At 51.2% G+C, this 142201-nt stretch overlaps 1 protein-coding gene, 1 long non-coding RNA gene and 1 pseudogene across 4 annotated transcripts in view; 2 read left to right on the top strand and 1 right to left on the bottom strand.

Annotated features, from left to right (window-relative positions):
• Positions 1-42202, top strand: part of LOC311530636 (C-type lectin domain family 2 member D-like) — a 46297-nt pseudogene extending 4095 nt beyond the window's left edge. Inside the window, exons 2-6 of the transcript in view lie at positions 35474-35572; positions 37884-38071; positions 38822-38925; positions 40564-40678; positions 41484-42202. The product of the transcript in view is annotated as a C-type lectin domain family 2 member D-like (transcript). The remainder of the gene's footprint in view (positions 1-35473; positions 35573-37883; positions 38072-38821; positions 38926-40563; positions 40679-41483) is intronic.
• Positions 42203-48140: 5938 nt separating this feature from the next.
• LOC311530652 lies at positions 48141-53620 on the bottom strand. Of its 2 annotated transcripts, XR_014714029.1 has the most exons (3): positions 50473-53620; positions 50278-50394; positions 48141-49505 (listed from the first exon to the last, which is right to left on the bottom strand). It is a non-coding gene; the product is annotated as an uncharacterized lncRNA (long non-coding RNA). The 2 variants fall into 2 exon arrangements; XR_014714028.1 differs by having other exon boundaries at positions 50278-53620.
• An 8570-nt stretch (positions 53621-62190) lies between these two features.
• On the top strand, positions 62191-138784 carry LOC311530269 (C-type lectin domain family 2 member D-like; the record flags this gene model as incomplete). Its single annotated transcript, XM_084646727.1, has 4 exons — positions 62191-62232; positions 91269-91442; positions 92195-92298; positions 138291-138784. 4 exons carry the CDS (start codon positions 62191-62193, stop codon positions 138451-138453), a joined length of 483 nt encoding a protein of 160 aa, XP_084502853.1. The 3' UTR covers positions 138454-138784.
• Between the last annotated feature and the right edge of the window lie 3417 nt (positions 138785-142201).

The raw sequence follows: 142201 nt of genomic DNA, 5'->3' as shown, positions 1-142201 counted from the left end.
GTGGCCGCTAGAGAGGGCAGCATGCCGAGCACTGCATGGCAGGTGCAGGTCCCGCTGGGGATTGCAGCCGGCAGGTTTGAGTGACTTGGCTGGTGAGGCCTCTGAATCCGCAACAAGGCACCGATGTTAAAGGAGCCTGCGGTTCACAGGTGCTGGACGCCTGGGGCTCCCACGGGAACGGGGTACAGTAGTGATGGCTGCCCAACACTCCGCGATGGGTTTCAGTGAGCTCCAAGTGTGATCACAAAACCAGCGCTGCTTGAACCCTGGGACTTCAGCAGTAGAAGCATGAGCCTCTGCCATAGGAGCGAAAAAATCCACTTCTTTAACTGAAATCCCCCGCCATTGATAAAGCTCTTTTGCAGGCCAGCCATTAGAGGGGGATGGAGACCCCCCCACTTCTCTGGTCTGGGTTACTTCAGTACTTTGAAAAATCAGGCTCTTTTGGCTCTGGGTCAGGGCTCCCCAATGGACAGTCCCCATTCTGCTGTATTGGACCCAACCTTTGGATCCCACCTGCTTCCAGCCTCACTGGGTCTGAAGAGCTACCAGACACTGTCCTGAGTTCGGGCCTCTGTGGCACTCTCCTGGGGTACAGACTCCCTGTCTGGTATGCTCCTTAGGATGTGGGACCCTGCAGATCAGCTGCTGTAGGACCAAAAACCAGTGCTGAACCCTCCCAAATCTCCCGAGAGGTCTCAAATCTCAAACAGAGGCTAGGGACACCATTCCTTACCCATCCTAGCTAATAGCCATTCATGGACTTAACTTCCATGAATTTATCCAGTTCTCTTTTAAACCCTGTTATAGTCGTTGCCTTCACAACCTCCTCAGGCAAGGAGTTCCACAGGTTGACTGTGCGCTGTGTGAGGAAGAACTTCCTTTTATTTGTTTTAAACCTGGTGCCCATTAATTTCATTTGGTGGCCCCTAATTCTTGTGTTATGGGAACAAGTAAATAGCTTTTCCTTAGTCACTTTCTCCGCACCACTCATGATTTTATAGACCTCTAACCACTGTGTTTACATCTCATGTTATTGTAGGTCTGTAAGTGGCTATGGGCCATCTCACTGCGTGGTGTTTGGGTAGGTTGCGATTGTTCATGGGGGTGGGGAGGGAGGTGAAAAAGTTAAAATGTGACTGGGTATCAGAAAGTATTTCAGATAATCTAGTGCCAGAAAATGACCTTGAATGTGACAGCAGGTGGCTCCTCTGGGACCTTCTGCTAAGAAAAGCAAAACATAGAAAGAAAAAGAAACACTTCAGCACCAGGGGGAAAGGCAGTTTCCTGTGTTTCCGAAGCCATCTGATTCCATTTCTGAACAAGTTGCAGTGTGAGAGAGAAATTCATCAAATTGAAATGTATGTCGTGCAACGTCCCTACAGCACTTGTGCAAGGGAAGTTGAACCAAATTACTACGGTGAGCTTCAGAGGCGCAAGCTGTTAAATGATGCAAAAACCAAGCTGAAAAGACAACAGCAACAGCTCAGATTTTGTTGTTACTGTTATCATTATTATTACTGGGCTACGTTGATTGGGTTTTTTTGTCTGTGAAAGAAACTTTGGACATATTGGCAGATACATTCTTTCATTATTAGTCATTATCCTTTCTATTATGTAAAGCATTTTTAAATTTAGTTCAGAATTGTTGTACAGCCGTCCACCTTTGACCAAAAAAGCAAAAGAACAACAAAAAAGACAAGACTGTGCAAAGCACTGGTTTCTTCTGTGTTTAGGTCATAGAATCATAGTATATCAGGGTTGGAAGGGACCCCAGAAAGTCATCTAGTCCAACCCCCTGCTCGAAGCAGGACCAATTCCCAGTTAACTCATCCCAGCCAGGGCTTTGTCAAGCCTGACCTTAAAAACCTCGAAGGAAGGAGATTCTACCACCTCCCTAGGTAACGCATTCCAGTGTTTCACCACCCTCTTAGTGAAAAAGTTTTTCCTAATATCCAATCGAAACCTCCCCCACTGCAACTGGAGACCATTACTCCTCGTTCTGTCATCAGCTACCATTGAGAACAGTCTAGAGCCATCCTCTTTGGAACCCTCTTTCAGGTAGTTGAAAGCAGCTATCAAATCCCCCCTCATTTTTCTCTTCTGCAGGCTAAACAATCCCAGCTCCCTCAGCCTCTCCTCATAACTCATGTGTTCCAGTCCCCTAATCATTTTTGTTGCCCTTCGCTGGACTCTCTCCAATTTATCCACATCCTTCTTGAAGTGTGGGGCCCAAAACTGGACACAGTACTCCAGATGAGGCCTCACCAATGTCGAATAGAGGGGAACGATCACGTCCCTCGATCTGCTCGCTATGCCCCTACTTATACATCCCAAAATGCCATTGGCCTTCTTGGCAACAAGGGCACACTGCCGACTCATATCCAGCTTCTCGTCCACTGTCACCCCTAGGTCCTTTTCCGCAGAACTGCTGCCTAGCCATTTGGTCCCTAGTCTGTAGCTGTGCATTGGGTTCTTCCGTCCTAAGTGCAGGACCCTGCACTTATCCTTATTGAACCTCATCAGATTTCTTTTGGCCCAATCCTCCAATTTGTCTAGGTCCTTCTGTATCCTATCCCTCCCCTCCAGCGTATCGACCACTCCTCCAAGTTTAGTATCATCCGCAAATTTGCTGAGAGTGCAATCCACACCATCCTCCAGATCATTTATGAAGCTATTGAACAAAACCGGCCCCAGGACTGACCCTTGGGGTTCTCCACTTGATACCGGCTGCCAACTAGACATGGAGCCATTGATCACTACCCGTCCAGTAAAGATAAGACACAACTGTACCTTGTATTTATTATTGAGTCTGCAAAAAATCCCTATGTAAATATGCACATGTAATTTATTTATTTGTTTTTCCTACAGTTAGTTCAGTATTGTCAGAGCCTCATTCTGAGGCTGCCAAAAATTTGTGAGAACCCCAGCTCTAGAAAGTGTTAGTATTTTGTTTTCTATGTAACCATTACTTTCCAGTATTTGCAAAAAGAAAAGGAGGACTTGTGGCACCTTAGAGGCTAACCAATTTATTTGAGCATAAGCTTTCGTGAGCTACAGCTCACTTCATCAGATGCATTCAGTGGAAAATACAATGGGGAGATTTATATACACACAGAACATGAAACAATGGGTGTTACCAGTATTTATTCACTCTCGCTTGCATCTCTGTTCTTTGATAATAAACTCATTCCTGTTTTCTGTATATCTAATTGCTGTGTTCTCAATAGAGTGGTTGGCCTGAATTGAATCTTACAAGCTGCTGTGGACCGCGCCTGTGGGATTAGAGTCACAGTTCTGCATGTGCTCCGGGGAACGGGCTGAGCACTCCCGAGGGACGCTCAGAGGCTTTGGGAGTGTCTATCGCTAACCTGTACACAGAGAGCGAGGCCTGCAGGGGGCTGGAAGGTCAGGCTTGCGCTGCCAGGGGTGGTGGTTTGAGAGAGCAGACCCATGGCAGGCCTGCACAAGGCTCCCCCAAAAGTGCCTCATATGCCTGCTATGAATCGCTCAAATGGGCAGACGTCCCCGGCTCATTCCACCCCTGCACCCCCCAGGTACAACCCGCACAAGGCATTCGACCAGGGTGAGGAGAACAGCTGCAATGCCCTGTCACCTGACATGCTGAATTTGCCTCTGAGCCCATTTTCCCTTCCAGCTTGGGACTCCAGAACCCTGCCTTGTTGAGCCAGACATGCTTGCCAGCTGCAAACCTAGACCCAGGTCTGGGCCACACCCCCAACGCTGCAGACTTGAACCCAAAACTGCTCAGCAGGTTACCTGTCTCCAGCACCCAGCTCCCAATGGGATCCAAACCCCAAATAAATCCGTTTTACTCTGTATAAAGTTTATACAGGGTAAACTCAAATTGTCCACCCTCTATAACACTGATAGGGAGAGATGCCCAGCTGTTTGCTCCCCCAGGTATTAATCACTTACTCCGGGTTAATTAATAAACAAAAGTGATTTCATTAAATATAAAAAGTAGGATTTAAATGGTTTCAAGTAATAACAGACAGAACAAATAAGTTACCAGGAAAAATAAAACAAAACACGCAAGTCTAAGCCTAATACATTAAGAAACGGAATACAGATAAATCTCACCCTGAGAGATGTTCCAAAAAGCTTCTTTCCCAGACTGGACTCCCTCCAGTCTGGGCCCAATCCTTTCCCCTGGTACAGCCTTGTTCCAGCTCAGGTGGTAACTCGGGGATTTCTTATGACTGGCAGCCCCCTTTGTTCTGTTCCACCCCCTTTGATACCTTTGGCACAAGGCGGGAATCCTCTCACGGTCTTTTTGGGTTTCCACTCCTCCTTCTAAATGGAAAAGAGCCAGGTTAAAGATGGATTCAAGTATCATGTGACATGTTCACATGTCCTGTGAGCCCCCCTCCATTCTTTCAGGACTGGCCCGCACGTATGCGGTGAAGGCTTGCAGGTGAACAGAGCCATCTACAGTCAGTTGTCCTAGCTAATGGGAGCCATCAAGATTCTAAGCCACCATTAATGGCCCACACTTTGCATAACTACAGTAGGATCTCAGAGTGATATCTCATATTCCTAATTTCAGATACAAGAATGACACATTCATCCAAATAGGATGAACACACTCAGTAGATTTGTAAGGTCTCATTACAAAACTTATAGAGACCTTTTGCATAAAGCATATTCCAGTTATATCATATTCACACTTAAACATTTTTATAAAGCTTATGAAGTGCAATGTCACAGGGTCAATACCCTCAGAGGATACCTGCAGATAGAGGCTTCCCTGGCTGGTGGAAAGGCCTCAACTGCCCTGCTTCCCATGGCCAGAAGGCATTGTAGTACAGCTATTCTCAGCTTACCCGGGCCTATGTGGAGCGGAATGTACATTAGAGAAGCCCCAAGGCTGCTCTGACTTAGACCTGGTCAGCACAAAGCCTGACGATCCCCCCCTGCTGTTGTTCGCCTCTGGCACTGGGTGCCGGCAACAGCTTTTGGAGTCCCAACGTGGGGTGACGAGGATGCAATTTAGCCTTGGCCAGATCCCTTCTGGAGGTCGAGGATTGCAGCGACAACCGACGTCCAGCACACACCGGTGAGTTCATTGGGGGCCTCAGAGGAGAAGGAGTTTGATGAACCCCGGAGGGAACGATGGTGCAACGCACTCACATAGTGGAGAAGCAGCTGTGGGAGACAGTGAGGAACCTATTCCTTGGATATAGGGGAGGAGCAGCTGCGCGCGATGTTGGGGAACCGGTCCCTTGGATAAGGTAGGAATCTTTTGAAATCCGGATTATATGCTCTGTTGGAACCTGGGGACGCCCACAGTTACCCTGTAGGTATGGGACAGGAACAGAGCACGGGAGGTACGGTACGATGCACGCCCCTAGAGTGTATTTTAGTAAATTGGAAGATATTTGGATCAGATCCAATGACTAAGGGTAAATTGAAGCGATTTTGTACAGTTGACTGGCCTCAGTACCAATTAGAGGACCAAGAACAGTGGCCTCCCGAAGGATCACTAAATCATAATACAATCCTCCAGTTACTCCTGTTCTGTCAGCAAACGGCGAAGTAGAATAAGCATTCGTATGCTTACTTGTTTATAACCTTATAGTCTCGTACTGATATTTTACAATGCTGTAATTTAACCCCGATTGGCCCTGTAGCAATTAATGTCAGTCCCCGGATCCCCACCCCAAATGTAATGGCAGATCCGGTGTCTCCTTCGGCCCCTACACCCACACAGAGCGAGGCTCAAAGTAAGATTCCTAGTGAAGCTCATAGTGAGGTTCAGGCTCCATCTGCTGGATTATACCCGTTACTTACCAAGACTAAAATCGCCCCTAATGCAATAGAAAGGACAAGCTCTTACCATGCAGGTCTATACTCATGCATCTTTTAATCCTATGGACCTGGCCGCTTTCAAAGCACAGGCTGGAGAATTTTCTATCAACCCAAGCAAGTTGGTATCGGTCTTTGAGGGATGTCTTAGCAGCTACAAGCCAGGCTGGGATGATTGTAATGTCCTTCTGCAAACATTATTGACTGAGGTTAAACAAGAACAGGTCATAGCTAAAGCAAGGAAAAAAGCGAAAAGGCGATATGACCAAGACTGTAACAATGTCCCAATCCCAGATAATCAAGTTCCTATAAAAAATCCTAGGTGGGACCCAAATGACAATCAGGCTATGACCCACCTCACCTTCTATAAGGAGCTGCTACTGTATAGACTCCGTCATGCAGCTGTCAGACAGAATAATTAAACTAAACCATAGAAGGTAGTGCAGGATCCAAAGGAAAGCCCTGGAGCTTTTTTGCAGCACATTCGAAACACGATCCAACAGTATACCAATGCAGATCCTAATAATCCACAAACTGAGGCAATTATTAAAGGAGTATTTACAAGCAGGGCAGCCCCCGACATTAAGAGAAAGCTACAGAAAAAGGAGGATTTGATAAGTATGACCATGGCACAGATTTTAGAAGCAGCAAATCAAGTGCATAGTTTAAAAGAAGTAAAAAAAAAAAAAGCAAGTAAAATTAATGGTAGCAGCAATGCAGGCAGGCATGAAGGAAAGTAAACAAAAAAAAGGGGGCCGTGGACACGGACGTCCAGGCCCGCGAAAAAGACGACTGGGGCGCAATCAGTGTGCCCTGTGTCGGCAAGAGGGACACTAAAAAAATAAGTGCCCAAACAAAAAGAAAAGGGGAAGTACCTCTATGATGGCGATAAAAAAACCAAAATAAGGGTGTCAGGGGAAACAGATCATCCTACCCCCGGAACCCCGAGTAAAAATGCGGGTGGGAAATGAAGAAATAGATTTTTTAGTCTCCTGAATTTTGTGGGACTCCAAGGATATCGGGTAGCACGAAGTCAGGCTCAGATTGCTCTCCCGCAGGTACAGTACCTCGGGTTCTACATACAGCAGGGGGAACGCCAGCTTTCAAATAAAAAAATAAAAGCCATATGTCAAGTTCCTATCCCGAGTAATCGCAAGCGGCTCAGAGCATTTCTGGGGATGGCAGGCTTCTGTAGAATATAAATCCCAGAGTTTGAACTATAGGCTAGACCCCTGTACGACTGTGTAAAAGGAGCAGACCATGACCCCTTTCATTGGACACCAGAGGCTGACAGGGCATTTAAAATTCTAAAAAACAAGCTAATGGAAGCCCCGGCTCTAGGTCTGCCAGATCTCTCCAAGCCATTTCAGTTGTATGTACATGAACGAAAGGAGGTGGCCCTGGAAGTACTCACACAGCTGCTAGGAGCATGAAAACGTCCGGTGGCATATTTTTCGAAATAACTGGACCAAGTAGCCAAGGGCTGGCCAGCGTGCCTGCGGGCAGTGGCAGCCACCGCCCTGACCCTGGCAGAAGCAGAGAAACTGACACTAGGGGGAACAATACAGGTTTTTACACCACACATGGTACGCGCTTTACTGGATGTTAAGGGCGGCCTCTGGCTCACACAAGCGCGTATGGCAAGATACCAAGCAAAGCTCTTAGAGAACCCTGAGGTCACGCTGCAGCCTTGTCCATCCCTTAACCCTGCCACCCTCTTACCAAAAACTGAGAAACAGAAACATGACTGTTTAAAAATCATAGATGCCCAATATTCTAGCCGCCCGGACTTGAAGGATGTCCCCCTCCCAAATGCAGATTACGAGTGGTACACTGATAGTAGCAGCATGGTAATAAATGAGCAAAAACCGGCGGGTTATGCTATTGTAACCCTCATTGACAGCGTGGAAGCTGAAAGTTTGCCCGCTGGGACCTCTGCCCAGTTGGCTGAGCTAATGGCCCTGACCCGTGCACTCGAACTGTCCAAAAAAAAAACAGGTCAATATTTTCACTGATTCCAAATATGCTTTTGGGGTGCTGCATGCTCCTGCTGGCCTGTGGAAGCAGAGGGGAATGCTGACAGCCCAAGGCTCCCCAGTCAAGTACGGGCCCCAAATCCTCCGGCTTCTAGAGGCAGTGCAACTCCCTTTGGAAGTGGCAGTGGGACACTATAAGGCCCATCAGAGGGAGGATCAAGATGTGACCAGGGGTAATGCCAGGGCAGATAAAGAGGCAAAGCATGCTGCCACCCTGATGTTCCCTCAGACTAAAAACACCTATATGCATGCCCTTATCCCATCAGTGGGGAAGCTCCCAACCCCTCAGTATTCTGGGGAGGAGAAACAGCTAGCTGACAAACTTGGTCTCCAGGAAAAGGAGGGATGGCTTCATTCCCCGGAAGGGAAAGTCCTCTTACCAAAGGGCCTAATTCTGCCAGTATTACAAAAATTACATCAAACCACTCATGCTGGCAGGGAGGCACTTATCCAAGTAATAAAAAAGTACTTCATAACCTCCAGACTCAGAGCCCTAGCTACCCAAGTACAAACAAAATGCCTAGTCTGTCAAAAGAATAACCCCCAATCAGGACACCCAGTACCACCAGCAACCCTGGAACCCACTCCAGGCCCCGGACGGGTGTGGCAAATAGACTTTGCTAAGTTTCCCCAGACCCAAAAGTTCAAGTATCTCCTTGTCATAGTAAATGGATTCAGCAGATGGTCAGAAGCCTTTCCATGTCGCAATTGCACTGCCAAGACAGTGGCTCTCAAGTTTGTTAAAAAGATTATTCCTCCCTTTGGACTTCCCCAGTGAATAAAATCTGACAATAAAACACACTTCACGTCAAAAATCGTCCAAAGCATCTCAGACACCGTACAGATTCCCTGAAAACTCCATACACCCTGGAGACCTCAAGCCAGTGGGGTAGTGAAGTGGATCAATCAGACCCTTAAGCAACATCTCTCGAAAGTATGCCAGGAGGCCTCCCTACGGTGGCCTGATGCCCTGCCCCTAGTTCTGCTCCGCAGCCGTGCTCTCCCGAAGGGTAAATTAAAGCTCAGTCCCTTTAAAATTATGTTTAAAAAAACATGGCCTATAAATAGTACACCGCTTATGTTAAAAAAAAAAAGTAAAAATTAAAAAAACAAGTTTCTCTCTCAGTATATGTGTTCCCTGTCTGCTATTCTTTTGTCTCTTCACAGGTATACTAAGGATTCCAGCCTCTACCCTTGGACTCACCCATCCACTCCCTGAAGCCTGGTGATTCAGTGCTTGTACGTACCTGGAAAGACGAGCCCCTCCAGAAAAAGTGGAAGGGACCCTATACCGTCCTGCTGGTCTCCCACACGGCCACAAAGGCCGAGGGACATAAGAATTAGATTCATTATACCCAGCTGAAAGACGTGTCAAACCCCCCACCACCCCCGGCTAAAAGGTAGACCGTGCATTCAGCCCCTCCCAGTGAAGATCTTAGACTAAAATTACTATTTAAACAGCAGCCCACCAAAAAAGCAAAAAAATAAATAAAAAAGTATATTTTATTCCCCCTCTTAGCCATGTGCCTAACCGGTACTGCTGTTTCAAGCATTGTACCCGTAGATACCTTGCTGGCACTGGCCCAGAGTGCAGTGAACGCAACGTCGTTCTCAGAGAACCTTATTCTCAGAGACTAAGGCAGCAGCTCTGGCCTTTTCTTTCGTTAGTATCCCTGGGCTTGTGGTGCATAATTACCACGCAGTAGAGCACCTTGCCTGCACAGTGGCAAAGGCCATTAATTTAACCTCAGCCGTCCTGGCCCAACTCTCACATGAGTTAGGGGAAGTACGTCAGGGTATGCTACAGAACAGGCTGGCTGTAGACTATTTACTTCTACGCCATGGTCACCTATGCCAGGAGTTTGCAAGCATGTGTTGCTTTAATATAACAGATGCAGAGCCGTCCGTAAAAGCTGATTTCCAACGCCTAAAGCAGCTAGCAAAGAGCATTCATCAGCAAACTAGAGAAAATTAGCTAAGCTAAGGTAAGCTAATTTTCTAGTTGAAGCCTTTCCCTGTAGCTAAATAAGGTATTTAGCCTATTATTTAAGTTTTTTTTCCTGTATGAATCGTGTTATATTTACTATGTTATATATAGTCCTGGTAAAAATGCTTATTTTGCATAGTTTTAAAAATTTTAATTTTATGCATAGCCCGCTCGTAAGTAAATAAAAATAAAAAACCTCAAGCAATAAAAATAAATACTCTCAAAAAAAAATTGTTAAAAACCCCAGGGCATGGCCACTAGTTAAATTAAAAAAATAAAAGGCCATAAAGGTCAAAAAAGTCTCCCTGCTAAAGCCCTAAGAGCTTCTTCTCAATCCCCCTTAATAAAATTCAGGCCTGGCTGGTTTGAGTAAGCTCTTTTGCTCTTAAAACAATGTTGCAGCCGCATATAATGCCTCATAGTGTAAAGTTTGCTAACGCCAAGTTAAAAATAATAAAAAAAACAGCTACAGGGCCAAACAAGATGTGCTGGTTGGTTAAGTTGCTAAAAATGCTTGTTAAAAGTTGCAAAAAATAAACATTGTTGTAACCCATATAAAAAAAGCAAAATATTTGTGCAAAGTTTTAATTACCTAATGTGTAGTGCAGTCGCATTAAGGAATATAAAAGTGTGTGTAATGACCTGCTCTAATGTGCAAAATTTAAAATTCTATTCCCCCTGTACCTTGTTTGCAGCTGCAAATAAACTTTTCTGCTTCTCCACCCCGTTGTGATTATTAAGTGACGCACACCGGGTAACAAACCCCCCCCTGCTGTTGTTCGCCTCTGGCACTGGGTGCCGGCAACACCTCCATGAATTTAATTCTCCTCCCCTCACAGTGTCTTCTACAGCGCCTTGCCTACTGCTGAGCTCACTGACAGAAAAGCAAGAGGGAGCGAAAAGCTGGGATGTGGCCACTAGATGGGGACAAAGAGCTGCATCCGCTGGCCAAGAGCAGCTGGGGGAAGCCTGGGAGCAACAGGTATCAGAAAGCAAGTCAATCTCAGACCGTGGCCTAGTTTCCAGACATCTCTGGGCCGATTCTTGGAGGACGCAGCTCCTGGCAAAGCCACCCCCCAGAGTCAGGCCCTCAATGGTTCTCCCAGCGCAGTGGGCCCTGGGTGCAGCAATGGTGCAGAGATCGGTGTGAAATAGGAAACCCTGCGAGATGCTGGCTCTCCCTGCGGTCCCTGACCCCTCCTGGGGCTCCAGCGCAGCTCCCCCATACGCAGGCAGAGCTCAGAGCAGAGTCCGCAGCAGCCCCACCCCAGCGAGAGCTCCCAGTGAAGGCAGAGGCCTGGCAGAGAGAGGAGAGGGGCACAGGCAGGTCAGCGAAGAGCTGGAAGGTGGCTTCCACCCCAGGAGGATTAACAGAGAAAGAAGAGCGGAGCTGGGAGAGCGCAAAACAGAGACACCCCCCAGCAAATCCCCCCCGCCCTCAGACACCGAGATCCCGGCCTGGGGGAGCCCTAGCAGAGGGGTTCACTCCCCGATACTTACTCATGACAGTTGCAGCAAGGGGTCCTTGTGGGGTGGGAGGAGGTGCCACCCCGCTCTGGCTGGCTGGCTTTGGAGAGATACAAGGGTGAAGAGCGCGGTGAGGAGTTGGTGCCCTGGGAAAGAGGTGGAACAAGAGTTGGGGCTAAGGGCCGAACAGGGGTGGAGCATCTACGGGGAAAAATAAGTCAGTGCCCGTGGAGGGGAAGGCCGGGGGCTCTGTTCCACGAGGGCTGAGCGTGTCAGAGCAAAACTCCTGAGCAGCGTCATTGTGGCCTCCTCGTGAGCGTCCCTGATTCCTCAGGGTACACTGCATTTCCCCGGCTCCTTCCCTTGCTAGGTGTAATTTCAGAAAATCACTCTCCTGTCCCTAACTCCCACAGCTGCTGTGTATGAGCCACTGCCAGGCCTCTCTAGATGGGCTAACATCTGGATCCTGCCCAAGCTGGTTCTATCCCACGTGGCCAATTGCAAGTGACCAAAAAAAAAAAATCACAAGTCAGAGCCCCCCTGAAAAACGATTGTTTTTAAAGTCTCGTTGGTTTTAAGCCAACAAGTTGGGGTTCTGTTCTCCAGCTCCTGGTGTTGGAGCCTTTTTTGGGGGGGGTCACCTTTTCAAGCTTTTCTCCCCATCCAGGAGAGCAAGATCATGAAAAACTTCTGCCAAGAATGGCCAACCCCGCCAAAACCTTCTACCAGCACCGGAAAACAGTTAGTCCCAAATTGGGGAAAAAGCAAAACAAAAACCCCCACATCTTCCAAACCATTTTTGGTTTTTGAATTTTCCAACAAAAAATTGATTTTTTCCTGTTAAAGTGACACTTTCCACAAAAAATTGTCTTTAATCAAACACCCAATTTTCCCTAGCACAAAATGTTGATGGAAACATTTCAGTGTATTAGTTAAAGTTGCTGTGAAATCCCCACCTCCCCATACCTCCCTACCAGCACCAGCCCCAGCACCTATGGGGCGTGCAGCTGTGCAGCCTGCCTGGCTGTAGGGCCCCTTCCCTGCCTCCCAAACAGCAGCTGGAGCCAGGGAGCCATCGGGGATCCCCACAGGGACTGGCTGCACCTGCTGCTGCTCAGCTCAGCCCCACAGGGTCAGCATCAGCCTCTCCCCATCCCTTTCCTGGGCAGAGAAGCGGCAGTACCTGGAGCTCCGCTGCCCTGAAGGTGCCCCACGGGCTGCGGTGCCTTGGCGCAGGGAGAAGCTGCTGGATGCGGCTGGACTGGGGGTGAGCGCTGGGCTCGGGAACCTCTGGGACAGCCGGGCGGTCGGTTTGCGGGGCTGGTCCTGCTCCTGTGAACACAGCGCGCTTCTCTCCAAGGGGAGCTTGAACAGGGCCTCCAGCCCCAGCAGGAGGAAGGGTCTGCAACAGCCCCGGGGACCCAGCACAGAGACACCCCCAACCCCAGTGAGCTCCCCTGGGGCAGCAGCAGCCTGGCCTGAGGGGAGAGAGACACAGCAGGGGAGAGTAATGGGATAGTTCTGGTTTTGCACCGTGCAGCGATGGAGAGCTCAGCTGAGCACCCAGGGCAGGCAGGGTGTTAGGGCAAGGGGCTGACAAAGGAGGAACTAGAGAGTGCCTGAATCCTGTACAAACCTCTAGTAAAGCTCAAATCTTGACCGCCTCAGGAAGCAAAGCATGGCTCGGAAAACTCTCCTCCCATTGCAAAGCCATTCCGGAGTTGTTAAATGAATCTCTAACCGGCTCTGTTGATCGTCTGGTGGAACTGCCCATGCCCCGTTTACACCACCAGCTTACTGCGCTTTCGTAGAGTCAGGTGACGGGGGGCTGGCCTTAGCTTTTGGTGAAGTTGCCGCCGATCTCGCCCGTTCCTTTTGCGCCTCTGCCATGCCGTGGGTCGGGGTGTTTCTGGGGCTCTTCCTTCCAGCCCGCCCCTCTGGGTTTTTGGATGGCACTTCAGGGAAGAGATTCCATCTCCCGTCTGGACCGTTCAGTGGGGCTGGAGTCCTAAGCAGAAAAGGGGAGGTGTGTTGGAGGGAGGGGGAGGTGTGTTGTCTGGGGGTTAGAGAAGGTAGAGCTGGGGCGGGCGGGGGGGGGCATGGCGGGGGGGCAGCTGCAGGGCCCATGTGTTCCCAACACCTCCGCATGGCCCTTTCTTCAGGCCCTGTCCCGCCCAGGGGCGCTGGAACCATTTGTACAGTGAGGGGGCAGAGAGCCACTGAGCCAAACTGTAAACCCTGGATAAGATGGAAACCGCTTCAAGCCGGGGGCGGGGGGGCGGCCCCGCTAGGTCCAGCACTGGTGGTCCTGCCCATGTCGATTTTACAGAAAATATTTGGGGCTTTTTTGTCCAGTTTTTTTATTTTTATTTATTGATTTGCAAATCCCCAGCTGCTGGCTGAGCAGGCGAGACTGAGAGGCGCAGAGAATAGGGACGGAGGGAAGAGCGCGTGGAAAGAACACACAGAGGAGGGGGGAGGGATTATTTTGTAAACTTTCTTTGAATGCAGTTTAGCAGCTGGAGACAGAGAGGATTGGCCAGCGCCTTGCATCCAGCCAGCCCCACTTGATCACAAGCAGAGAATCCCCTGGCAAGCCCCAGGTTAGGGAACTGGGGGTGCGGAGTGGGGCAGGGTTGAAGCGTGTGTCTTCTCGAGCAGGGGGAGTCGACCTTGGGTTTTAAGGTCTTGGGGCTGGGGGGAGCATGTCCTCACTGCAGAGTTAACTGGAGTTATGGACCCTGGGGGTTATAATCTGCTTGCAGAGATGTGCTGTTTAAATGCATGAGATGAAATCAGATCTGGTGCCGGCGTGAGAGGTGTGCATGGCGTGATGGGGGGTGTGTGTGACACCCCTTCATTCCCTGTCTCAGGATCTTCCCAGCCTGCTTGCACACCAAATTCACTCAGTGCTGGGTGCATGACTGCAAGGCGCTGGGCTGGGGAAAATCAGCCCCGGGTGGTTATTTTGAGTAGAAAACCAGAGCCACTTCTGGGGTCTTTCAGCTTCTAATGCCCTTTCTCTTCTGCAGCTGGATGTAAGCCTATGATAAAATCCTTCTCAATGCCAAGTCAGTGCCATAAATCACTGGACTGGGTGCAGGAATCAGTAGGGGACGTTCTCTGGCCTGGGTTATGCCAGGGCTCAGACTAAATTATTCTTCCCAAAACTTTTAAAAGCTGAGACCCTCAAGGCAAAGAAACCAATCGTGCCCCTCACCCATCAGCAATGTGTTAGTGACCCCACCCCGCATTTTCCTGTATACATCTTCAAACCCCACCCTTCCCACCATGGCTAGCCCTTCCCCACGCTTCAGGAGACGCTGGAGGAGATGATCCTAACCGTCCCCTCTAACCTTAAGAACCTGAGGGACCCCATCTTGGAGCATCTTAAAAATCCCAGTTCCCAGAGTCTGGAACAGGGGCTGCTTTGCCGGGCTCACCTTTCTCCCTCCGTCAGGTTGGCCGATGGGGATAATGAGCCTGGAGATCTCATTCCCGCTGCTCTGAGTGCTGCCCATGTGCACTCGACCCAACTCAGCTCTTACTGTACCCCAGGAACGTCTTCATCTTCTGGGATCCTCATGGCAGCAGTGGGATGATTTAACGGAGTCCCTTAGTCATGGGGCCTTTCTCTCTCTTTTGTTTCAGAGCCAGCGTCCTGGAATCGTCTCATGGTGCGTGGAGTGGTGCGGGTGGTGGGGGTGCTGGTCTCACTATACCTATGTGGGTTTTGGAAAGATAGAGGGAAAGTGTTTGCCTATTCGCAACTCGTCTTCAGGAAGCTGCTGACTCATCCCTCCCAGTAGCCTGGAAGTCCGCAGGATTCCCAGGAATCTGAGCTCCCCGCAGTGTGTGACAGGGACGGGGACCAGGCCCAGGGAACCAGAAACAGGAATCGAGACCCAGCCCTGGAGAATGGGGAAGGAGACCTGTTTCGTATCCAGTCTGCTGAATTGTTCACGTCCAGACCCTCCCCCCAGTCCTTAAAAAGTCGAAGCATTTCATTTAGACACTTTCCAAACAAACCATTTTGATTTTTCAGTTTGAAACTATTTTTTATTTAAAAATGTCCTTCACTTTTATTTTAAAAATTCAAAAAGTTATAACCCTTGAAATGTTCCTGGGTCTTTTTTTTTTTTTTAAAGCTTTTTGGTTCAGCAAAAATTTGGAAAAATGTTAGTTTTGTTCAACCTGAAACCGTTTTTTTTTTCCATCTCTCTTTTGGAATTGCCAGTGACCAAAAAATTCTGTTTGCCCAGCTCGAGGGGCGGGTGAGGATTTTGGCAGTTATATGGTGGGTCTCTAAGTCCCCTTGTTGCTCAAAGTTTTCTTACTGCAACAAATTAATTTGGGATGAGGGCAGGATGGGCAAAAGCCTCCTAAAAGTGTGTGGGGGGGCTGCTGGCACAAAAACTGTGGCCCACCCCCTGTGCCACCCCTTCTCCTCAAGGTCCTGCCCCCTCAAACTGCCCTTTTCCTTGAGGCCCTCCCTCACACCGCCTTTCTCCCTGAGCTCCCACTTCATGCCTCCTCTTGCCCCCAAAACACTGCCCTCCCCACTCCCTTCTCTCCCCCATCATCCAGTCGCTCACACTTATGGCCAGTAAAAAGTGGTGGGCCCTGGTCTCCCCTGTTCCGGCACCCCTGGATGAGAGTGGGAGAGGATGAAGAACTCCTTTCAAATATAACTCCCCCCCACCCTCAGAAAAGCACAATTTGCCAGCAACAGCAAAACATGCACCTAACCAACCCGGGCCAGTCATGCTGTGTTGTGTGTGACATTCCCGTCCTGGGGCGGTTTATGTCTTGGAGAATGTGAACCCTGCCGGCCTGGGTGTTTCTCTGCGTAATGTGACCTCAGTGCTCCTGATGAGAGCCATTGTTTGTAAATGTTTCAGTAGCAGACATATGTATCATTCATGTACAGACAGACATTTATTCACAATTAGAACTGGTCAAAAATAGGGAGGGTGGAGAGGGTCATGAAAATTGAAGAAGAAACCACTCCCCCCCCATATTCTTCCAAACTTATTTGGAAATGTTTTTAATGATCAAATTTTTGTTTCGTTTTGGTGGGAAAAACTCCATGTTCTCTCTCAAGTGGGCAGAGAAATCCAAAATGTTTTTTTTAAAGAGGTAACTTTTTTCAAATGATCAATGTAATCCAAAGTGGCATTTTTAGTTCAAAGGTTGCATTGTCAGTGTAAAACCCTTTTGAACCAGCTCTGTTACTGTATAACAAGATGAGTTTATTTTTCATGATGCATTGTTTGGGCCAGGTTCCAAGTGGCATTTCAGTTTTTGCACAGCTCTTCTCTTCTTGCATCTGCACCTCTCATAAGCTGTGGCCTTAATCTTGGGCCTGGAAACACTTACGTGCATGTTTAACTTTAATTACTGCTGTGAATAATTCCATTTCAATGGGACAACTCTGAGATCGGCTTTACACTACGGCCCTGTATCGGTGTACCTATGTCATTTATTTAATTTTCTTTCTTTTATATGTGAAAGTTCTTGAGAGGTTAAAGCAGGTAAAATACATGAACAGGTTCGGACAGTCCGAGTTTGTCCGTGCAAAGTGACAGCAGAGATGTGGGATCTGCTAGTTTTCCATAAGTCTCTCAGGGTTACCCAGGATAACTTTGGGGATCTCTGTCTTGCATCGGGAATGTTCCCTGAAAGTGTCCAAACAGCTCAGAGCTACAGAACCATTCCCTGGATCCATTCTTCTAGCTGTCTTCCCCAGAAAGCAGTCTGGCAAGTGTTCCTGTCAGCTCATTGCTAAGTTATCTGTCAAAACACTAGAGTTTTCAGGTGCCTAAGTAGCCCCTGGAATCATGGTGAAATTATCCTCCCCGCCACCACCAAAATTGGAAATGGTGCCCCGGAGTGCACGGTACCCTACCGTGCTTCCCCCATAGGAACTGCATGAACAGGCAACTCTGCAAGTTCTCTGCATGCCTCTGCAAGTGACCCCCATGCCTCTCCATTTCCTTGGCCACATGTATCCTGTCCCCATGCCGGCGGTGAATCCAGAAAAAGAGGGAAAAGCTCACCACTGCGACCACCTGAGGGCGGTGTTGGGTTGAGATCAGCTGGTCAAAGCAGGCAATAGGGACAGAATCTGAGACTTGAAGCTCCTCGAGCGACCTCTGAACTTTCTAGACCTGCCCTTCAATCAGACACAGCGATTGTAAAGTTGAATGTGATCGTAACTAGACCCATTTGAAACCCTTCACCACACAAGACAAAGCCCGTAGGATTCATCATGAACTATTTATTTCTCCTCCCCTGGCTCCATGCAGCCACCAGCCACCTTGAAGCTTTCTCTCGTCTCTCCCAGGCTGGGCTCACTTGATTGCAGGAGATCAGCGGAGGGTCCAGCTTTGCTCTTTCGCTTCCATTCTTCACGTCTTTGGGTGGCTGCATTGGCAACTGAGCAGCCTAATGGAAACACTGAGTCCTCTGTCTCGGCAGGCAGGCCCAGCCGCCAAAGCCAAAGCCTCCCTGAGAACAGGGGGAGGTTCGCCTGACCTCTCAGGAGTGGAGTCTGGGCCCATAGGGTAGGGATACCATATTTGAACTTTCAAAAAAGAGCACTCCGGGGGGGGGGGGGGGGGAGAATGGTAGCCCTGCCACCTATCTACTCCCTCCCACTTCCTGCCCCCTGACTGCCCCCCACAGAACCGCCAACCCATCCAACCCCCCTGCTCCTTGTCCCCTGATCGCCCCCTCCCAGGACCCTGCCCTCTATCTAAGCCTTCCTACTCCCTGTCTCCAACTGCCCCCTCCTTAGACCCCTCCACCCTAACTGCCCCCCTAGAACTCCAGCCCCTACCTGTCCCGTGACTGCCCTGCCCCCTATCCGCACCCCCACCCCCTGACAGACCCCCGGCTCTCCCACACCCATCCAACCACTCCCTGTCCCCTGACTGCCCCCACAGAACCCCCAACCCATGTAATCCCCCCTGCTCCCTGCCCCTGACTCCCCCCCGAACCTCTGCCCCGTCCAACCCCTCCCGCTCCCTGTCCCTTGACTCCCCCGACACCCTTTTCATATGCCCACCCCCTGATAGGCTCCCCCCAGAACCCCTCATCCATCCAACTCCTCCTGCTCCCTGTCTCCTGACTGTCCCTTGGGACCCCATGCCCCTTCTCCAGCCCCCCCGGCCCCCGTACCCTGCTGCTCAGAGCAGTGTATCTGGGGTGCGGAGCCAGACACAGTGCTGTGCTCCCCCACAGAGCGTGCAGCTCCCCCTCCGCCCCCAGAGTGCTGCATTGGGAGGGAAATCCCGGCCCTTTGGAGAGTTTTACCAATTCCTCCCTGAGGGCAATTTAAAACCCAAAAAGCCGGACATGTCCGGGAAACTCCGGACGCATGGTAACCCGACCACAGGGACTTCAGGATCTGCAGCTGCTGCCACCTGTATGGTGAATCCTCGGACTCGTCACCAAACAGCTCTTCCCCATTCTGCAACCTGGCCCCATGGTCTGACCGTGCAGGAGAACAGAAACCCTTTGGGACAGCAAGAGAGTCTCCTCAATGCCGCACTCTTCGCATGGCTTCCCGCGGTCATCGTGAAACACGACTACCCTGCCCCCAGGAGTCTCTCAAGGAGCTGCCGGCACAGTCACTGGGCACCCACTCGTAATGGTCTCGGGCAGTGGCATTGCAGAGAGAGCTGAGCAGACCATCCCTCTGTGACTTCCTGAATTGCTGCCAGGACGGATTCTCCTCTGCGCTAGGGAGAGTCCCCGAGGACAAGCAGCTGTGGTGGGGGAGGGGGCAAGACAAACACTCCCCATGAGCCCTTGACTAGCAGGTAAGCAGGACTCTGGGAGCCAAGGCATCGGTGTGTCTTGCTGGGAGAGCAGAGCTGGAGAGCAGAAAAGGGCATTGGAGGAATTGTAGAAAAGTCATTGTCATGGCCGGGTCATGGGCAGCCAGACCTAGTGGTCAGAGGCAGAGTCCACACTCAGAAGACAGGAGTCGAGAGTCAGCTGGGTCAGGACACTGGAAGAGCAGAAGCAAAAGAACAAATTGTGTTCAGAACCTCAAGTCAGGTGAGTCACCCTGAGTCCAGATACCAGGAAATCAAGCCTGGGGAGTGGGAGCAGGAACAGCCAACACACGGTCCAGAGCCGGGGAGGTTCTCGGCTGTTCAGACAGCTTCTTGTTCCTGCTGCTGGTTTAAGGAGGTCCCGGGGGCCGATTAGCTGCTCTGGGACTCTACCAATAGGAGCTTCAAACTGGGTCTGGACTTCGTCAGTCCTAGGTAAGCAGTTTTTCGTAGGCTTCCAGGTGGCGTGCTGGAGGGTGGCTGCTCCCAGGAACCCTCCAGACCCGGGTTAATGACCCATGGGTCAGGACAGTGAGTGATCTCTCCCTGCTCAAACCTCCTGCACGAAACAGTCTCCAGGGTCCCGGGCGCATCCTCTGAGAAGAAAAAAACACAGTCATGAGGACAAATAGGCTATGGAACAGGAGCCCCCTCTTTGTTGCAACAGCCCCAAGTGCCCAGAAGAGTGGACGGTTCTTACCTCCAGGAGATGCCTGGGATCTACCATCTAAGCCTCAATGGGACCCCTGTTGCTTGGTCTGACAGGAGGAGATCATCTGTCCCCACTGCTCCCTGCGCTGGGCTGGCTGCAGCACACATCTGTGTAAGAGGCTGGGCCAGAGAGATGTTACAATCAGGGTCCAGGCACCCCAGAAGGATAACAGAGGGTCTGAAACCAGAAGACGAAGCAATCAAATCAGCGGATTCGACAGAGAAGTTTTCTACCCTACAGGGACATCAAAGAAGGTCTGTTAGGAAAGCTGAGATGTTAGTCTGGAAACTGCTAAGGCAAAGAGTGTGACTTGTTAAGATTCAGTTTTAGTCACTACAAAGTGTGTTGTGTTTTGTTTCTCTCTTTGAAATTTGTCTCTTTCTCTTGCTTAGTATCACTTAAATCTCTTCTTTGTTACTATACTTCCCAAACCACCTCAGTGTTGTGTGTTCGAGTGAAGTGTGATTCTCCAGCCTACCCAACAGGCTGAGCTGTGCCCTGTCTCTCTGAAGGTAGCGAATAATTTCTGAGCGGTGCTGGGCCCAGAGTCCAAGGGCAGTTCACCAGACATCTTGTGGGAAGCACAAAGAAACCAAAGGAGCAGGAGAGATTCCGGCCCCACTGACCCATGGGAAATTCCCACAGAAGAGCCTACCCAGGGCTCTAAACACGGCCACTTTGGGTGTGTACCAGAGTTCACTCACTGCTAGATGCTGGCCAGGCCTTGTGTCATTGCTTTCTCGCTGGGCTAGCAACCCCGCTCATACTCACTCTTGCAGTTTGTTGGCTGGGAACTCAGCCCTCCAACCAGGTGACTGTCCTTTACTCCACTCCTTCCTGGGTCGTGCTCTTTGCAAACAAAGTCCCAAAATGTCTTGAACAGAAACAAGGCCTTCCACCCTCGTGGGGAGTTCTTCCTCAGCCTGATTTCAGTTCGGCCTGCCCTTCTTGGGTTTCTATGGTCTTCTATGTCCCCTTCCTTAGGGACAGTGAGAGAAGCCAGTCCTACCCTGGACTCCAGGGTTTGGCCCAAGGCCATCTCCTGAACAGCTCGCTCTGCTTCTGGACTTTTGCTGCTGTTTTCCCTTGTTTCCCCTCAGGTGGGGCTCACTTGGTCATCAATTTGGCCTAGCCCCAGGCTAGGCAGCCATAGGCCAAGCCACCCTGTTAGATACCCTCCTCCTTCAAATCCGGTCCAGCCCGGCTGACAGGTTTGCTGAGGGGATGGTGAAACCCCATTGCTGATCAGAAGGAGGTCAGAGTCTGTTCCCTACGAGCTGAAGGTCCGTTTGTCCTGCTGCGGCAAGTGGAGCTGGAGAGCGGAGATGTTAGGTGAAAGAGACTGCATGATGGAGTTGGAGACTGAGGGACGGGAGCCTCCTCCCAGAAACGCTCCCAGGAGAACAGGTTTGAGGAGGAGTTCTCTGGGGAGCCTCCTGCTTGGAAAAAAAAAGGGTGGCACACTGATGAAGATGTCTCTGTCCCAGGGATGGGGGAAGCTCCCACCCAGGCTATGCAGCAGGGATCCCATTTCTCCCCCAAGAAACCCATTTTGCCCAAAGAAGTCAATGGCTCTTACCTCCAAGAGGGAGTGGGCTCTTCCCTCTAGGCCTCTTTGAGAACTACTACTGCTTGCACCCATCTGGGAGGCTGTCACACACCCCAGGACCTAGAAGACACGGGGGGAGGAGGCTCCTCTTCATGTCAGACTCTGAGAGCCCAGAGAAGGGCCAAAGGAAGAATAAAGGGCAGGAGATGAAGCTAGCCAGGAGCCTCTGTCCCATCCTCACCTCCTCAAAGGTGGAGCTTCCTGAGCTTCAGTTGGGCAGACAGTCTGTAGCCCTGACGCAAAGGTCCTTCTGCGCCATATGGGGCAGGAAGATCTCTGCCTGGGAGCATGGGAAATGGGATGGGGGTGAGATCAAGGAAAGAGGGGAGGGATATGGGTGTGAGGGAAAGAGCTCCTGCCCCAGATGAAGGTATCTGGGGGGCCGTGGGAAGGACACAGCTCCACAGAGAGGGGAGAGAGTTCCTGTGAGTGCCAGGGGCCTCCATTTCTGCTTCCACTAGTCCCCCATTTATAGTGAGACACAGCAGTACCTGCAGCAGGGAGCGGGACTTGCTGAACAGGGAGGGGAACCTTGAAGAGCATCAGATGAGCCACAGCCCTTGCAGCGCCTCGGGCATCTGGTGCAAGTGCCGAATCATGTGAAGCTGGCCCATGACCTTGGCTGTGACATCCTCATGCTGCAGGGGAACGAGAACATGTCAGAGACTGAGACACTCCCCAGGAATCAGGGAGGATTAAGGGCACCTGGAACCAGCACCATCATTTCCACCCAGCAGCTGCTCATGTCTGAGTGGTAGATTCACCCTCCTGACCCCCAGGATGGAGGCTTGCTGTCCTCTCTAGTGACCTTCAGTGCCAACTCCCCTCCTTGTAGGGTGAGCTCCTGCCACTTCCCCATCAGTGCCCCTGATAGCTGTTCCACCTCCAACCCACCTGGGGACACCGCTCAAGTTCGGAGGACCCTCTTTTCCACCCCTACCTCCATCCCCACCCAGGTAGGGCAGGGAGGGGGCTCTAGAAGGGTGGCGGGGGGTGGGAGGGACTCTGGCAGCAGTGAAGTGGAATGGGGAGAGCTTGAGACCTTTCCCCAAGACACCCCAGTGACAAAACCTGAAACCACAGGATGGCAGCCCTGGTGAATGGGGCAGGTCAGCAGCCCCTGACGACTGAATCCTCCCAATCTCTCGAGAGCGGGTCTGGCCCTACCAGCAGCAAGACCAGCTTTCCACACCCATGTGCCTCAGTCAGTCACCATCACCAGTCAGTCCTTGGCCTCCCAGGATGCCAGGGATGGGAGCAACTCTCGATGGTGGCTGGGGTGACATGGACACTAGACCATGGGGAAATGGGTGCAGCTCTGTGGGGCAGGAAAGGTTCCCAGAGGGCACTTAGGGGACTCTCCTGTCCTTCCCAGGAGTGATAGCAGAGCACCACATCCTAAGAACAGAAGTCCATGAAGGCCAGAAGTCCCCACTAGGCTCCTTGCTAGCAGGCCAGCAAATGGCGAGAGGATGGGAATGAGGCCCTGGGTCCCACCCCAAGCTTCTGAGTCAATTGCAGCTGCTTACCGTGTCCCCCATCAGTTGCTGGGCTTCCCCCAGGAGGGAGTAGACCAGCACCAGCCCAGCCTGGCTGACACGCAGCAGGGGGTCGTGGATGGCCAGCAATGCTGTCTGTACGAAGGATCTTCTCTGCCCGACGGAGAAGAATTTTTCAAAGACCTAAAACCAAGAGGACATGAGGCTCGAGTAGATTGCCCAGAGCCAGCCTCCAAGTCCTGGCGGTACAATGGCGTCTAGTGCCCCAAAGGGCGGGGAAGAGAGCTGCTGTGGCCAAGGCAGTTCATTCCCCAGGAGGCTTTCAGGGTCCCAGGGCTCATGGAAGCCCCTTTATTAAAAGGTCGCAGATGCTGAGGGACCAAAGCCTCCAGTGGCTCTTTCGGGAAGGCAATTTATGGCAGGGGCCAGGATGGGCTGGAAATGGATCTCTAATGTGTGTGAGCAGGCCCACTCTGCGGTGCAGGGCACAGAGACGACAGGGGACTCTGTCTTGCTTCCAGCAGAGAGATCTCCTGCACCTCAGCGGCTAGAGGAGTGTGCGTGTGTTGTTGAGGGGAGGAGGGGGTTGGAGCTGACAGACCAAAGGTCTCTTCCCCGCAGCTTAGTGATTTCTCTCCTCGCTGGGAATGGCCTCTGCAGCTCCTTGGTTTCTTCAAGGGGAATCCAACCTGCAGCCTGACAAGAACAAGGAGACTCCTGGCCCAGTCCCAGTGTGGGACCTTTGGCACCAGCGTGTCCCACTGGTTGCTGGATGAGGAACTCTGAGCTGGAAATAAGGAGCAGGCTCTTTTCCTGTCTTCAGGAGGCCTCCACTGCAGGGAACCCAGCCAGCTACACTCCCTGAGCTGTGTCATGCCCTGGCACAGTGCCCTTACCTCCCCCACTCTGGCTGTATTCTTGTAGCCTAAGAGCCTTCTGTCCTGGTGCCAGTCATAGCACCAGAGATCCTCCACGTCATGTATGGTCAGACCTGGAAGAGAGAGAGAGAGAGAGAGCGACTTTTCTCCTCATTCTGGTTGCAGTTTCTGTGTCCTTCCAATCCCATTGGTGGCTGCACAGTGGAATGGAGAAGAACAGAGGCAGAGAGAGACTTGTCCTCCGGCTGGGGTCAGTCTGAGAGAAATGGTCTAGGGTCCCATTATCAACATATGGTCACTCTCAGTCCCCTATTGGGTTCCGTGTCCCAGCTGGGTTCCTTACCCTTCTGTTGGAGCAGCAGTTGGTAGAGCCGGTAAGTCCCCTCCCTGGCCTGCCGGCTGATGTCCTTGTCTGGATCGCTGACAAATAGAGCCAGCTGGGCCACATGGCGACCCATCTGAGGGAACTCGGCTGAGATCTAATGGAAGGGAGAGCAGAGGGGACTCCATCAGCATTTTCCTCTCAGCTCCCTGTCTGCCGTGGGCCAGAGGGCTCCTTCCCCTTAGCCCCTCTACAGGAGATGCTGGGGGAGAGGAGCTTGAGATCGAGCCTTCATTTGCTCTGCTGCCAAGGGAGCCCGGGATGCCAAGCAGGGGCTGGAGCATGGTCCCCTTAAAGGCCCAGGGTCAACACTGAACCAGGACAAGAAGAACTTGACTCAAGCTAGCTCAGTCCTGCTCTGACTCTGCCTCCCCATGAAGAACCCTCCTAAGCCACAGCCCCGGCAGCAGCAGCAGATCCTGCAGCCCGCTGGAGCCAGCCCGCCTCCGCCTGGAGCCAGCAAGCTGGGCTCGGAGCTCACTTACGTCAAACTCAGGGAGAGTGACTGTGTATCTCAGCAGGGCTGTGCTGCTCCTGATGGCCCTGGCTCGCTCCTGCGACACCCTGGACACGACCCAGAGGTTGACATGCTGTGGGGAAAGGAGGCAGGTCAGACTCAGTGGCCAGCTGCTCCTGCTTTACAAATGAGCCCCCCACGCCTCCAGCCCCAGGGGCCTGAGACATTCTGCGCAGGGGGAAATAGCTGAGTCCTTGATGGCAGAGCTTTAGAAGGGGATTCTTTCCCCCAGGATGCAGCTTGTACCCTTCAGGTCACAACTTCTCCGCATCTCTCTAGATTGGGAAAATCTAGGGGCTGGTCCCATCCTCCCAGAATTCCTGATTCCTGAACAGTTCACCAGAAAGAAGACTGAACCCTCGGCCCTTCCCTGCTATGCAAATCCTTGGGGGGAAGTAGGGAGTGACTGAGAGCACAATCCCCCCAGGAATTTCAGAGCAGATCAGAGGGAAGGGCTGATTCCCTGGGGCCCTCCTGTTTCTCTAGGAAGGAGCATGTGCCTCTTCTCTGAGAAGTAGCTCCCTAATCTCATGGGCTCTGTGTGTTGGAGGGGAGGGGGAAGGGTGGATTTTCAGACTCTCTCTCCCCAAGACAGCCAGGAGCCCTGTGCTTAGTGCTCAGCAGAACCAGGCAGAGCTCTGGCTTGGAGTCCCAGCTCCTTCCTCTGTTCCTCAAGAAGGAAGGACCTGACACTACATTGCACTGACCCACCAACCAAGGACGGCCCACTGGGGACCCAGCTAGGAGGACAGAGTAGAAAATGGATCTTCCAGTCTCTCCTTACCAGTCCCCCAAAGAGTTACGGTGAAATGGGGCTCACCTCCAAGATGAAGTGGAGCCTGTCTGTGTCTGGGGACTCTGCCAGCAGGTTCCCCAGCATGGCATCCAGGACCTCTGGGATGACTTTCTGCAGAGTCTGCAAAGCATGGGTCAGAGTTAGGGAACCTGGGCCTACACCTGCCACAGGATGGGAAGAGGGGTCTCTGGGAAGCTGGAAAGAAAGAAAGAAAGAAAGAAAGAAAGAAAGAAAAATCCCCCAGGGAGGGGTAATCTCTTCCCTGCTGGAGGGAAGGATCCAAGCCTGCAGCTTGTTCCATCTCCACTACCCCACCCCTAAATCTGGAGCTCCAGCGAATCAAGGGAGTAGGGACCAAGGACTACTCTGGAAGAGGAGGAGGATGGAGGAGAAAGTACCTGGATGCCGGTGGTGTCCTTCTCCGTGCCTAGGGTGAAGACGGAGTGAAGGGCAGCTCGCAAGAGGTGGGTCTCTAGGGCTGGCTCCAGGGCAGGTTTCATGGTGCTGGCAAGAGAGAGGAGCTGCTATTAGACTGTGCAGTACTGGGTGGGACTGTCGCCAACACAGACACCAAGCCACAGGGATAGAGGCACAGTCTGGCGAGAATGGAAACTGAGGCACTTCGCTAGGGAATGACAAGGCCAAGGTGTCCCAGACAGACAGTGGCAGGACAGGAATAGCTGCTGTTCCCTGGAGCCTGCTGCCCCTCCTGTATCGGAGCCCGGGAGTGAGCCCCTCCCCAAGGCCCCTGTCATGTTATGGGAGTGAAAAGAAGAGCCCTGCCAGGAGAGAGTGACCCTCCCCACCCCACCATCTCTGCCAGAGGCACCACTCTTGGGAGGTGACTTGGGAGGGACAGTGATGGTGACTCCCAGCCTTGGGCCTGAGCAGCACTGGGGTGAGGGGAGCCGGCAGGGTGGGGGGGTGGGGCTGTCTCAGTACCAGAGGTAGCCCACTGCAGCCAGGGAGTGGGCGAGGACGGCGCTGGGTGACGAGTCATCGGGAAGCTCCTCGATGAGCTCCTGTGAGACGTGAAAGAGACAAAGGAGCGTGTGAGATTCACGCCCGACTGACGCCTCCCAGTGAGGAGATGACACAGCCAGTGCCCCACATGGCCAGCAGGATCCCCCACCACCTCCCGCTCCTCCAATTCCTTCCTGCCCATCCGACTTGTCCCCCTTCTCGGATTCCTGCCCAGCTCACTCCCAATCCCCTTCTCTCCTCCTCCCTGTCAAAACTGCCCCCATTCAGCCCCATCCCGACGACTGAGCTGGGACCATGAGATTCCTTGTCCCCCACTCTCAGCTGTCCCCCAGCCCCACAATTCTCCCCCTCCCTCCAGCTGCCGTATGGCGTGTCTCACTCACCACGATCCTCTTCACCACAGCCGCCTTGCAGCAGCGCGGCTCCAGCGTGTCCTCCCCTCTCTCCCGTGCAGCCAGACATGCGGGGTAGATGGCCTGAAGGAACAGGAGCTGCTGCCCCTCATCCTGTACCCACCGGGAGTGGGGTATAGCAAGAGACAACCTGTTAATGAGGGACCTTCCTGCCCCACCCACACCAGCTCCAGGGCTCAGGCCTCAATGGGGGATTGTGGGGACCCACCTATTGTCCAAATCCCCCACCACTCCTACACAAGCAGGATCAGGAACTGGGACAGTGCCTGTGGGGGGAGATGACTTTGGCTGTTGTGGGACACCCCCATCTTGGGGGTCCCACATCATGGATGTAAAAGGGTCCCATTGGGGGTGGTGGATCAGGAGGCACAAGACCCTCGGCAGGGGGTGGGGATGCTGGGAAGGGACAGGGCAATCTTGGTTCCAGCCCAGTGGGGAACATTTGTACCTTATCTCTGCACTGGAGCTGCTCTCGGATGACCTTGAGAGCAGCTTCATCTTTGGCCACGTCCACCCCTTCCTCCTGCTCCGAATCCAGGGGGGTCCCTGCACCAGGGAGGGAAGAAAGAGGGGCGTGGTGGGCAGAGCAGGATTCAAGACCCCCCTTCCCACCTCAGGCACCCAGGGCAGATGGGGCCCCAAACCTCCCTCTCAGGGATGCCTTCAGCCCCCAACAGCTGCAGAAGCCCAGAGCAGAGCCCCCCTCCACTGGCCAGGACTCCAGGGGAGGTGCCGATTCCCCCGGCCCTGGAGCAGCAAGGACCAAAGTGGCAGCAGCTCTTCATGCCCCCACCCCCAGGTCCCCGTGCGGAAGGGGCAGCTGTGTGATGGCTGCTGCTGTCCGTGGGGTTCGCGGGGCTCAGGCCAGACACCTGGCCTGGGACCCCCCCCCCCGTATCCCTGGGAGAGCATCTGGGCCCAGGGTGTTCACATCCCGTCCTCAGCCCTCCCGGAGCCCAGCCCGGCTCCTCACCTGGAACAAAGCAGTGGCCTCCATTGGCCTGGCTGCTGCCAGATGCCCAGGTGCTGCCGCTGTCCCAGGCTGAGCTGCCGGTGCTGGGACAGGGACCTTCCCCCTCCTGGCCTGCAGGGGCTGGAAGGTCCTCAGAGACCTGGCAGGGCGATGCCTCCTGATGGGAACGAGGTCTGGGCTCCTGGGGCCGCTGCTGCCCACACAACAAGCCCCAGAGCCACCCTGCCCGGCGCCCCTCCTGGGCTGGCTCCTGTCTGCGAAAACGCAGCCTGGGCCAGCTCCATTGGGGCCTGGTCGGGGCCTCTCCCAGCTCGGCGCCTGCGCCGGGAGCCGGGGTCCTTTTCCAGAAGGCCGGGCACTTCCGCCGTCTGGCCTGGACGGGAGCTGCTTCCCCGCCAGCAGGGATGCAGGGGTTGCTCTGCCCCTTGGGAAGACGGCAGCTGCTTCCCTCAGGCTCTGGGGCCACCTGCAGAGCCTTCCTCCGCAACATCCGCAGGAGCCTGGCCATCCTGGAACCGAGCGGGGAGCAGGGGTGAGACTGGGCTCAAGGCAGCCTTTCACTCCTGGGCCTTTTCCGTCCCTCCTCCTCCCTCCTCCAACCACAGCCGCCCCCTCTGCCCGCACAGGAGTGCAGGGAGTGCCATCTACACACACGGGCAGGAGTTCATTGCATGATCCGCTCCCAACGTTCCCCCTCGTAATCCCTGCTGCTGCAATAGCCAGGAAGTCTCATCCTTTTCCAGCAATGAGGTCAGTCCCAAAGACCATCGGTTACTCTGGAGAAGCAGTCCCCTCCTGTCGTCCCAGGCCACTCTCCCACCCAGGCTAGAGAAGGAACAGAAGCCAGGAGTCCGGACTTCTCCTGGGAAATCATTCCTCACATCAAAGTCACAAAGGCCCTCGGCACAGGAAGCACAGAGCCCTCCTCATTCCCCATTGATTTCCAGGCTCAGCAGCTCACAGGGTCTGGCTCACCTCAGAGACTCTCAGCCTGGGGAAGGGTTGGGAGGGAAGGGCTGGGAGGGGAAGGGCTGGGAAGCCCCATTGCTGGAACCTTTCCAAACACACTGGAGACGGCTCTGGAGAAGCCCCTGCCTGGCCTAAGAGTGAGGGGCTCTTGGGGGCTGTTTGCAAATGAAATCCCCCTTTGGAGATAGTCTCTCCCCCAGACAGAGAGGGGAACACACCGAGGAACCCGAATGCCACTCACGTGCTCTCAGTGATGGTACAATGGATGGCGGATGTTCAGGGTCAGCAGACGTCCCTCACCCTCCTCCTCACTCTCCAAGCCCAAGGCAGGCTGGAGAGGGTGGTGACCTCAGGAGTTACCCTGCCCAGCCAGCAGGCAGGGTGATGACACGAGGGCGATCGACTGGCTGTGAAAACAAGAGTCTGTCTGATTGCCAAGGGACGGAGAAACTCAGCCAGCAGCAGGGGGTGCAGAACACGGCCCTAGGGTGGAGGTGACAGCGCCTCCGGGATCCTGACATCCCAGCACTTTACTCACCTTCCTGGAGCCTCCCAAACCCACTGGGCTGTAGCCATGGGACCCCAACCCTACTGACGGCAAACGGGCCTCAGCTGCGACCACAGGGTCACACCAAGTGTCAGAGCCATGGATGGACCCCTTCACTCACCACTGCCGCACACTCCCTCCCACAGCTGGCAATTGCAACCAGGCCCTAATGTCTGGTCCCCCTGCCTTTGAGAGAGAGTGTCACTCCTGCTTCCATTGCTGCCTCTTGATCTGTGGGACTTTGGGCAAGTTGCTCCCCCTCTCTATGGCTCTCTGGGACTCACATTCCTGAATGGGCTTTATAGAAGACAATGGTTAAAGTTTGGCCCCAACTAGTTCTTGTTTCTCGAGACTATCCATTTTAGCAAAGTTTAGAGTTCTTGACATTCAACACCTGGAAACATCCCTTTCTCCTTCGCAGATGGCCTTAACATCCCTTATCTCACCCAGGCTTCCTGCTGCCTGGAGTTAGAGAATTGACCCTGTTCCCATTGGACCTACCCAAGGTGTCACACAGCGAAGCGGTGACGGAGCCAGAAAGAGAAGACAACTGTCCTGATTCCTGTTCTAACTAACAGACAACAACCCCCCAGAGGCAGGGATAAGGCCCAGGAAATAAGGGGTGAACATTTTCATGGAAACCTTTTTCTGTCAGAAAATCCATTCAAACGAAACCACTTTGTTTCTTGAAATCATAACAAGTAGGATGAAAATTCTTTGCAAAAATATCTGTTTGCAAAACAAGAGCATCTCCTGTCCGTCACAGTGCATTCAACTGTCTCGTCATACACAAAGGGGAGACACTATGCTCTAGAAAATTGGATGAGATGCTTCACTCTGAGCTAAGTAGTTGCTGCTTTTCACAATTTCAAAACAATAAAATACAAATCAAATTGAATATTAGGTTATAATCTGATATGGCTCAGTGTGATAGGACACCCCCTAGTCTGCACTGCTCCGAGTGACACTGTTCAGTGGATCCCCAGCATCCACCCATGGTGAGGTAAGTGGGAGAGGATTGTTATTCATTCTTGACAGAAGGAGAAACGAAGGCTGAGAAAGGAGCAGGGACTTGTCTTAGCTGATGCAGCCAGTCAGTAGCAGAATTGCTCTCAAATGAGCTACAGACCAACAATTGTTCATAGTAATTATTCAGCAATTATTTCAGAAGAACTGGAATGTTCGAGAGGATCATGAACTGCTCCGAGACAATGAATGGAGAGCAGCATCCACATTGGTCAAACGTATAACTGATTGTGACTTATTTGCTTGGTCATAAAAGAGAACAACAAAGACCAGAGTTTCCTCCCTGTCAATAGCCCCCTCCTCAGCCAATCAAGGTTGAGACTTTGAGGGGTGGGAGGCTAAGGGTTCTCATTAAATAGCCCAAAGAATGGCCCCGGTCACCACCGAGGGGATCACTCTCGGAGCACTAGTCCAGTCTCACCTCTCTGTGAGGGCCTCCCACAACCCCCCCGGACCCCGCTCCACACACAGAGCTCCTGGTGGTGGGAGGAGAGCAGAGGAAAAGGACAAAGGAAGCAAGAAGAGAAAGGTAGGAGGGACAGAGGAAAAGGGAAAACAAAAAGGAGAAACCCCAATGTCCCCAGTAATTCTAAGGGACAAAATCCTAGGTCGGAAATAAAATACTGCCCCCACAATCTAATGTTTTCCTTTCCTAAAAATCAGCCAGCACCTGATGGATCAGACTGAACAGGTTCCAAACCTCTCCGAGGCTCTTACCTTCTATACAGGGACGTCTGTTTTCGAGCAAATCCACTAAAAGAAAAGGAGAAAACTCCAAAGAGGGTCCTCCTTGCGCTCACGTACGTGCAAGTGAATGCTCTCTCAGTCCTCCAGGAGAGACCTCGAGAAGGAGACGTGCTGAAGCAAAGCCACAGGGATCTCCGAGGTGGCCCCTGTCCTGCACCCCTGTCCTGCCTGGCTGATGTCAAGTTCTCTCTGTGAGGTCATCGCCTCCCCACCACCTTTGTCCAATAGGCTGAGGTCCTGCCAAAGGCTCTTGTGATGTCACTGCCACACCCACCACTCCCTTGCAGTGCTGATGTCCTGCCCCTGTCCAGCTACATTGGATGTTTCAGCCGCTTCCCCTGGATCACCCCACTCAATGTCACTTCCTTGTGGGGTGACACCGACTACATAGTAGAACACAGAAGTTCTTCCCCAGGCCGCAATTAGGTTTTCACAAGTTAGTTGACTTTATGGCCAGAAGGAACCATTCGAGCATTTAATCTGATCCCCTGCGTATCCTAAGGCCTCCTGTATGTCAGAAGAGCTGGGCTTTTCTTTTACTCAAACATTTTCCAGAAAGGCATCTAGTCTTTATTCGAAGAGATCAAGAGATGGAGAAGACATCATTTCTCTTGGTACTTTGTGCCAATGACAAACCACCTGTTAGGATATAGATATTCAGGCCTGTCTGTAAAGGCCTATACTCTAAGAATTTAGGTGTATTCTTATCACTTGGCTAGTGATAGAGGTATAAAAGAAAGAATCAAAATCACTGTCTGCTGGTGTAAGGGCCTTCTCTTACTGTGACAGTCTGAGGCCCTGTTCTTAGGCTAAGGCCTTTGGCTAAGCAGCAGAGGCAGCCATAAGCTGGGAAGCGAAGGGTCACATCCTCACATTCCAAACTAGTCACATTGAAATAAGGTGCTATTGGGCTGTTAGGCACTATCAGGACAGGATTGTATTCCTATCACCTCCAGAGAAAGGGAAGTGCCTAGAAAATGTGAAAGGAAACTTAGTTTGATAGCATCCTGTCTGGCAAGAACTCACTTATCAATAGCTGGGATGTGAAATCCTCACTTCTGTATTTTTTTTGTCATTATAGTTCCCACTTTGCTGTTGTTTGTCTGTATAATCTGTCTGGTTCTGTGATTGTTCCTGTCTGCTGTATAATTAATTTTGCTAGGTGTAAACTAATTGAGGTGGTGGGATATAATTGGTTACATAATCATGTTACAATATGTTAGGATTGGTTAGTTAAATTTCAGGAAAATGATTGGTTAAGGTATAGCTAAGCAGAACTCAAGTTTTACTATATAATCTGTAGTCAATGGGGGGTGGGCATGTGGGTGTGTGAGATGGGAACAGGGAATGGGGGTAAGAAAATTGGAATCATGTTTTGCTAAAGGGGGAGATGGGAACAGGGAATGGGGGTAAGAAAATTGGAATCATGTTTTGCTAAAGGGGGAAATGGGAACAGGGAATGGGAGTAAGGAAGTTGGAATCATGCTTGGCTAAGGGCAGGAATTGGAACAGGGACATAGGTGTAAGGCTCTGTGGTGTCAGAGCTGGGAAGGAGGATACTAAGGAAGGAAACTGGAATCATGCTTGCTGGAAGTTCACCCCAATAAACATCGAATTGTTTGCACCTTTGGACTTCGGGTATTGTTGCTCTCTGTTCATGTGAGAAGGACCAGGGAAGTAAGTGGGTGAAGGAATAAGCCCCCTAACACCACCCTCTTACAAATCTGGGTCTTATTGTCATTATCCTTTTTCTGATTTCTGCTTCCATCCATGGGGTTTTGGCATGCCTTTCTCTGAGACATAAAAGAGCCCTTTTATACTCAATATTTTCTCTCCATGAAGTCAAGCAACTCACTTCTCATTCTTCTCTTGTATATACTAAGCAGATTGAGCTTTTTCAATGTCTCATTATAGGGCATCATCCCCATCACTCAGTTATGAATCTTTTCTGCACCCTCTCCAATTGTTTTAACATAATATTCAAAATGTGGACACAAGAACTGGATTCAACATTCCAACATCAGTCTCACCAATGCTCTTTCACTTCCCTTTCCATCCTCACTACTCTATCCAGCCAAGAATGGCTTTAACCTTTTTTAACACAGTTTCACATTGACAGCTCATGTTGAACAGCTTGTCCACTATGACCCCAAAATCCTTTTCAGGGTCACTGCTTTCCAGCGGATTGTCCCCAATTCTGTAGGGTGCCGCCTGACTCCTTTGTTACTGGAGGTATGGGGTTGCATTTGGCTTTATTAAAACCTAATTCTTTAGTAAGTATTTTAGAAGAACTAGCCCATTAGAGAGAGAATCGTGAATTACTCCAAGACAATGAATGGAGAAAAGCGGCAAGAGCAATCAAATACATGTTTGGTTACGCCCTATTTCCTTGGTCTTAAAAGAGGGTCACAAGAACCTGAGCCTCCTCCCTCACAATAGCCCCAAACTCCCCCAATCAGCATTGAGACTCTGAGAAGCAGAAAGCTGAGAGTTCTCACCAGATGTCCCGGGTCACCACCGGAGGGAGTCACTCTTAGAGCATTATTCCAGCCATATGTCTTTGGGAGGGCCTCCCGCAATGAGAGTTGGAGTGCAACCCCCCCTCCCCCCCTCCGTCCCCAACTCCACACACACAGACAGGTCCTGGTGGTGAAAGGAAAGCAGGGGAAAAGGACAAAGATGCAAGAGAAGACGAGAAAGGAGGGAGAGACAGGAAAAGGGAAAACAAAAAGGAGAAACCCCAATGTCCCCAGTAATTCTAAGGGACAAAGTCTTAGGTCGGAAATAAAATGCTGCCCCCGCAATCTAGTGTTTTCCATTCCTAAAAATCAGCCAACACCTGATGGATCAGACTGAACAGGTTCCAAACCTCTCCGAGGCTCTTACCTTCTATACAGGGACGTCTGTTTTCGAGCAAAACCACTAAAAGAAAAGGAGAAAACTCCGAAGAGGGTCCTCCTTGCGCTCACGAATGTGAAAGTGAATGCTCTCTCAGTCCTCTAGGAGAGACCTCGAGAAGGAGACGTGCTGAAGCAAAGCCACAGGGATCTCCGAGGTGGCCCCTGTCCTGCACCCCTGTCCTGCCTGGCTGATGTCAAGATCTCTCTGTGAGGTCATCGCCTCCCTACCACCTTTGTCCAATAGGCTGAGGTCCTGCCAAAGGCCCTTGTGATGTCACTGCCACACCCACCCCTCCCCTGCAGTGCTGATGTCCTGCCCCTGTCCAGCCACATTGGATGTTTGAGCTGCTTCCCCTAGATCACCCCTCTCAATGAGCGTTCATTGTGGGCTCAAGCCGAACACAGTAAAACATCAGAGGCTTCTCCCCATGCTACGCTCATTTTTCATCAATTAGCAGACTTTATGGACAGAAGAGACCATTAGAGCGTGTCATCTGACCCCCTGCATATCACATGCTTTCTGTAGAGCATAGGAGCTAATTTTTGACTACACACGTTCCAGAAAGGCATCTAGTCTTCATTAGAAGACATCAAGAGGTGGGGAATTCCCACCACTTCCCTTTCTAGTTTCTTCCTTTGGTGATTCGTCCTCACTGTTGAATATGTGTGCCCTCTTTCTAATACGAATTGGTCTCTTTTGAGTTTCCAGCCACTGGGTCTTGTTATGCTTTTCTCTGATAGATTAATGAGCCCTTTAATACCCAATATTTTCTCTCCATGAAGTCACTTCAACACTTCTATGATGTCACCACCCAATCTTTTTTATAATCTAAACAGGCTGAGCTCTTTCAATAGCTCACTAGCATCTGCCAGGAAGGGAGTCCCCACAGAGGGACACCATAATCTCCCAGGGAGGGAAAAGGCTCTCACTGCCATTTCTTAACCTCATGGGGTGTTCTCCTGCTCTGCCAACCCCACCCCTTTTTCAGTATCTCCAGGTGCCTGAGGGAGCAGGAACCAGAGGCCATCCTGCAGCTGGGACAGAGATGGAGGTTGATGACCTACCTGCCCGTGGTGACCATGGTGCAGGACAGCCCTCAGGACATGCGAATGCAGCTCCAGATCTGGGAGCAGCTTCCCTTTGCTGGCATGAGACCTTGCAGGTTGCGGTGGGTGAGACAGGCACTAACTTTTGGAAACCCTCAGTGGGATCAGAGGGTAATGGTTTGTAGAAAGTGGTGTTGGAGAGCTTTACAAAAACTAGACAAGAACGGTGCATGTTCCAGGGCAGCTCCAGCCCCGGTGCTGTCAGTGAGACGTGTCCTCCCAGCCCTGCCTGACGGGTCTTTCTGTTTCAGACCCTCCTTGGAACTGCAAGAAAAGTCCAACCTGTAGAGTTGTGGTTGCAGTGATAGTTGTATGGTCTGCGTTGATTGCTGCCATCATTGCTCTGGCAGGTGAGTTCCCAGCTTCCGCCCGGCTCCCTTCCCCTCCATCTACGATCTCCGCGCATCCCATTCTCCCGTGACCTACCACACTCACTCTCTCCTCCCGGCCTGTCCGGCTTCTGCCCCTGGGGCAGAGGATTCCTGGGGGATCTTCCTCCCAGACCCCTGCACCTGGGCACTCTCTGTGTCAGGACGATCTGACTGACATTAGCCCCCCCAGCCCATCTCTGAGCACTTTGGACCCAAGTCACCTTTGCCACGCGCCATGAAGCAGTCCCTGACCAGGGTGCCCAGTGGGACAGGATGCAGTGCAACCCTGAGCCCTTTGCCTTCCCTGTGTTACTCTGAGGTTACCAGCTTGGCCTTCCTGGATCTTCAGGTCATGCCTGTGGCCGGGCGGCAGGTGCTGCCGTGTTATTGAAATGAGCCATAGAATTAAGTCAAGACCCCTCCACCAGCGCAGTGTGGAAACCCCCCAATCGCTAAGCTTGGCCAGGAAGGGTCCCTTAGCACCATTCACTCCCCCGGGCTGCCCAGACAGCGTGTGCTCATGCAGAGGGCGTCTGTTTGCGGTGAACATGAACCCTGTTGTATCCCCCCGTTGTCTGGGGCAGGGCGTGCTGGGGAATGTCGGGGGTGGGATTTCTCTATTGCCCTGGGATCTGATCACTGGGCCCCAGGAGGGTTTAGCAGCTGGCAGAGGGGATTGAATCCAGGTCTGTCTGCATTAGGAATCCTCTGTGCCGATGTCATGACGTCCGTGTAGTTGAATTGGTGCAAACCGCTAAAGCAGACGCACTGCACTGGTGCACAAAGGAGCTTGCCTTGGTGCAGTTTGCTGCAGGAAGTTACCAGAGCGAGCCGCACTGCTCCAGCGCATCTCCAGGAGGTGCTTGCCCGGATGTCACTGCAACACTGTGATTATACTGGTGCAGATTGCTCGGATACAGATGCGCCCTGAATCCCAGCTCCCTGCTGTAATGGCAGGCTGTTGCAATGGGCAGCATTGGTTCTCGCTGTGTAAGGTGGGAATCTGTGAGCTTAGGGTTGGTTACACACCTGCAGGTGCAGGGAGCTCTGCAGAACATGTGGCATCTGAGCTGGAGATGGATGGTGGAGACAGCCTGTGCCATCAACTGTTAGTCACTGACTTCTCTGCTCAGTTCAGTAGGGCAGGGGTGTGGGCTACCGTGCACTGGACAGTGAAATCTACAGGGTCAGACATGCCTTGTGAGTGAGGTGAACACATGCTCGCTTTCTGATCACCGCTGCCACGTTTCCTAACTCTTCCCAACTTAGAGTGTCTGTTCCTCGCTGAGCGCCAGCCACATGGGAAGGCTTGAAAACCAGCTACCGAGTTACTGTGGTGCAAACAAAAGTGACGTGCTCGAAAACATCTGGAGGGGTTTGAGTCCAACTCCTCTCAACTAGACAGGCCTTTCAAATCCTCTTTGGTGTCACTTATGGGTGACCCCACTGCTGCTCTTTCATGGCTCTGAAAGGGTTACACTGCCATGAGGGCTTCCAGAAAGTGCCTTTCTTGCTGCTGTGTTTGGGGAGAGAAAAGTCTGCAGGTAGGAGGTGAATTAAGTTCCATCATTCCTGGCCCACAGTGCAACAGGTCACTTCCCGTGGCTGTGGTTTCTGGCGCCCCCTTGTGGCTTTCATGTCCCTGAGTGAAAGTTCCCACATTCTTCTCAGTTGTTCACCTGCTGTTTGTTGCTAGGTTGAACGTCCAGCTGTTGATCTTGTGCCTGGGGTGAAATGCTCTGAGCTGTGTCAGTCCCTCCCAGGCTGGGAGTGTCCCTGGAATCCTTCTTGCCAGGCAAATTTACAGTGACAAACATCTCCGTCCCCCTGCATCTGATTGCAGTGGACCAGCCCCAGCTGGGGGTCCCAATGGTCTTGGCAAGCCGGTCAATTGACTGCCTGTTTGGCCGCAGTCAAATGCTCCAGCGAGAGCCCTGGGGGGGTAGGAGGCAGCCTGCCTTTCGGATTGCGTCTTGGAGCCTCACTGGTGTTTTCCAGAACTTGGTTTCATTGTTTTGCCTTTTTTTTCTGAGCTAAAATAACTCAGTGAAGTACATTTTTTAAAAAATTAGGTAGATCCATATCTATCGAAAGCTAAACCTACTGGAGACAATGACGTCTTGCTCTTTTTTCTTCCTGGCGGGAGGTAACCAATTCTGATAAATTGGTATTTTAAAATATCTGACCACTCTTTGACAGATTTGACTGGTCAGTTGACCAATTTTTGTACCAGTCAAATGCCCAATTCTCATTGCAATTCTTACCCTCCATGTGACTGTCTCATTCTCAGCGCTGACCTCTCAGCTTTCATCAGCTGATCTGTGCCCCCCTGCGAGCCCCTCGTGCCCGGACGGCTGGATGGGATACCGAGGGAAATGCTACTATTTTTCAGAGACGGAAGGGAGCTGGACCGACAGCCGAAGCCTCTGCTCTGCCCTGGGTGCCTCCCTGGCTGGGATCGACAGTGAGCAGGAAACGGTGAGAGACTCTCGAGTTGCCAGACACTAATCTGGGCACAGGGATGGCTGCTGCAGCAGGACCTGGGCTCTGCCCCGTGGGGTGAGGAGCAGCTGTGAGCCCTCCCGTGCTGGGAGGCCGGAGTGAATGAACTTCCAGCCGCTGAACGCCAGCCCTGGCTGGGCCCAGGGCCCTACTGTCTGTGTGTGATCACAGGGATTGCCCATTCTCCGCTGCCCCCCTCCCCAAATAGGGAGACAGCTTCTGTCTAGGGCAGGGCTGGCTCAAGCATCTCCTGGCCTGCTGGCTGCTGGAGTGGGACTGAGAACCCAGTCAGTGCTCCTGTTGTGGGGATGGGAAAGGAGCAGCCAGCTGAGGAGGCGGGGGAGGAGGGGATCCTTTCACATTGACCCCTCCCACTTCAGCTTGCCTCCCTCCCTCCTCCTCCCTTGCTGGGGTGAGCGGTGGCTGCTCTGTGAGAAGAGACATCTCTGCAGAGAGCTCAGACCCAACAGCTGCCCCCAGCTCAGGGGGACTTGGGGTGTGGGTGACTGGGAGCACTGGGGTAGGGCTGCTGTATGCGGTGGGAGGGTTAAGACTGCCCGGGAGATCTTGTGCTTTGCAAGAGGGAGGGGAAAATCCCCCCTGAAAATAAACTGAGCACCCTTCAATATGTGACTGGGATTCTCTGCAGCACAGAGCCCTGGAGGGGCGGTGGGGGGGAGCATGGGAGGTGGGGATGATACCTGCTGTCCCTCAGCTTTCTTTAAGGCGTTCCTGCTGCGCCATAAGGGTGTCTATGACCACTGGATCGGCCTCTGGAGGGAGCAGGGTCAGCCCTGGAAATGGGCCAATGGCACCAAATTCAACCACCTGTGAGTCTCTCTCACCCCTCTGGACTAATTCCCTGGGCTTGGGGATTCTGGTGTCTGAGCGGTTTGAGCTCAGGTAGATCCACCATTCAGTGCTAGTGAAAGCACCAGACACGACCCTGGTCCGTTCGCGTCCTGCGTGTATCGGAGACCGATGGGAGCCGGCGTGTCCCTGAACTCTCGGCTCCTCCCCGCAGCACGGTGCTGGGCCGGAGACAGAGCCCGCCATAGCCAGAGATGCCCTCGCAGCGCGCTGGGATTTCAGCTGGAACACTCGCTGTTCTCCCCCAGCCCTCTTCAGCAAGGTCCCTGGGGTGTCTGACCCCCCCTGGGGAAAGGAGGCAGCAGGGAGCTCAGGTTAACAGTGGCTGCTAGAGAGGGCAGCATGCCGAGCACTGCATGGCAGGTGCAGGTCCCGCTGGGGATTGCAGCCGGCAGGTTTGAGTGACTTGGCTGGTGAGGCCTCTGAATCCGCAACAAGGCACCGATGTTAAAGGAGCCTGCGGTTCACAGGTGCTGGACGCCTGGGGCTCCCACTGGAACGGGGTACAGTAGTGATGGCTGCCCAACACCCCGCGATGGGTTTCAGTGGGCTCCAAGTGTGATCACAAAACCAGCGCTGCTTGAACCCTGGGACTTCAGCAGTAGAAGCATGAGCCTCTGCCATAGGAGCGAAAGAATCCACTTCTTTAACTGAAACTCCTCCCCGGTTGATAAAGCTCTTTTGCAGGCCAGCCATTAGAGGGGGATGGAGACCCCCCCCCACTTCTCTGGTCTGGGTTACTTCAGTACTTTGAAAAATCAGGCTCTTTTGGCGCTGGGTCAGGGCTCCCCAATGGACAGTCCCCATTCTGCTGTATTGGACCCAACCTTTGGATCCCACCTGCTTCCAGCCTCACTGGGTCTGAAGAGCTACCAGACACTGTCCTGAGTTCGAGCCTCTGTGGCATTCTCCTGGGGTACAGACTCCCTGTCTGGTATGCTCGTTAGGATGTGGGACCCTGCAGATCAGCTGCTGTAGGATCCAAAACCAGTGCTGAACCCTCCCAAATCTCCCGAGAGGCATGTTGTCCCTAGAGCTCCACCCTCCACACCAGATGAACTCTGGGAGACTTACGTGAGGGTTACAAACAAGGAACACATGCTTTCACAAAGGAACTTCTTCAACACTCTCTTTTTCCCCCATGCCCAATGGAAAGCTCAAGAGTTATAGATCAACGGAGAAGGAAACCCCTGAATGCAATTTCTTCTTTCAGTGTCATCTTGGTTCTGCTCCATGTGTTTCAAGGAGGCGAGATCCTTCCTGTCCCCCGCTTTTCCTGCTCAGTCGTCTGGTTCTGGTGATGGTCTGCCCCTCTTGTTAGAGGGTCGGTCCCTTTTGACAATCAGTCTAACAAATTCTCTCTGTCCTGCTGGGGACTGTCCATTCTTCAGCACCCCTGTGGGCTGCTCAGCATAGAGGGTCAGGAACAGTCAGCGGTTCTGCAAAGCCCCTGCTGTCCTGAGCTCTGCTCCTGAGGGGCTGGGAGAGTAGCTGCTCCGCACTCAGGCCTGCACTGTGGAGAACGGCTCCCCTGGCTGGGACTGGTGTGAAATGCCCAGCCTCTGCCTGACTGCAGCTCCCTGGCTTCTGTGTGGCAGGTTTCACTTAAGAGGAGGAGGTGACTGCGCGTATCTGAACGACGAGAAAGGGGTCAGCAGCTCACGGTGCTACATGGTAAGACGGTGGATCTGTAGCAAACCTGAGGTGTATGTGATGGTGTCATAAATATAAAGGGAAGGGTACACACCTTTAAAATCCCTCCTGGCCAGAGGAAAAATCCTTTCACGTGTAAAGGGTTAAGAAGCTAGGATAACCTCGCTGGCACCTGACCAAAATGACCAATGAGGAGACAAGATACTTTCAAAAGCTGGAAAGAGGGAGAACATCAAAGGGGTCTGTGTCTGTCTGGGTGAGGCTTTTGCCAGGGACAGAACAGGAATGGAGTCTTAGAACTTAGTAAGTAATCTAGCTAGATATGCGTTAGCTTATGATTTCTTTAAATGGCTGATAAAATATGTTGAGCTGAATAGAATGAATATTCCTGTCCGTGTGTCTTTTTGTAACCTAAGGTTTTGCCTAGAGGGATTCTCTATGTTTTGAATCTAATTACCCTGTAAGGTATTTACCGTCCTGATCTTACAGAGGTGATCCTTTTCTTTTTACTGTTTCTTCTATTAAAATGTTTCTTTTCAAGAACTGAATGCTTTTGTCATTGTTCTAAGATCCAAGGGCTTGGGTCTGTGGTCACCTATGCAAATTGGTGAGGATTTTTACCAAACGTTCCCCAGGAAGTGGGGTGCAAGGTTTTGGGGAGGATTTTGGGGGGAAAGACGTTTCCAAACAACACTTTCCCAGAAAGCCGGTTAAACGTTTGGTGGTGGCAGTGGAAGTCCAAGGGTCAAATAGTTTGTACCTTGGGGAAGTTTTAACCTAAGCTGGTAAAGTAAGCTTAGGAGGTTTTCATGCAGGTCCCCACATTTGTACCTTAGAGTTCAAAGTGGGGAAGAAACCTTGACAGATGGGAAAAGAGACCGCACTCGAAAGGGGCTCAAAATGAGACTCCTAGAAGTGACACTTATACAACTCACACCTACTTGAACAAGCCAAGATCTCAAAATCAGGCAGTGGGGCCCTCAAGCAATAAGTGTGTCTCGTTTAAACTCCGTATGTGCCATCTGCTTTTGAACCTTTTAAACTCAGGGTTACGTTGTCAAGCTTTTCTCTGCAGCTGAGAGGGAGTGATCTCATGAGAAGGAGTCTTACCTCATTTCCCCAGCATGTGGCTAAGGGAAGGCCTTGTTCATTTAGACTCCAGAACAGCATTTCTCAAATGCAGCCAGCAGCTGATTGTTTTGCAGCCACAAGAGCCTCCAAAGTGCCCCAACAATCGCTCAGATGTTAAGTATTAAAGGTGTCTTCTAAATGCCATAAATCCTCATGCGTGCTCCCTTTTAAATAGTACCATGCCGGCAGAGCTGAGCTACATAGGTGTGGTTTTCTTTCAAGTCACAAAGTGTATTCTTTGGCTAAGAACATAAGAACGGCCATACTGGGTCAGAGCAAAGGTCCATCCAGCCCAGTATCCTGTCTGCCAACAGCGGCCAACGCCAGGTGCCCCAGAGGGAGTGAACCTAACAGGCAATGATCAAGTGATCTGTCTCCCGCCATCCATCTCCACCCTCTGACAAACAGAGGCTAGGGACACCATTCCTTACCCATCCTAGCTAATAGCCATTCATGGACTTAACTTCCATGAATTTATCCAGTTCTCTTTTAAACCCTGTTATAGTCCTAGCCTTCACAACCTCCTCAGGCAAGGAGTTCCACAGGTTGACTGTGCGCTGTGTGAGGAAGAACTTCCTTTTATTTGTTTTAAACCTGGTGCCCATTAATTTCATTTGGTGGCCCCTAATTCTTGTGTTATGGGAACAAGTAAATAGCTTTTCCTTAGTCACTTTCTCTGCACTACTCATGATTTTATAGACCTCTAACCACTGTGTTTACATCTCATGTTATTGTAGCTCTGTAAGTGGCTATGGGCCATCTCACTGCGTGGTGTTTGGGTAGGTTGCGATTGTTCATGGGGGTGGGGAGGGAGGTGAAAAAGTTAAAATGTGACTGGGTATCAGAAAGTATTTCAGGTAATCTAGTGCCAGAAAATGACCTTGAATGTGACAGCAGGTGGCTCCTCTGGGACCTTCTGCTAAGAAAAGCAAAACATAGAAAGAAAAAGAAACACTTCAGCACCAGGGGGAAAGGCAGTTTCCTGTGTTTCCGAAGCCATCTGATTCCATTTCTGAACAAGTTGCAGTGTGAGAGAGAAATTCATCAAATTGAAATGTATGTCGTGCAACGTCCCTTCAGCACTTGTGCAAGGGAAGTTGAACCAAATTACTACGGTGAGCTTCAGAGGCGCAAGCTGTTAAATGATGCAAAAACCAAGCTGAAAAGACAACAGCAACGGCTCAGATTTTGTTGTTACTGTTATCATTATTATTACTGGGCTATGTTGACTATGGTTTTTTTTGTGTGAAAGAAACTTTGGACATATTGGCAGATACATTCTTTCGTTATTAGTCATTATCCTTTCTATTATGTAAAGCATTTTTAAATTTAGTTCAGAATTGTTGTACAGCCCTCCACCTTTGACCAAAAAAGCAAAAGAACAACAAAAAAGACAAGACTGTGCAAAGCACTGGTTTGTTCTGTGTTTAGGTCCAGTAAAGATAAGACACAACTGTACCTTATATTTATTATTGAGTCTGCAAAAAATCCCTATGTAAATATGCACATGTAATTTATTTGTTTGTTTTTCCTACAGTTAGTTAAGTATTGTCAGAGCCTCATTCTGAGGCTGCCAAAAATTTGTGAGAACCCCGGCTCTAGAAAGTGTTAGAAAACAAAATCCTATGTTACCATTACTTTCCAGTATTTGCAAAAAGAAAAGGAGGACTTGTGGCACCTTAGAGACTAACCAATTTATTTGAGCATAAGCTTTCGTGAGCTCCAGCTCACTTCATCGGATGCATTCAGTGGAAAATACAATGGGGAGATTTATATACACACAGAACATGAAACAATGGGTGTTACCAGTATTTATTCACTCTCGCTTGCATCTCTGTTCTTTGATAATAAACTCATTCCTGTTTTCTGTATATCTAATTGCTGTGTTCTCAATAGAGTGGTTGGCCTGAATTGAATCTTACAAACTGCTGTGGACCGCGCCTGTGGGATTAGAGTCACAGTTCTGCATGTGCTCCGGGGAACGGGCTGAGCACTCCCGAGGGACGCTCAGAGGTTTTGGGAGTGTCGATCGCTAACCTGTACACAGAGAGCGAGGCCTGCAGGGGGCTGGAAGGTCAGGCTTGCGCTGCCAGGGGTGGTGGTTTGAGAGAGCTGACCCATGGCAGGCCTGGACAAGGCTCCCCCAAAAGTGCCTCGTATGCCTGCTATGGATCACTCAAACGGGCAGACGTCCCCGGCTCATTCCACCCCTGCACCCCCCAGGTACAACCCACACAAGGCATTCGACCAGGGTGAGGAGAACACCTGCAATGCCCTGTCACCTGACGTGCTGAATTTGCCTCTGAGCCCATTTTCCCTTCCAGCTTGGGAATCCAGAACCCTGCCTTGTTGAGCCAGACATGCTTGCCAGCTGCAAACACAGACCCAGGTCTGGGCCACACCCCCAACGCTGCAGACTTTAACCCAAAACTGCTCAACAGGTCACCTGTCTCCAGCAACTAGCTCCCAATGGGATCCAAACCCCAAATAAATCCGTTTTACTCTGTATAAAGTTTATACAGGGTAAACTCAAATTGTCCACCCTCTATAACACTGATAGGGAGAGATGCCCAGCTGTTTGCTCCCCCAGGTATTAATCACTTACTCTGGGTTAATTAATAAACAAAAGTGATTTCATTAAATATAAAACGTAGGATTTAAATGGTTTCAAGTAATAACAGACAGAACAAATAAGTTACCAGGAAAAATAAAACAAAACACGTAAGTCTAAGCCTAATACATTAAGAAACGGAATACTGATAAATCTCACCCTGAGAGATGTTCCAATAAGCTTCTTTCCCAGACTGGACTCCCTCCAGTCTGGGCCCAATCCTTTCCCCTGGTACAGCCTTGTTCCAGCTCAGGTGGTAACTCGGGGATTTCTTATGACTGGCAGCCCCCTTTGTTCTGTTCCACTCCCTTTGATATCTTTGGCACAAGGCGGGAATCCTCTCACGGTCTCTCTGGGTTTCCACTCCTCCTTCTAAATGGAAAAGCACCAGGTTAAAGACGGATTCAAGTATCATGTGACATGTTCACATGTCCTGTGAGCCCCCCTCCATTCTTTCAGGACTGGCCCGCACGTATGCGGTGAAGGCTTGCAGGTGAACAGAGCCATCTACAGTCAGTTGTCCTAGCTAATGGGAGCCATCAAGATTCTAAGCCACCATTAATGGCCCACACTTTGCATAACTACAGTAGGACCTCAGAGTGATATCTCATATTCCTAATTTCAGATACAAGAATGACACATTCATCCAAATAGGATGAACACACTCAGTAGATTTGTAAGGTCTCATTACAAAACTTATAGAGACCTTTTGCATAAAGCATATTCCAGTTACATCGTATTCACACTTAAACATTTTTATAAAGCTTATGAAGTGCAATGTCACAGGGTCAATACCCTCAGAGGATACCTGCAGATAGAGGCTTCCCTGGCTGGTGGAAAGGCCTCAATTGCCCTGCTTCCCATGGCCAGAAGGCATTGTAGTACAGCTATTCTCAGCTTACCCGGGCCTATGTGGAGCAGAATGTACATTAGAGCAGCCCCAAGGCTGCTCTGACTTAGACCTGGTCAGCACAAAGCCTGACGATCATTTGTCTACTCTGCGATCAGCACTGGCTGCCAGTGAGTTGGCCACCCAGGAAGCGTAGCCCTTGGCCCTTCCCCTTGTGCCTGAGGTCCCGCCACTCCCCTTCTGCCCCCCTCCCTCCCCTTCTACCTACCTCTCCCCCGCAGGAGCCCAAAGCACCCTCACCACAGCCCACAGCCCCAGCACTGGATGGCAGAGGTCGGGGGGCGAGACCCCAGCCCCGGGGCACTGCAACCTCAGTGCCCACAGCCCCATGACACCTGCTGCCCATGCTGATCACGCTGTCTGGATTGAAGAGATTTGATGCACGTTACCCTACTGTTCCCGTATCGTGTCCGAATCCCAGAGCTGTTGGCACCACTGGAAACGGAACATTTATTCATTCCTAAATCTGTTCAAAGTGTGTAAGTGCAAAGAAGAAAGGAATAATAAAATATATATAAGAGAACCCCTGAGATGCCTAGCTCTGTAAACAGTGAGAGGTGAGGAAGCCCCTCTCATGTGGGTGCATTGTATGGTGCCATATGCACACCCAGCACTTCTCAAATCCCAGATGTTCTAATCCACATCCATCTCCTCGCCCTCCCATTCTCCCATCTCCTCCACCTCCATCTCCTCCATGTCGCTGCTGTCAGGGTCGTGTTGGGGCTCCGTCGGAGCCCTGGCTTTTGGGCTATCTGCTGCTCCATAGAAATCCCTGGCAGCATCTCCCATTGGCAGCTGCAATGTGATATTCACAGCAAAGTACGAAGCATGGTTGAAATCTACAAGCACAGAGCCCTGCGGCTGGGTTAGAGGCCAAGTGCACAGAGGTTTGTGCTGCTCATGCAGGTGGAGGGATGAAGGCAAAAACATCAAACTAGGAACCGAATTGGACAACCATTTCACTGTAGACAAAGATCTCATGCCCCTCATCCCGACCAGCAGCTCCCTGCTAGCCCAGTTTTGTCAATATTCCTTTGCCACCCCAGAGCCCTCTGCGGTTCTGGCCTTAGGTCACCCCAGACAGCTCTCTTGATTCTCTTCACTCCTTCTGTGGCAGATACAGGATACACAGCGGGGCGGTGTGCGGGTTTCCTTGGCACTCACTTCGAGTGAGCTCCATAACTCAAGGCTTCACCGTTCATTAGTAACACGCCAATTGCAACCCCACACCAGCCAAACCCATTCGCAGCTCCAGCAGGGCTTCCTTTCTGTTTCTTACCCGCCTTACACACACTCCGCCGAACCCAGAATACACTGGCGAGGAACATCTCTTCCTGACCCCTGCATGTGACCAGCTGAAGCAAGAGACTTGGGACCATAAGACATATACCAGACAAGACCCTCAGGGTTGCCCAGTCCACCCCCATCCCACAAGCAACCCTCTCATACAGTCACACTCAAATGTGTCCAATGCTCTCTTACAACTAATAAAGTTTGCCCCTATTGGGAGGCTGTTCCAGAACCTCCCTCCTCAAATGGTTAGAAACTTTCTAATCTCCCAGCCTGAACTTGTTCTTGGCCAGTTGATTCGCCTTTGTTCTTGGGCCTACATTGTCCTTTAGCTAGAACAGCTCTCCACCCTCCCTGGTCTTTACCCCGATGTATTTATGGAGAGCCATCAGATCCCCTCTCAGCCTTTGTTTTGCTAGACTAAACCAGCCCAGCTCTCCCAGCCTTCTCTCGTGAGACAGGCCCTCCATTCCCTGATCATCCTGAGAACTCTTCTCTGTACCTGTTTCACTCTGAATTCATCTTTCTCGAATGATCAGAATCATACACAGGATTCTAGAGGAGGGCTCTCCAGGGCCATGTACTTTCGTACTTCTCTGTCTCGACTGGAAGTGCCTCAGCTGATGTATCCTAGCATCACATTTGCCTTTTTCATGGCCACATCACATGGGTGGCTCAGTCACCGTATAATCGACCAACACATCAAGGTCTCGCCCCTCCTCTGTCGCCTCCAACTGATGAGCCCCAGCATCAAGAAGAAATTCTTCTTATTAGACCCTAAGTGGAGGATTTTGCACCTGGTACCTTTAAATGTCATCCTTCTTCTGGTACTCCAGTCTTCAAGGTCATCCAGATCTTCCTGTGTAATATTCTACCCCCTCTGGACAGACCATGTTTCCCAGCTTTTTAATCATCAGTAAGTTTTGTTATCACTCTCCTACTTTTTGGGTTAACACCATTAATAAAGAGATTAATGAAGATGGATCCCAAAACAGATCCTTGAAGAACTCCATTAGGAACCTCCCTCCGATCCCATAGTTGAGTTTCCAGACTTCTCCCCTTTAATTGGTTCCTTACCCGCCTTACAATTCTTGTACTGATCCCCGTCTTCTCTAATTTAGCTAAGAATTTCCCACGTGATACCGTATCAAATGCTTTACTGAAGTCCAAGTATATTAGATCTGCTGCATTTCCCTTCTCTAAACAACCAGTTCTCAGCTCAAAGAAAGAGCTCAGGTTAGTCTGGCCCCATCTACCTTTGGTTACATCCCCTTTTCCATTTACCTCTGCTGGAGACCCCAGGGCATGGCCACTAGTTAAGTTGAGGAGATGGAAGGCCATAAGGGTCGAAGAGGTCTCCCTGCTAAAGGCCTAAGGGCTTCTTCTCAACCCCCCTTAATAGAATTCAGGCCTGGCTGGTTTGAGTAAGCTCTTTTGCTCTTAAAACAATGTTGCAGATGCAGACAATGCCCCATAGTGTAAGGTTTGCTGACGCCAAGTTAAAGATAATAGGAGAGAGAGCTACAAGGCCAGACAGGATGTGCTGGTTGTTGCGGTTCAGTGATGAGACAGAACACAGCTTTTTGCAAGCAAGCAGGCTGGTCAGCGGAGATGGGCTGTTCTGCCCCCCCTGCCTTCCACCTTCTCCTTTTATTATATTTCTCCCCCTAAGCATTACACACTGCTACACAAAGGAATGTATGACGTTGATTCATATGCTTAGTTACCATCCTCTATCTACTACAATCCTGGTTCTCAGGCCTTGAGCCCAGGCTAAAAAAACCTCCCACAGTTGCTGTCCAAACAATCAAGTTCTCAGGGTTCATATCTAGCCCTTGTCCTTGGATAGAGCAATGTGTGCATTGCTCCTAGGAAACAGTCAGGGTGTGCCCCGCCTGCTTCCAGGTGGAATAGCTAGACATTAACCCTTCATCTCCCCTTTTTTGTTTATTGAAGTTGGCCATCTCATGGTAGCCGCCAATTTGTTTGTCATGCTATTTAACTCCCAGACAGACAAGGACATAACCTGGGGAGCTTTCCAGGGCAAAATTTTACAAAGTCTTAACAAGGAAGGAATACATTGTACACAGCAACAACAAAAATAAGCCCACAAAATAACCAAAAGCTTAACATCTGCAATATAATCATCTAAAAGGGGTACACTTCTTTTACTACAATTATAACCAGCAAAAGGCAATATAAGTATCATTCTACTAAGACAGCAAAGGGTGCCATCACTTAAATTTGCAGGAATATAATTAAAGGTGCATGAACCACAAGTAAAAACCCATCCTGATGGTAGGATGATATGGCCATAATTATATGAAACATTAACAGCATGGGAACAATTTAAAAGGGATTGAGAAGTTTTTGACAGCCCAATGGCACCTTTGTACTAGTGCAGTTAACTACACGCGCACAGGTGACATTGTGAGCCCCGGCTGGGTGCGGTGTGTGAAGGGATATAGCCGTGCGAGGCAAAGTATAGTTGGCCGGGCCCCAATTAGCCATGCTAACATACTGGGAGAAAAGATTAGCATAAGCAAAGAGCAGTATCTTATTCTCCTTCGGGCTTATAACGGGGGAGGCACTTCCGAGCCAACCCCTACAGAAAATAGCAGGCACAAAAGGCACACAATCATCACAGAATTAGCAGTGATTTGGGCGAGAATCGCCACAAACAAAGTCTTAGGAGTTTCTGGCTGCTGATCTGCTGCCAGTTTTCGTTGAGCCGTGGCGACCAATGCTTTTACTGCTCCCCCTGTCACGGGCTGGCTTGGGACGTTACGCCTCCTCCGTTTCCGTCCCACCGTTGTCGACTCGGGGGGCAACGCGGTCTCCTCCAAGGTCAGCTGAAACTCTGGTATGGGATTCGACAGCCCCTGGTGCCATGCCATGTTGTTTAAGTGCTGGTCGCATGCACCGGGCTGGAACCCACAACGGTCCTGCAGGGAGAGACACAGCAGCATATCCCCGACCCCAAGTGATTAGAGGTGCTGGGCCCAGCCACTGTGGATCGGGCAGCTGACGGTAAAAGACACGCGGTCTTTCCAGTACCTCAGATTTGTGAAAATACCGATCCGCAGGGGTCTGCTGATCTGCATTCAGTGTTAAATTATTTAAAGTAAACAAGAGAATATACATCTGTTGTTGAATGTCTCCTAAGGTTCGGAGATGCAGCTCCCCTTGTTTTAATTGTTTATCTAGCAAGGTTTTGAGTGTGCGATTGGCACGTTCAACAATGGCTTGGCCCGTGGAATTATAAGGGATTCCGTGTTTAAGACGGACGTCCCAGCGGGCACAAAAGGTGGAGAGGGCTGCAGAGCAGTAGGCTGGGGCATTATCTGTTTTAATTTGGCAAGGGCGACCCATAACAGAAAAGGAGGCCAGCAAATGGTGAATAACTTTGTTAGTGGCTTCCCCACGTTGTGGGGTTGCCCAAAGGAAGCCTGAATAAGTATCAACGGAAACATGTAAAAATGAATAGGGGCGGAATTGTGGTACATGAGTAACATCCATTTGCCACAGCTGATTTGCTGCGGTACCTCGGGGGTTAACGGCATAAGAAAAAGTAGGAGCAGCAGCAGCACAGTGGGGGCAGGAACGAACAATGGAACGTGCATGATCAGCAGGAATGTGGAACTGCCGGGCCAAAACAGAGGCAGACTGATGAAAAAAGGCATGGCTTTCAATGGGGTCAGAAAAAAGGGAATTTACCTGACCACGCAACGCGCGATCGGCGCGTGCATTGCCCTCAGTGAGTGGCCCAGGCAGAGGGGTATGACTGCGAATATGAGCAACAAAGTAAGGGAAATGACGAGTGGCAAGAAGACGCTGTAAAGACAAAAACAGGCGAAGGAGATCTGCATCAACCTGAGGGGTAATGAGGGCAAGGGGTAAATGATCAATTACCTGATAAACATAATGGGTATCCACAATTAAATTAAAGGGACAATCAGTAAAAAGTTGAAAGGCCAAAATAACAGCAGCCAATTCTGAACGCTGTGCAGAACGCTGAGGCAGTGTAAAACGAGAATGCCAACGAGGGGGGTCACCCAACTGATAAGTGACTACACCTCGGTGGGGAGAGCCATCAGTAAAAAGAGTGACAGCGGAAATAATGGGTTGAGAGCGGCTAAGACGATGAACAACTAGGGGCACCTTTTGGGTAATGACCAATCGAGGATCTTTTGGAGGATTGTAAGAAATCTCTCCCACATAATCACAAAGAGCAACCTGCCAGGGCAAGGAGGTGTGGCACAAAGAGTCAAATTCAGTACGGGACAAGGGGAGCACAATGGCAACTAAATCAGTGCCAGTGAGTTGCACTGCACGGTGGCGGGCTTTACGAACAAGATCAGATAGGGCATCTAAATACGGATAAATATTTCGAGGAGGGGTGGATGAAAGGTACAGCCACTCTATAATAGAGACGGCTGTATCTGTACGGGGTACAAACAGAGCCACAGTTGGCGTATGAGGGGTGGCAAGAAGAACCAATTGTAAGGGACGGACCTCCGGGAGTCTGTCCACAAACTGCTGACTCAATGCTGCATTGATTTGTCGAATGCAGGCAGTATGCTTTTCAGTGATGGCAATAACCGCACCCGGTGCCTGGGCTCCACGCAGGAGCTCAAACAACGGCTGCAGCATTGAAGTGGGGAGACGAAAATAGGGCCGAATCCAATTTAAATGACCCAAAATCTGTTGTAATTTAACAAGGGTTAGGGGTTGAGGTAAAATTAATTCCGGACGAACCGGAGCAGCATAGGTTTGTAAAACCTTATACCCAAGGTAGTGGTAGGGATAAGAGCGTTGGATTTTTTCTGGTGCCACTAACAGGCCATTTTGGCCGAGAATCTGAGATAAAAATTCAAGCTGTTGTGCCGTGACCCGGGGACCGCTTAGCAAAATGTCATCCATGTAATGGTAGACCTTCAGCGAAGGGTACCGGGCACGAAAAGGGGCAAGGGCCCGATCCACAAAAAGCTGACACAAGGTTGGACTATTTTGCATTCCCTGGGGCAAGACCTTCCACTGATACCTTTGAGAGGGTTGCTGATTATTATATTGTGGCACCGTAAATGCAAATTTTTCGCGATCTTGAGGGCAAAGGGGGATGGTAAAAAAACAATCTTTTAAATCTAACACACAAAGTTGATCGGTTTGAGGAATTAAATTTGGATTTGGCAAGCCAAATTGCAAGGGGCCCATAGGTTGGATGCGTTTATTTATTTCTCTTAAATCATGTAACAGCCGCCAAGCACCTGATTTTTTCTTAATAACAAACACCGGGGTGTTCCAGGGACTGGTGGAGCTCTCCAATCGCTGTGCTTGCAAATGCTGCTGCACAAGTGAATGAAGTGCTTTTAACTTTTCTAGAGGGAGGGGCCACTGGTCAATCCATACGGGCTCTAAGGATTGCCATACCAAGGGCAAGGCGGAGGGCACGGTGGGTGAGGGAGGGTTTTGGGCCATCAGATGTTAATATCGAGGGTGGTGTCTAACTTTGTAAGTAAATCACGGCCCCAAATATTGAGGTGGACAGGGAGCACAAAAGGGCGGATTGTAGCAAGGGCACGGCCTCCTGGTTTAGAGACCGTGACCCAAGACAAACTTTGGCGCCCGGGTTTGCTACCCCCAATCCCCCACAACTCTTTAGAAGGAACCGTAGGCCAACTAACCGGCCACTCCAGGTCACGAATCACTGTAACGTCAGCTCCAGTGTCCACCAGCCCTGTAAAAGGAACATCATTTAAGAGAAGTGTTAACTGAGGTTTCGAGGGGCGGACTGACATTGTCAGAGCAACAAGTGGAGAAGACGCGCTGTGAGACGGCGAGTGAGACAACGTCGATCCAAAGCCTCCTCCACCCCGAGTTCGATCCTCGGCAGCTGGCACCTGATAGGGGACTAAAATCAATTGTGCAATTGACCGTCCACGCGGGAGCGACTGTGGAAGATGAGTCCACACCTGAACCTTAATAATGCCAGTGTAATCAGCATCAATGACCCCTGGAATGACAAAAAAGCCCTGTTTCCCAGCATGTGAGCGAGGGAGAACAAGACCCACAAAGCCGGCAGGGAGAGGTCCCGTCACCTGTGTAGGTATGGCACAGACCTCCCCTGGCAGCCGAAAGTCAGTGTCCTCCTGCATGATCAAATCAAGCCCTGCACTTCCAGCAGTCGCTGCCCTCATAGAGTCTACGGATTCCAAGGCAGAGGAGCGATTGCCTGAGTAGGAAACACCCCCGTTTGGCCCTGGGTTCGGGGGGGACCCGTCGCGCGGTTTCCCGACCCGCTACGACACTGATTAGCCCAGTGATAACCTTTCCCACACTTGGGGCACTTCTTTGAGGGTCGGGCTGGTGCCTTAGATGAGCGGCACTCCCGCTGAAAATGACCCTCCTTTCCACAGCGGTAACAGCGCTTCCCCTCCTTCCCAGTTTTTCTGAGGGCGGCAGCCAGAACTCCAGCCTTGTGGGCTTGTGTGCCAATGTTCTGGCACGCCCGCAGCATGTCTGAGAGCTCTAAAACACCAGAGACTTGTGCTGCCTGGAGAGCACGGCGGCAATCCTCATTTGCATTTTCAACTGCCAATTTTAACAGGAGCTCGTGAGCTGCCTCAGTGTTATCCACCTGTCGGAGGATAGCCTCCTGCAATCTGTTGGTAAAATCCAAAAAGTACTCTAAGGCACCCTGACGGATACTGACAAAGCTTTTGGTAGGCTTGCCTGAATCCGGGACCTTCTTGAAAGCATGCTGGGCACAGGTGGAGATAATGGGGAAGAAGGCCGGAGGGAGTTGAGACTGCATCCCAATAGTAGCAAACTGGCCCTCCCCTGCCAAATGCTCATAAATGATACCTTGCTCTCTATATACCTGGGCTTGGCGTTCTGCCATCTGCCGATACTCACTAAGCCAAATAACATACTGACTGGGTGACAACATCATGCGCAGCAGCGTTTTCCAATCCTCAGGGATTAGGGAGTACCCAGCACCCATCCCTTCAATGAGACCACGCACAAAGGTGCTAGTCAGGCCAAATTCACGAATTGCTTTCTTTACCTCTCTAACCACCGAGTATGGCAGAGTGGTCCAGGTGCCCACGGGGTTGCCCTGGTCATCATTCTGCCAGGTCACCGGGCAAACGGAGACCAGATCAGCCAGCTCCTCTGCTGTAAGATCTGATCGAGCTTTCGCTGCGTGAACCATTTGTTGCACCAGCGAAAGCTTCTGAGCAGATGCAGATGACTCTCCGGGGGGCCCCATGGGGGGAGGGTGATCACACACCGGCTCCGGTGGGGAAGGCCAGGGAGGCGGTGGTAATAGAGGCACTGGGGGCGAAGCAGGGGGAGGGATGGCTGCAGGAGCGGACGGGGGTGGCAGGATCGGCAGCTCCTCTGTTGGTGCTGAAGAGGGCCTTTCCAAGGCGACACGCTGTGTCGCATCGCCAGGAGGGGGGATGACTACAGGGGCGGACGGGGGTGGCGAGAGCACCAGCCTCGCGAGGGAGGGTCTGTCCGAGGCGACACGCTGTACCACGTCGCGGCAGAGGTGCCAGGCATGTAAAGCCTGCACGGGTGCCCGAGGCTCTTTGTGCAATGTCTGGCCCAATCACTCCCAGTCCGCTAACTTAAGGCTTCCAGCTTCAGGATACCACGGGCACTTGGCACGCACCTCCTGTAGCAGGAGAGTGAGTTCTCGAGCCGGGCAGTCATGCTGAGCCTTACGCAGCAAATACTGCAGCTCATTACGGTGTTGCACTTGCAAAGCAGAGAGGGAGCTTCCCATACTTACCACAATGAAAAATACTCACCGGGATCCACGAAGTGGATGAGTGACGCGTCTGAAACCCTTGCCGGGCGAGGTGAGTGCTGAGGGCCCCACGTTGGGCGCCAGTTGTTGCGGTTCAGTGATGAGACAGAACACAGCTTTTTGCAAGCAAGCAGGCTGGTCAGTGGAGATGGGCTGTTCTGCCCCTCCTGCCTTCCACCTTCTCCTTTTATTATATTTCTCCCCCTAAGCATTACACACTGCTACACAAAGGAATGTATGACGTTGATTCATATGCTTAGTTACCATCCTCTATCTACTACAATCCTGGTTCTCAGGCCTTGAGCCCAGGCTAAAAAAACCTCCCACAGTTGCTGTCCAAACAATCAAGTTCTCAGGGTTCATATCTAGCCCTTGTCCTTGGATAGAGCAATGTGTGCATTGCTCCTAGGAAACAGTCAGGGTGTGCCCCGCCTGCTTCCAGGTGGAATAGCTAGACATTAACCCTTCACTGGTTCTTTAAGTTGCTAGGAATGCTTGTTAGAGGTTGCAGGAAATAAACATTGTCCTAACCCATATAAGAAAGGCAGAGTATTTGTGCAAAGTTTTGATTGGCTGATGTGTAGTGCAGTAGCATTGAGGAATATAAATGTGTGTAATGACCTGCTCTGATGTGCAGGATTTGAGATTCTATTCTCCCTGTACCTTGTTTGCAGCTGCAAATAAACTTTTCTGCTTCCCCACCCCGTTGTGATTATTGAGTGACGCACACCGGGTAACGAACCCCCCCCGCTGTTGTTCGCCTCTGGAACTGGGTGCCGGCAACAGCTTTTGGAGTCCCAACGTGGGGTGACGAGGATGCAATTTAGTCTTGCCCAGATCCCTTCTGGAAGTCGAGGATTGCAGCGACAACCGACGCCCAGCACACACCGGTGAGTTCATTGGGGGCCTCAGAGGAGAAGGAGTTTGATCAACCCCGGAGGGAACGACGGTGCAAGACACTCACATAGTGGAGAAGCAGCTGTGGGAGACGGTGAGGAACCTGTTCCTTGGATATAGGGGAGGAGCAGCTGCGGGCGATGTTGGGGAACCGGTCCCTTGGATAAGGTAGGAACCTTTTGAAATCCGGATTATATGCTCTGTTGGAACCTGGGGACGCCCACAGTTACCCTGTAGGTATCGGACAGGAACAGAGCACGGGAGGTACGGTACGATGCACGCCCCTAGAGTGTATTTTAGTAAATTGGAAGATATTTGGATCAGATCCAATGACTAAGGGTAAATTAAAGCGATTTTGTACAGTTGACTGGCCTCAGTACCAATTAGAGGACCAAGAACAGTGGCCTCCCGGAGGATCACTAAATCATAATACAATCCTCCAGTTACTCCTGTTCTGTCAGCGAACGGGGAAGTAGAATAAGCATTCGTGTGCTTACTTGTTTATAACCTTATAGTCTCGTACTGATATTTTACAATGCTGTAATTTAACCCCGATTGGCCCTGTAGCAATTAATGTCAGTCCCCGGATCCCCACCCCAAATGTAATGGCAGATCCGGTGTCTCCTTCGGCCCCTACACCCACACAGAGCGAGGCTCAAAGTAAGATTCTTAGTGAAGCTCATAGTGGGGTTCAGGCTCCATCTGCTGGATTATACCCGTTACTTACCAAGACTAAAATCGCCCCTAATGCAATACAAAGGACAAGCTCTTACCATGCAGGTCTATACTCATGCATCTTTTAATCCTATGGACCTGGCCGCTTTCAAACACAGGCTGGAGAATTTTCTATCAACCCAAGCAAGTTGGTATCGGTCTTTGAGGGATATCTTAGCAGATACAAGCCAGGCTGGGATGATAGTAATGTCCTTCTGCAAACAATATTGACTGAGGTTAAACAAGAACAGGTCATAGCTAAAGCAAGGAAAAAAGCGAAAAGGCAATATGACCAAGACCGTAACAATGTCCCGATCCCAGATAATCAAGTTCCTATAAAAAATCCTAGGTGGGACCCAAATGACAATCAGGCTATGACCCACCACACCTTCTATAAGGAGCTGCTACTGTATAGACTCCGTCATGCAGCTGTCAGACAGAATAATTAAACTAAACCATAGAAGGTAGTGCAGGATCCAAAGGAAAGCCCTGGAGCGTTTTTGCAGCACATTCGAAACACGATCCAACAGTATACCAATGCAGATCCTAATAATCCACAAACTGAGGCAATTATTAAAAAACTATTTACAAGCAGGGCAGCCCCCGACATTAAGAGAAAGCTACAGAAAAAGGAGGATTTGATAAGTATGACCATGGCACAGATTTTAGAAGCAGCAAATCAAGTGCATAGTTTAAAAGAAGTAAAAAAAAAAAAAAGCAAGTAAAATTAATGGTAGCGGCAGTGCAGGCAGGCACGAAGGAAAGTAAACAAAAAAAGGGGGCCGTGGACACGGACGTCCAGGCCCGCGAAAAAGACGACTGGGGCGCAATCAGTGTGCCCTGTGTCGGCAAGAGGGACACTAAAAAAATAAGTGCCCAAACAAAAAGAAAAGGGGAAGTACCTCTATGATGGCGATAAAAAAAAAAAAAATAAGGGTGTCAGGGGAAACAGATCATCCTACCCCCGGAACCCCGAGTAAAAATGCGGGTGGGAAATGAAGAAATAGATTTTTTAGTCTCCTGAATTTTGTGGGACTCCAAAGATATCGGGTAGCACGAAGTAAGGCTCAGATTGCTCTCCCGCAGGTACAGTACCTCGGGTTCTACATACAGCAGGGGGAACGCCAGCTTTCAAATAAAAAAATAAAAGCCATATGCCAAGTTCCTATCCCGAGTAATCGCAAGCGGCTCAGAGCATTTCTGGGGATGGCAGGCTTCTGTAGAATATAAATCCCAGAGTTTGAACTATAGGCTAGACCCCTGTACGACTGTGTAAAAGGAGCAGACCATGACCCCTTTCATTGTACCCCAGAGGCTGACAGGGCATTTAAAATCCTAAAAAAAAAGCTAATGGAAGCCCCGGCTCTAGGTCTGCCAGATCTCTCCAAGCCATTTCAGTTGTATGTACATGAACGAAAGGAGGTGGCCCTGGAAGTACTCACACAGCTGCTAGGAGCATGAAAACGTCCGGTGGCATATTTTCCGAAATAACTGGACCAAGTAGCCAAGGGCTGGCCAGCGTGCCTGCGGGCAGTGGCAGCCACCGCCCTGACCCTGGCAGAAGCAGAGAAACTGACACTAGGGGGAAAAATACAGATTTTTACACCACACATGGTACGCGCTTTACTGGATGTTAAGGGCGGCCTCTGGCTCACACAAGCGCGTATGGCAAGATACCAAGCAAAGCTCTTAGAGAACCCTGAGGTCACGCTGCAGCCTTGTCCATCCCTTAACCCTGCCACCCTCTTACCAAAAACTGAGAAACAGAAACATGACTGTTTAAAAATCATAGATGCCCAATATTCTAGCCGCCCGGACTTGAAGGATGTGCCCCTCCCAAATGCAGATTATGAGTGGTACACTGATAGTAGCAGCGTGGTAATAAATGAGCAAAAACCGGCGGGTTATGCTATTGTAACCCTCAGTGACACCGTGGAAGCTGAAAGTTTGCCCGCTGGGACCTCTGCCCAGTTGGCTGAGCTAGTGGCCCTGACCTGTGCACTCGAACTGTCCAAAAAAAAACCAGGTCAATATTTTCACTGATTCCAAATATGCTTTTGGGGTGCTGCATGCTCCTGCTGGCCTGTGGAAGCAGAGGGGAATGCTGACAGCCCAAGGCTCCCCAGTCAAGTACGGGCCCCAAATCCTCCGGCTTCTAGAGGCAGTGCAACTCCCTTTGGAAGTGGCAGTGGGACACTATAAGGCCCATCAGAGGGAGGATCAAGATGTGACCAGGGGTAATGCCAGGGCAGATAAAGAGGCAAAGCATGCTGCCACCCTGCTGTTCCCTCAGACTAAAAACACCTATATGCATGCCCTTATCCCATCAGTGGGGAAGCTCCCGACCCCTCAGTATTCTGGGGAGGAGAAACAGCTAGCTGACAAACTTGGTCTCCAGGAAAAGGAGGGATGGCTTCATTCCCCAGAAGGGAAAGTCCTCTTACCAAAGGGCCTAATTCTGCCAGTATTACAAAAATTACATCAAACCACTCATGCTGGCAGGGAGGCACTTATCCAAGTAATAAAAAAGTACTTCATAACCTCCAGACTCAGAGCCCTAGCTGCCCAAGTACAAACAAAATGCCTAGTCTGTCAAAAGAATAACCCCCAATCAGGACACCCAGTACCACCAGCGGCCCTGGAACCCACTCCAGGCCCCGGAGGGGGGGCCAAATAGACTTTGCTAAGTTTCCCCGGAACCAAAAGTTCAAGTATCTCCTTGTCATAGTAAATGGATTCAGCAGATGGTCAGAAACCTTTCCATGTCGCAATTGCACTGCCAGGACAGTGGCTCTCAAGTTTGTTAAAAAGATTATTCCTCCCTTTGGACTTCCCCAGTGAATAAAATCTGACAATAAAACACACTTCACGTCAAAAATCGTCCAAAGCATCTCAGACACCGTACAGATTCCCTGAAAACTCCATACACCCTGGAGACCTCAAGCCAGTGGGGTAGTGAAGTGGATCAATCAGACCCTTAAGCAACATCTCTCGAAAGTATGCCAGGAGGCCTCCCTACGGTGGCCTGATGCCCTGCCCCTAGTTCTGCTCCGCAGCCGTGCTCTCCCGAAGGGTAAATTAAAGCTCAGTCCCTTTAAAATTATGTTTAAAAAAACACGGCCTATAAATAGTTCACCGCTTATGTAAAAAAAAAAAGTAAAAATTAAAAAACAAGTTTCTCTCTCAGTATATGTGTTCCCTGTCTGCTGTTCTTTGTCTCTTCACAGGTATGCTAAGGATTCCCAGCCTCTACCCTTGGACTCACCCATCCACTCCCTGCAGCCTGGTGATTCAGTGCTTGTACGTACCTGGAAAGACGAGCCCCTCCAGAAAAAGTGGAAGGGTCCTGCTGGTCTCCCACACGGCAGCAAATGCCGAGGGACACAAGAATTAGATTCATTATACCCAGCTGAAAGACGTGTCAACCCCCCCCCCTCCCGCCCCCCGGCTGAAAGGTAGACCGTGCATTCAGCCCCTCCCAGTGAAGATCTTAGACTAAAATTACTATTTAAACAGCAGCCCACCAAAAAAGCAAAAAAAAAAAATAAAAAAGTATATTTTATTCCCCCTCTTAGCCATGTGCCTAACCGGAACTGCTGTTTCAAGCATTGTACCCGTAGATACCTGGCTGGCACTGGCCCAGAGTGCAGTGAACGCAACGTCGTTCTCAGAGAACCTTATTCTCAGAGACTAAGGCAGCAGCTCTGGCCTTTTCTTTCGTTAGTATCCCTGGGCTTGTGGTGCATAATTACCACGCAGTAGAGCACCTTGCCTGCACAGTGGCAAAGGCCATTAATTTAACCTTAGCCGTCCTGGCCCAACTCTCACATGAGTTAGGGGAAGTACGTCAGGGCATGCTACAGAACAGGCTGGCTGTAGACTATTTACTTCTACGCCATGGTCACCTATGCCAGGAGTTTGCAAGCATGTGTTGCTTTAATATAACAGATGCAGAGCCGTCCGTAAAAGCTGATTTCCAACGCCTAAAGCAGCTAGCAAAGAGCATTCATCAGCAAACCAGAGAAAATTAGCTAAGCTCTCTATTTTCTAGTTGAAGCCTTTCCCTGTAGCTAAATAAGTTATTTAGCCTATTATTTAAGTTTTTTTTCCTGTATGAATCATGTTATATTTACTATGTTATATATAGTCCTGGTAAAAATGCTTATTTTGCATAGTTTTAAAAATCTTAATTTTATGCATAGTCCGCTAGTAAGTAAATAAAAATAAAAAAACTCAAGCAATAAAAATAAATAGTCTCAAAAAAAAAATGTTAAAAACCCCAGGGCATGGCCACTAGTTAAATTAAAAAAATAAAAGGCCATAAAGGTCAAAAAAGTCTCCCTGCTAAAGCCCTAAGACCTTCTTCTCAATCCCCCTTAATAAAATTCAGGCCTGGCTGGTTTGAGTAAGCTCTTTTGCTCTTAAAACAATGTAGCAGCCGCATATAATGCCTCATAGTGTAAAGTTTGCTAACGCCAAGTTAAAAATAATAAAAAAAACAGCTACAAGGCCAAACAAGATGTGCTGGTCGTTTAAGTTGCTAAAAATGCTTGTTAAAAGTTGCAAAAAATAAACATTGTTGTAACCCATATAAAAAAAGCAAAATATTTGTGCAAAGTTTTAATTACCTAATGTGTAGTGCAGTCGCATTAAGGAATATAAAAGTGTGTGTAATGACCTGCTCTAATGTGCAAAATTTAAAATTCTATTCCCCCTGTACCTTGTTTGCAGCTGCAAATAAACTTTTCTGCTTCTCCACCCCGTTGTGATTATTAAGTGACGCATACCGGGTAACAACCCCCCCCCTGCTGTTGTTCGCCTCTGGCACTGGGTGCCGGCAACACCTCCATGAATTTAATTCTCCTCCCCTCACAGTGTCTTCTACAGCGCCTTGCCTACTGCTGAGCTCACTGACAGAAAAGCAAGAGGGAGCGAAAAGCTGGGATGTGGCCACTAGATGGGGACAAAGAGCTGCATCCGCTCGCCAAGAGCAGCTGGGGGAAGCCTGGGAGCAACAGGTATCAGAAAGCAAGTCAATCTCAGACCGTGGCCTAGTTTCCAGACATCTCTGGGCCGATTCTTGGAGGACGCAGCTCCTGGCAAAGCCACCCCCCAGAGTCAGGCCCTCAATGGTTCTCCCAGCGCAGTGGGCCCTGGGTGCAGCAATGGTGCAGAGATCGGTGTGAAATAGGAAACCCTGCGAGATGCTGGCTCTCCCTGCGGTCCCTGACCCCTCCTGGGGCTCCAGCGCAGCTCCCCCATATGCAGGCAGAGCTCAGAGCAGAGTCCACAGCAGCCCCACCCCAGCGAGAGCTCCCAGTGAAGGCAGAGGCCTGGCAGAGAGAGGAGAGGGGCACAGGCAGGTCAGCGAAGAGCTGGAAGGTGGCTTCCACCCCAGGAGGATTAACAGAGAAAGAAGAGCGGAGCTGGGAGAGCGCAAAACAGAGACACCCCCCAGCAAATCCCCCCCGCCCTCAGACACCGAGATCCCGGCCTGGGGGAGCCCTAGCAGAGGGGTTCACTCCCCGATACTTACTCATGACAGTTGCAGCAAGGGGTCCTTGTGGGGTGGGAGGAGGTGCCACCCCGCTCTGGCTGGCTGGCTTTGGAGAGATACAAGGGTGAAGAGCGCGGTGAGGAGTTGGTGCCCTGGGAAAGAGGTGGAACAAGAGTTGGGGCTAAGGGCCGAACAGGGGTGGAGCATCTACGGGGAAAAATAAGTCAGTGCCCGTGGAGGGGAAGGCCGGGGGCTCTGTTCCACGAGGGCTGAGCGTGTCAGAGCAAAACTCCTGAGCAGCGTCATTGTGGCCTCCCCGTGAGCGTCCCTGATTCCTCAGGGTACACTGCATTTCCCCGGCTCCTTCCCTTGCTAGGTGTAATTTCAGAAAATCACTCTCCTGTCCCTAACTCCCACAGCTGCTGTGTATGAGCCACTGCCAGGCCTCTCTAGATGGGCTAACATCTGGATCCTGCCCAAGCTGGTTCTATCCCACGTGGCCAATTGCAAGTGACCAAAAAAAAAAATCACAAGTCAGAGCCCCCCTGAAAAACGATTGTTTTTAAAGTCTCGTTGGTTTTAAGCCAACAAGTTGGGGTTCTGTTCTCCAGCTCCTGGTGTTGGAGCCTTTTTTTTGGGGGGGGTCACCTTTTCAAGCTTTTCTCCCCATCCAGGAGAGCAAGATCATGAAAATCTTCTGCCAAGAATGGCCAACCCCGCCAAAACCTTCTACCAGCACCGGAAAACAGTTAGTCCCAAATTGGGGAAAAAGCAAAACAAAAACCCCCACATCATCCAAACCATTTTTGGTTTTTGAATTTTCCAACAAAAAATTGATTTTTTCCTGTTAAAGTGACACTTTCCACAAAAAATTGTCTTTAATCAAACACCCAATTTTCCCTAGCACAAAATGTTGATGGAAACATTTCAGTGTATTAGTTAAAGTTGCTGTGAAATCCCCACCTCCCCATACCTCCCTACCAGCACCAGCCCCAGCACCTATGGGGCGTGCAGCTGTGCAGCCTGCCTGGCTGTAGGGCCCCTTCCCTGCCTCCCAAACAGCAGCTGGAGCCAGGGAGCCATCGGGGATCCCCACAGGGACTGGCTGCACCTGCTGCTGCTCAGCTCAGCCCCACAGGGTCAGCATCAGCCTCTCCCCATCCCTTTCCTGGGCAGAGAAGCGGCAGTACCTGGAGCTCCGCTGCCCTGAAGATGCCCCACGGGCTGCGGTGCCTTGGCGCAGGGAGAAGCTGCTGGATGCGGCTGGGCTGGGGGTGAGCGCTGGGCTCGGGAACCTCTGGGACAGCCGGGCGGTCGGTTTGCGGGGCTGGTCCTGCTCCTGTGAACACAGCGCGCTTCTCTCCAAGGGGAGCTTGAACAGGGCCTCCAGCCCCAGCAGGAGGAAGCGTCTTCAACAGCCCCGGGGACCCAGCACAGAGACACCCCCGACCCCAGTGAGCTCCCCTGGGGCAGCAGCAGCCTGGCCTGAGGGGAGAGAGGGAGAGAGACACAGCAGGGGAGAGTAATGGGATAGTTCTGGTTTTGCACCGTGCAGCGAGGGAGAGCTCAGCTGAGCACCCAGGGCAGGCAGGGTGTTAGGGCAAGGGGCTGACAAAGGAGGAACTAGAGAATGCCTGAATCCTGTACAATCCTCTAGTAAAGCTCAAATCTTGACCGCCTCAGGAAGCAAAGCATGGCTCGGAAAACTCTCCTCCCATTGCAAAGCCATTCCGGAGTTGTTAAATGAATCTCTAACCGGCTCTGTTGATCGTCTGGTGGAACTGCCCATGCCCCGTTTACACCACCAGCTTACTGCGCTTTCGTAGAGTCAGGTGACGGGGGGCTGGCCTTAGCTTTTGGTGAAGTTGCCGCCGATCTCGCCCGTTCCTTTTGCGCCTCTGCCATGCCGTGGGTCGGGGTGTTCCTGGGGCTCTTCCTTCCAGCCCGCCCCTCTGGGTTTTTGGATGGCACTTCAGGGAAGAGATTCCATCTCCCGTCTGGACCGTTCAGTGGGGCTGGAGTCCTAAGCAGAAAAGGGGAGGGGGAGGTGTGTTGTCTGGGGGTTAGAGAAGGTAGAGCTGGGGCGGGCGGGGGGGGGGGCATGGCGGGGGGGCAGCTGCAGGGCCCATGTGTTCCCAACACCTCCGCATGCCCCTTTCTTCAGGCCCTGTCCCGCCCAGGGGCGCTGGAACCATTTGTACAGTGAGGGGGCAGAGAGCCACTGAGCCAAACTGTAAACCCTGGATAAGATGGAAACCGCTTCAAGCCGGGGGGCGGGGGGGGCCCGCCAGGTCCAGCACTGGTGGTCCTGCCCATGTCGATTTTACAGAAAATATTTGGGGCTTTTTTGTCCAGTTTTTTTATTTTTATTTATTGATTTGCAAATCCCCAGCTGCTGGCTGAGCAGGCGAGACTGAGAGGCGCAGAGAATAGGGACGGAGGGAAGAGCGCGTGGAAAGAACACACAGAGGAGGGGGGAGGGATTATTTTGTAAACTTTCTTTGAATGCAGTTTATCAGCTGGAGGCAGAGAGGATTGGCCAGCGCCTTGCATCCAGCCAGCCCCACTTGATCACAAGCAGAGAATCCCCTGGCAAGCCCCAGGTTAGGGAACTGGGGGTGCGGGGTGGGGCAGGGTTGAAGCGTGTGTCTTCTCGAGCAGGGGGAGTCGACCTTGGGTTTTAAGGTCTTGGGGCTGGGGGGAGCATGTCCTCACTGCAGAGTTAACTGGAGTTATGGACCCTGGGGGTTATAATCTGCTTGCAGAGATGTGCTGTGTAAATGCATGAGATGAAATCAGATCTGGTGCCGGCGTGAGAGGTGTGCATGGCGTGATGGGGGGTGTGTGTGTGAGTATGAGAAGCAGCCCTTGTTAATTACACACTGCCCACTCATGGCAGGGAAACCCCAGCACTCACCTCTAGATCTTTCTGTGATCTACCTACAGGAAGGAGCAGGTGGATGTGACACCCCTTCATTCCCTGTCTCAGGATCTTCCCAGGCCTTCCTCACCTCTGACTCCGCTCTCCCGGTTGATTGTTAGGGCTGAGCTCTGACTCTTTGTCCGGACAAGCCCCAGCAGAAAATGCACAAGCCCCATGCCTGTAGAACGAATTGTAAGAAGCTTGGGGTCACATTCTTTTAGATCAAAACCCCCTTTGTTCTGCCACAGCAAATATCTCAAACTTTTTGGTAGCAAGTTGTTCGTTTAAAATCATTTTGTTTAAGAAGAGTCCTACCTCTCTTCGAGCCAGCATTGTTGATGTTCCTAGAGATGTTTTGCTCAGTCATGGAATGTCGGGGGTTTAAAAAACGCCATGGTTTGCTACGAAAAAGCTCTAAAAGTCTTGAGCAGGTTTTGCAAAATAATGCCCAGAGTTCGGCTCCTAAATCCAGGTATAAATGGGCAGCGCCCTGCAAATCTGCAGAGATCCGCTTCGTAGCCGTGGATCGTGTGCAGAAACAAATGTTGTACTCGCACAGGGCTCTATAAACGTGGCCTGATGCACAAGAGTGTGAGACCCTCTCGCTCTAACTGCAGCTGCTGAAGGCCTGGCACTTCAGTGTCCTTACAGGACCAAGAATGTACGGAAAGACATGAGAATGATTGCATTGCACGCTTCCTGTTGTGCTGCCCTGCAGCAGAATGGCATGAAGTGCAATGGGTGGGGAGTGGAGGGTTGTCAAGGGGAGAGGTACCTTCAGGCACGAGACCACTGATGTTCCCGGGGTACCCATGGCCTCTACCTCCACAGGGGGAAGAGCTAAAGAGCCTAACGATGCATTAATTAGAGGCTTCCCGACAATTAGTTCCCTGTGACTTAGGCAAATATTCCTCATTCCCACCGTTGGCAACTCCCCTGATCTTTGTCATGCATCTCACGGTATTTGGTGTTTGATTTTCTAAAAGCCCCAGAGCCTGGAGTCCTGTGATAAGCACATCCATTTGTTTAAACCAAAATATGGGGTTTATGTAGGACGACTTGAAAAAAGTGACTTCCCCTGGTCCCTTCTCTTCCCCGACCCCCATCCCTCCCCAGCTCAAAACTCAAAAGATGAAAAAGCAGACCCCACCACAAATTTATTATTTTTAAATATTTCATGATTTTTAAGGCAACCTGCTGAGATTTGAAGGCTGTGGGTTGGCAAAACTCTGCAAGATATAATAAAGTGGCATTCCAAAAGGACAGAGTTAAGGTTATATGGGGGAACCGGCACCTATAACTGAGCTCCTCCTGGTTAGCAGAGCTCTGTGGTTCGTTTTCCGCTCTAGTGCTAAGATTCTTTCCTAGTGTTACATGGGGAAGATCTCAGCTGAGCATTTCCTGGTTTTCTAACAGCTGAGTTTGGGGCAGTGACACCCCGGAAGGGCCTGGGGAGCAGAACTGCCTGTTGGTCAGCAAAAACAGGGTGGATTTGATTTTAAATCAAATTGATTTAAATCACTAGTCAGGACAACTCGATTTAATCATGGATTTCTACATAAAAGTGTATTCTTGTTGGTTGTTATAACCTTAATACATGTTCTTCACAACTCAGAGATAGATGTAGGTTTCATTTTTAGAAGGTACACACTATACATTTTTAAAGGGTGATTTATTCTGAAAACTTTTCAGATGAGTTTTACAGCTATCTCAGAAAATGAATGATTGTTTGGTTATTTCATTTACCCAAGGTTATTGAAGCAGATAGTTCCCCTCCCAATGACTTCATAAATATCTCCAATTCAACAGGTTAATCGTTAATATTTGGAGGATTTTCTTGCCAGGCTGTATATCACCTCTCCATATTTATTTACTTATTTATTTGAAAACATTTTTTCTGTTAACATGCATGTTACCTCTGGAGACACAAATTCACAGTTTGAGAACTGCAAAACTAAGCATCTCTGATGGTATCTTCTAGACTGAGCACTGAATCCCATTGGGTAGATAGAAAGATTAACCTACACAATCTATACAGAAGCCTGTGGAACCCCATAAGATTGGGTCCTTCATCCACGAAGTATTGGAACTCATTTACAAAACTTTTCTTAAACATTACATGAATATATTGTCTCATACTATAGAATTAGAATTTATCATCCCTATTCCATGATGAGAGATCTTTGAGCTAGAATGTATCTTAATTAAAACTATCTTTAGATAGCTTTTTGAGGGGCAAAAACCATTTTATCAAAAAAATCCAATTTTTTTGATTTTTTTTTTAAATCATTGATTTTTATCCACCCTGTTTGCAAGTGAATAGCAAAGGTGGTCCCAGCAGGGAGCCAGAGTGTCCAAATTCTTAGTTGGTGGGAGAGCCTGTCTGTGAGCATCTGTAAAGCATCTCACTTCAACAGTGACTGGTTGAACGATTTATTGTAAGGGACGCCCTTTCTCAGACCCTTTCCCTTTATTGTCTCCCAACCCCTCACGTCAGTCCCTGACCCAGGATTGCCAAGCCAAACTCAAATACAACTTGTTTGAAACCTCACAGCTCGCCAAGATTACCTAATTGTCCAGGTGGCTGAGCCCGTTTTCCACAGGGTCAGTCTGAGTTCAAGTCAATGCCGCAGGGCATTTCAGGCTGCTGTCCTGTCTGGTCCAGCCTAGGGGACAATATCTGATGCTTCCAAGAAAAGCAAGAACCCGCTGTAACATACATGGCTAGTTTTACCATGCTGTAAATGCAGATGGGGAATTAATTACTGACCTTGGTGGCCTTCAGACTATGTCCTGAAGCATGGGATTGGGCCAGAGGGACAGCTAGCACTGGACACAGTGTGTAGGGTCTCGGAGTGGGAAGTTCCTTGGAGAATTCCACTGGGTGGGAGACTCAGCTGTGAAGGGAGGGGGCGGGCAGGAGCATCTCATAAACCCAAGATTGGAATAACTGAAGTATAGTTCCTTGTACATGGAGCCTCAGCTCTCTGGAACCTCTGCAAACGCTTTAACCACATGTTTAACTCCATCTGTAGGAGTAGCCTTGGATCGCAGTGGGAGGGCTCAGGTGCGTAAGTGTTTGCAGGGTGGGCGCTCAGGGCAGTCCCTGACACCAGGGCAAAGCGGATGTGACGTACCACTGTCTGGATTTGGGAGTCTGCCTGCACACCGAACTCAGTAGGCGCTGGGTGCATGACTGCAAGGCGCTGGGCTGGGGAAAATCAGCCCTGGGTGCTTATTTTGAGTAGAAAACCAGAGCCACTTCTGGGGTCTTTCAGCTTCTAATGCCCTTTCTCTTCTGCAGCTGGATGTAAGCCTATGATAAAATCCTTCTCAATGCCAAGTCAGTGCCATAAATCACTGGGCTGGGTGCAGGAATCAGTAGGCGACGTTCTCTGGCCTGGGTTATGCCAGGGCTCAGACTAAATTATTCTTCCCAAAACTTTTAAAAGCTGAGCCCCCTCCTCAAGGCAAAGAAACCAATCGTGCCCCTCACCCATCAGCAATGTGTTAGTGACCCCAGCCCCCATTTTCCTGTATACATCTTCAAACCCCACCCTTCCCACCATGGCTAGCCCTTCCCCATGCTTCAGGAGACGCTGGAGGAGATGATCCTAACCGTCCCCTCTAACCTTAAGAACCTGAGGGACCCCATCTTGGAGCATCTTAAAAATCCCAGTTCCCAGACTCTGGAACAGGGGCTGCTTTGCCGGGCTCACCTTTCTCCCTCCGTCAGGTTGGCCGATGGGGATAATGAGCCTGGAGATCTCATTCCCGCTGCTCTGAGTGCTGCCCATGTGCACTCAACCCAACTCAGCTCTTACTGTACCCCAGGAAAGTCTTCATCTTCTGGGATCCTCATGGCAGCAGTGGGATGATTTAACAGAGTCCCTTAGTCATGGGGCCTTTCTCTCTCTTTTGTTTCAGAGCCAGTGTCCTGGAATCGTCTCATGGTGCGTGGAGTGGTGGCAGTGGTGGGGGTGCTAGTCTTACTATACCTATGTGGGTTTTGGAAAGGTAGAGGGAAAGTGTTTGCCTATTCGCAACTCGTCTTCAGGAAGCTGCTGACTCATCCCTCCCAGTAGCCTGGAAGTCCGCAGGATTCCCAGGAATCTGAGCTCCCCGCAGTGTGTGACAGGGACGGGGACCAGGCCCAGGGAACCAGAAACAGGAATCGAGACCCAGCCCTGGAGAATGGGGAAGGAGACCTGTTTGCGAATTCGTATCCAGTCTGCTGAATTGTTCACGTCCAGACCCTCCCCTCAGTTCTTAAAAAGTCGAAGCATTTCATTTAGACACTTTCCAAACAAACCATTTTGATTTTTCAGTTTGAAACTATTTTTTATTTAAAAATGTCCTTCACTTTTATTTTAAAAATTCAAAAAGTTATAACCCTTGAAATGTTCCTGGGTCTTTTTTTTTTTTTAAAAGCTTTTTGGTTCATCAAAAATTTGGAAAAATGTTAGTTTTGTTCAACCGGAAACTGGTTTTTTTCCATCTCTTTTTTGGAATTGCCAGTGACCAAAAAATTCTGTTTGCCCAGCTCGAGGGGCGGGTGAGGATTTTGGCGGTTATATTGTGGGTCTCTAAGTCCCCTTGTTGCTCAAAGTTTTCTTACTGCAACAAATTAATTTGGGATGAGGGCAGGATGGGCAAAAGCTTCCTAAAAGTGGGGGGGCTGCTGGCACAAAAACTGTGGCCCACCCCCTGTGCCACCCCTTCTCCTCGAGGTCCTGCCCCCTCAAACTGCCCTTTTCCCTGAGGCCCCCCCCTCCCACCGCCTTTCTCCCTGAGCTCCCACTTCATGCCGCCCCTTGCCCCCAAAACACTGCCCTCCCCACTCCCTTCTCTCCCCCATCATCCAGTCGCTCACACTTATGGCCAGTAAAAAGTGGTGGGCCCTGGTCTCCCCTGTTCTGGCACCCCTGGATGAGAGTGGGAGAGGATGAAGAACTCCTTTCAAATATAACTCCCCCGCACCCTCAGAAAAGCACAATTTGCCAGCAACAGCAAAACATGCACCTTACCAACACGGGCCAGTCGAGCTGTGTTGTGTGTGACATTCCCGTCCTGGGGCGGTTTATGTCCTGGAGAATGTGAACCCTGCAGGCCTGGATGTTTCTCTGCGTAATGTGACCTCAGTGCTCCTGATGAGAGCCATTGTTTGTAAATGTTTCAGTAGCAGACATATTTATCATTCATGTACAGACAGACATTTATTCACAATTAGAACTGGTCAAAAATAGGGAGGGTGGAGAGGGTCATGAAAATTGAAGAAGAAACCACTCCCCCCCCATATTCTTCCAAACTTATTTGGAAATGTTTTTAATGATCAAATTTTTGTTTCGTTTTGGTGGGAAAAACTCCATGTTCTCTCTCAAGTGGGCAGAGAAATCCAAAATGTTTTTTTTAAAGAGGTAACTTTTTTCAAATGATCAATGTAATCCAAAGTGGCATTTTTAGTTCAAAGGTTGCATTGTCAGTGTAAAACCCTTTTGAACCAGCTCTGTTACTGTATAACAAGATGAGTTTATTTTTCATGATGCATTGTTTGGGCCAGGTTCCAAGTGGCATTTCAGTTTTTGCACAGCTCTTCTCTTCTTGCATCTGCACCTCTCATAAGCTGTGGCCTTAATCTTGGGCCTGGAAACACTTACGTGCACGTTTAACTTTAATTACTGCTGTGAATAATTCCATTTCAATGGGACAACTCTGAGATCGGCTTTACACTACGGCCCTATATCGGTGTACCTATGTCATTTATTTAATTTTCTTTCTTTTATATGTGAAAGTTCTTGAGAGGTTAAAGCAGGTAAAATACATGAACAGGTTTCGACAGTCCGAGTTTGTCCGTGCAAAGTGACAGCAGAGATGTGGGATCTGCTAGTTTTCCATAAGTCTCTCAGGGTTACCCAGGATAACTTTGGGGATCTCTGTCTTGCATCGGGAATGTTCCCTGAAAGTGTCCAAACAGCTCAGAGCTACAGAACCATTCCCTGGATCCATTCTTCTAGCTGTCTTCCCCAAAAAGCAGTCTGGCAATTGTTCCTGTCAGCTCATTGCTAAGTTATCTGTCAAAACACTAGAGTTTTCAGGTGCCTAAGTAGCCCCTGGAATCATGGTGAAATTATCCTCCCCGCCACCACCAAAATTGGAAATGGTGCCCCGGAGTGCACGGTACCCTACTGTGCTTCCCCCATAGGAACTGCATGAACAGGCAACTCTGCAAGTTCTCTGCATGCCTCTGCAAGTGACCCCCATGCCTCTCCATTTCCTTGGCCACATGTATCCTGTCCCCATGCCGGCGGTGAATCCAGAAAAAGAGGGAAAAGCTCACCACTGCGACCACGTGAGGGCGGTGTTGGGTTGAGATCAGCTGGTCAAAGCAGGCAATAGGGACAGAATCTGAGACTTGAAGCTCCTCGAGCGACCTCTGAACTTTCTAGACCTGCCCTTCAATCAGACACAGCGATTATAAAGTTGAATGTGATACTAACTAGACCCATTTTAAACCCTTCACCACACAAGACAAAGCCCGTAGGATTCATCATGAACTATTTATTTCTCCTCCCCTGGCTCCATGCAGCCACCAGCCACCTTGAAGCTTTCTCTCGTCTCTCCCAGGCTGTGCTCACTTGATTGCAGGAGCTCAGTGGAGGGTCCAGCTTTGCTCTTTCGCTTCCATTCTTCACGTCTTTGGGTGGCTGCATTGGCAACTGAGCAGCCTAATGGAAACACTGAGTCCTCTGTCTCGGCAGGCAGGCCCAGCCGCCAAAGCCAAAGCCTCTCTGAGAACAGGGGGAGGTTCGCCTGAACTCTCAGGAGTGGAGGCTGGGCCCATAGGGTAGGGATACCATATTTGAACTTTCAAAAAAGAGGACACTCCGAGGGTGGGGGGGGGGGAATGGTAGCCCTGCCACCTATCTACTCCCTCCCACTTCCTGCCCCCTGACTGCCCCCCACACAACCGCCAACCCATCCAACCCCCCTGCTCCTTGTCCCCTGATCGCCCCCTCCCAGGACCCTGCCCTCTATCTAAGCCTTCCTTCTCCCTGTCTCCAACTGCCCCCTCCTTAGACCCCTCCACCCTAACTGCCCCCCTAGAACTCCAGCCCCTACCTGACCCCTGACTGCCCTGCCCCCTATCCGCACCCCCACCCCCTGACAGACCCCCGGCTCTCCCACACCCATCCAACCACTCCCTGTCCCCTGACTGCCCCCGCAGAACCCCCAACCTATCTAATCCCCCCTGCTCCCTGACCCTGACTCCCCCCCGAACCTCTGCCCCGTCCAACCCCTCCCGCTCCCTGTCCCTTGACTCCCCCGACACCCTTTTCATATGCCCACCCCCTGACAGGCTCCACCCAGAACCCCTCATCCATCCAACCCCTCCTGCTCCCTGTCTCCTGACTGTCCCTTGGGACCCCATGCCCCTTCTCCAGCTCCCCCGGCCCCCGTACCCTGCTGCTCAGAGCAGTGTGTCTGGGGTGCGGAGCCAGACATAGTGCCGTGCTCCCCCACAGAGCGCGCAGTTCCCCCTCCGCCCCCAGAGTGCTGCATTGGGAGGGAAATCCCGGCCCTTTGGAGAGTTTTACCAATTCCTCCCTGAGGGCAATTTAAAACCCAAAAAGCCGGACATATCCGGGAAACTCCGGAAGCATGGTAACCCGACCACAGGGACTTCAGGATCTGCAGCTGCTGCCACCTGTATGGTGAATCCTCGGACTCGTCACCAAACAGCTCTTCCCCATTCTGCAACCTGGCCCCATGGTCTGACCGTGCAGGAGAACAGAAACCCTTTGGGACAGCAGGAGAGTCTCCTCAATGCCGCACTCTTCGCATGGCTTCCCGCGGTCATCGTGAAACACGACTACCCTGCCCCCAGGAGTCTCTCAAGGAGCTGCCGGCACAGTCACTGGGCACCCACTCGTAATGGTCTCGGGCAGTGGCATTGCAGAGAGAGCTGAGCAGACCATCCCTCTGTGACTTCCTGAATTGCTGCCAGGACGGATTCTCCTCTGCGCTAGGGAGAGTCCCCGAGGACAAGCAGCTGTGGTGGGGGAGGGGGCAAGACAAACACTCCCCATGAGCCCTTGACTAGCAGGTAAGCAGGACTCTGGGAGCCAAGGCATCGGTGTGTCTTGCTGGGAGAGCAGAGCTGGAGAGCAGAAAAGGGCATTGGAGGAATTGTAGAAAAGTCATTGTCATGGCTGGGTCATGGGCAGCCAGACCTAGTGGTCAGAGGCAGAGTCCACACTCACAAGACAGGAGTCGAGAGTCAGCTGGGTCAGGACACTGGAAGAGCAGAAGCAAAAGAACAAATTGTGTTCAGAACCTCAAGTCAGGTGAGTCACCCTGAGTCCAGATGCCAGGAAATCAAGCCTGGGGAGTGGGAGCAGGAACAGCCAACACACGGTCCAAAGCCGGGGAGGAGCTCGGCTGTTCAGACAGCTTCTTGTTCCTGCTGCTGGTTTAAGGAGGTCTCGGGGGCCGATTAGCTGCTCTGGGACTCTGCCAATAGGAGCCTCAAACTGGGTCTGGACTTCGTCAGTCCTAGGTAAGCAGTTTTTCGTAGGCTTCCAGGTGGCGTGCTGGAGGGTGGCTGCTCCCAGGAACCCTGCAGACCCGGGTTAATGACCCATGGGTCAGGACAGTGAGTGATCTCTCCCTGCTCAAACCTCCTGCACGAAACAGTCTCCAGGGTCCCGGGCGCATCCTCTGAGAAGAAAAAAACACAGTCATGAGGACAAATAGGCTATGGAACAGGAGCCCCACCTTTGTTGCAACAGCCCCAAGTGCCCAGAAGAGTGGACGGTTCTTACCTCCAGGAGATGCCTGGGATCTTCCATCTAAGCCTCAATGGGACCCCTGTTGCTTGGTCTGACAGGAGGAGATCATCTGTCCCCACTGCTCCCTGCGCTGGGCTGGCTGCAGCACACATCTGTGTAAGAGGCTGGGCCAGAGAGATGTTACAATCAGGGTCCAGGCACCCCAGAAGGATAACAGAGGGTCTGAAACCAGAAGACGAAGCAATCAAATCAGCGGATTCGACAGAGAAGTTTTCTACCCTACAGGGACATCAAAGAAGGTCTGTTAGGAAAGCTGAGATGTTAGTCTGGAAACTGCTAAGGCAAAGAGTGTGACTTGTTAAGATTCAGTTTTAGTCACTACAAAGTGTGTTGTGTTTTGTTTCTCTCTTTGAAATTTGTCTCTTTCTCTTGCTTAGTATCACTTAAATCTCTTCTTTGTTACTATACTTCCCAAACCACCTCAGTGTTGTGTGTTCGAGTGAAGTGTGATTCTCCAGCCTACCCAACAGGCTGAGCTGTGCCCTGTCTCTCTGAAGGTAGCGAATAATTTCTGAGCGGTGCTGGGCCCAGAGTCCAAGGGCAGTTCACCAGACATCTTGTGGGAAGCACAAAGAAACCAAAGGAGCAGGAGAGATTCCGGCCCCACTGACCCATGGGAAATTCCCACAGAAGAGCCTACCCAGGGCTCTAAACACGGCCACTTTGGGTGTGTACCAGAGTTCACTCACTGCTAGATGCTGGCCAGGCCTTGTGTCATTGCTTTCTCGCTGGGCTAGCAACCCCGCTCATACTCACTCTTGCAGTTTGTTGGCTGGGAACTCAGCCCTCCAACCAGGTGACTATCCTTTACTCCACTCCTTCCTGGGTCGTGCTCTTTGCAAACAAAGTCCCAAAATGTCTTGAACAGAAACAAGGCCTTCCACCCTCGTGGGGAGTTCTTCCTCAGCCTGATTTCGGTTCGGCCTGCCCTTCTTGGGTTTCTATGGTCTTCTATGTCCCCTTCCTTAGGGACAGTGAGAGAAGCCAGTCCTACCCTGGACTCCAGGGTTTGGCCCAAGGCCATCTCCTGAACAGCTCGCTCTGCTTCTGGACTTTTGCTGCTGTTTTCCCTTGTTTCCCCTCAGGTGGGGCTCACTTGGTCATCAATTTGGCCTAGCCCCAGGCTAGGCAGCCATAGGCCAAGCCACCCTGTTAGATATCCTCCTCCTTCAAATCCGGTCCAGCCCGGCTGACAGGTTTGCTGAGGGGATGGTGAAACCCCATTGCTGATCAGAAGGAGGTCAGAGTCTGTTCCCTACGAGCTGAAGGTCCGTTTGTCCTGCTGCGGCAAGTGGAGCTGGAGAGCGGAGATGTTAGGTGAAAGAGACTGCATGATGGAGTTGGAGACTGAGGGACGGGAGCCTCCTCCCAGAAACGCTCCCAGGAGAACAGGTTTGAGGAGGAGTTCTCTGGGGAGCCTCCTGCTTGGAAAAAAAAAAGGGTGGCACACTGATGAAGATGTCTCTGTCCCAGGGATGGGGGAAGCTCCCAGCCAGGCTATGCAGCAGGGATCCCATTTCTCCCCCAAGAAACCCATTTTGCCCAAAGAAGTCAATGGCTCTTACCTCCAAGAGGGAGTGGGCTCTTCCCTCTAGGCCTCTTTGAGAACTACTACTGCTTGCACCCATCTGGGAGGCTGTCACACACCCCAGGACCTAGAAGACACGGGGGAAGGAGGCTCCTCTTCATGTCAGACTCTGAGAGCCCAGAGAAGGGCCAAAGGAAGAATAAAGGGCAGGAGATGAAGCTAGCCCGGAGCCTCTGTCCCATCCTCACCTCCTCAAAGGTGGAGCTTCCTGAGCTTCAGTTGGGCAGACAGTCTGTAGCCCTGACGCAAAGGTCCTTCTGCGCCATATGGGGCAGGAAGATCTCTGCCTGGGAGCATGGGAAATGGGATGGGGGTGAGATCAAGGAAAGAGGGGAGGGATATGGGTGTGAGGGAAAGAGCTCCTGCCCCAGATGAAGGTATCTGGGGGGCCGTGGGAAGGACACAGCTCCACAGAGAGGGGAGAGAGTTCCTGTGAGTGCCAGGGGCCTCCATTTCTGCTTCCACTCGTCCCCCATTTATAGTGAGACACAGCAGTACCTGCAGAAGGGAGCGGGACTTGCTGAACAGGGAGGGGAACCTTGAAGAGCATCAGATGAGCCACAGTCCTTGCAGCGCCTCGGGCATCTGGTGCAAGTGCCGAATCATGTGAAGCTGGCCCATGACCTTGGCTGTGACATCCTCATGCTGCAGGGGAACGAGAACATGTCAGAGACTGAGACACTCCCCAGGAATCAGGGAGGATGAAGGGCACCTGGAACCAGCACCATCATTTCCACCCAGCAGCTGCTCATGTCTGAGTGGTAGATTCACCCTCCTGACCCCCAGGATGGAGGCTTGCTGTCCTCTCTAGTGACCTTCAGTGCCAACCCCCCTCCTTGTAGGGTGAGCTCCTGCCACTTCCCCATCAGTGCCCCTGACAGCTGTTCCACCTCCAACCCACCTGGGGACACCGCTCAAGTTCGGAGGACCCTCTCTTCCACCCCTACCTCCATCCCCACCCAGGTAGGGCAGGGAGGGGGCTCTAGAAGGGTGGCGGGGGGCAGGAGGGATTCTGGCAGCAGTGAAGTGGAATGGGGAGAGCTTGAGACCTTTAACCAAGACACCCCAGTGACAAAACCTGAAACCACAGGATGGCAGCCCTGGTGAATGGGGCAGGTCAGCAGCCCCTGACGACTGAATCCTCCCAATCTCTCGAGAGCGGGTCCAGCCCTACCAGCAGCAAGACCAGCTTTCCACGCCCATGTGCCTCAGTCAGTCACCATCACCACTCAGTCCTTGGCCTCCCAGGCTGCCAGGGATGGGAGCAACTCTCGATGGTGGCTGGGGTGACATGGACACTAGGCCATGGGGAAATGGGTGCAGCTCTGTGGGGCAGGAAAGGTTCCCAGAGGGCACTTAGGGGACTCTCCTGTCCTTCCCAGGAGTGATAGCAGAGCACCACATCCTAAGAACAGAAGTCCATGAAGGCCAGAAGTCCCCACTAGGCTCCTTGCTACCAGGCCAGCAAATGGCGAGAGGATGGGAATGAGGCCCTGGGTCCCACCCCAAGCTTCTGAGTCGATTGCAGCTGCTTACCGTGTCCCCCATCAGTTGCTGGGCTTCCCCCAGGAGGGAGTAGACCAGCACCAGCCCAGCCTGGCTGACACGCAGCAGGGGGTCGTGGATGGCCAGCAATGCTGTCTGTACGAAGGATCTTCTCTGCCCGACGGAGAAGAATTTTTCAAAGACCTAAAACCAAGAGGACATGAGGCTCGAGCAGATTGCCCAGAGCCAGCCTCCAAGTCCTGGCGGTACAATGGCGTCTAGTGCCCCAAAGGGCGGGGAAGAGAGCTGCTGTGGCCAAGGCAGTTCATTCCCCAGGAGGCTTTCAGGGTCCCAGGCCTCACGGAAGCCCCTTTATTAAGAGGTGGCAGTTGCTGAGGGACCAAAGCCTCCAGTGGCTCTTTCGGGAAGGCAATTTATGGCAGGGGCCAGGATGGGCTGGAAATGGATCTCTAATGTGTGTGAGCAGGCCCACTCTGCTGTGCAGGGCACAGAGACGACAGGGGACTCTGTCTTGCTTCCAGCAGAGAGATCTCCTGCACCTCAGCGGCTAGAGGAGTGTGCGTGTGTTGTTGAGGGGAGGAGGGGGTTGGAGCTGACAGACCAAAGGTCTCTTCCCTGCAGCTTAGTGATTTCTCTCCTCGCTGGGAATGGCCTCTGCAGCTCCTTGGTTTCTTCAAGGGGAATCCAACCTGCAGCCTGACAAGAACAAGGAGACTCCTGGCCCAGTCCCAGTGTGGGACCTTTAGCACCAGCGTGTCCCACTGGTTGCTGGATGAGGAACTCTCAGCTGGAAATAAGGAGAGGGCTCTTTTCCTGTCTTCAGGAGGCCTCCACTGCAGGGAACCCAGCCAGCGACACTCCCTGAGCTGTGTCATGCCCTGGCACAGTGCCCTTACCTCCCCCACTCTGGCTGTATTCTTGTAGCCTAAGAGCCTTCTGTCCTGGTGCCAGTCATAGCACCAGAGATCTTCCGCGTCATGTATGGTCAGACCTGGAAGAGAGAGAGAGAGAGACTTTTCTCCTCATTCTGGTTGCAGTTTCTGTGTCCTTCCAATCCCATTGGTGGCTGCACAGTGGAGTGGAGAAGAACAGAGGCAGAGAGAGACTTGTCCTCCAGCTGGGGTCAGTCTGAGAGAAATGGTCTGGGGTCCCATTATGAACATATGGTCACTCTCAGTCCCCTATTGGGTTCCGTGTCCCAGCTGGGTTCCTTACCCTTCTGTTGGAGCAGCAGTTGGTAGAGCCGGTAAGTCCCCTCCCTGGCCTGCCGGCTGATGTCCTTGTCTGGATCGCTGACAAATAGAGCCAGCTGGGCCACATGGTGACCCATCTGAGGGAACTCGGCTGAGATCTAATGGAAGGGAGAGCAGAGGGGACTCCATCAGCATTTTCCTCTCAGCTCCCTGTCCGCCCTGGGCCAAAGGGCTCCTTCCCCTTAGCCCTTCTGCAGGAGAGGCTGGGGGAGAGGAGCTTGAGATCAACCCTTCATTTGCTCTGCTGCCAAGGGAGCCTGCAGCTGCTTTGGGATGCCAAGCAGGGGCTGGAGCATGGTCCCCTTAAAGGCCCAGGGACAACACTGAACCAGGACAAAAAGAAATTGTCTCAAGCCGAGCTCAGTTCTGCTCTGACTCTGCCTCCCCATGAAGAACCCTCCTAACCCACAGCCCCGGCGGCAGCAGCAGATCCTGCAGCCTGCTGGAGCCAGCCCGCCTCCCCCTGAAGCCAGCAAGCTGGGCTCAGAGCTCACTTACATCAAACTCAGGGAGGGTGACTGTGTATCTCAGCAGGGCTGTGCTGCTCCTGATAGCCCTGGCTCGTTCCTGTGACACCCGGGACACGACCCAGAGGTTGACATGCTGTGGGGAAAGGAAGCAGGTCAGACTCAGTGGCCAGCTGCTCCTGCTTTGCAAATGAGCCCCATGCCCCCAGCCCCAGGGGCCTGAGACATTCTGCGCAGGGGGAAATAGCTGAGTCATTGATGGCAGAGCTTTAGAAGGAGATTCTTTCCCCCAGGACTCAGCTTGTACCCTTCAGGTCACAACTTGTCAGCGTCTCTTTAGATTGGGACAATGTTCGGGGTCGGGGCTGGTCCCATCCTCCCAAAACTCCTGATTCCTGAACAGTTCACCAGAAAGACGACTGAACCCTCGGCCCTTCCCTGCTACGCAACTCCTTGGGGGGATGTAGGGAGTGACTGAGAGCACAATCCCCCCAGGAATTTCAGAGCAGATCAGAGGGAAGGGCTGATTCCCTGGGCTGCTCCTCTTTCTCTAGGAAGGAGCATGTGCCTCTTCTCTGAGAACCATCTCCCGAATCTCATGGGCTCTGTGTGTTGGAGGGGTGCGGGAAGGGTGGATTTTCAGACTCTCACTCCCAAGACAGCCAGGAGCCCTGTGCTTAGTGCTCAGCAGAACCAGGCAGAGTTCTGGCTTGGAGTCCCAGCTCCTTCCTCTGTCCCTCAAGAAGGAAGTACCTGACACTACATTGCACTGACCTCCCCAACCAAGGACGGCCCACTGGGGACCCAGCTAGGAGGACAGAGTAGAAAATGCATCTTCCAGTCTCTCCTTACCAGTCCCCCAAAGAGTTACGGTCAAATGGGGCTCACCTCCAAGATGAAGTGGAGCCTGTCTATGTCTGGGGACTCTGCCAGCAGGTTCCCCAGCATGGCATCCAGGACCTCTGGGATGACTTTGTGCAGAGTCTGCAAAGCATGGGTCAGAGTTAGGGAACCTGGGCCTACACCTGCCACAGGATGGGAAGAGGGGTCTCTGGGAAGCACTGGGGAGACTCCCAAACACATCTCCTGGCCTCTCTCCTTCACATCCCACTGCAGGCAATTTGCAAGAATTGATGACCCCTGGACCTTTAATCCATGAGCTTAGCAGGTCTCTGCAGAGGGCCTTGTAGGCAGAAGAGTATGAAACAGCCAAGTTGCTATGGATGGAACCTGGGCTTCTGGGCCAAACACGGCTTAGGAAAGAAAGAAAGAAAGAAAGAAAGAAAGAAAGAAAGAAAGAAAGAAAGAAAGAAAGAAAGAAATCCCGCAGGGAGGGGTAATCTCTTCCCTGCTGGAGGGAAGGATCCAACCCTGCAGCTTGTTCCATCTCCGCTACCCCACCCCTAAATCTGGAGCTCCAGCGAATCAAGGGAGTAGGGACCAAGGACTACTCTGGAAGAGGAGGAGGATGGAGGAGGAGGTACCTGGATGCCGGTGGTGTCCTTCTCCGTGCCTAGGGTGAAGACGGAGTGAAGGGCAGCTCGCAAGAGGTGGGTCTCTAGGGCTGGCTCCAGGGCAGGTTTCATGGTGCTGGCAAGAGAGAGGAGCTGGTATTAGACTGTGCAGTAGTGGGTGGGACTGTCGCCAACACAGACACCAAGCCACAGGGATAGAGGCACAGGCTGGCGAGAATGGAAACTGAGGCACTTCGCTAGGGAATGACAAGGCCAAGGTGTCCCAGACAGACAGTGGCAGGACAGGAATAGCTGCTGTTCCCTGGAGCCTGCTGCCCCTCCTGTATCGGAGCCCGGGAGTGAGCCCCTCCCCAAGGCCCCTGTCATGTTATGGGAGTGAAAAGAAGAGCCCTGCCAGGAGAGAGTGACCCTCCCCACCCCACCATCTCTGCCAGAGGCGCCACTCTTGGGAGGTGACTTGGGAGGGACAGTGACGGTGACTCCCAGCCTTGGGCCTGAGCAGCACTGGGGTGAGGGGAGCCGGCAGGGTGGGGGGGTGGGGCTGTCTCAGTACCAGAGGTAGCCCACTGCAGCCAGGGAGTGGGCGAGGACGGCGCTGGGTGACGAGTCATCGGGAAGCTCCTCGATGAGCTCCTGTGAGACGTGAAAGAGACAAAGGAGCGTGTGAGATTCACGCCCGACTGACGCCTCCCAGTGAGGAGATGACACAGCCAGTGCCCGACATGGCCAGCAGGATCCCCCACCACCTCCCGCTCCTCCAATTCCTTCCTGCCCATCCGACTTGTCCCCCTTCTCGGATTCCTGCCCAGCTCACTCCCAATCCCCTTCTCTCCTCCTCCCTGTCAAAACTGCCCCCATTCAGCCCCATCCCGACGATTGAGCTGGGACCATGAGATTCCTTGTCCCCCACTCTCAGCTGCCCCCCAGCCCCACAATTCTCCCCCTCCCTCCAGCTGCCGTATGGCGTGTCTCACTCACCACGATCCTCTTCACCACAGCAGCCTTGCAGCAGCGCGGCTCCAGCGTGTCCTCCCCTCTCTCCCGTGCAGCCAGACATGCGGGGTAGATGGCCTGAAGGAACAGGAGCTGCTGCCCCTCATCCTGTACCCACCGGGAGTGGGGTATAGCGAGAGACAACCTGTTAGCTAGGGACCTTCCTGCCCCACCCACACCAGCTCCAGGGCTCAGGCCTCAATGGGGGATTGTGGGGACCCACCTATTGTCCAAATCCCCCACCACTCCTACACAAGCAGGATCAGGAACTGGGACAGTGCCTGTGCGGGGAGATGACTTTGGCTGTTGTGGGACACCCCATCTTGGGGGTCCCACATCATGGATGTAAAAGGGTCCCATTGGGGGTGGTGGATCAGGAGGCACAAGACCCTCGGCAGGGGGTGGGGATGCTGGGAAGGGACAGGGCAATCTTGGTTCAAGCCCAGGTGGGGAACATTTGTACCTTATCTCTGCACTGGAGCTGCTCTCGGATGACCTTGAGAGCAGCTTCATCTTTGGCCACGTCCACCCCTTCCTCGTGCTCCGAATCCAGGGGGGTCCCTGCACCAGGGAGGGAAGGACAGGGGCGTGGTGGGCAGAGCAGGATTCAAGACCCCCCTTCCCACCTCAGGCACCCAGGGCAGATGGGGCCCCAAACCTCCCTCTCAGGGATGCCTTCAGCCCCCAACAGCTGCAGAAGCCCAGAGCAGAGCCCCCCTCCACTGGCCAGGACTCCAGGGGAGGTGCCGATTCCCCCGGCCCTGGAGCAGCAAGGACCAAAGTGGCAGCAGCTCTTCACACCCCCACCCCCAGGTCCCCGTGCGGAAGGGGCAGCTGTGTGATGGCTGCTGCTGTCCGTGGGGTTCGCGGGGCTCAGGCCAGACACCTGGGCTGGGGACCTCCCCCACCCCCGTATCCCTGGGAGAGTGTCTGGGCCCAGGGTGTTCACATCCCGTCCTCACCCCTCCCTCAGCCCAGCCCGGCTCCTCACCTGGAACAAAGCAGTGGCCTCCATTGGCCTGGCTGCTGCCAGAGGCCCAGGTGCTGCCGCTGTCCCAGGCTGAGCTGCCGGTGCTGGGACAGGGACCTTCCCCCTCCTGGCCGGCGGGGGCTGGAAGGTCCTCAGAGACCGGGCAGGGCGATGCCTCCTGATGGGAAGGAGGTCTGGGCTCCTGGGGCCGCTGCTGCCCACACAACAAGCCCCAGAGCCACCCTGCCCGGCGCCCCTCCTGGGCTGGGTCCTGTCTGCCAAACCGCAGCCTGGGCCAGCTCCATTGGGGCCTGGTCGGGGCCTCTCCCAGCTCGGCACCTGCGCCGGGAGCCGGGGTCCTTTTCCAGAAGGCCGGGCACTTCCGCCGTCTGGCCTGGACGGGAGCTGCTTCCCCGCCTGCAGGGATGCAGGGGTTGCTCTGCCCCTTGGGAAGACGGCAGCTGCTTCCCTCAGGCTCTGGGGCCACCTGCAGAGCCTTCCTCCGCAACATCCGCAGGAGCCTGGCCATCCTGGAACCGAGCGGGGAGCAGGGGTGAGACTGGGCTCAAGGCAGCCTTTCACTCCTGGGCCTTTTCCGTCCCTCCTCCTCCCTCCTCCAACCACAGCCGCCCCCTCTGCCCGCACAGGAGTGCAGGGAATGCCATCTACACACACGGGCAGGAGTTCATTGCATGATCCGCTCCCAACGTTCCCCCTCGTAATCCCTGCTGCTGCAATAGCCAGGAAGTCTCATCCTTTTCCAGCAATGAGGTCAGTCCCAAAGACCATCGGTTACTCTGGAGAAGCAGTCCCCTCCTGTCGTCCCAGGCCACTCTCCCGCCCAGGCTAGAGAAGGAACAGAAGCCAGGAGTCCGGACTTCTCCTGGGAAATCATTCCTCACATCAAAGTCACAAAGGCCCTCGGCACAGGAAGCACAGAGCCCTCCTCATTCCCCATTGATTTCCAGGCTCAGCAGCTCACAGGGTCTGGCTCACCTCAGAGACTCTCAGCCTGGGGAAGGGTTGGGAGGGAAGGGCTGGGAGGGGAAGGGCTGGGAAGCCCCATTGCTGGAACCTTTCCAAACACACTGGAGACGGCTCTGGAGAAGCCCCTGCCTGGCCTAAGAGTGAGGGGCTCTTGGGGGCTGTTTGCAAATGAAATCCCCCTTTGGAGATAGTCTCTCCCCCAGACAGAGAGGGGAACACACCGAGGAACCCGAATGCCACTCACGTGCTCTCAGTGATGGTACAATGGATGGCGGATGTTCAGGGTCAGCAGACGTCCCTCACCCTCCTCCTCACTCTCCAAGCCCAAGGCAGGCTGGAGAGTGTGGTGACCTCAGGAGTTACCCTGCCCAGCCAGCAGGCAGGGTGATGACACGAGGGCGATAGACTGGCTGTGAAAACAAGAGTCTGTCTGATTGCCAAGGGACGGAGAAACTCAGCCAGCAGCAGGGGGTGCAGAACACGGCCCTAGGGCGGAGGTGACAGCGCCTCCGGGATCCTGACATCCCAGCACTTTACTCACCTTCCTGGAGCCTCCCAAACCCACTGGGCTGTAGCCATGGGACCCCAACCCTACTGACGGCAAACGGGCCTCAGCTGCGACCACAGGGTCACACCGAGTGTCAGAGCCATGGATGGACCCCTTCACTGACCACTGCCGCACACTCCCTCCCACAGCTGGCAATTGCAACCAGGCCCTAATGGCTGGTCCCCCTGCCTTTGAGAGAGAGTGTCACTCCTGCTTCCATTGCTGCCTCTTGATCTGTGGGACTTTGGGCAAGTTGTTCCCCCTCTCTATGGCTCTCTGGGACTCACATTCCTGAATGGGCTTTATAAAAGACAATGGTTAAAGTTTGGCCCCAACTAGTTCTTGTTTCTCGAGACTATCCATTTTAGCAAAGTTTAGAGTTCTTGACATTCAACACCTGGAAACATCCCTTTCTCCTTCGCAGATGGCCTTAACATCCCTTATCTCACCCAGGCTTCCTGCTGCCTGGAGTTAGAGAATTGACCCTGTTCCCATTGGACCTACCCAAGGTGTCACACAGCGAAGCGGTGACAGAGCCAGAAAGAGAAGACAACTGTCCTGATTCCTGTTCTAACTAACAGACAACAACCCCCCAGAGGCAGGGATAAGGCCCAGGAAATAAGGTGTGAACATTTTCATGGAAACCTTTTTCTGTCAGAAAATCCATTCAAACGAAACCACTTTGTTTCTTGAAATCATAACAAGTAGGATGAAAATTCTTTGCAAAAATATCTGTTTGCAAAACAAGAGCATCTCCTGTCCGTCACAGTGCATTCAACTGTCTCGTCATACACAAAGGGGAGACACTATGCTCTAGAAAATTGGATGAGATGCTTCAGTCTGAGCTAAGTAGTTGCTGCTTTTCACAATTTCAAAACAATAAAATACAAATCAAATTGAATATTAGGTTATAATCTGATATGGCTCAGTGTGATAGGACACCCCCTAGTCTGCACTGCTCCGAGTGACACTCTTCAGTTGATCCCCAGCATCCACCCATGGCGAGGTAGGTGGGAGAGGATTGTTATTCCTTCTTGACAGAAGGAGAAACGAAGGCTGAGAAAGGAGCAGGGACTTGTCTTAGCTGATGAAGCCAGTCAGTAGCAGAATTGCTCTCAAATGAGCTACAGACCAACAATTGTTCATAGTAATTATTCAGCAATTATTTCAGAAGAACTGGAATGTTCGAGAGGATCATGAACTGCTCCGAGACAATGAATGGAGAGCAGCATCCACATTGGTCAAACGTATAACTGGTTGTGACTTATTTGCTTGGTCATAAAAGAGAACAACAAAGACCAGAGTTTCCTCCCTGTCAATAGCCCCCTCCTCAGCCAATCAAGGTTGAGACTTTGAGGGGTGGGAGGCTAAGGGTTCTCATTAAATAGCCCAAAGAATGGCCCCGGTCACCACCGAGGGGATCACTCTCGGAGCACTAGTCCAGTCTCACCTCTCTGTGAGGGCCTCCCACAACCCCCCCGGACCCTGCTCCACACACAGAGCTCCTGGTGGTGGGAGGAGAACAGAGGAAAAGGACAAAGGAAGCAAGAAGAGAAAGGTAGGAGGGACAGAGGAAAAGGGAAAACAAAAAGGAGAAACCCCAATGTCCCCAGTAATTCTAAGGGACAAAATCCTAGGTCGGAAATAAAATACTGCCCCCACAATCTAATGTTTTCCTTTCCTAAAAATCAGCCAGCACCTGATGGATCAGACTGAACAGGTTCCAAACCTCTCCGAGGCTCTTACCTTCTATACAGGGACGTCTGTTTTCGAGCAAATCCACTAAAAGAAAAGGAGAAAACTCCAAAGAGGGTCCTCCTTGCGCTCACGTACGTGCAAGTGAATGCTCTCTCAGTCCTCCAGGAGAGACCTCGAGAACGAGACGTGCTGAAGCAAAGCCACAGGGATCTCCGAGCTTGCCCCTGTCCTGCACCCCTGTCCTGCCTGGCTGATGTCAAGTTCTCTCTGTGAGGTCATCGCCTCCCCACCACCTTTGTCCAATAGGCTGAGGTCCTGCCAAAGGCTCTTGTGCTGTCACTGCCACACCCACCACTCCCTTGCAGTGCTGATGTCCTGCCCCTGTCCAGCTACATTGGATGTTTCAGCCGCTTCCCCTGGATCACCCCACTCAATGTCACTTCCTTGTGGGGTGACACCGACTACATAGTAGAACACAGAAGTTCTTCCCCAGGCCGCAATTAGGTTTTCACAAGTTAGTTGACTTTATGGCCAGAAGGAACCATTCGAGCATTTAATCTGATCCCCTGCGTATCCTAAGGCCTCCTGTATGTCAGAAGAGCTGGGCTTTTCTTTTACTCAAACATTTTCCAGAAAGGCATCTAGTCTTTATTCGAAGAGATCAAGAGATGGAGAAGCCATCATTTCTCTTGGTACTTTGTGCCAATGACAAACCACCTGTTAGGATATAGATATTCAGGCCTGTCTGTAAAGGCCTATACTCTAAGAATTTAGGTGTATTCTTATCACTTGGCTAGTGATAGAGGTATAAAAGAAAGAATCAAAATCACTGTCTGCTGGTGTAAGGGCCTTCTCTTACTGTGACAGTCTGAGGCCCTGTTCTTAGGCTAAGGCCTTTGGCTAAGCAGCAGAGGCAGCCATAAGCTGGGAAGCGAATGGTCACATCCTCACATTCCAAACTAGTCACATTGAAATAAGGTGCTATTGGGCTGTCAGGCACTATCAGGACAGGATTGTATTCCTATCACCTCCAGAGAAAGGGAAGTGCCTAGAAAATGTGAAAGGAAACTTAGTTTGATAGCATCCTGTCTGGCAAGAACTCACTTATCAATAGCTGGGATGTTAAATCCTCACTTCTGTATCGTTTTGTCATTATAGTTCCCACTTTGCTGTTGTTTGTCTGTATAATCTCTGTCTGGTTCTGTGATTGTTCCTGTCTGCTGTATAATTAATTTTGCTAGGTGTAAACTAATTGAGGTGGTGGGATATAATTGGTTACATAATCATGTTACAATATGTTAGGATTGGTTAGTTAAATTTCAGGAAAATGATTGGTTAAGGTATAGCTAAGCAGAACTCAAGTTTTACTATATAATTTGTAATCAATGGGGGGTGGGCATGTGGGTGTGTGAGATGGGAACAGGGAATGGGGGTAAGAAAATTGGAATAATGTTTTGCTAAAGGGGGAGATGGGAACAGGGAATGGGGGTAAGAAAATTGGAATCATGTTTTGCTAAAGGGGGAAATGGGAACAGGGAATGGGAGTAAGGAAGTTGGAATCATGCTTGGCTAAGGGCAGGAATCGGAACAGGGACATAGGTGTAAGGCTCTGTGGTGTCAGAGCTGGGAAGGAGGATACTAAGGAAGGAAACTGGAATCATGCTTGCTGGAAGTTCACCCCAATAAACATCGAATTGTTTGCACCTTTGGACTTCGGGTATTGTTGCTCTCTGTTCATGTGAGAAGGACCAGGGAAGTAAGTGGGTGAAGGAATAAGCGCCCTAACACCACCCTCTTACAAATCTGGGTCTTATTGTCATTATCCTTTTTCTGATTTCTGCTTCCATGGGGTTTTGTCATGCCTTTCTCTGAGACATAAAAGAGCCCTTTTATACTCAACATTTTCTCTCCATGAAGTCAAGCAACTCACTTCTCATTCTTCTCTTGTATATACTAAGCAGATTGAGCTTTTTCAATGTCTCATAATAGGGCATCATCCCCATCACTCAGTTATGAATCTTTTCTGCACCCTCTCCAATTGTTTTAACATAATATTCAAAATGTGGACACAAGAACTGGATTCAACATTCCAACATCAGTCTCACCAATGCTCTTTCACTTCCCTTTCCATCCTCACTACTCTATCCAGCCAAGAATGGCTTTAACCTTTTTTAACACAGTTTCACATTGACAGCTCATGTTGAACAGCTTGTCCACTATGACCCCAAAATCCTTTTCAGGGTCACTGCTTTCCAGCGGATTGTCCCCAATTCTGTAGGGTGCCGCCTGACTCCTTTGTTACTGGAGGTATGGGGTTGCATTTGGCTTTATTAAAACCTAATTCTTTAGTAAGTATTTTAGAAGAACTAGCCCATTAGAGAGAGAATCGTGAATTACTCCAAGACAATGAATGGAGAAAAGCGGCAAGAGCAATCAAATACATGTTTGGTTACGCCCTATTTCCTTGGTCTTAAAAGAGTGTAACAAGGACCTGAGCCTCCTCCCTCACAATAGCCCCAAACTCCCCCAATCAGCATTGAGACTCTGAGAAGCAGAAAGCTGAGAGTTCTCACCAGATGTCCCGGGTCACCACCGGAGGGAGTCACTCTTAGAGCACTATTCCAGCCACATGTCTTTGGGAGGGCCTCCCGCAATGAGAGTTGGAGTGCAACCCCCCCTCCCCCCCTCCGTCCCCAACTCCACACGCACAGACAGGTCCTGGTGGTGAAAGGAAAGCAGGGGAAAAGGACAAAGATGCAAGAGAAGACGAGAAAGGAGGGAGAGACAGGAAAAGGGAAAACAAAAAGGAGAAACCCCAATGTCCCCAGTAATTCTAAGGGACAAAGTCTTAGGTCAGAAATAAAATGCTGCCCCCGCAATCTAGTGTTTTCCATTCCTAAAAATCAGCCGACACCTGATGGATCAGACTGAACAGGTTCCAAACCTCTCTGAGGCTCTTACCTTCTATACGGGGACGTCTGTTTTCGAGCAAAACCACTAAAAGAAAAGGAGAAAACTCCAAAGAGGTTCCTCCTTGCGCTCACGAATGTGAAAGTGAATGCTCTCTCAGTCCTCTAGGAGAGACCTCGAGAAGGAGACGTGCTGAAGCAAAGCCACAGGGATCTCCGAGGTTGCCCCTGTCCTGCACCCCTGTCCTGCCTGGCTGATGTCAAGATCTCTCTGTGAGATCATCGCCTCCCTACCACCTTTGTCCAATAGGCTGAGGTCCTGCCAAAGGCCCTTGTGATGTCACTGCCACACCCACCCCTCCCCTGCAGTGCTGATGTCCTGCCCCTGTCCAGCCACATTGGATGTTTCAGCTGCTTCCCCTGGATCACCCCACTCAATGAGCGTTCATTGTGGGCTCAAGCCGAACACAGTAAAACATCAGAGGCTTCTCCCCATGCTACGCTCATTTTTCATCAATTAGCAGACTTTATGGACAGAAGAGACCATTAGAGCGTGTCATCTGACCCCCTGCATATCACATGCTTTCTGTAGAGCATAGGAGCTAATTTTTGACTACACACGTTCCAGAAAGGCATCTAGTCTTCATTAGAAGACATCAAGAGGTGGGGAATTCCCACCACTTCCCTTTCTAGTTTCTTCCTTTGGTGATTCGTCCTCACTGTTGAATATGTGTGCCCTCTTTCTAATACGAATTGGTCTCTTTTGAGTTTCCAGCCACTGGGTCTTGTTATGCTTTTCTCTGATAGATTAATGAGCCCTTTAATACCCAATATTTTCTCTCCATGAAGTCACTTCAACACTTCAATGATGTCACCACCCAATCTTTTTTATAATCTAAACAGGCTGAGCTCTTTCAATAGCTCACTAGCATCTGCCAGGAAGGGAGTCCCCACAGAGGGACACCATAATCTCCCAGGGAGGGAAAAGGCTCTCACTGCCATTTCTTAACCTCATGGGGTGTTCTCCTGCTCTGCCAACCCCACCCCTTTTTCAGTATCTCCAGGTGCCTGAGGGAGCAGGAACCAGAGGCCATCCTGCAGCTGGGACAGAGATGGAGGTTGATGACCTACCTGCCCATGGTGACCATGGTGCAGGACAGCCCTCAGGACATGTGAATGCAGCTCCAGATCTGGGAGCAGCTTCCCTTTGCTGGCACGAGACCTTGCAGGTTGCGGTGGGTGAGACAGGCACTAACTTTTGGAAACCCTCAGTGGGCTCAGAGGGTAATGGTTTGTAGAAAGTGGTGTTGGAGAGCTTTACAAAAACTAGACAAGAACGGTGCATGTTCCAGGGCAGCTCCAGCCCCGGTGCTGTCAGTGAGACATGTCCTCCCAGCCCTGCCTGACGGGTCTTTCTGTTTCAGACCCTCCTTGGAACTGCAAGAAAAGTTCAACCTGTAGAGTTGTGGTTGCAGTGATAGTTGTATGGTCTGCGTTGATTGCTGCCATCATTGCTCTGGCAGGTGAGTTCCCAGCTTCCGCCCCGCTCCCTTCCCCTCCATCTACGATCTCCGCGCATCCCATTCCCCCGTGACCTGCCACAATCACTCTCTCCTCCCGGCCTGTCCGGCTTCTGCCCCTGGGGCAGAGGATTCCTGGGGGATCTTCCTCCCAGACCCCTGCACCTGGGCACTCTCTGTGTCAGGACGATCTGACTGACATTAGTCCCCCCAGCCCATCTCTGAGCACTTTGGACCCAAGTCACCTTTGCCACGCGCCATGAAGCAGTCCCTGACCAGGGTGTCCAGTGGGACAGAGTGCAGCGCATCCCTGAGCCCTTTGCCTTCCCTGTGTTGCTCTGAGGTTACCAGCTTGGCCTTCCTGGATCTTCAGGTCATGCCTGTGGCCGGGCGGCAGGTGCTGCCGTGTTATTGAAATGAGCCATAGAATTAAGTCAAGACCCCTCCACCAGCGCAGTGTGGAAACCCCCCAATCGCTGAGCTTGGCCAGGAAGGGTCCCTTAGCACCATTCACTCCCCCGGGCTGCACAGACAGCGTGTGCTCATGCAGAGGGCGTCTGTTTGCGGTGAACATGAACCCTGTTGTATCCCCCCGTTGTCTGGGACAGGGCGTGCTGGGGAATGTCGGGGGTGGGATTTCTCTATTGTCCTGGGATCCGATCACTGGGCCCCAGGAGGGTTTAGCAGCTGGCAGAGGGGATTGAATCCAGCTCCGTCTGCATTAGGAATCCTCTGTGCCGATGTCATGACGTCCGTGTAGTTGAATTGGTGCAAACCGCTAAAGCAGACGCACTGCACTGGTGCACAAAGGAGCTTGCCTTGGTGCAGTTCGCTGCAGGAAGTTACCAGAGCGAGCCGCACTGCTCCAGCGCATCTCTAGGAGGTGTTTGCCCTGATGTCACTGCGTCACTGTGATTATACTGGTGCAGATTGCTCGGATACAGATGCGCCCTGAATCCCAGCTCCCTGCTGTAATGGCAGGCTGTTGCAATGGGCAGCATTGGTTCTCGCTGTGTAAGGTGGGAATCTGTGAGCTTAGGGTTGGTTACACACCTGCAGGTGCAGGGAGCTCTGCAGAACATGTGGCATCTGAGCTGGAGATGGATGGTGGAGACAGCCTGTGCCATCAACTGTTAGTCACCGACTTCTCTGCTCAGTTCAGTAGGGCAGGGGTGTGGGCTACCGTGCACTGGACAGTGAAATCTACAGGGTCAGACATGCCTTGTGAGTGAGGTGAACACATGCTCGCTTTCTGATCACCGCTGCCACGTTTCCTAACTCTTCCCAACTTAGAGTGTCTGTTCCTCGCTGAGCGCCAGCCACATGGGAAGTCTTGAAAACCAGCTACCGAGTTACTGTGGTGCAAACAAAAGTGACATGCTCGAAAACATCTGGAGGGGTTTGAGTCCAACTCCTCTCAACTAGACAGGCCTTTCAAATCCTCTTTGGTGTCACTTATGGGTGACCCCACTGCTGCTCTTTCATGGCTCTGAAAGGGTTACACTGCCATGAGGGCTTCCAGAAAGTGCCTTTCTTGCTGCTGTGTTTGGGGAGAGAAAAGTCTGCAGGTAGGAGGTGTATTAAATTCCATCATTCCTGGCCCACAGTGCAACAGGTCACTTCCCGTGGCTGTGGTTTCTGGCGCCCCCTTGTGGCTTTCATGTCCCTGAGTGAAAGTTCCCACATTCTTCTCAGTTGTTCACCTGCTGTTTGTTGCTAGGTTGAACGTCCAGCTGTTGATCTTGTGCCTGGGGTGAAATGCTCTGAGCTGTGTCAGTCCCTCCCAGGCTGGGAGTGTCCCTGGAATCCTTCTTGCCAGGCAAATTTACAGTGACAAACGTCTCCGTCCCCCTGCATCTGATTGCAGTGGACCAGCCCCAGCTGGGGGTCCCAATGGGCTTGGCAAGCCGGTCAATTGACTACCTGTTTGGCCGCAGTCAAATGCTCCAGCGAGAGCCCTGGGGGTAGGAGGCAGCCTGCCTTTCGGATTGCGTCTTGGAGCCTCACTGGTGTTTTCCAGAACTTGGTTTCATTGTTTTGCCTTTTTTTTCTGAGCTAAAATAACTCAGTGAAGTACATTCTCAGCGCTGACCTCTCAGCTTTCATCAGCTGATCTGTGCCCCCCTGCGAGCCCCTCGTGCCCGGACGGCTGGATGGGATACCGAGGGAAATGCTACTATTTCTCAGAGACGGAAGGGAGCTGGACCGAGAGCCGAAGCCGCTGCTCTGCCCCGGGTGCCTCCCTGGCTGGGATCGACAGTGAGCAGGAAACGGTGAGAGACTCTCAAGTTGCCAGACACTAATCTGGGCACAGGGATGGCTGCTGCAGCAGGACCTGGGCTCTGCCCCGTGGGGTGAGGAGTAGCTGTGAGCCCTCCCGTGCTGGGAGGCCGGAGTGAATGAACTTCCAGCCGCTGAACGCCAGCCCTGGCTGGGCCCAGGGCCCTACTGTCTGTGTGTGATCACAGGGATTGCCCATTCTCCGCTGCCCCCCTCCCCAAATAGGGAGACAGCTTCTGTCTAGGGCAGGGCTGGCTCAAGCATCTCCTGGCCTGCTGGCTGCTGGAGTGGGACTGAGAACCCAGCCAGTGCTCCTGTTGTGGGGATGGGAAAGGAGCAGCCAGCTGAGGAGGCGGGGGAGGAGGGGATCCTTTCACATTGACCCCTCCCACTTCAGCTTGCCTCCCTCCCTCCTCCTGCCTTGCTGGGGTGAGCGGTGGCTGCTCTGTGAGAAGAGACGTCTCTGCAGAGAGCTCAGACCCAACAGCTGCCCCCAGCTCAGGGGGACTTGGGGTGTGGGTGACTGGGAGCACCGGGGTGGGGCTGCTGTGTGCGGTGGGAGGGTTAAGACTGCCCGGGTGATCTTGTGCTTTGCAAGAGGGAGGGGAAAATCCCCCCCCTGAAAATAAACTGAGCACCCTTCAATATGTGACTGGGATTCTCTGCAGCACAGAGCCCTGGAGGGGCGGTGGGGGGGAGCATGGGAGGTGGGGCTGATACCTGCTGTCCCTCAGCTTTCTTTAAGGCGTTCCTGCTGCGCCATAAGGGTGTCTATGACCATTGGATCGGCCTCTGGAGGGAGCAGGGTCAGCCCTGGAAATGGGCCAATGGCACCAAATTCAACCACCTGTGAGTCTCTCTCACCCCTCTGGACTAATTCCCTGGGCTTGGGGATTCTGGTGTCTGAGCGGTTTGAGCTCAGGTAGATCCACCATTCAGTGCTAGTGAAACCACCAGACACGACCCTGGTCCGTTCGCGTCCTGCGTGTATCGGAGACTGATGGGAGCCGGCGTGTCCCTGAACTCTCGGCTCCTCCCCGCAGCACGGTGCTGGGCCGGAGACAGAGCCCGCCATAGCCAGAGGTGCCCTCGCAGCGCGCTGGGATTTCAGCTGGGACACTCGCTGTTCTCCCCCAGCCCTCTTCAGCAAGGTCCCTGGCGTGTCTGACCCCCCTTGGGGAAAGGAGGCAGCAGGGAGCTCAGGTTAACAGTGGCTGCTAGAGAGGGCAGCATGCCGAGCACTGCATGGCAGGTGCAGGTCCCGCTGGGGATTGCAGCCGGCAGGTTTGAGTGACTTGGCTGGTGAGGCCTCTGAATCCGCAACAAGGCACCGATGTTGAAGGAGCCTGCGGTTCACAGGTGCTGGACGCCTGGGGCTCCCACGGGAACGGGGTACAGTAGTGATGGCTGCCCAACACCCCGCGATGGGTTTCAGTGGGCTCCAAGTGTGATCACAAAACCAGCGCTGCTTGAACCCTGGGACTTCAGCAGTAGAAGCATGAGCCTCTGCCATAGGAGCGAAAGAATCCACTTCTTTAACTGAAACTCCCCCCCGATTGATAAAGCTCTTTTGCAGGCCAGCCATTAGAGGGGGATGGAGACCCCCCCCCACTTCTCTGGTCTGGGTTACTTCAGTACTTTGAAAAATCAGGCTCTTTTGGCGCTGGGTCAGGGCTCCCCAATGGACAGTCCCCATTCTGCTGTATTGGACCCAACCTTTGGATCCCACCTGCTTCCAGCCTCACTGGGTCTGAAGAGCTACCAGACACTGTCCTGAGTTCGAGCCTCTGTGGCATTCTCCTGGGGTACAGACTCCCTGTCTGGTATGCTCCTTAGGATGTGGGACCCTGCAGATCAGCTGCTGTAGGATCCAAAACCAGTGCTGAACCCTCCCAAATCTCCCGAGAGGCATGTTGTCCCTAGAGCTCCACCCTCCACACCAGATGAACTCTGGGAGACTCACGTGAGGGTTACAAACAAGGAACACATGCTTTCACAAAGGAACTTCTTCAACACTCTCTTTTTCCCCCATGCCCAATGGAAAGCTCAAGAGTTATAGATCAACGGAGAAGGAAACCCCTGAATGCAATTTCTTCTTTCAGTGTCATCTTGGTTCTGCTCCATGTGTTTCAAGGAGGCGAGATCCTTCCTGTCCCCCGCTTTTCCTGCTCAGTCGTCTGGTTCTGGTGATGGTCTGCCCCTCTTGTTAGAGGGCCGGTCCCTTTTGACAATCAGTCTAACAAATTCTCTCTGTCCTGCTGGGGACTGTCCATTCTCCAGCACCCCTGTGGGCTGCTCAGCATAGAGGGTCAGGAACAGTCAGCGGTTCTGCAAAGCCCCCGCTGTCCTGAGCTCTGTACCTGAGGGGCTGGGAGAGTAGCTGCTCCGCACTCAGGCCTGCACTGTGGAGAACGGCTCCCCTGGCTGGGACTGGTGTGAAATGCCCAGCCTCTGCCTGACTGCAGCTCCCTGGCTTCTGTGTGGCAGGTTTCACTTAAGAGGAGGAGGTGACTGCGCATATCTGAACGACGAGAAAGGGGTCAGCAGCTCACGGTGCTACATGGGAAGACGGTGGATCTGTAGCAAACCTGAGGTGTATGTGATGGTGTCATAAATATAAAGGGAAGGCTACACACCTTTAAAATCCCTCCTGGCCAGAGGAAAAATCCTTTCACCTGTAAAGGGTTAAGAAGCTAGGATAACCTCGCTGGCACCTGACCAAAATGACCAATGAGGAGACAAGATACTTTGAAAAGCTGGAAAGAGGGAGAACATCAAAGGGGTCTGTGTCTGTCTGGGTGAGGCTTTTGCCAGGGACAGAACAGGAATGGAGTCTTAGAACTTAGTAAGTAATCTAGCTCGATATGCGTTAGCTTATGACTTCTTTAAATGGCTGATAAAATAAGTTGAGCTGAATAGAATGAATATTCCTGTCCGTGTGTCTTTTTGTAACCTAAGGTTTTGCCTAGAGGGATTCTCTATGTTTTGAATCTAATTACCCTGTAAGGTATTTACAGTCCTGATCTTACAGAGGTGATCCTTTTCTTTTTACTGTTTCTTCTATTAAAATGTTTCTTTTCAAGAACTGAATCCTTTTGTCATTGTTCTAAGATCCAAGGGCTTGGGTCTGTGGTCACCTATGCAAATTGGTGAGGATTTTTACCAAACGTTCCCCAGGAAGTGGGGTGCAAGGTTTTGGGGAGGATTTTGGGGGGAAAGACGTTTCCAAACACCACTTTCCCAGAAACCCGGTTAAACTTTTGGTGGTGGCAGTGGAAGTCCAAGGGTCAAATAGTTTGTACCTTGGGGAAGTTTTAACCTAAGCTGGTAAAGTAAGCTTAGGAGGTTTTCATGCAGGTCCCCACATTTGTACCTTAGAGTTCAAAGTGGGGAAGAAACCTTGACAGATGGGAAAAGAGACCGCACTCGAAAGGGGCTCAAAATGAGACTCCTAGAAGTGACACTTATACAACTCACACCTACTTGAACAAGCCAAGATCTCAATATCAGGCAGTGGGGCCCTCAAGCAATAAGTGTGTCTCGTTTAAACTCCGTATGTGCCTTCTGCTTTTGAACCTTTTAAACTCAGGGTTACGTTGTCAAGCTTTTCTCTGCAGCTGAGAGGGAGTGATCTCATGAGAAGGAGTCTTACCTCATTCCCCAGCATGTGGCTAAGGGAAGGCCTTGTTCATTTAGACTCCAGAACAGCATTTCTCAAATGCAGCCACCAGCTGATTGTTTTGCAGCCGCAAGAGCCTCCAAAGTGCCCCAACAATCGCTCAGATGTTAAGTATTAAAGGTGTCTTCTAAATGCCATAAATCCTCATGCGTGCTCCCTTTTAAATAGTACCATGCCGGCAGAGCTGAGCTACATAGGTGTGGTTTTCTTTCAAGTCACAAAGTGTATTCTTTGGCTAAGAACATAAGAACGGCCATACTGGGTCAGAGCAAAGGTCCATCCAGCCCAGTATCCTGTCTGCCAACAGCGGCCAACGCCAGGTGCCCCAGAGGGAGTGAACCTAACAGGCAATGATCAAGTGATCTGTCTCCCGCCATCCATCTCCACCCTCTGACAAACAGAGGCTAGGGACACCATTCCTTACCCATCCTAGCTAATAGCCATTCATGGACTTAACTTCCATGAATTTATCCAGTTCTCTTTTAAACCCTGTTATAGTCGTAGCCTTCACAACCTCCTCAGGCAAGGAGTTCCACAGGTTAACTGTGCGCTGTGTGAGGAAGAACTTCCTTTTATTTGTTTTAAACCTGGTGCCCATTAATTTCATTTGGTGGCCCCTAATTCTTGTGTTATGGGAACAAGTAAATAGCTTTTCCTTCGTCACTTTCTCTGCACCACTCATGATTTTATAGACCTCTAACCACTGTGTTTACATCTCATGTTATTGTAGCTCTGTAAGTGGCTATGGGCCATCTCACTGCGTGGTGTTTGGGCAGGTTGCGATTGTTCATGGGGGTGGGGAGGGAGGTGAAAAAGTTAAAATGTGACTGGGTATCAGAAAGTATTTCAGGTAATCTAGTGCCAGAAAATGACCTTGAATGTGACAGCAGGTGGCTCCTCTGGGACCTTCTGCTAAGAAAAGCAAAACATAGAAAGAAAAAGAAAGACTTCAGCACCAGGGGGAAAGGCAGTTTCCTGTGTTTCCGAAGCCATCTGATTCCATTTCTGAACAAGTTGCAGTGTGAGAGAGAAATTCATCAAATTGAAATGTATGTCGTGCAACGTCCCTACAGCACTTGTGCAAGGGAAGTTGAACCAAATTACTACGGTGAGCTTCAGAGGCGCAAGCTGTTAAATGATGCAAAAACCAAGATGAAAAGACAACAGCAACGGCTCAGATTTTGTTGTTACTGTTATCATTATTATTACTGGGCTATGTTGACTGGGTTTTTTTTTGTGTCAAAGAAACTTTGGACATATTGGCAGATACATTCTTTCGTTATTAGTCATTATCCTTTCTATTATGTAAAGCATTTTTAAATTTAGTTCAGAATTGTTGTACAGCCTCCACCTTTGACCAAAAAAGCAAAAGAACAACAAAAAAGACAAGACTGTGCAAAGCACTGGTTTGTTCTGTGTTTAGGTCCAGTAAAGATAAGACACAACTGTACCTTATATTTATTATTGAGTATGCAAAAAATCCCTATGTAAATATGCACATGTAATTTATTTATTTGTTTTTCCTACAGTTAGTTCAGTATTGTCAGAGCCTCATTCTGAGGCTGCCAAAAATTTGTGAGAACCCCGGCTCTAGAAAGTGTTAGAAAACAAAATCCTATGTTACCATTACTTTCCAGTATTTGCAAAAAGAAAAGGAGGACTTGTGGCACCTTAGAGACTAACCAATTTATTTGAGCATAAGCTTTCGTGAGCTCCAGCTCACTTCATCGGATGCATTCAGTGGAAAATACAATGGGGAGATTTATATACACACAGAACATGAAACAATGGGTGTTACCAGTATTTATTCACTCTCGCTTGCATCTCTGTTCTTTGATAATAAACTCATTCCTGTTTTCTGTATATCTAATTGCTGTGTTCTCAATAGAGTGGTTGGCCTGAATTGAATCTTACAAGCTGCTGTGGACCGCGCCTGTGGGATTAGAGTCACAGTTCTGCATGTGCTCCGGGGAAGGGCTGAGCACTCCCGAGGGACGCTCAGAGGTTTTGGGAGTGTCGATCGCTAACCTGTACACAGAGAGCGAGGCCTGCAGGGGGCTGGAAGGTCAGGCTTGCGCTGCCAGGGGTGGTGGTTTGAGAGAGCTGACCCATGGCAGGCCTGGACAAGGCTCCCCCAAAAGTGCCTCGTATGCCTGCTATGGATCACTCAAACGGGCAGACGTCCCCGGCTCATTCCACCCCTGCACCCCCCAGGTACAACCCGCACAAGGCATTCGACCAGGGTGAGGAGAACACCTGCAATGCCCTGTCACCTGACGTGCTGAATTTGCCTCTGAGCCCATTTTCCCTTCCAGCTTGGGACTCCAGAACCCTGCCTTGTTGAGCCAGACATGCTTGCCAGCTGCAAACACAGACCCAGGTCTGGGCCACACCCCCAACGCTGCAGACTTGAACCCAAAACTGCTCAACAGGTCACCTGTCTCCAGCAACTAGCTCCCAATGGGATCCAAACCCCAAATAAATCTGTTTTACTCTGTATAAAGTTTATACAGGGTAAACTCAAATTGTCCACCCTCTATAACACTGATAGGGAGAGATGCCCAGCTGTTTGCTCCCCCAGGTATTAATCACTTACTCTGGGTTAATTAATAAACAAAAGTGATTTCATTAAATATAAAAAGTAGGATTTAAATGGTTTCAAGTAATAACAGACAGAACAAATAAGTTACCAGGAAAAATAAAACAAAATACGTAAGTCTAAGCCTAATACATTAAGAAACGGAATACTGATAAATCTCACCCTGAGAGATGTTCCAATAAGCTTCTTTCCCAGACTGGACTCCCTCCAGTCTGGGCCCAATCCTTTCCCCTGGTACAGCCTTGTTCCAGCTCAGGTGGTAACTCGGGGATTTCTTATGACTGGCAGCCCCCTTTGTTCTGTTCCACTCCCTTTGATACCTTTGGCACAAGGCGGGAATCCTCTCACGGTCTCTCTGGGTTTCCACTCCTCCTTCTAAATGGAAAAGCACCAGGTTAAAGACGGATTCAAGTATCATGTGACATGTTCACATGTCCTGTGAGCCCCCCTCCATTCTTTCAGGACTGGCCCGCACGTATGCGGTGAAGGCTTGCAGGTGAACAGAGCCATCTACAGTCAGTTGTCCTAGCTAATGGGAGCCATCAAGATTCTAAGCCACCATTAATGGCCAACACTTTGCATAACTACAGTAGGATCTCAGAGTGATATCTCATATTCCTAATTTCAGATAGAAGAATGACACATTCATCCAAATAGGATGAACACACTCAGTAGATTTGTAAGGTCTCATTACAAAACTTATAGAGACCTTTTGCATAAAGCATATTCCAGTTACATCGTATTCACACTTAAACATTTTTATAAAGCTTATGAAGTGCAATGTCACAGGGTCAATACCCTCAGAGGATACCTGCAGATAGAGGCTTCCCTGGCTGGTGGAAAGGCCTCAACTGCCCTGCTTCCCATGGCCAGAAGGCATTGTAGTACAGCTATTCTCAGCTTACCCGGGCCTATGTGGAGCGGAATGTACATTAGAGCAGCCCCAAGGCTGCTCTGATTTAGACCTGGTCAGCACAAAGCCTGACGATCATTTGTCTACTCTGCGATCAGCACTGGCTGCCAGTGAGTTGGCCACCCAGGAAGCCTAGCCCCTGGCCCTTCCCCTTGTGCCTGAGGTCCCGCCACTCCCCTTCTGCCCCCCTCCCTCCCCTTCTACCTACCTCTCCCGTGCAGGAGCCCAAAGCACCCTCACCACAGCCCACAGCCCCAGCACTGGATGGCAGAGGTCGGCGGGCGAGACCCCAGCCCCGGGGCACTGCAACCTCAGTGCCCACAGCCCCATGACACCTGCTGCCCATGCTGATCACGCTGTCTGGATTGAAGAGATTTGATGCTACTGTTCCCGTATCGTGACCGAATCCCAGAGCTGTTGGCACCACTGGAAACGGAACATTTATTCATTCCTAAATCTGCTCAAAGTGTGTAAGTGCAAAGAAGAAAGGAATAATAAAATATATATAAGAGAACCCCTGAGATGCCTAGCTCTGTAAACAGTGAGAGGTGAGGAAGCCCCTCTCGTGTGGGTGCATCGTATGGTGCCATATGCACACCCAGCACTTCTCAAATCCGAGATGTTCTAATCCACATCCATCTCCTCGCTCTCCCATTCTCCCATCTCCTCCACCTCCATCTCCTCCATGTCGCTGCTGTCAGGGTCGTGTTGGGGCTCCGTCGGAGCCCTGGCTTTTGGGCTATCTGCTGCTCCATAGAAATCCCTGGCAGCATCTCCCATTGGCAGCTGCAATGTGATATTCACAGCAAAGTACGAAGCATGGTTGAAATCTACAAGCACAGAGCCCTGCGGCTGGGTTAGAGGCCAAGTGCACAGAGGTTTTTGCTGCTCATGCAGGTGGAGGGAAGAAGGCAAAAACATCAAACTAGGAACCGAATTGGACAACCATTTCACTGTAGACAAAGATCTCATGCCTCTCAATCCCGACCAGCAGCTCCCTGCTAGCCCAGTTTTGTCAATACTCCTCAGTCCCACCCCAGAGCCCCCTGCGGTTCTGGCCTTAGGTCACCCCAGACAGCTCTCTTGATTCTCTTCACTCCTTCTGTGGCAGATACAGGATACACAGCGGGGCGGTGTGCGGGTTTCCTTGGCACTCACTTCGAGTGAGCTCCATAACTCAAGGCTTCACCGTTCATTAGTAACACGCCAATTGCAACCCCACACCAGCCAAACCCATTCGCAGCTCCAGCAGGGCTTCCTTTCTGTTCCTTACCCACCTTACACACACTCCGCCGAACCCAGAATACACTGGCGAGGAACATCTCTTCCTGACCCCTGCATGTGACCAGCTGAAGCAAGAGACTTGGGACCATAAGACATATACCAGACAAGACCCTCAGGGTTGCCCAGTCCACCCCCATCCCACAAGCAACCCTCTCATACAGTCACACTCAAATGTGTCCAATGCTCTCTTACAACTAATAAAGTTTGCCCCTATTGGGAGGCTGTTCCAGAACCTCCCTCCTCAAATGGTTAGAAACTTTCTAATCTCCCAGCCTGAACTTGTTCTTGGCCAGTTGATTCGCCTTTGTTCTTGGGCCTACATTGTCCTTTAGCTAGAATAGCTCTCCACCCTCCCTGGTCTTTACCCCGATGTATTTATGGAGAGCCATCAGATCCCCTCTCAGCCTTTGTTTTGCTAGACTAAACCAGCCCAGCTCTCCCAGCCTTCTCTCGTGAGACAGGCCCTCCATTCCCTGATCATCCTGAGAACTCTTCTCTGTACCTGTTTCACTCTGAATTCATCTTTCTCGAATGATCAGAATCATACACAGGATTCTAGAGGAGGGCTCTCCAGGGCCATGTACTTTCGTACTTCTCTGTCTCGACTGGAAGTGCCTCAGCTGATGTATCCTAGCATCACATTTGCCTTTTTCATGGCCACATCACATGGGTGGCTCAGTCACCGTATAATCGACCAACACATCAAGGTCTCGCCCCTCCTCTGTCGCCTCCAACTGATGAGCCCCAGCATCAAGAAGAAATTCTTCTTATTAGACCCTAAGTGCAGGATTTTGCATCTGGTACCTTTAAATGTCATCCTTCTTCTGGTACTCCAGTCTTCAAGGTCATCCAGATCTTCCTGTATAATATTCTACCCCCTCTGGACAGACCATGTTTCCCAGCTTTTTAATCATCAGTAAGTTTTGTTATCACTCTCCTACTTTTTGGGTTAACACCATTAATAAAGAGATTAATGAAGATGGATCCCAAAACAGATCCTTGAAGAACTCCATTAGGAACCTCCCTCCGATCCCATAGTTCAGCTTCCAGACTTCTCCCCTTTAATTGGTTCCTTACCTGCCTTACAATTCTTGTACTGATCCCCATCTTCTCTAATTTAGCTAAGAATTTCCCACGTGATACCGTATCAAATGCTTTACTGAAGTCCAAGTATATTAGATCTGCTGCATTTCCCTTCTCTAAACAACCAGTTCTCAGCTCAAAGAAAGAGCTCAGGTTAGTCTGGCCCCATCTACCTTTGGTTACATCCCCTTTTCCATTTACCTCTGTTGGAGACCCCAGGGCATGGCCACTAGTTAAGTTGAGGAGATAGAAGGCCATAAGGGTTGAGGAGGTCTCCCTGCTAAAGGCCTAAGGGCTTCTTCTCAACCCCCCTTAATAGAATTCAGGCCTGGCTGGTTTGAGTAAGCTCTTTTGCTCTTAAAACAATGTTGCAGATGCAGACAATGCCCCATAGTGTAAGGTTTGCTGACGCCAAGTTAAAGATAATAGGAGAGAGAGCTACAAGGCCAGACAGGATGTGCTGGTTCTTTAAGTTGCTAGGAATGCTTGTTAGAGGTTGCAGGAAATAAACATTGTCCTAACCCATATAAGAAAGGCAGAGTATTTGTGCAAAGTTTTGATTGGCTGATGTGTAGTGCAGTAGCATTAAGGAATATAAATGTGTGTAATGACCTGCTCTGATGTGCAGGATTTGAGATTCTATTCTCCCTGTACCTTGTTTGCAGCTGCAAATAAACTTTTCTGCTTCCCCACCCCGTTGTGATTATTGAGTGACGCACACCGGGTAACGAACCCCCCCTGCTGTTGTTCGCCTCTGGCACTGGGTGCCGGCAACAGCTTTTGGAGTCCCAACGTGGGGTGACGAGGATGCAATTTAGCCTTGCCCAGATCCCTTCTGGAAGTCGAGGATTGCAGCGACAACCGACGCCCAGCACACACCGGTGAGTTCATTGGGGGCCTCAGAGGAGAAGGAGTTTGATCAACCCCGGAGGGAACGATGGTGCAAGACACTCACATAGTGGAGAAGCAGCTGTGGGAGGCAGTGAGGAACCTGTTCCTTGGATATAGGGGAGGAGCAGCTGCGGGCGATGTTGGGGAACCGGTCCCTTGGAGAAGGTAGGAACCTTTTGAAATCCGGATTATATGCTCTGTTGGAACCTGGGGACACCCACAGTTACCCTGTAGGTATGGGACAGGAACAGAGCACGGGAGGTACGGTACGATGCACGCCCCTAGAGTGTATTTTAGTAAATTGGAAGATATTTGGATCAGATCCAATGACTAAGGGTAAATTAAAGCGATTTTGTACAGTTGACTGGCCTCAGTACCAATTAGAGGACCAAGAACAGTGGCCTCCTGGAGGATCCCTAAATCATAATACAATCCTCCAGTTACTCCTGTTCTGTCAGCGAACGGGGAAGTAGAATAAGCATACGTATGCTTACTTGTTTATAACCTTATAGTCTCGTACTGATATTTTACAATGCTGTAATTTAACCCCGATTGGCCCTGTAGCAATTAATGTCAGTCCCCGGATCCCCACCCCAAATGTAATGGCAGATCCGGTGTCTCCTTCGGCCCCTACACCCACACAGAGCGAGGCTCAAAGTAAGATTCTTAGTGAAGCTCATAGTGGGGTTCAGGCTCCATCTGCTGGATTATACCCATTACTTACCAAGACTAAAATCGCCCCTAATGCAATAGAAAGGACAAGCTCTTACCATGCAGGTCTATACTCATGCATCTTTTAATCCTATGGACCTGGCCGCTTTCAAAGCACAGGATGGAGAATTTTCTATCAACCCAAGCAAGTTGGTATCGGTCTTTGAGGGATGTCTTAGCAGATACAAGCCAGGCTGGGATGATTGTAATGTCCTTCAGCAAACATTATTGACTGAGGTTAAACAAGAACAGGTCATAGCTAAAGCAAGGAAAAAAGCGAAAAGGCGATATGACCAAGACCGTAACAATGTCCCGATCCCAGATAATCAAGTTCCTATAAAAAATCCTAGGTGGGACCCAAATGACAATCAGGCTATGACCCACCACACCTTCTATAAGGAGCTGCTACTGTATAGACTCCGTCATGCAGCTGTCAGACAGAATAATTAAACTAAGCCATAGAAGGTAGTGCAGGATCCAAAGGAAAGCCCTGGAGCTTTTTTGCAGCACATTCGAAACACGATCCAACAGTATACCAATGCAGATCCTAATAATCCACAAACTGAGGCAATTATTAAAAAACTATTTACAAGCAGGGCAGCCCCCGACATTAAGAGAAAGCTACAGAAAAAGGAGGATTTGATAAGTATGACCATGGCACAGATTTTAGAAGCAGCAAATCAAGTGCATAGTTTAAAAGAAGTAAAAAAAAAAAAAGCAAGTAAAATTAATGGTAGCGGCAGTGCAGGCAGGCACGAAGAAAAGTAAACAAAAAAAAGGGGGCCGTGGACACGGACATCCAGGCCCGCGAAAAAGACGACTGGGGCGCAATCAGTGTGCCCTGTGTCGGCAAGAGGGACACTAAAAAAATAAGTGCCCAAACAAAAAGAAAAGGGGAAGTACATCTATGATGGTGATAAAAAAACAAAAATAAGGGTGTCAGGGGAAACAGATCATCCTACCCCCGGAACCCCGAGTAAAAATGCAGGTGGGAAATGAAGAAATAGATTTTTTAGTGGACTCTGGAGTGGCGTGAACTGCTGTAAATCAACCGCTTCAGTTGCCAGTAGAAAACTCCCTCACTGTGACAGGAGCCACAGGCAAAGATACCAAGTGCCTAGTGTATGCCCCAGCAGAACGTGCTTTGGGAAACAAAACCATATCCCATAAGCTGGTATAGCTCCCTGAATGCCCAACACCATTGCTGGGATGGGACCTGCTGTGTCGCCTAGGTGCCACCCTGCATTTTACTCCAGATGAAATAACCCTTACCTTACCCCCTGAAAATGCATAGATTATGACCCTTGCAGTTGAATCCTCGGCTATGCAAGCCCCAAAATGGGACCAGTGAGAAGTCCAAGTGTATCCCCTTGTGTGGGCATCAGGGATCCCAGGAAAAGCTACTCACCAAACCCCCATTCATGTCCAGCTCATACCCGGGAAAGGCCCGGTGCGGGTAAAGTAATAGCCAATCAAGAAGGAAGCCAAAAAGGGGTTACAGGAAACCATAGATCGATTTCTAACGTACGGTATTCTCTGGGAATGTCAGTCAGCCTGGAACACTCCCATTTTACCCGTACAGAAACCTGATGGCACGTACCGGCTGCTACAAGACCTAAGGGCAGTTAATGAACGGGTTAAGACTCTGCACCCTCTTGTCCCTAACCGCTATACCCTATTGGCTTCTATAGGGGAACAGTATACCCATTTTCCAGTTCTTGATTTAAAAGATGCTTTTTTTGCCATCCCAGTTGACACCTCAGCACAGGAGATTTTCTCCTTCGAATGGGAGGACCGGAACAGAGTTAAAAAGCAACTTTGCTGGACAGTGTTAGCCCAGGGGTTTAAAAATTCCCCCACCTTCTTTGGCCAGGCTCTGGCCAGGGACCTAGAGGAGTGGGATAATAAAGAAGCCCTCCTTTTGCAATACATAGATGATCTGTTAATTGCCACTGTAGGCTTAACTCCCTGCCTTAAAGCCACCGTGAGTCTCCTGAATTTTGTGGGACTCCAAGAATATCGGGTAGCACGAAGTAAGGCTCAGATTGCTCTCCCACAGGTACAGTACCTCGGGTTCTACATACAGCAGGGGGAATGCCAGCTTTCAAATAAAAAAATAAAAGCCATATGCCAAGTTCCTATCCCGAGTAATCGCAAGCGGCTCAGAGCATTTCTGGGGATGGCAGGCTTCTGTAGAATATTAATCCCAGAGTCTGAACTATAGGCTAGACCCCTGTACGACTGTGTAAAAGGAGCAGACCATGACCCTTTCATTGGACCCCAGAGGCTGACAGGGCATTTAAAATCCTAAAAAACAAGCTAATGGAAGCCCCGGCTCTAGGTCTGCCAGATCTCTCCAAGCCATTTCAGTTGTATGTACATGAACGAAAGGAGGTGGCCCTGGAAGTACTCACACAGCTGCTAGGAGCATGAAAACGTCCGGTGGCATATTTTCCGAAATAACTGGACCAAGTAGCCAAGGGCTGGCCAGCGTGCCTGCGGGCAGTGGCAGCCACCGCCCTGACCCTGGCAGAAGCAGAGAAACTGACACTAGGGGGAACAATACAGGTTTTTACACCACACATGGTACGCGCTTTACTGGATGTTAAGGGCGGCCTCTGGCTCACACAAGCGCGTATGGCAAGATACCAAGCAAAGCTCTTAGAGAACCCTGAGGTCACGCTGCAGCCTTGTCCATCCCTTAACCCTGCCACCCTCTTACCAAAAACTGAGAAACAGAAACATGACTGTTTAAAAATCATAGATGCCCAATATTCTAGGTGCCCGGACTTGAAGGATGTGCCCCTCCCAAATGCAGATTATGAGTGGTACACTGATAGTAGCAGCATGGTAATAAATGAGCAAAAAACGGCGGGTTATGCTATTGTAACCCTCAGTGACACCGTGGAAGCTGAAAGTTTGCCCGCTGGGACCTCTGCCCACTTGGCTGAGCTAGTGGCCCTGACCCGTGCACTCGAACTGTCCAAAAAAAAACCAGGTCAATATTTTCACTGATTCCAAATATGCTTTTGGGGTGCTGCATGCTCCTGCTGGCCTGTGGAAGCAGAGGGGAATGCTGACAGCCCAAGGCTCCCCAGTCAAGTACGGGCCCCAAATCCTCCGGCTTCTAGAGGCAGTGCAACTCCCTTTGGAAGTGGCAGTGGGACACTATAAGGCCCATCAGAGGGAGGATCAAGATGTGACCAGGGGTAATGCCAGGGCAGATAAAGAGGCAAAGCATGCTGCCACCCTGATGTTCCCTCAGACTAAAAACACCTATATGCATGCCCTTATCCCATCAGTGGGGAAGCTCCCAACCCCTCAGTATTCTGGGAAGGAGAAACAGCTAGCTGACAAACTTGGTCTCCAGGAAAAGGAGGGATGGATTCATTCCCCGGAAGTTAAAGTCCTCTTACCAAAGGGCCTAATTCTGCCAGTATTACAAAAATTACATCAAACCACTCATGCTGGCAGGGAGGCACTTATCCAACTAATAAAAAAGTACTTCATAACCTCCAGACTCAGAGCCCTAGCTGCCCAAGTACAAACAAAATGCCTAGTCTGTCAAAAGAATAACCCCCAATCAGGACACCCAGTACCACCAGCGGCCCTGGAACCCACTCCAGGCCCCGGACGGGTGTGGCAAATAGACTTTGCTAAGTTTCCCCGGACCCAAAAGTTCAAGTATCTCCTTGTCATAGTAAATGGATTCAGCAGATGGTCAGAAGCCTTTCCATGTTGCAATTGCACTGCCAGGACAGTGGCTCTCAAGTTTCTTAAAAAGATTATTCCTCCCTTTGGACTTCCCCAGTGAATAAAATCTGACAATAAAACACACTTCACGTCAAAAATCGTCCAAAGCATCTCAGACACCATACAGATTCCCTGAAAACTCCATACACCCTGGAGACCTCAAGCCAGTGGGGTAGTGAAGTGGGTCAATCAGACCCTTAAGCAACATCTCTCGAAAGTATGCCAGGAGGCCTCCCTACGGTGGCCTGAAGCCCTGCCCCTAGTTCTGCTCCGCAGCCGTGCTCTCCCGAAGGGTAAATTAAAGCTCAGTCCCTTTAAAATTATGTTTAAAAAAACATGGCCTATAAATAGTACACCGCTTATGTAAAAAAAAAAAAAGTAAAAATTAAAAAAACAAGTTTCTCTCTCAGTAAATGTGTTCCCTGTCTGCTATTCTTTTGTCTCTTCACAGGTATACTAAGGATTCCCAGCCTCTACCCTTGGACTCACCCATCCACTCCCTGAAGCCTGGTGATTCAGTGCTTGTACGTACCTGGAAAGACGAGCCCCTCCAGAAAAAGTGGAAGGGACCCTATACCGTCCTGCTGGTCTCCCACACGGCCGCAAAGGCCGAGGGACATAAGAATTAGATTCATTATACCCAGCTGAAAGACGTGTCAACCCCCCCACCACCCCCGGCTAAAAGGTAGACCGTGCATTCAGCCCCTCCCAGTGAAGATCTTAGACTAAAATTACTATTTAAACAGCAGCCCACCAAAAAAGCAAAAAAATAAATAAAAAAGTATATTTTATTCCCCCTCTCAGCCATGTGCCTAACCGGTACTGCTGTTTCAAGCATTGTACCCGTAGATACCTGGCTGGCACTGGCCCAGAGTGCAGTGAACGCAACGTCGTTCTCAGAGAACCTTATTCTCAGAGACTAAGGCAGCAGCTCTGGCCTTTTCTTTCGTTAGTATCCCTGGGCTTGTGGTGCATAATTACCACGCAGTAGAGCACCTTGCCTGCACAGTGGCAAAGGCCATTAATTTAACCTCAGCCGTCCTGGCCCAACTCTCACATGAGTTAGGGGAAGTACGTCAGGGCATGCTACAGAACAGGCTGGCTGTAGACTATTTACTTCTACGCCATGGTCACCTATGCCAGGAGTTTGCAAGCATGTTTTGCTTTAATATAACAGATGCAGAGCCGTCCGTAAAAGCTGATTTCCAACGCCTAAAGCAGCTAGCAAAGAGCATTCATCAGCAAACTAGAGAAAATTAGCTAAGCTAATTTTCTAGTTGAAGCCTTTCCCTGTAGCTAAATAAGGTATTTAGCCTATTATTTAAGTTTTTTTTCCTGTATGAATCGTGTTATATTTACTATGTTATATATAGTCCTGGTAAAAATGCTTATTTTGCATAGTTTTCAAAATTTTAATTTTATGCATAGCCCGCTCGTAAGTAAATAAAAATAAAAAACCTCAAGCAATAAAAATAAATATTCTCAAAAAAAAATTGTTAAAAACCCCAGGGCTTGGCCACTAGTTAAATTAAAAAAATAAAAGGCCATAAAGGTCAAAAAAGTCTCCCTGCTAAAGCCCTAAGAGCTTCTTCTCAATCCCCCTTAATAAAATTCAGGCCTGGCTGGTTTGAGTAAGCTCTTTTGCTCTTAAAACAATGTTGCAGCCGCATATAATGCCTCATAGTGTAAAGTTTGCTAACGCCAAGTTAAAAATAATAAAAAAAACAGCTACAGGGCCAAACAAGATGTGCTGGTTGGTTAAGTTGCTAAAAATGCTTGTTAAAAGTTGCAAAAAATAAACATTGTTGTAACCCATATAAAAAAAGCAAAATATTTGTGCAAAGTTTTAATTACCTAATGTGTAGTGCAGTCGCATTAAGGAATATAAAAGTGTGTGTAATGACCTGCTCTAATGTGCAAAATTTAAAATTCTATTCCCCCTGTACCTTGTTTGCTGCTGCAAATAAACTTTTCTGCTTCTCCACCCCGTTGTGATTATTAAGTGACGCATACCGGGTAACAAACCCCCCCCTGCTGTTGTTCGCCTCTGGCACTGGGTGCCGGCAACACCTCCATGAATTTAATTCTCCTCCCCTCACAGTGTCTTCTACAGCGCCTTGCCTACTGCTGAGCTCACTGACATAAAGCAAGAGGGAGCGAAAAGCTGGGATGTGGCCACTAGATGGGGACAAAGAGCTGCATCCGCTGTTCCAAGAGCAGCTGGGGGAAGCCTGGGAGCAACAGGTATCAGAATAAGCAGGTCAATCTCAGACCGTGGCCTAGTTTCCAGACATCTCTGGGCCGATTCTTGGAGGATGCAGCTCCTGGCAAAGCCACCCCACAGAGTCAGGCCCTCAATGGTTCTCCCAGCGCAGTGGGCCCTGGGTGCAGCAATGGTGCAGAGATCGGTGTGAAATAGGAACCCCTGCGAGATGCTGGCTCTCCCTGCGGTCCCTGACCCCTCCGGGGGCTCCAGCGCAGCTCCCCCATACGCAGGCAGAGCTCAGAGCAGAGTCCGCAGCAGCCCCACCCAAGTGAGAGCTCCCAGTGAAGGCAGAGGCCTGGCAGAGAGAGGAGAGGGGCACAGGCAGGTCAGCGAAGAGCTGGAAGGTGGCTTCCACCCCAGGAGGATTAACAGAGAAAGAAGAGCGGAGCTGGGAGAGCGCAAAACAGAGACACCCCCCAGCAAATCCCCCCCGCCCTCAGACACCGAGATCCCGGCCTGGGGGAGCCCTAGCAGAGGGGTTCACTCCCCGATACTTACTCATGACAGTTGCAGCAAGGGGTCCTTGTGGGGTGGGAGGAGGTGCCACCCCGCTCTGGCTGGCTGGCTTTGGAGAGATACAAGGGTGAAGAGCGCGGTGAGGTGTTGGTGCCCTGGGAAAGAGGTGGAACAAGAGTAGGGGCTAAGGGCCGAACAGGGTGGAGCATCTACGGGGAAAAATAAGTCAGTGCCCGTGGAGGGGAAGGCCGGGGGCTCTGTTCCACGAGGGCTGAGCGTGTCAGAGCAAAATTCCTGAGCAGCGTCATTGTGGCCTCCCCGTGAGCGTCCCTGATTCCTCAGGGTACACTGCATTTCCCCGGCTCCTTCCCTTGCTAGGTGTAATTTCAGAAAATCACTCTCCTGTCCCTAACTCCCACAGCTGCTGTGTATGAGCCACTGCCAGGCCTCTCTAGATGGGCTAACATCTGGATCCTGCCCAAGCTGGTTCTATCCCACGTGGCCAATTGCAAGTGACCAAAAAAAAAAATCACAAGTCAGAGCCCCCCTGAAAATCGATTGTTTTTAAAGTCTCGTTGGTTTTAAGCCAACAAGTTTGGGTTCTGTTCTCCAGCTCCTGGTGTTGGAGCCTTTTTTTGCGGGGGGGGGTCACCTTTTCAAGCTTTTCTCCCCATCCAGGAGAGAAAGATCATGAAAAACTTCTGCCAAGAATGGCCAACCCCGCCAAAACCTTCTACCAGCACCGGAAAACAGTTAGTCCAAAATTGGGGAAAAAGCAAAACAAAAACCCCCACATCATCCAAACCATTTTTGGTTTTTGAATTTTCCAACAAAAAATTGATTTTTTCCTGTTAAAGTGACACTTTCCACAAAAAATTGTCTTTAATCAAACACCCAATTTTCCCTAGCACAAAATGTTGATGGAAACATTTCAGTGTATTAGTTAAAGTTGCTGTGAAATCCCCACCTCCCCATACCTCCCGACCAGCACCAGCCCCAGCACCTATGGGGCGTGCAGCTGTGCAGCCTGCCTGGCTGTAGGGCCCCTTCCCTGCCTCCCAAACAGCAGCTGGAGCCCCTTTCTTCAGGCCCTGTCCTGCCCAGGGGCGCTGGAACCATTTGTACAGTGAGGGGGCAGAGAGCCGCTGAGCCAAACTGTAAACCCTGGATAAGATGGAAACCACTTCAAGCCGGGGGGGGGGCGGCCCCGCCAGGTCCAGCACTGGTGGTCCTGCCCATGTCGATTTTACAGAAAATATTTGGGGCTTTTTTGTCCAGTTTTTTTATTTTTATTTATTGATTTGCAAATCCCCAGCTGCTGGCTGAGCAGGCGAGACTGAGAGGCGCAGAGAATAGGGACGGAGGGACGAGCGTGTGGAAAGAACACAGAGAGGAGGGGGGAGGGATTATTTTGTAAACTTTCTTTGAATGCAGTTTAGCAGCTGGAGACAGAGAGGATTGGCCAGCGCCTTGCATCCAGCCAGCCCCACTTGATCACAAGCAGAGAATCCCCTGGCAAGCCCCAGGATAGGGAACTGGGGGTGCGGGGTGGGGCAGGGTTGAAGCGTGTGTCTTCTCGAGCAGGGGGAGTCGACCTTGGGTTTTAAGGTCTTGGGGCTGGGGGGAGCATGTCCTCACTGCAGAGTTAACTGGAGTTATGGACCCTGGGGGTTATAATCCGCTTGCAGAGATGTGCTGTGTAAATGCATGAGATGAAATCAGATCTGGTGCCGGCGTGAGAGGTGTGCATGGCGTGATGGGGGGTGTGTGTGAGTATGAGAAGCAGCCCTTGTTAATTGCACGCTGCCCACTCATGGCAGGGAAACCCCAGCACTCACCTCTAGATCTTTCTGTGATCTACCTACAGGAAGGAGCAGGTGGATGTGACACCCCTTCATTCCCTGTCTCAGGATCTTCCCAGGCCTTCCTCACCTCTGACTCCGCTCTCCCGGTTGATTGTTAGGGCTGAGCTCTGGCTCTTTGTCCGGACAAGCCCCAGCAGAAAATGCACAAGCCCCATGCCTGTAGAACGAATTGTAAGAAGCTTGGGGTCACATTCTTTTAGATCAAAACCCCCTTTGTTCTGCCACAGCAAATATCTCAAACTTTTTGGTAGCAAGTTGTTCGTTTAAAATCATTTTGTTTAAGAAGAGTCCTACCTCTCTTCGAGCCAGCATTGTTGATGTTCCTGGAGATGTTTTGCTCAGTCATGGAAAGTCGGGGGTTTAAAAAACGCCATGGTTTGCTACGAAAAAGCTCTAAAAGTCTTGAGCAGGTTTTGCAAAATAATGCCCAGAGTTCGGCTCCTAAATCCAGGTATAAATGGGCAGCGCCCTGCAAATCTGCAGAGATCCGCTTCGTAGCCGTGGATCGTGTGCAGAAACAAATGTTGTACTCGCACAGGGCTCTATAAACGTGGCTTGATGCACAAGAGTGTGAGACCCTCTCGCTCTAACTGCAGCTGCTGAAGGCCTGGCACTTCAGTGTCCTTACAGGACCAAGAATGTACGGAAAGACATGAGAATGATTGCATTGCACGCTTCCCATTGTGCTGCCCTGCAGCAGAATGGCATGAAGTGCAATGGGTGGGGAGTGGAGGGTTGTCAAGGGGAGAGGTACCTTCAGGCACGAGACCACTGATGTTCCCGGGGTACCCATGGCCTCTACCTCCACAGGGGGAAGAGCTAAAGAGCCTAACGATGCATTAATTAGAGGCTTCCCGACAATTAGTTCCCTGTGACTTAGGCAAATATTCCTCATTCCCACCGTTGGCAACTCCCCTGATCTTTGTCATGCATCTCACGGTATTTGGTGTTTGATTTTCTAAAAGCCCCAGAGCCTGGAGTCCTGTGATAAGCACATCCATTTGTTTAAACCAAAATATGGGGTTTATGTAGGACGACTTGAAAAAAGTGACTTCCCCTGCTCCCTTCTCTTCCCCGACCCCCACCCCTCCCCGGCTCAAAACTCAAAAGATGAAAAAGCAGACCCCACCACAAATTTATTATTTTTAAATATTTCATGATTTTTAAGGCAACCTGCTGAGATTTGAAGGCTGTGGGTTGGCAAAACTCTGCAAGATATAATAAAGTGGCATTCCCAAAGGACAGAGTTAAGGTTATATGGGGGAACCGGCACCTATAACTGAGCTCCTCCTGGTTAGCAGAGCTCTGTGGTTCGTTTTCCGCTCTAGTGCTAAGATTCTTTCCTAGTGTTACATGGGGAAGATCTCAGCTGAGCATTTCCTGGTTTTCTAACAGCTGAGTTTGGGGCAGTGACACCCCGGAAGGGCCTGGGGAGCAGAACTACCTGTTGGTCAGCAAAAACAGGGTGGATTTGATTTTAAATCAAATTGATTTAAATCACTAGTCAGGACGACTCGATTTAATCATGGATTTCTACATAAAAGTGTATTCTTGTTGGTTGTTATAACCTTAATACATGTTCTTCACAACTCAGAGATAGATGTAGGTTTCATTTTTAGAAGGTACACACTATACATTTTTAAAGGGTGATTTATTCTGAAAACTTTTCAGATGAGTTTTACAGCTATCTCAGAAAATGAATGATTGTTTGGTTATTTCATTTACCCAAGGTTATTGAAGCAGATAGTTCCCCTCCCAATGACTTCATAAATATCTCCAATTCAACAGGTTAATCGTTAATATTTGGAGGATTTTCTTGCCAGGCTGTATATCACCTCTCCATATTTATTTATTTATTTGAAAGCATTTTTTCTGTTAACATGCATGTTACCTCTGGAGACACAAATCCACAGTTTGAGAACTGCAAAACCAAGCATCTCTGATGGTATCTTCCAGACTGAGCACTGAATCCCATTGGGTAGATAGAAAGATTAACCTACACAATCTATACAGAAGCCTGTGGAACCCCATAAGATTGGGTCCTTCATCCATGAAGTATTGGAACTCATTTATAAAACTTTTCTTAAACATTACATGAATATATTGTCTCATACTATAGAATTAGAATTTATCATCCCTATTCCATGATGAGAGATCTTTGAGCTAGAATGTATCTTAATTAAAACTATCTTTAGATAGCTTTTTGAGGGGCAAAAACCATTTTATCAAAAAAATCCAATTTTTTTATTTTTTTTTTAAAATCATTGATTTTTATCCACCCTGTTTGCAAGTGAATAGCAAAGGTGGTCCCAGCAGGGAGCCAGAGTGTCCAAATTCTTAGCTGGTGGGAGAGCCTGTCTGTGAGCATCTGTAAAGCATCTCACTTCAACAGTGACTGGTTGAACGATTTATTGTAAGGGACGCCCTTTCTCAGACCCTTTCCCTTTATTGTCTCCCAACCCCTCACGTCAGTCCCTGACCCAGGATTGCCAAGCCAAACTCAAATACAACTTGTTTGAAATCTCACAGCTCGCCAAGATTACCTAATTGTCCAGGTGGCTGAGCCCGTTTTCCACAGGGTCAGTCTGAGTTCAAGTCAATGCCGCAGGGCATTTCAGGCTGCTGTCCTGTCTGGTCCAGCCCAGGGGACAATATCTGATGCTTCCAGGAAAAGCAAGAACCCGCTGAAACATACATGGCTAGTTTTACCATGCTGTAAATGCAGGTGGGGAATTAATTACTGACCTCGGTGGCGTTCAGACTATGTCCTGAAGCATGGGATTGGGCCTGAGGGACAGCTAGCGCTGGACACAGTGTGTAGGGTCTCGGAGTGGGAAGTTCCTTGGAGAATTCCACTGGGTGGGAGACTCAGCTGTGAAGGGAGGGGGTGGGCAGGAGCATCTCATAAACCCAAGATTAGAATAACTGAAGTATAGTTCCTTGTACATGGAGCCTCAGCTCTCTGGAAACTCTGCAAACACTTTAACCACATGTTCAACTCCATCTGTAGGAGTAGCCTTGGATCGCAGTGGGAGGGCTCAGGTGCGTAAGTGTTTGCAGGGTGGGCGCTCAGGGCAGTCCCTGACACCAGGGCAAAGCGGACGTGACGTGCCACTGTCTGGATTTGGGAGCCTGCCTGCACACCAAATTCACTAGGTGGTGGGTGCATGACTGCAAGGTGCTGGGCTGGGGAAAATCAGCCCCGGGTGGTTATTTTGAGTAGAAAACCAGAGCCACTTCTGGGGTCTTTCAGCTTCTAATGCCCTTTCTCTTCTGCAGCTGGATGTAAGCCTATGATAAAATCCTTCTCAATGCCAAGTCAGTGCCATAAATCACTGGACTGGGTGCAGGAATCAGTAGGGGACGTTCTCTGGCCTGGGTTATGCCAGGGCTCAGACTAAATTATTCTTCCCAAAACTTTTAAAAGCTGAGCCCCCTCCTCAAGGCAAAGAAACCAATTGTGCCCCTCACCCATCAGCAATGTGTTAGTGACCCCAGCCCCCATTTTCCTCTATACATCTTCAAACCCCACCCTTCCCACCATGGCTAGCCCTTCCCCATGCTTCAGGAGACGCTGGAGGAGATGATCCTAACCGTCCCCTCTAACCTTAAGAACCTGAGGGACCCCATCTTGGAGCATCTTAAAAATCCCAGTTCCCAGAGTCTGGAACAGGGGCTGCTTTGCCGGGCTCATCTTTCTCCCTCCGCCTGGAGATCTCATTCCCGCTGCTCTGAGTGCTGCCCATGTGCACTCGACCCAACTCAGCTCTTACTGTACCCCAGGAACGTCTTCATCTTCTGGGATCCTCATGGCAGCAGCGGGATGATTTAACGGAGTCCCTTTGTCATGGGGCCTTTCTCTCTCTTTTGTTTCAGAGCCAGCGTCCTGGAATCGTCTCATGGTGCGTGGAGTGGTGGGGGTGGTGGGGGTGCTGGTCTCACTATACCTATGTGGGTTTTGGAAAGGTAGAGGGAAAGTGTTTGCCTATTCGCAACTTGTCCTCAGGAAGCTGCTGACTCATCCCTCCCAGTAGCCTGGAAGTCCGCAGGATTCCCGGGAATCTGAGCTCCCCGCAGTGTGTGACAGGGACGGGGACCAGGCCCAGGGAACCAGAAACAGGAATCGAGACCCAGCCCTGGAGAATGGGGAAGGAGACCTGTTTGCGATTTCGTATCCAGTCTGCTGAATTGTGCACGTCCAGACCCTCCCCCTAGTTCTTAAAAAGTCGAAGCATTTCATTTAGACACTTTCCAAACAAACCATTTTGATTTTTCAGTTTGAAACTATTTTTTATTTAAAAATGTCCTTCACTTTTATTTTAAAAATTCAAAAAGTTATAACCCTTGAAATGTTCCTGGGTCTTTTTCTTTTTTTTAAAGCTTTTTGGTTCATCAAAAATTTGGAAAAATGTTAGTTTTGTTCAACCTGAAACCGTTTTTTTTCCATCTCTTTTTTGGAATTGCCAGTGACCAAAAAATTCTGTTGCCCAGCTCGAGGGGCGGGTGAGGATTTTGGCGGTTATATGGTGGGTCTCTAAGTCCCCTTGTTGCTCAAAGTTTTCTTACTGCAACAAATTAATTTGGGATGAGGGCAGGATGGGCAAAAGCTTCCTAAAGTGGTGGGGGGGGGGCTGCTGGCACAAAAACTGTGGCCCACCCCCTGTGCCACCCTTTCTCCTCGAGGTCCTGCCCCCTCAAACTGCCCTTTTCCTTGAGGCCCTCCCTCAACAGCAACAGCAAAACATGCACCTAACCAACAGGGGCCAGTCATGCTGTGTTGTGTGTGACATTCCCGTCCTGGGGCGGTTTATGTCTTGGAGAATGTGAACCCTGCAGGCCTGGATGTTTCTCTGCGTAATGTGACCTCAGTGCTCCTGATGAGAGCCATTGTTTGTAAATGTTTCAGTAGCAGACATATTTATCATTCATGTACAGACAGACATTTATTCACAATTAGAACTGGTCAAAAATAGGGAGGGTGGAGAGGGTCATGAAAATTGAAGAAGAAACCACTCCCCCACATATTCTTCCAAACTTATTTGGAAATGTTTTTAATGATCAAATTTTTGTTTCGTTTTGGTGGGAAAAACTCCATGTTCTCTCTCAAGTGGATAGAGAAATCCAAAATGTTTTTTTTAAAGAGGTAACTTTTTTCAAATGATCAATGTAATCCAAAGTGGCATTTTTAGTTCAAAGGTTGCATTATCAGTGTAAAACCCTTTTGAACCAGCTCTGTTACTGTATAAGAAGATGAGTTTATTTTTCATGATGCATTGTTTGGGCCAGGTTCCAAGTGGCATTTCAGTTTTTGCACAGCTCTTCTCTTCTTGCATCTGCACCTCTCATAAGCTGTGGCCTTAATCTTGGGCCTGGAAACACTTATGTGCATGTTTAACTTTAATTACTGCTGTGAATAATTCCATTTCAATGGGACAACTCTGAGATCGGCTTTACACTACGGCCCTATATCGGTGTACCTATGTCATTTATTTAATTTTCTTTCTTTTATATGTGAAAGTTCTTGAGAGGTTAAAGCAGGTAAAATACATGAACAGGTTCGGACAGTCCGAGTTTGTCCGTGCAAAGTGACAGCAGAGATGTGGGATCTGCTAGTTTTCCATAAGTCTCTCAGGGTTACCCAGGATAACTTTGGGGATTTCTGTCTTGCATCGGGAATGTTCCCTGAAAGTGTCCAAACAGCTCAGAGCTACAGAACCATTCCCTGGATCCATTCTTCTAGCTGTCTTCCCCAGAAAGCAGTCTGGCAAGTGTTCCTGTCAGCTCATTGCTAAGTTATCTGTCAAAACAGTAGAGTTTTCAGGTGCCTAAGTAGCCCCTGGAATCATGGTGAAATTATCCTCCCCGCCACCACCAAAATTGGAAATGGTGCCCCGGAGTGCACGGTACCCTACCGTGCTTCCCCCATAGGAACTGCATGAACAGGCAACTCTGCAAGTTCTCTGCATGCCTCTGCAAGTGACCCCCATGCCTCTCCATTTCCTTGGCCACATGTATCCTGTCCCCATGCCCGCGGTGAATCCAGAAAAAGAGGGAAAAGCTCACCACTGCGACCACCTGAGGGCGGTGTTGGGTTGAGATCAGCTGGTCAAAGCAGGCAATAGGGACAGAATCTGAGACTTGAAGCTCCTCGAGCGACCTCTGAACTTTCTAGACCTGCCCTTCAATCAGACACAGCGATTGTAAAGTTGAATGTGATAGTAACTAGACCCATTTGAAACCCTTCACCACACAAGACAAAGCCCGTAGGATTCATCATGAACTATTTATTTCTCCTCCCCTGGCTCCATGCAGCCACCAGCCACCTTGAAGCTTTCTCTCGTCTCTCCCAGGCTGGGCTCACTTGATTGCAGGAGATCAGCGGAGGGTCCAGCTTTGCTCTTTCGCTTCCATTCTTCACGTCTTTGGGTGGCTGCATTGGCAACTGAGCAGCCTAATGGAAACACTGAGTCCTCTGTCTCGGCAGGCAGGCCCAGCCGCCAAAGCCAAAGCCTCTCTGAGAACAGGGGGAGGTTCGCCTGAACTCTCAGGAGTGGAGGCTGGGCCCATAGGGTAGGGATACCATATTTGAACTTTCAAAAAAGAGGACACTCCGAGGGTGGGGGGGGGGGGAATGGTAGCCCTGCCACCTATCTACTCCCTCCCACTTCCTGCCCCCTGACTGCCCCCCACACAACCGCCAACCCATCCAACCCCCCTGCTCCTTGTCCCCTGATCGCCCCCTCCCAGGACCCTGCCCTCTATCTAAGCCTTCCTTCTCCCTGTCTCCAACTGCCCCCTCCTTAGACCCCTCCACCCTAACTGCCCCCCTAGAACTCCAGCCCCTACCTGTCCCCTGACTGCCCTGCTCCCTATCCGCACCCCTGCCCCCTGACAGACCCCCGGCTCTCCCACACCCATCCAACCACTCCCTGTCCCCTGACTGCCCCCGCAGAACCCCCAACCCATCTAATCCCCCCTGCTCCCTGACCCTGACTCCCCCCCGAACCTCTGCCCCGTCCAACCCCTCCCGCTCCCTGTCCCTTGACTCCCCCGACACCCTTTTCATATGCCCACCCACTGACAGGCTCCCCCCAGAACCCCTCATCCATCCAACCCCTCCTGCTCCCTGTCTCCTGACTGTCCCTTGGGACCCCATGCCCCTTCTCCAGCCCCCCCGGCCCCTGTACCCTGCTGCTCAGAGCAGTGTGTCTGGGGTGCGGAGCCAGACACAGTGCCGTGCTCCCCCACAGAGCGCGCAGCTCCCCCTCCGCCCCCAGAGTGCTGCATTGGGAGGGAAATCCCGGCCCTTTGGAGAGTTTTACCAATTCCTCCCTGAGGGCAATTTAAAACCCAAAAAGCTGGACATGTCCGGGAAACTCCGGACGCATGGTAACCCGACCACAGGGACTTCAGGATCTGCAGCTGCTGCCACCTGTATGGTGAATCCTCGGACTCGTCACCAAACAGCTCTTCCCCATTCTGCAACCTGGCCCCATGGTCTGACCGTGCAGGAGAACAGAAACCCTTTGGGACAGCAGGAGAGTCTCCTCAATGCCGCACTCTTCGTATGGCTTCCCGCGGTCATCGTGAAACACGACTACCCTGCCCCCAGGAGTGTCACAAGGAGCTGCCGGCACAGTCACTGGGCACCCACTCGTAATGGTCTCGGGCAGTGGCATTGCAGAGAGAGCTGAGCAGACCATCCCTCTGTGACTTCCTGAATTGCTGCCAGGACGGATTCTCCTCTGCGCTAGGGAGAGTCCCCGAGGACAAGCAGCTGTGGTGGGGGAGGGGGCAAGACAAACACTCCCCATGAGCCCTTGACTAGCAGGTAAGCAGGACTCTGGGAGCCAAGGCATCGGTGTGTCTTGCTGGGAGAGCAGAGCTGGAGAGCAGAAAAGGGCATTGGAGGAATTGTAGAAAAGTCATTGTCATGGCCGGGTCATGGGCAGCCAGACCTAGTGGTCAGAGGCAGAGTCCACACTCACAAGACAGGAGTCGAGAGTCAGCTGGGTCAGGACACTGGAAGAGCAGAAGCAAAAGAACAAATTGTGTTCAGAACCTCAAGTCAGGTGAGTCACCCTGAGTCCAGATGCCAGGAAATCAAGCCTGGGGAGTGGGAGCAGGAACAGCCAACACACGGTCCAGAGCCGGGGAGGATCTCGGCTGTTCAGACAGCTTCTTGTTCCTGCTGCTGGTTTAAGGAGGTCCCGGGGGCCGATTAGCTGCTCTGGGACTCTACCAATAGGAGCTTCAAACTGGGTCTGGACTTCGTCAGTCCTAGGTAAGCAGTTTTTCATAGGCTTCCAGGTGGCGTGCTGGAGGGTGGCTGCTCCCAGGAACCCTGCAGACCCGGGTTAATGACCCAGGGGTCAGGACAGTGAGTGATCTCTCCCTGCTCAAACCTCCTGTACAAAACAGTCTCCAGGGTCCCGGGCGCATCCTCTGAGAAGAAAAAAACACAGTCATGAGGACAAATAGGATATGGAACAGGAGCCCCCTCTTTCTTGCAACAGCCCCAAGTGCCCAGAAGAGTGGACGGTTCTTACCTCCAGGAGATGCCTGGGATCTTCCATCTAAGCCTCAATGGGACCCCTGTTGCTTGGTCTGACAGGAGGAGATCATGTGTCCCCACTGCTCCCTGCGCTGGGCTGGCTGCAGCACACATCTGTGTAAGAGGCTGGGCCAGAGAGATGTTACAATCAGGGTCCAGGCACCCCAGAAGGATAACAGAGGGTCTGAAACCAGAAGACGAAGCAATCAAATCAGCGGATTCGACAGAGAAGTTTTCTACCCTACAGGGACATCAAAGAAGGTCTGTTAGGAAAGCTGAGATGTTAGTCTGGAAACTGCTAAGGCAAAGAGTGTGACTTGTTAAGATTCAGTTTTAGTCACTACAAAGTGTGTTGTGTTTTGTTTCTCTCTTTGAAATTTGTCTCTTTCTCTTGCTTAGTATCACTTAAATCTCTTCTTTGTTACTATACTTCCCAAACCACCTCAGTGTTGTGTGTTCGAGTGAAGTGTGATTCTCCAGCCTACCCAACAGGCTGAGCTGTGCCCTGTCTCTCTGAAGGTAGCGAATAATTTCTGAGCGGTGCTGGGCCCAGAGTCCAAGGGCAGTTCACCAGACATCTTGTGGGAAGCACAAAGAAACCAAAGGAGCAGGAGAGATTCCGGCCCCACTGACCCATGGGAAATTCCCACAGAAGAGCCTACCCAGGGCTCTAGACACGGCCACTTTGGGTGTGTACCAGAGTTCACTCACTGCTAGATGCTGGCCAGGCCTTGTGTCATTGCTTTCTCGCTGGGCTAGCAACCCCGCTCATACTCACTCTTGCAGTTTGTTGGCTGGGAACTCAGCCCTCCAACCAGGTGACTGTCCTTTACTCCACTCCTTCCTGGGTCGTGCTCTTTGCAAACAAAGTCCCAAAATGTCTTGAACAGAAACAAGGCCTTCCACCCTCGTGGGGAGTTCTTCCTCAGCCTGATTTCGGTTCGGCCTGCCCTTCTTGGGTTTCTATGGTCTTCTATGTCCCCTTCCTTAGGGACAGTGAGAGAAGCCAGTCCTACCCTGGACTCCAGGGTTTGGCCCAAGGCCATCTCCTGAACAGCTCGCTCTGCTTCTGGACTTTTGCTGCTGTTTTCCCTTGTTTCCCCTCAGGTGGGGCTCACTTGGTCATCAATTTGGCCTAGCCCCAGGCTAGGCAGCCATAGGCCAAGCCACCCTGTTAGATACCCTCCTCCTTCAAATCCGGTCCAGCCCGGCTGACAGGTTTGCTGAGGGGATGGTGAAACCCCATTGCTGATCAGAAGGAGGTCAGAGTCTGTTCCCTACGAGCTGAAGGTCCGTTTGTCCTGCTGCGGCAAGTGGAGCTGGAGAGCGGAGATGTTAGGTGAAAGAGACTGCATGATGGAGTTGGAGACTGAGGGACGGGAGCCTCCTCCCAGAAACGCTCCCAGGAGAACAGGTTTGAGGAGGAGTTCTCTGGGGAGCCTCCTGCTTGGAAAAAAAAAGGGTGGCACACTGATGAAGATGTCTCTGTCCCAGGGATGGGGGAAGCTCCCAGCCAGGCTATGCAGCAGGGATCCCATTTCTCCCCCAAGAAACCCATTTTGCCCAAAGAAGTCAATGGCTCTTACCTCCAAGAGGGAGTGGGCTCTTCCCTCTAGGCCTCTTTGAGAACTACTACTGCTTGCACCCATCTGGGAGGCTGTCACACACCCCAGGACCTAGAAGACACGGGGGGAGGAGGCTCCTCTTCATGTCAGACTCTGAGAGCCCAGAGAAGGGCCAAAGGAAGAATAAAGGGCAGGAGATGAAGCTAGCCCGGAGCCTCTGTCCCATCCTCACCTCCTCAAAGGTGGAGCTTCCTGAGCTTCAGTTGGGCAGACAGTCTGTAGCCCTGACGCAAAGGTCCTTCTGCGCCATATGGGGCAGGAAGATCTCTGCCTGGGAGCACGGGAAATGGGATGGGGGTGAGATCAAGGAAAGAGGGGAGGGATATGGGTGTGAGGGAAAGAGCTCCTGCCCCAGATGAAGGTATCTGGGGGGCCGTGGGAAGGATACAGCTCCACAGAGAGGGGAGAGAGTTCCTGTGAGTGCCAGGGGCCTCCATTTCTGCTTCCACTAGTCCCCCATTTATAGTGAGAGACAGCAGTACCTGCAGCAGGGAGCGGGACTTGCTGAACAGGGAGGGAAACCTTGAAGAGCATCAGATGAGCCACAGCCCTTGCAGCGCCTCGGGCATCTGGTGCAAGTGCCGAATCATGTGAAGCTGGCACATGACCTTGGCTGTGACATCCTCATGCTGCAGGGGAACGAGAACATGTCAGAGACTGAGACACTCCCCAGGAATCAGGGAGGATTAAGGGCACCTGGAACCAGCACCATCATTTCCACCCAGCAGCTGCTCATGTCTGAGTGGTAGATTCACCCTCCTGACCCCCAGGATGGAGGCTTGCTGTCCTCTCTAGTGACCTTCAGTGCCAACCCCCCTCCTTGTAGGGTGAGCTCCTGCCACTTCCCCATCAGTGCCCCTGACAGCTGTTCCACCTCCAACCCACCTGGGGACACCGCTCAAGTTCGGAGGACCCTCTCTTCCACCCCTACCTCCATCCCCACCCAGGTAGGGCAGGGAGGGGGCTCTAGAAGGGTGGCGGGGGGTGGAAGGGATTCTGGCAGCAGTGAAGTGGAATGGCGAGAGCTTGAGACCTTTAACCAAGACACCCCAGTGACAAAACCTGAAACCACAGGATGGCAGCCCTGGTGAATGGGGCAGGTCAGCAGCCCCTGACGACTGAATCCTCCCAATCTCTCGAGAGCGGGTCCAGCCCTACCAGCAGCAAGACCAGCTTTCCACGCCCATGTGCCTCAGTCAGTCACCATCACCAGTCAGTCCTTGGCCTCCCAGGCTGCCAGGGATGGGAGCAACTCTCGATGGTGGCTGGGGTGACATGGACACTAGGCCATGGGGAAATGGGTGCAGCTCTGTGGGGCAGGAAAGGTTCCCAGAGGGCACTTAGGGGACTCTCCTGTCCTTCGCAGGAGTGATAGCAGAGCACCACATCCTAAGAACAGAAGTCCATGAAGTCCAGAAGTCCCCACTAGGCTCCTTGCTACCAGGCCAGCAAATGGCGAGAGGATGGGAATGAGGCCCTGGGTCCCACCCCAAGCTTCTGAGTCGATTGCAGCTGCTTACCGTGTCCCCCATCAGTTGCTGGGCTTCCCCCAGGAGGGAGTAGACCAGCACCAGCCCAGCCTGGCTGACACGCAGCAGGGGGTCGTGGATGGCCAGCAATGCTGTCTGTACGAAGGATCTTCTCTGCCCGACGGAGAAGAATTTTCCAAAGACCTAAAACCAAGAGGACATGAGGCTCGAGCAGATTGCCCAGAGCCAGCCTCCAAGTCCTGGCGGTACAATGGCGTCTAGTGCCCCAAAGGGCGGGGAAGAGAGCTGCTGTGGCCAAGGCAGTTCATTCCCCAGGAGGCTTTCAGGGTCCCAGGGCTCACGGAAGCCCCTTTATTAAGAGGTGGCAGTTGCTGAGGGACCAAAGCCTCCAGTGGCTCTTTCGGGAAAGCAATTTATGGCAGGGGCCAGGATGGGCTGGAAATGGATCTCTAATGTGTGTGAGCAGGCCCACTCTGCTGTGCAGGGCACAGAGACGACAGGGGACTCTGTCTTGCTTCCAGCAGAGAGATCTCCTGCACCTCAGCGGCTAGAGGAGTGTGCGTGTGTTGTTGAGGGGAGGAGGGGGTTGGAGCTGACAGACCAATGGTCTCTTCCCTGCAGCTTAGTGATTTCTCTCCTCGCTGGGAATGGCCTCTGCACCTCCTTGGTTTCTTCAAGGGGAATCCAACCTGCAGCCTGACAAGAACAAGGAGACTCCTGGCCCAGTCCCAGTGTGGGACCTTTAGCACCAGCGTGTCCCACTGGTTGCTGGATGAGGAACTCTCAGCTGGAAATAAGGAGCGGGCTCTTTTCCTGTCTTCAGGAGGCATCCACTGCAGGGAACCCAGCCAGCTACACTCCCTGAGCTGTGTCATGCCCTGGCACAGTGCCCTTACCTCCCCCACTCTGGCTGTATTCTTGTAGCCTAAGAGCCTTCTGTCCTGGTGCCAGTCATAGCACCAGAGATCTTCCACGTCATGTATGGTCAGACCTGGAAGAGAGAGAGAGAGAGAGAGAGCGACTTTTCTCCTCATTCTGGTTGCAGTTTCTGTGTCCTTCCAATCCCATTGGTGGCTGCACAGTGGAGTGGAGAAGAACAGAGGCAGAGAGAGACTTGTCCTCCAGCTGGGGTCAGTCTGAGAGAAATGGTCTAGGGTCCCATTATGAACATATGGTCACTCTCAGTCCCCTATTGGGTTCCGTGTCCCAGCTGGGTTCCTTACCCCTCTGTTGGAGCAGCAGTTGGTAGAGCCGGTAAGTCCCCTCCCTGGCCTGCCGGCTGATGTCCTTGTCTGGATCGCTGACAAATAGAGCCAGCTGGGCCACATGGTGACCCATCTGAGGGAACTCGGCTGAGATCTAATGGAAGGGAGAGCAGAGGGGACTCCATCAGCATTTTCCTCTCAGCTCCCTGTCCGCCCTGGGCCAGAGGGCTCCTTCCCCTTAGCCCTTCTGCAGGAGAGGCTGGGGGAGAGGAGCTTGAGATCAACCCTTCATTTGCTCTGCTGCCAAGGGAGCCTGCAGCTGCTTTGGGATGCCAAGCAGGGGCTGGAGCATGGTCCCCTTAAAGGCCCAGGGACAACACTGAACCAGGACAAGAAGAACTTGACTCAAGCCGAGCTCAGTTCTGCTCTGACTCTGCCTCCCCATGAAGAACCCTCCTAACCCACAGCCCCGGCGGCAGCAGCAGATCCTGCAGCCCGCTGGAGCCAGCCCGCCTCCCCCTGGAGCCAGCAAGCTGGGCTCAGAGCTCACTTACATCAAACTCAGGGAGGGTGACTGTGTATCTCAGCAGGGCTGTGCTGCTCCTGATAGCCCTGGCTCGCTCCTGCGACACCCGGGACACGACCCAGAGGTTGACATGCTGTGGGGAAAGGAAGCAGGTCAGACTCAGTGGCCAGCTGCTCCTGCTTTGCAAATGAGCCCCATGCCCCCAGCCCCAGGGGCCTGAGACATTCTGCGCAGGGGGAAATAGCTGAGTCATTGATGGCAGAGCTTTAGAAGGGGATTCTTTCCCCCAGGACGCAGCTTGTACCCTTCAGGTCACAACTTGTCAGCGTCTCTTTAGATTGGGACAATGTTCGGGGTCGGGGCTGGTCCCATCCTCCCAAAACTCCTGATTCCTGAACAGTTCACCAGAAAGACGACTGAACCCTCGGCCCTTCCCTGCTACGCAAATCCTTGGGGGGATGTAGGGAGTGACTGAGAGCACAATCCCCCCAGGAATTTCAGAGCAGATTAGAGGGAAGGGCTGATTCCCTGGGCTGCTCCTCTTTCTCTAGGAAGGAGCATGTGCCTCTTCTCTGAGAACCATCTCCCGAATCTCATGGGCTCTGTGTGTTGGAGGGGTGCGGGAAGGGTGGATTTTCAGACTCTCACTCCCCAAGACAGCCAGGAGCCCTGTGCTTAGTGCTCAGCAGAACCAGGCAGAGCTCTGGCTTGGAGTCCCAGCTCCTTCCTCTGTCCCTCAAGAAGGAAGTACCTGACACTACATTGCACTGACCTCCCCAACCAAGGACGGCCCACTGGGGACCCAGCTAGGAGGACAGAGTAGAAAATGCATCTTCCAGTCTCTCCTTACCAGTCCCCCAAAGAGTTACGGTCAAATGGGGCTCACCTCCAAGATGAAGTGGAGCCTGTCTATGTCTGGGGACTCTGCCAGCAGGTTCCCCAGCATGGCATCCAGGACCTCTGGGATGACTTTGTGCAGAGTCTGCAAAGCATGGGTCAGAGTTAGGGAACCTGGGCCTACACCTGCCACAGGATGGGAAGAGGGGTCTCTGGGAAGCACTGGGGAGACTCCCAAACACATCTCCTGGCCTCTCTCCTTCACATCCCACTGCAGGCAATTTGCAAGAATTGATGACCCCTGGACCTTTAATCCATGAGCTTAGCAGGTCTCTGCAGAGGGCCTTGTAGGCAGAAGAGTATGAAATAGCCAAGTTGCTATGGATGGAACCTGGGCTTCTGGGCCAAACACGGCTTAAGAAAGAAAGAAAGAAAGAAAGAAAGAAAGAAAGAAAGAAAGAAAGAAAGAAAGAAAGAAAGAAAGAAAGAAAGAAAGAAAGAAAGAAAGAAATCCCCCAGGGAGGGGTAATCTCTTCCCTGCTGGAGGGAAGGATCCAACCCTGCAGCTTGTTCCATCTCCGCTACCCCACCCCTAAATCTGGAGCTCCAGCGAATCAAGGGAGTAGGGACCAAGGACTACTCTGGAAGAGGAGGAGGATGAAGGAGGAGGTACCTGGATGCCGGTGGTGTCCTTCTCCGTGCCTAGGGTGAAGACGGAGTGAAGGGCAGCTCGCAAGAGGTGGGTCTCTAGGGCTGGCTCCAGGGCAGGTTTCATGGTGCTGGCAAGAGAGAGGAGCTGGTATTAGACTGTGCAGTACTGGGTGGGACTGTCGCCAACACAGACACCAAGCCACAGGGATAGAGGCACAGTCTGGCGAGAATGGAAACTGAGGCACTTCGCTAGGGAATGACAAGGCCAAGGTGTCCCAGACATTCAGTGGCAGGACAGGAATAGCTGCTGTTCCCTGGAGCCTCCTGCCCCTCCTGTATCGGAGCCCGGGAGTGAGCCCCTCCCCAAGGCCCCTGTCATGTTATGGGAGTGAAAAGAAGAGCCCTGCCAGGAGAGAGTGACCCTCCCCACCCCACCATCTCTGCCAGAGGCGCCACTCTTGGGAGGTGACTTGGGAGGGACAGTGACGGTGACTCCCAGCCTTGGGCCTGAGCAGCACTGGGGTGAGGGGAGCCGGCAGGGTGGGGGGGTGGGGCTGTCTCAGTACCAGAGGTAGCCCACTGCAGCCAGGGAGTGGGCGAGGACGGCGCTGGGTGACGAGTCATCGGGAAGCTCCTCGATGAGCTCCTGTGAGACGTGAAAGAGACAAAGGAGCGTGTGAGATTCACGCCCGACTGACGCCTCCCAGTGAGGAGATGACACAGCCAGTGCCCCACATGGCCAGCAGGATCCCCCACCACCCCCCACTCCCCCGATTCCTTCCTGCCCATCCGACTTGTCCCCCTTCTCGGATTCCTGCCCAGCTCACTCCCAATCCCCTTCTCTCCTCCTCCCTGTCAAAACTGCCCCCATTCAGCCCCATCCCGACGATTGAGCTGGGACCATGAGATTCCTTGTCCCCCACTCTCAGCTGCCCCCCAGCCCCACAATTCTCCCCCTCCCTCCAGCTGCCGTATGGCGTGTCTCACTCACCACGATCCTCTTCACCACAGCCGCCTTGCAGCAGCGCGGCTCCAGCGTGTCCTCCCCTCTCTCCCGTGCAGCCAGACATGCGGGGTAGATGGCCTGAAGGAACAGGAGCTGCTGCCCCTCATCCTGTACCCACCGGGAGTGGGGTATAGCGAGAGACAACCTGTTAATGAGGGACCTTCCTGCCCCACCCACACCAGCTCCAGGGCTCAGGCCTCAATGGGGGATTGTGGGGACCCACCTATTGTCCAAATCCCCCACCACTCCTACACAAGCAGGATCAGGAACTGGGACAGTGCCTGTGCGGGGAGATGACTTTGGCTGTTGTGGGACACCCCCATCTTGGGGGTCCCACATCATGGATGTAAAAGGGCCCCATTGGGGGTGGTCGATCAGGAGGCACAAGACCCTCGGCAGGGGGTGGGGATGCTGGGAAGGGACAGGGCAATCTTGGTTCCAGCCCAGTGGGGAACATTTGTACCTTATCTCTGCACTGGAGCTGCTCTCGGATGACCTTGAGAGCAGCTTCATCTTTGGCCACGTCCACCCCTTCCTCCTGCTCCGAATCCAGGGGGGTCCCTGCACCAGGGAGGGAAGGACAGGGGCCTGGTGGGCAGAGCAGGATTCAAGACCCCCCTTCCCACCTCAGGCACCCAGGGCAAATCGGGCCCCAAACCTCCCTCTCAGGGATGCCTTCAGGCCCCAACAGCTTCAGAAGCCCAGAGCAGAGCCCCCCTCCCCTGGCCAGGACTCCAGGGGAGGTGCCGATTCCCCCGGCCCTGGAGCAGCAAGGACCAAAGTGGCAGCAGCTCTTCATGCCCCCACCCCCAGGTCCCCGTGCGGAAGGGGCAGCTGTGTGATGGCTGCTGCTGTCCGTGGGGTTCGCGGGGCTCAGGCCAGACACCTGGGCTGGGGACCCCCCCCCCATATCCCTGGGAGAGCATCTGGGCCCAGGGTGTTCACATCCCATCCTCAGCCCTCCCGGAGCCCAGCCCGGCTCCTCACCTGGAACAAAGCAGTGGCCTCCATCGGCCTGGCTGCTGCCAGAGGCCCAGGTGCTGCCGCTGTCCCAGGCTGAGCTGCCGGTGCTGGGACAGGGACCTTCCCCCTCCTGGCCAGCGGGGGCTGGAAGGTCCTCAGAGAGCGGGCAGGGCGATGCCTCCTGATGGGAACAAGGTCTGGGCTCCTGGGGCCGCTGCTGCCCACACAACAAGCCCCAGAGCCACCCTGCCTGGCGCCCCTCCTGGGCTGGGTCCTGTCTGCCAAACCGCAGCCTGGGCCAGCTCCACTGAGGCCTGGTCGGGGCCTCTCCCAGCTCGGCGCCTGCGCCGGGAGCCGGGTTCCTTTTCCAGAAGGCCGGGCACTTCCGCCGTCTGGCCTGGACGGGAGCTGCTTCCCCGCCAGCAGGGACGCAGGGGTTGCTCTGCCCCTTGGGAAGACGGCAGCTGCTTCCCTCAGGCTCTGGGGCCACCTGCAGAGCCTTCCTCTGCAACATCCGCAGGAGCCTGGCCATCCTGGAACCGAGCGGGGAGCAGGGGTGAGTCTGGGCTCCAGGCAGCCTTTCACTCCTGGGCCTTTTCCGTCCCTCCTCCTCCCTCCTCCAACCACAGCCGCCCCATCTGCCCGCACAGGAGTGCAGGGAATGCCATCTACACACACGGGCAGGAGTTCATTGCATGATCCGCTCCCAACGTTTCCCCTCGTAATCCCTGCTGCTGCAATATCCAGGAAGTCTCATCCTTTTCCAGCAATGAGGTCAGTCCCAAAGACCAACGGTTACTCTGGAGAAGCAGCCCCCTCCTGTCATCCCAGGCCACTCTCCCACCTAAGCTAGAGAAGGAACAGAAGCCAGGAGTCCGGACTTCTCCTGGGAAATCATTCCTCACATCAAAGTCACAAAGGTCCTCGGCACAGGAAGCACAGAGCCCTCCTCATTCCCCATTGATTTCCAGGCTCAGCAGCTCACAGGGTCTGGCCCAGGTCAGAGACTCTCAGCCTGGGGAAGGGTTGGGAGGGAAGGGCTGGGAGGGGAAGGGAAGGGCTGGGAAGCCCCATTGCTGGAACCTTTCCAAACACACTGGAGACGGCTCTGGAGTAGCCCCTGCCTGGCCTAAGAGTGAGGGGCTCTTGGGGGCTGTTTGCAAATGAAATCCCCCTTTGGAGATAGTCTCTCCCCCAAACAGAGAGGGGAAGACACCGAGGAACCCGAATGCCACTCACGTGCTCTCAGTGATGGTACAATGGATGGCGGATGTTCAGGATCAGCAGACGTCCCTCACCCTCCTCCTCACTCTCCAAGCCCAAGGCAGGCTGGAGAGGGTGGTGACCTCAGGAGTTACCCTGCCCAGCCAGCAGGCAGGGTGATGACACGAGGGCGATCGACTGGCTGTGAAAACAAGAGTCTGTCTGATTGCCAAGGGACGGAGAAACTCAGCCAGCAGCAGGGGGTGCAGAACACGGCCCTAGGGCGGAGGTGACAGCGCCTCCGGGATCCTGACATCCCAGCACTTTACTCACCTTCCTGGAGCCTCCCAAACCCACTGGGCTGTAGCCATGGGACCCCAACCCTACTGATGGCAAACGGGCCTCAGCTATGACCACAGGGTCACACCGAGTATCAGAGCCATGGATGGACCCCTTCACTGACCACTGCCGCACACTCCCTCCCACAGCTGGCAATTGCAACCAGGCCCTAATGGCTGGTCCCCCTGCCTTTGAGAGAGAGTGTCACTCCTGCTTCCATTGCTGCCTCTTGATCTGTGGGACTTTGGGCAAGTTGCTCCCCGTCTCTATGGCTCTCTGGGACTCACATTCCTGAATGGGCTTTATAAAAGACAATGGTTAAAGTTTGGCCTCAACTAGTTCTTGTTTCTCGAGACTATCCATTTTAGCAAAGTTTAGAGTTCTTGACATTCAACACCTGGAAACATCCCTTTCTCCTTCGCAGATGGCCTTAACATCCCTTATCTCACCCAGGCTTCCTGCTGCCTGGAGTTAGAGAATTGACCCTGTTCCCATTGGACCTACCCAAGGTGTCACACAGCGAAGCGGTGACGGAGACAGAAAGAGAAGACAACTGTCCTGATTCCTGTTCTAACTAACAGACAACAACCCCCAAAAGGCAGGGATAAGACCCAGGAAATAAGGTGTGAACATTTTCATGGAAACCTTTTTCTGTCAGAAAATCCATTCAAACGAAACCACTTTGTTTCTTGAAATCATAACAAGTAGGATGAAAATTCTTTGCAAAAATATCTGTTTGCAAAACAAGAGCATCTCCTGTCCATCACAGTGCATTCAACTGTCTCGTCATACACAAAGGGGAGACACTATGCTCTAGAAAATTGGATGAGATGCTTCAGTCTGAGCTAAGTAGTTGCTGCTTTTCACAATTTCAAAACAATAAAATACAAATCAAATTGAATATTAGGTTATAATCTGATATGGCTCAGTGTGATAGGACACCCCCTAGTCTGCACTGCTCCGAGTGACACTCTTCAGTGGATCCCCAGCATCCACCCATGGCGAGGTAGGTGGGAGAGGATTGTTATTCCTTCTTGACAGAAGGAGAAACGAAGGCTGAGAAAGGAGCAGGGACTTGTCTTAGCTGATGAAGCCAGTCAGTAGCAGAATTGCTCTCAAATGAGCTACAGACCAACAATTGTTCATAGTAATTATTCAGCAATTATTTCAGAAGAACTGGAATGTTCGAGAGGATCATGAACTGCTCCGAGACAATGAATGGAGAGCAGCATCCACATTGGTCAAACGTATAACTGATTGTGACTTATTTGCTTGGTCATAAAAGAGAACAACAAAGACCAGAGTTTCCTCCCTGTCAATAGCCCCCTCCTCAGCCAATCAAGGTTGAGACTTTGAGGGGTGGGAGGCTAAGGGATCTCATCAAATAGCCCAAAGAATGGCCCCGGTCACCACCGAGGGGATCACTCTCGGAGCACTAGTCCAGTCTCACCTCTCTGTGAGGGCCTCCCACAACCCCCCCCCGGACTCCGCTCCACACACAGAGCTCCTGGTGGTGGGAGGAGAACAGAGGAAAAGGACAAAGGAAGCAAGAAGAGAAAGGTAGGAGGGACAGAGGAAAAGGGAAAACAAAAAGGAGAAACCCCAATGTCCCCAGTAATTCTAAGGGACAAAATCCTAGGTCGGAAATAAAATACTGCCCCCACAATCTAATGTTTTCCTTTCCTAAAAATCAGCCAGCACCTGATGGATCAGACTGAACAGGTTCCAAACCTCTCCGAGGCTCTTACCTTCTATACAGGGACGTCTGTTTTCGAGCAAATCCACTAAAAGAAAAGGAGAAAACTCCAAAGAGGGTCCTCCTTGCGCTCACGTACGTGCAAGTGAATGCTCTCTCAGTCCTCCAGGAGAGACCTCGAGAAGGAGACGTGCTGAAGCAAAGCCACAGGGATCTCCGAGCTTGCCCCTGTCCTGCACCCCTGTCCTGCCTGGCTGATGTCAAGTTCTCTCTGTGAGGTCATCGCCTCCCCACCACCTTTGTCCAATAGGCTGAGGTCCTGCCAAAGGCCCTTGTGATGTCACTGCCACACCCACCACTCCCTTGTAGTGCTGATGTCCTGCCCCTGTCCAGCCACATTGGATGTTTCAGCTGCTTCCCCTGGATCACCCCACTCAATGTCACTTCCTTGTGGGGTGACACCGACTACATAGTAGAACACAGAAGTTCTTCCCCAGGCCGCAATTAGGTTTTCACAAGTTAGTTGACTTTATGGCCAGAAGGAACCATTTGAGCATTTAATCTGATCCCCTGCGTATCCTAAGGCCTCCTGTATGTCAGAAGAGCTGGGCTTTTCTTTTACTCAAACATTTTCCAGAAAGGCATCTAGTCTTTATTCGAAGAGATCAAGAGATGGAGAAGCCATCATTTCTCTTGGTACTTTGTGCCAATGACAAACCACCCTCTTACAAATCTGGGTCTTATTGTCATTATCCTTTTTCTGATTTCTGCTTCCATCCATGGGGTTTTGTCATGCCTTTCTCTGAGACATAAAAGAGCCCTTTTATACTCAACATTTTCTCTCCATGAAGTCAAGCAACTCACTTCTCATTCTTCTCTTGTATATACTAAGCAGATTGAGCTTTTTCAATGTCTCTTAATAGGGCATCATCCCCATCACTCAGTTATGAATCTTTTCTGCACCCTCTCCAATTGTTTTAACATAATATTCAAAATGTGGACACAAGAACTGGATTCAACATTCCAACATCAGTCTCACCAATGCTCTTTCACTTCCCTTTCCATCCTCACTACTCTATCCAGCCAAGAATGGCTTTAACCTTTTTTAACACAGTTTCACATTGACAGCTCATGTTGAACAGCTTGTCCACTATGACCCCAAAATCCTTTTCAGGGTCACTGCTTTTCAGCGGATTGTCCCCAATTCTGTAGGGTGCCGCCTGACTCCTTTGTTACTGGAGGTATGGGGTTGCATTTGGCTTTATTAAAACCTAATTCTTTAGTAAGTATTTTAGAAGAACTAGCCCATTAGAGAGAGAATCGTGAATTACTCCAAGACAATGAATGGAGAAAAGCGGCAAGAGCAATCAAATACATGTTTGGTTACGCCCTATTTCCTTGGTCTTAAAAGAGGGTCACAAGGACCTGAGCCTCCTCCCTCACAATAGCCCCAAACTCCCCCAATCAGCATTGAGACTCTGAGAAGCAGAAAGCTGAGAGTTCTCACCAGATGTCCCGGGTCACCACCGGAGGGAGTCACTCTTAGAGCACTATTCCAGCCACATGTCTTTGGGAGGGCTTCCCACAATGAGAGTTGGAGTGCAACCCCCCCCTCCCCCCCTCCGTCCCCAACTCCACACGCACAGACAGGTCTTGGTGGTGAAAGGAAAGCAGGGGAAAAGGACAAAGATGCAAGAGAAGACGAGAAAGGAGGGAGAGACAGGAAAAGGGAAAACAAAAAGGAGAAACCCTAATGTCCCCAGTAATTCTGAGGGACAAAGTCTTAGGTCGGAAATAAAATGCTGCCCCCGCAATCTAGTGTTTTCCATTCCTAAAAATCAGCCGACACCTGATGGATCAGACTGAACAGGTTCAAACCTCTCCGAGGCTCTTACCTTCTATACAGGGACGTCTGTTTTCGAGCAAAACCACTAAAAGAAAAGGAGAAAACTCTGAAGAGGGTCCTCCTTGCGCTCACGAATGTGAAAGTGAATGCTCTCTCAGTCCTCTAGGAGAGACCTCGAGAAGGAGACGTGCTGAAGCAAAGCCACAGGGATCTCCGAGGTGGCCCCTGTCCTGCACCCCTGTCCTGCCTGGCTGATGTCAAGATCTCTCTGTGAGATCATCGCCTCCCTACCACCTTTGTCCAATAGGCTGAGGTCCTGCCAAAGGCCCTTGTGATGTCACTGCCACACCCACCCCTCCCCTGCAGTGCTGATGTCCTGCCCCTGTCCAGCCACATTGGATGTTTCAGCTGCTTCCCCTGGATCACCCCACTCAATGAGCGTTCATTGTGGGCTCAAGCCGAACACAGTAAAACATCAGAGGCTTCTCCCCATGCTACGCTCATTTTTTCATAAATTAGCAGACTTTATGGACAGAAGAGACAATTAGAGCGTGTCATCTGACCCCCTGCATATCACATGCTTTCTGTAGAGCATAGGAGCTAATTTTTGACTACACACGTTCCAGAAAGGCATCTAGTCTTCATTAGAAGACATCAAGAGGTGGGGAATTCCCACCACTTCCCTTTCTAGTTTCTTCCTTTGGTGATTCGTCCTCACTGTTGAATATGTGTGCCCTCTTTCTAATACGAATTGGTCTCTTTTGAGTTTCCAGCCACTGGGTCTTGTTATGCTTTTCTCTGATAGATTAATGAGCCCTTTAATACCCAATATTTTCTCTCCATGAAGTCACTTCAACACTTCAATGATGTCACCACCCAATCTTTTTTATAATCTAAACAGGCTGAGCTCTTTCAATAGCTCACTAGCATCTGCCAGGAAGGGAGTCCCCACAGAGGGACACCATAATCTCCCAGGGAGGGAAAAGGCTCTCACTGCCATTTCTTAACCTCATGGGGTGTTCTCCTGCTCTGCCAACCCCATCCCTTTTTCAGTATCTCCAGGTGCCTGAGGGAGCAGGAACCAGAGGCCATCCTGCAGCTGGGACAGAGATGGAGGTTGATGACCTACCTGCCCGTGGTGACCATGGTGCAGGAAAGCCCTCAGGACATGCGAATGCAGCTCCAGATCTGGGAGCAGCTTCCCTTTGCTGGCACGAGACCTTGCAGGTTGCGGTGGGTGAGACAGGCACTAACTTTTGGAAACCCTCAGTGGGATCAGAGGGTAATGGTTTGTAGAAAGTGGTGTTGGAGAGCTTTACAAAAACTAGACAAGAACGGTGCATGTTCCAGGGCAGCTCCAGCCCCGGTGCTGTCAGTGAGACGTGTCCTCCCAGCCCTGCCTGACGGGTCTTTCTGTTTCAGACCCTCCTTGGAACTGCAAGAAAAGTCCAACCTGTAGAGTTGTAGTTGCAGTGATAGTTGTATGGTCTGCGTTGATCGCTGCCATCATTGCTCTGGCAGGTGAGTTCCCAGCTTCCGCCCGGCTCCCTTCCCCTCCATCTACGATCTCCGCGCATCCGATTCCCCCGTGACCTACCACACTCACTCTCTCCTCCCGGACTGTCCGGCTTCTGCCCCTGGGGCAGAGGATTCCTGGGGGATCTTCCTCCCAGACCCCTGCACCTGGGCACTCTCTGTGTCAGGACGATCTGACTGACATTAGCCCCCCCAGCCCATCTCTGAGCACTTTGGACCCAAGTCACCTTTGCCACACGCCATGAAGCAGTCCCTGACCAGGGTGTCCAGTGGGACAGGGTGCAGTGCAACCCTGAGCCCTTTGCCTTCCCTGTGTTGCTCTGAGGTTACCAGCTTGGCCTTCCTGGATCTTGAGATCACGCCTGTGGCCGGGCGGCAGGTGCTGCCATGTTACTGAAATGAGCCGTAGAACTCAGTCTAGACCCCTCCACCAGCGCAGTGTGGAAACCCCCCAATCGCTGAGCTTGGCCAGGAAGGGTCCCTTAGCACCATTCACTCCCCCGGGCTGCCCAGACAGCGTGTGCTCGTGCAGAGGGCGTCTGTTTGCGGTGAACATGAACCCTGTTGTATCCCCACGTTGTCTGGGGCAGGGCGTGCTGGGGAATGTCGGGGGTGGGATTTCTCTATTGCCCTGGGATCCAATCACTGGGCCCCAGGAGGGTTTAGCAGCTGGCAGAGGGGATTGATTCCAGGTCTGTCTGCATTAGGAATCCTCTGTGCCGATGTCATGACATCCGTGCAGTTGAATTGGGGCAAACCGCTAAAGCAGATGCACTGCACTGGTGCACAAAGGAGCTTGCCTTGGTGCAGTTCGCTGCAGGAAGTTACCAGAGTGAGCCGCACTGCTCCAGCGCATCTCCAGGAGGTGTTTGCCCTGATGTCACTGCGTCACTGTGATTATACTGGTGCAGATTGCTCTGATACAGATGGGCCCTGAATCCCAGCTCCCTGCTGTAATGGCAGGCTGCTGCAATGGGCAGCATTGGCTCTCACTGTGTAAGGTGGGAATCTGTGAGCTTAGGGTTGGTTACACAGCTGCAGGTACAGGGAGCTCTGCAGAACATGTGGCATCTGAGCTGGAGATGGATGGTGGAGACAGCCTGTGCCATCAACTGTTCGTCACTGACTTCTCTGCTCAGTTCAGTAGGGCAGGGGTGTGGGCTACCATGCACTGGACAGTTAAATCTACAGGGTCAGACATGCCTTGTGAGTGAGGTGAACACATGCTCGCTTTCTGATCACCGCTGCCACGTTTCCTAACTCTTCCCAACTTAGAGTGTCTGTTCCTCGCTGAGCGCCAGCCACATGGGAAGGCTTGAAAACCAGCTACCGAGTTACTGTGGTGCAAAAAAAAGTGACGTGCTCGAAAACATCTGGAGGGGTTTCAGTCCAACTCCTCTCAACTAGACAGGCCTTTCAAATCCTCTTTGGTGTCACTTATGGGTGACCCCACTGCTGCTCTTTCATGGCTCTGAAAGGGTTACACTGCCATGAGGGCTTCCAGAAAGTGCCTTTCTTGCTGCTGTGTTTGGGGAGAGAAAAGTCTGCAGGTAGGAGGTGAATTAAGTTCCATCATTCCTGGCCCACAGTGCAACAGGTCACTTCCGGTTGCTGTGGTTTCTGGCGCCCCCTTATGGCTTTCATGTCCCTGAGTGAAAGTTCCCATGTTCTTCTCAGTAGTTCACCTGCTGTTTGTTGCTAGGTTGAACGTCCAGCTGTTGATCTTGTGCCTGGGGTGAAATGCTCTGAGCTGTGTCAGTCCCTCGCAGGCTGGGAGTGTCCCTGGAATCCTTCTTGCCAGGCAAATTTACAGTGACAAACGTCTCCGTCCCCCTGCATCTGATTGCAGTGGACCAGCCCCAGCTGGGGGTCCCAATGGGCTTGGCAAGCCGGTCAATTGACTGCCTGTTTGGCCGCAGTCAAATGCTCCAGCGAGAGCCCTGGGGTTAGGAGGCAGCCTGCCTTTCGGATTGCGTCTTGGAGCCTCACTGGTGTTTTCCAGAACTTGGTTTCATTGTTTTGCCTTTTTTTTCTGAGCTAAAATAACTCAGTGAAGTACATTTTTTAAAAAAAAAAATTAGGTAGATCCGTATCTATCGAAAGCTAAACCTACTGGAGACAATGACGTCTTGCTCTTTTTTCTTCCTGGCGGGAGGTAACCAATTCTGATAAATTGGTATTTTAAAATATCTGACCACTCTTTGACAGATTTGACTGGTCAGTTGACCAATTTTTGTACCAGTCAAATGCCCAATTCTCGATGCAACTCTTACCCTCCATGTGACTGTCTCATTCTCAGCGCTGACCTCTCAGCTTTCATCAGCTGATCTGTGCCCCCCTGCTAGCCCCTCGTGCCCGGACGGCTGGATGGGATACCGAGGGAAATGCTACCCCCAGCTCAGGGGGACTTGGGGTGTGGGTTACTGGGAGCACCGGGGTGGGGCTGCTGTGTGCGGTGGGAGGGTTAAGACTGCCCGGGTGATCTTGTGCTTTGCAAGAGGGAGGGGAAAATCTCCCCCCCCCCCCCGAAAATAAACTGAGCACCCTTCAATATGTGACTGGGATTCTCTGCAGCACAGAGCCCTGGAGGGGGGGGGTGGGGAAGCACCGGAGCTGGGGCTGATACCTGCTGTCCCTCAGCTTTCTTTAAGGCGTTCCTGCTGCGCCATAAGGGTGTCTATGACCATTGGATCAGCCTCTGGAGGGAGCAGGGTCAGCCCTGGAAATGGGCCAATGGCACCAAATTCAACCACCTGTGAGTCTCTCTCACCCCTCTGGACTAATTCCCTGGGCTTGGGGATTCTGGTGTCTGAGCGGTTTGAGCTCAGGTAGATCCACCATTCAGTGCTAGTGAAACCACCAGACACGACCCTGGTCCGTTCGCGTCCTGCGTGTATCGGAGACCGATGGGAGCCGGCGTGTCCCTGAACTCTCGGCTCCTCCCCGCAGCACGGTGCTGGGCCGGAGACAGAGCCCGCCATAGCCAGAGGTGCCCTCGCAGCGCGCTGGGATTTCAGCTGGGACACTCGCTGTTCTCCCCCAGCCCTCTTCAGCAACGTCCCTGGGGTGTCTGACCCCCCCTGGGGAAAGGAGGCAGCAGGGAGCTCAGGTTAACAGTGGCTGCTAGAGAGGGCAGCATGCCGAGCACTGCATTGCAGGTGCAGGTCCCGCTGGGGATTGCAGCCGGCAGGTTTGAGTGACTTGGCTGGTGAGGCCTCTGAATCCACAACAAGGCACCGATGTTAAGGGAGCCTGCGGTTCACAGGTGCTGGACGCCTGGGGCTCCCACTGGAACGGGGTACAGTAGTGATGGCTGCCCAGCCATCACCCTGCGATGGGTTTCAGTGGGCTCCAAGTGTGATCACAAAACCAGCGCTGCTTGAGCCCGGAGCAGGGTTTGAACCCCGGAATTCAGCACTAGAAGCATGAGCCTCTGCCATAGGAGCGAAAGAATCCACTTCTTTAACTGAACCCCCCCCCCCCCCCGGATTGATAAAGCTCTTATGCAGGCCAGCCATTAGAGGAGGATGGAGACCCCCCACTTCCCTGGTCTGGGTTACTTTAGTACTTTGAAAAGTCAGGCTCTTATGGCGCTGGGTCAGGGCTCCCCAATGGACAGTCCCCATTCTGCTGTATTGGACCCAACCTTTGGATCCCACCTGCTTCCAGCCTGACTGGGTCTGAATAGCCACCAGACACTGTCCCGAGTTTGGGCCTCCGTGTCCTGAGCTATGTTCCTGAGGGGCTGGGAGAGTAGCTGCTCCGCACTCAGGCCTGCACTGTGGAGAACGGCTCCCCTGGCTGGGACTGATGTGAAATGCCTGGCCTCTGCCTGACTGCAGCACCCTGGCTTCTGTGTTGCAGGTTTCAGATAAGAGGAGGAGGTGACTGCGCGTATCTGAACGACGAGAAAGGGGTCAGCAGCTCACAGTGCTACATGGGAAGACGGTGGATCTGTAGGAAACTTGAGGTGTATGTGATGGGAAAAGAGACTGCATTGGAAGGGGGCTCGAAATGGGACTCCTAGACGTGACACTGATCCAACTCACACCTACTTGAACGAGCCAAGTCCCCGTTCGTCAGCCTGGCCAGGATCTCAAAATCAGGCAGCGGGGCCCGCAAGCAATAAGTGTGTCTCATTTAAACTGTGGATTCTTCGTATGTGCCTTCTGCTTTTGAACCTTTAAACTCAGGGTCACATTAGGAGCCACAAGGACTCCAAGATCTCTTTCTTGAGTGGTAACAGCTAATTTAGATCCCATTGTTTTGAATATTTTTTGTATTTTTGTATTTTTTCCCCAAAACCACCTCTATTGACCCCTCAGTCTGGGACAGGTCCTCAGATTTGTCACATAAAAAGAATGGCTGATGTTTGGGAATCTCCCACACCTTTGCAGTGTTGACCTGAATTTTATGGGCTAATGTGTTTACCGCTCAGCACTGATCTGATCAGAAGATAATTTAGGTTCTTGTCCCAGTTCAGGCTATAGGGATAGAGAACACAGAGAGTTCAATATTGTGAGAGGACCCTCCGGGTGTGTGGCAAGGACACTTATACTGAGGACAAAACCAACTTGTTAAGATCTTTATTAAAATAAAAGAAAGAAGCATAAATGCTACAAAACACAGAGTCACAAAGAAGTAATACAATTCTATGACCCCTGGTGGTAACATTTCTATTCTAAAAGACTACTAAAGCTAGCATATTTACACCCATCCCTGAAGACCTGGTAGTAGGAGACAGAGGATCAGTCTTGTCTCTGGCATGTCTGAGGAACTAATGGTCCAGGCTTCCCAAATTGGTAGGGCTTAGGTTCAAGTGTTGAGTGGCTAGGATATATTGTGAAACTGAGGTGATAGCTTGATAGAAGATAGGAAAATGTGACCCCTTTGTATGGTTGTTTGCCATCTTATAGGGTCCCGGTACTGCCCGCTTTCAGAATCTAGGCCCAACCTACCATGCCCAAATCTTATTTCCTCAACCCCATAAATCTTCAGGTACACTTACTCTACAGGTTAACATGTTATGCCATATACTCATATGTATTAGTATCGATTATCTCATTCCCGAAACCGTTATCCCTGACCTAACTCATGACTTCCATGTTCTGCAGTGTGCCTTGCAGTTACCGGTCTGCTCCAGACTTAAGGTTAGCAGATTCAAGTTTTTTGTTCAGTTCCCCAAAGCTAAGGGGGGCAACTGGTATGCCATTTATCTATGCCAAAGTTTACAAACACTTATACTAACTTACTCTAGCTAATCGTACAGGATACAGGCCTGAAGGTTATTTGCATTACAGCCAACTATTATGAATAACCATGAATAACCCTTATGAATAGCATAAACTGGAATTCCACATAAACAAAACCCCAGAAAATACTATGATTAATTAATAATAGGATATGATAACAAAATAATATGAATCAAACCAAAAGAAAACATATTACGCAATATGGCAAGCTAGCAAACTGACCTTATGGGCTACAGCAATGAAAACCCATGCAAAGAATATATTTTGCTTCTCTGCAATGGCCTTGTCTTCTGAAAGTGCTCCTTTGGCACCTCGGTTACCTTGGGGCCTCACTGATTGTTTGGAAGTCTTCCTACTTCTGATGTACTTAAAAAAAATTCTGCCAGGGAGGAGTGGGGAGCCCAGTCTCTCAGTCCTTCTCCCCTCCCGCCCCACCCCACTGCCTCTCTTAAGTTGATGGAAGCACTCCTGGTAAGGATGCGCATGACTGACAGAAGGAGAGTAGTGTGGATGTGAATAGTTTGACTTATGTTTGTAGTGCAGACATGCCCTCAGTCTCTGAGGACCTTGAACTGCTTTCACCAAATGCCCACGCATGCCACCACCCCACAAGACTGGTAATCATAGATGCTGCATTCAGAGCAATAATTTTTACTTCAGCAGGATTTTGTTGTTGTTGTTTGTTAGTTTGTTTGTTTTGCAGGGGGGTGCTTATTGTCCTACATTTAGATAATTAATGATATGGATGGTGGGATGAATTGCATGCTCAGCAAGTTTGTGGATGACACTAAGATTGGGGGAGAGGTAGATATGCTGGAGAGTAGGGATAAGGTCCAGAGTGACCTAGACAAATTGGAGGATTGGGCCAAAAGAAATCCGATGAGGTTCAACATGGACAAGTGCAGAGTCCTGCACTTAGGACAAAGAATCCCATGCACCGCTACAGACTGGGGACCGACTGGCTAAGCGGCAGTTCTGCAGAAAAGGACCTGGGAATTACAGTGAACGAGAAGCTGGATATGAGTCAACAGTGTGCCCTTGTTGCCAAGAAGGCTAACGGTATATTGGGCTGCATTCGTAGGAGCATTGCCAGCAGATCAAGGGAAGTGATTACTCCCCTCTATTTGGCATTAGTGAGGCCACTTCTGGAGTATTGCGTCCAGTTTTGGGCCCCCCACTACAGAAAGGATGTGAAGAAATTGGAAGGCAACAAAAATTATTAGGGGGCTGGGGCCCATGACTTATGAGGAGAGGCTGGGGGACCTGGGGTTATTTAGTCTGCAGAAAAGAAGAGTGAGGAGGAGGATTTGATAGCAGCCTTCAACTACCTGAAGGGGGGTTCCAAAGAGGATGGAGCTAGGCTGTTCTGAGTGGTGGCAGATGACAGAACAAGGAGCAATGTCTCAAGTTGCCGTGGGGGAGGTCTAGGTTGGATATTAGGAAAAACTATTCACTAGGAGGGTGGTGAAGCACTGGAATGGGATACCTAGGGATGTGGTGGAATCTCCATCCTTAGAGGTTTTTAAGGCCTGGCTTGACAAAGCTTTGTCTGGGATGATTTAGTTGGGTTTGGTCCTGCTTTAAGCAGGGGATTGGATTAGATGACCTCCTGAGGTCTCTTCCAACCCTAATCTTCTACGATTCTATGAATGTTTGTTAGGTATATCTGGCTCTCGTTTTCCATCTCTAAACTCCCTCACAAAACTCCCTGATTTGCTAGCTCCTCTGGTACTTAGGAGCTGCCTTTTAAAATTTCTGAGTTAGTCCTGCCCCTTCATGAAGGCCTTCAAAAATCACAGCTGGGAAATTAAAGGGAAACAAGCCAACAGAACTTTTTGTAGGCTTCATTTACATTAAGTAAATGTCAGGCTTTAAAGCAGCTGAGAGGATCTTCAGTAACCAGAACATATGGGAAAATGTCCAAAAAATTGAAGCATAGTTCTTTTGAGGAACTAAAATGGCACAAATATCCATGAATTAATGTATGAAATTAAAGAGTTACAGCTTCACTTTCGGTAACATTTTATAAGTCATCGCTCCCTCTCTCTTTCCTTCTCTCTTTCCTTTCATTCTATCCATTTTTGCTCATAATCTTTTTTAGCTTTTGTTACCCACCCTGGTTTATTTCTGACTTCTCCATTCTCCTCTAGTCACTGTTAACTGATTATTTTTCTCTCATAGTCTCCATTCTGTCCCCCAATTTTACCCCTTCCCCATTTGCTCCCCCTGGGTGTTTCCCCTCTCAAGAATGTTTTCCTTTTGCTCTATCCATTTCTGTTTTTCACCCTTTTTCCAGGACTCTCCCTTTATTCTTGCTTCCTCTGCTCCCTCTGGTTAAACCCACTCTGTCCCTGCTTCTTCCAGTGTTCATTCCCTCTGAAGCACCTGGCATTGGCCACTGCCGTAAGACAGGATACTGGGCTAGATGGACCTTTGGTCTGACCCAGTCTGGCCGTTCTTATGTTCTTAATTCTTAGAAAATCATGAGATTGACACACCGCTTGCCCCCCCCCTCCCCAAAAA

Source organism: Lepidochelys olivacea, assembly GCF_965140295.1.
Source record: "Lepidochelys olivacea isolate rLepOli2 genome assembly, chromosome: 14".
Taxonomy (NCBI): domain Eukaryota; kingdom Metazoa; phylum Chordata; order Testudines; family Cheloniidae; genus Lepidochelys; species Lepidochelys olivacea.
The sequence above is the reverse complement of the archived record's forward strand: the minus strand, read 5'-3'. Positions and strand labels throughout refer to the sequence as shown.